The 114,348-nt window shown below is 33.3% G+C and overlaps 4 protein-coding genes and 1 long non-coding RNA gene across 6 annotated transcripts; 1 reads left to right on the top strand and 4 right to left on the bottom strand.

The window, feature by feature from the left end:
• Window positions 1-16,077: 16,077 nt before the first annotated feature.
• On the bottom strand, window positions 16,078-88,023 carry LOC139506233 (protein EFR3 homolog B-like). 2 transcript variants are annotated; one of them, XM_071295416.1, is made up of 22 exons: window positions 87,865-88,023; window positions 80,951-81,024; window positions 78,406-78,533; window positions 75,042-75,192; window positions 70,791-70,912; window positions 69,910-69,936; window positions 64,964-65,101; window positions 63,413-63,544; window positions 59,239-59,317; window positions 50,229-50,475; window positions 49,058-49,151; window positions 47,795-47,846; window positions 45,588-45,760; window positions 41,814-41,889; window positions 37,387-37,548; window positions 35,873-36,001; window positions 34,455-34,531; window positions 31,295-31,428; window positions 26,172-26,257; window positions 21,509-21,557; window positions 20,542-20,651; window positions 16,078-18,421 (listed from the first exon to the last, which is right to left on the bottom strand). In XM_071295416.1, exons 1-22 carry the CDS (start codon window positions 87,869-87,871, stop codon window positions 18,278-18,280), a joined length of 2,391 nt encoding a protein of 796 aa, XP_071151517.1. In that variant the 5' UTR covers window positions 87,872-88,023; the 3' UTR covers window positions 16,078-18,277. The 2 variants fall into 2 exon arrangements, with proteins under 2 accessions (XP_071151517.1, XP_071151518.1); XM_071295417.1 differs by lacking the exon at window positions 69,910-69,936 and having other exon boundaries at window positions 87,865-88,022.
• A 4,746-nt stretch (window positions 88,024-92,769) lies between these two features.
• LOC139509902 (uncharacterized) lies at window positions 92,770-94,366 on the bottom strand. Its single transcript, XM_071296262.1, has 3 exons — window positions 94,149-94,366; window positions 93,358-93,572; window positions 92,770-92,927 (listed from the first exon to the last, which is right to left on the bottom strand). The coding sequence occupies exons 1-3, from the start codon at window positions 94,364-94,366 to the stop codon at window positions 92,770-92,772; spliced, it is 591 nt and encodes a 196-aa protein (XP_071152363.1).
• A 566-nt stretch (window positions 94,367-94,932) lies between these two features.
• LOC139520541 (uncharacterized) lies at window positions 94,933-99,190 on the top strand. Its single transcript, XR_011663915.1, has 2 exons — window positions 94,933-95,031; window positions 95,487-99,190. It is a non-coding gene; the product is annotated as an uncharacterized lncRNA (long non-coding RNA).
• Window positions 99,191-102,538: 3,348 nt separating this feature from the next.
• On the bottom strand, window positions 102,539-103,468 carry LOC139509886 (nuclear factor interleukin-3-regulated protein-like). Its single transcript, XM_071296261.1, has one exon. The coding sequence runs from the start codon at window positions 103,466-103,468 to the stop codon at window positions 102,539-102,541; it is 930 nt and encodes a 309-aa protein (XP_071152362.1).
• Window positions 103,469-109,435: 5,967 nt separating this feature from the next.
• LOC139520537 (nuclear factor interleukin-3-regulated protein-like) lies at window positions 109,436-110,918 on the bottom strand. The gene has a single exon (XM_071313262.1). The coding sequence runs from the start codon at window positions 110,916-110,918 to the stop codon at window positions 110,118-110,120; it is 801 nt and encodes a 266-aa protein (XP_071169363.1). The 3' UTR covers window positions 109,436-110,117.
• Between the last annotated feature and the right edge of the window lie 3,430 nt (window positions 110,919-114,348).

The following is a 114,348-nucleotide window of genomic DNA, read 5'->3' as shown; positions in this document are numbered from 1 at the left end:
TGTTTATTTTAGTCCCCAACTAATCTTTACGAGGAGGATATTGTTCGCCGGAAAACGTTTTAAAAAAAAAATACAATTGTCTACTCCACTGAGACCAAATATAGTTTATACGTAGTGAGAATACTTTACCATTGTTTGAAACTGACCATAATAAAATTGCTTCTTCGTTTTGCCAATTAAAATATGTTTGTGAGTGTGTCAACTGATAGTTGCTATCCAAAGGCACGTAGTGAAATCTACTTCTGAAGGACTTCTTTTCCGAAAGTTTTCATTATTTATAGGATTACGACCTTACTACCAGTAACGCTCGTTTTGCGACAGTAAACTATTGTTAAACGTATTTGACAACTAAACAGTGTGATTTATATGAATGCTCTCAGCTTCAAATGAGAACACCGAACTTTTCAATCTTCTGATACTCCTCAGATTAAATAAACTCATCATAGATACCAGGACTAAATTTAGTATACGCCAGACGCGCGTTTCGTCTACAAAAGACTCATCAGTGACGCTCGAATCCAAAAAAGTTTAAAAAGCCAAATAAAGTACGAAGTTGAAGAGCATTGAGGACCAAAATACAATTAAATAAAAAGAACTTTTTTAGGCAAAAACTAGAATGCGAGACATATGGATTGTAATCTGGCTGCGACGGAACCTATATCAGAAGGTAGAACACATGGATCCTGGATGATTCATACTATTTACATAGTGTTACAAAGTTTCCGTCTGTCTTATGATCTATATCCATTGTCTTTGAACTAATTTTCATTTTTCATTAACTGCTTGAATGAAATATATTTTGTTATGTTTCCTCGATCACTTATTATGAGTAATAATGTACCTATGTTTGCATGGTATATGGGTTCTCTTCAACGTATAAATGTCCTTCACTTTACTTCGACATTATTTCATGGAACATGATGAAGGTTAAAGTTAAGTTGCGTGGTCAAGTCCGTTTCCCAAATACTATAAGCAATATGTCAACATATTTGGCGTTTGGAATGATTGTAAGGTGTACATGTTCGTCTGCCATGTTTTATCTGACCTTAACCCTTATTTCATGGTTCATTGAACAATTTTTAGTTTTTGTGTTTTATCAATTTCTCAGGTACTATAAGGTATAGGGTTATTTTATATAAAATTGGTATATGGCATTGTTTTTAAGGTTAAACTGTCTGTCTTGAGGGCTTTAGTTGACCTTGACGCATTGGTTAAGGTGAAGTGTTCATGGTTATGTCAGTTCATCAAATACTATAAGTAGTAGGAATACAGGCAAAACAAACGCAAGAACACTTTATAATCCAGGGGAAACGTATAAATAAAGGATATACAAGTCGTTACAACATTTAAACCATAGAATAACAACGAATATATTCCATTAACAACAGCAAAAATACAAAATTCAATCCTGGTATTCATAATATTGTGCATAACATTTACGGAGTGTCAATTTTAATCTTTCCTCCTCATAACTTTGTTGGCGCAGTTTTTGCGTAAAAAAACACACTCCTGCGACTGTTATAAAAATGAGAAGTTTATCGCTATAAAACCAGGTTCAATCAACAATTTTCTACATTTGAAAAAGCATTTTCCTCGGAGTTCCCTGCAAGAAAGCCCGTATAGTGTGGCATGCACGAGCATAATGTATCAGTTGGGATATGTAAACAGATACAATAGAGCAGAATGTATGTTACTGTTGAGAAATGGGAAACTGATAATTGAGAAGTTAAAATCATCCCGTTGGTCATAGATTTTATTGTGAAGTCGTCCATCTGTGTCATTATTAAGGAAACAATCAAAAGTAAAACTCCGAGGAAAATTCAAAACGGAAAGTCCCTAATCAAATGACAAAATCAAATGATAAAACACATCAAACGAATGGACAACAACTGCCTTGGTACAGACATTTTCAAATGTAGAAAATGGTGGATTGAACCTGGTTTTATAGCGCTAAACCTCTCACTTGTATGATAGTGTTCTTGTATCAGTAGTATCCTTAATTTCAAGTTCACTGGGATATATGAGATGTAAGTACTGACTTAAATATGGGTTCAAAATTCCGCGGGTCTATATAAAATAAAATCAATCCAAAATGGACCACTTTCTAGAATGTTGTCAAGTCATTTAAAGAGAGGCGGAAGAAAACAAAGATGTGGATACAAAATATTTCGAAAGATATGTTTGATTACATCTAATCTAAGTCTGTTTCCTCTCACAAGAGTATTAGCGGTAACACATTTGAGTATTTCCTATTTTAAAATAAAGCATTGATTTCAAGAATTGGTCATTCTTTGTTGGATAAAAATAAATGCCAATGTAGATACAAATATCTTGATTTAGAGAGGGAAAATCGTACTGTCTTAAATATCACTCTGATTTAAACAAAAATATCTTAATCCCTTGATTGATAACATGTTTAATTCAATTGGAGGACGTGTTTTGCAACTATCGTCATTCCCATGAGAACTTACTTAATTTCTCTTCTGATTAATGTGTTCCTTTATTCGTGTGAATCTGAATACACACAAAAGCTTTTTTTGCGAGAAAAAAGAAGCGAGCATTATCCTTCAACTTAAGCGATAGAAATAATGTTCTCTCAATAAATAATTCAAAACGTTGAAATGACGGATACAACAGATACAGTTAATTCTACCTCATATCTTGAAACACATTTAGAATTGACAATAAGGATAGTTTGAGATATAACTTTACGATAAAAGACATGATTTTTGCTGCACTATTGTGGAATTTCCATTTCTATGTAGCAACATACCAACATTGCATGCATATATAAGGCATATGCCTAGTTTACTCTCCAGCTATTAAAGCAGGAGTGTCAATGAGTAAAGTTGAAGTCATCGTTTCGAACAAAAAATCAATTCTTCATGTTTATGTCTTGAATAGTTAGTAGATATATGAAGATGTGGTATGAGTGCCAATGAGACAACTCTCCATCCATTTAGGAAATTTTAATTATACATCTTCTATTAAAAAAATCAACTAATCATAAAGACCAGGACTAAATTTTGTACATACGCCAGACGCGTGTTTCGTCTACAAAAGACTCATCAGTGACGCTCGAATCCAAAAAGTTAAAAGGGCCAAATAAACGCTTGTTTGTGTCTGCTTGTAAAACAATGCGCTAGTTTCGAGTGCAAATAGTTACATCCATGCTGCATCGCGGTTATGTAATTAGTTTTCAAGGGCGGGTAAGCATCCAGTCTATATGACAATTGAGTATCAGTATCATGTTTACAAATTGTCCACAAGGAAGACAACAGTCATTATCTAGATGTTGAAACATAAATTTTCGTTTATATTCGGTATCATCTAGTATATATTACATAAATAGAAATGTTAATCAATAAATCACTGGTTCTTAGTTAAGTTTAAAATACCAGAAGTATCAACAAAATGGGAATTATTCATGCACGTTAATGTTATCTTAAAATATAGATTAGGTATATAGATAAAGTTGAAGTATGATTTTGTTATAGATTATACAGGTAGTGATTTTTTTAGAAACCTAGAACAATTGTTTATTCAATATAGCAATGTTTCTTGTCTCAGTGTGTCTCCGACTTATGAGTTTGAATATCCATGTGTTATCTCCTGTCTCTCTTGTACCATAATAACAAACAAAACTACAGAAATCTGTGTAAGAATGAGATTTGGAAATTCTTCAGCAGATTGTCCTGAGCTTTGATGTAGATTAACAACGTGTTTCAACCTAGGTCATGTTGTAGTCGAAAGATACTATACATTTAATTACACTTAAATTTTCTTAATTCAGATTGTCAGTTACCCTACACCTAAATTTAAATGTTGACAATTACTCAAAGATATTTTGTCAGATTTATACTAATAATAAATAAATAAAGTCCGTCTGACTCTCCAATTATTAATGTTGGTTTATGGTCTGTAGAAGGATCTATAAAATAAAATGAAACTAATTAATGTTTTGTTGGAAATAATTTGCCTGAATATTCTTTCTCTAGACGAACGACTGTGGAGCAAAATTGTGAAACCGACAGTTATATTCAGGGGTTGCCGTTTGTGAAACAGACAGTTATATTCAGAGGGTTGCCGTTTGTGAAACAGACAGTTATATTCAGGGGTTGCCGTTTGTGAAACCGACAGTTATATTCAGGGGTTGCCGTTTGTGAAACAGACAGTTATATTCAGGGGTTGCCGTTTGTGAAACAGACAGTTATATTCAGGGGTTGTCGTTTGTGAAACCGACAGTTATATTCAGGGGTTGCCGTTTGTGAAACCGACAGTTATATTCAGGGGTTGCCGTTTGTGAAACCGACAGTTATATTCAGGGGTTGCCGTTTGTGAAACCGACAGTTATATTCAGGGGTTGCCGTTTGTGAAACAGACAGTTATATTCAGGGGTTGCCGTTTGTGAAACAGACAGTTATATTCAGGGGTTGCCGTTTGTGAAACAGACAGTTATATTCAGGGGTTGCCGTTTGTGAAACAGACAGTTATATTCAGGGGTTGTCGTTTGTGAAACCGACAGTTATATTCAGGGGTTGCCGTTTGTGAAACCGACAGTTATATTCAGGGGTTGCCGTTTGTGAAACCGACAGTTATATTCAGGGGTTGCCGTTTGTGAAACCGACAGTTATATTCAGGGGTTGCCGTTTGTGAAACCGACAGTTATATTCAGGGGTTGCCGTTTGTGAAACAGACAGTTATATTCAGGGGTTGCCGTTTGTGAAACCGACAGTTATATTCAGGGGTTGCCAGTTATATTCAGGGGTTGCCGTTTGTGAAACAGACAGTTATATTCAGGGGTTGTCGTTTGTGAAACAGACAGTTATATTCAGGGGTTATCGTTTGTGAAACAGACAGTTATATTCAGGGGTTGCCGTTTGTGAAACAGACAGTTATATTCAGGGGTTGTCGTTTGTGAAACAGACAGTTATATTCAGGGGTTGCCGTTTGTGAAACAGACAGTTATTCAGGGGTTGCCGTTTGTGAAACAGACAGTTATATTCAGGGGTTGCCGTTTGTGAAACAGACAGTTATATTCAGGGGTTGCCGTTTGTGAAACAGACAGTTATATTCAGGGGTTGCCGTTTGTGAAACAGACAGTTATATTCAGGGGTTGCCGTTTGTGAAACCGACAGTTATATTCAGGGGTTGCCGTTTGTGAAACCGACAGTTATATATAGGGGTTGCCGTTTGTGAAACCGACAGTTATATTCAGGGGTTGCCGTTTGTGAAACAGACAGTTATATTCAGGGGTTGCCGTTTGTGAAACCGACAGTTATATTCAGGGGTTGCCGTTTGTGAAACCGACAGTTATATTCAGGGGTTGCCGTTTGTGAAACAGACAGTTATATTCAGGGGTTGCCGTTTGTGAAACAGACAGTTATTCAGGGGTTGCCGTTTGTTGATGAAGTTCATAAGTGTTTCTCGTTTCTCGTTTTTTTAACATATATATTAGACTTTTGGTTTTACTGTTTGAACTGCTTTACAGTGGTAATTCCGGGGCTGTTCGTACATTGGCATGACTTGCTGTTCGGTGTGCACCAATGCTCCGTGTTGAATGGGTATTAAATTATAATCCTGGTACCTTTGATAACTATTTACACCACTAGGTCGATGCCACTGTTGGTGGACGTTTCGTCCCCGAGGGTATCACCAGCCGAGTAGTCAGCACTTCGGTGTTGACATGAATATCAATTATATGGTCATTTGAATAAATGTCCTGTTGACAAAACTTTAAAACTTTTCGAAAAACTAAGGATTTTCTCATCCCAGGAATAGATTACATTAGCCGTATTTGGCGCAAATTTATCAAATTTTTGGTCCTCAATGCTCTTCAGACATTTAACAAACGCCATCACAAGTTAGTTAAACTTTATGGAATGTTAGTTTTTAAAATGACGACAATGAGGTTCCAATTGTCATAATCACAGTACCATATTCTTATCCTCGGATGTGACCTATCGTATTATATACAAGAAGGATATGCAAACTCATAAGTCGAAAAAGAGCTGACAATATCATTGCAAAGAAAGAAAAACATTCAAAAGATAAAACAAAAACAGTTTAAAAACACAAGACTTAGCCACACAAAACCGGTGTTGATCGCATGTGCTCCTGCAAGTTAATCAGATCCTACTTACAATGAGGTACCCGTCGTGTTGTGCATGTACATTAACTCATCATAAAGACGGGAAAAAAATGTGCGCGAGAGCTTTGAGAATAAAAAAATCCGAAAGAATTTGCCAAATAAAACTAGTGTCATCTATTCCCGGGATAGAAAATCCTGATTATTTCGAAAAAAAGTTTTGTAAACAGTTAATTTATAATAATGAACTAATCAACGTTAATTCATGTTAACATTGACGCTCTGACTAGTACACACCGATAAGTGTTCTCCTTTATGTTTCTGTCCTAAAACGGCCCCTGAAAATTTCAGCTCATATTGATAATCAATCCTCAATTAAAACTGAAATCCTTTCTATATCTGCATGGAAACAAATGTAACAATTTTTGGTACAAATAGTAACACCCAAGCAGCATCATTCTATTCTATTCAATCCTATCCAGTATAGTTGCTAAAACCTATTATGAGTGATACACATTTTCAATGACTGTGTTGATTCAGTCGCAAAAGAATGAATAATTCTATACTGTCAACTGTTAAAATGGTTCATGTTTACAGATCGTATAACAACAGCCATTATCTAGAAGTTATTATTTATATTTTTTGATTAGGGACTTTCCGTTTATAATTTTCCTCGGAGTTCAGTATTTTTCTGATTTTGCTTTTTCATATCAGGTAACATAACTTGAATTTATCGGGTATTTATTACATGTAATAAATGTAAATGTTTATAAATGAATAACGTGTTCTTAGTACAATTTGAAATGCCAATATCTTCTAGAGTAGATAAATGTGCCAGGTTTTAGGTGGGGTTCGTGCTCCTCATCTTAAGTTTTGCATGTTATGTTTAGTGTACCGTTTCTTTTCTTTTCCATTATTTTGCCATGGTGTTGTCAGTTTATTTTTGAGTTATTAGTTTGAATGTCCATTTGTTTTTCCATTGATTTAAATTGTATCACAATTTTAACTGCTGTACCCCGATTTTTGACAATTTTTCTTGTTATGTCTGGGTTTTTTTCACACATCAATGTCAATATAATGGAATGTAATGCGCCTGCAGTAGTAAGGACTTCTGCTTTAACACGAATTATCATTGATATGGTCATTACTATAAATAAGCTGTTAACAAAACAAAACGATTTTTTCGAAAGTTAAAAGATTTTTTACGTCAGATTATGGTCATTTGGACAAATGTTTGGAAATTTGGGGTTCCCAATACTCTTCACCTGCGTACTTTATTTTGCCTCTGGAACTATTTAATTCTAGCGTCTCTGATAAATCTGTTGTAGTCGAAACAAGCATCTGGGATTTAAAATTTCAGATTGCTCTTCCACTTTGTACTTGTTTGGCTTTATAAATATTTTGATATGAGCGTCACTGATGAGTCTTATGTAGACGAAACGCGCTTATGGCGTACTAAATTATAATTCTGGTACCTTTAACTATTTACACCACTGGGTCTGATGCCACTGCTGGTGTACGTTTCGTTCCCGAGGGTATCACCAGGCCAGTAGTTAACATTTCGGTGTTGACATGGATTTAAATAATGAGGTCATTTTTCATAAATTTCCTGTTTACAAAACTGTAATTTTTTTCGAACAACTAAGGATTTTCTTATCCCAGGCATAGATTACCTTAGCTTAACGTTTTGGAATTTTAGATCCTCAATGCTATTCAGCTTTGTACTTGTTAGTCTTTATAAATATTTTGATATTAGCTTCACTGATGTGTCTTATGTAAACGAATGTGCGTCTGGCGTACTAAATTATAATCCTGGTACCTTTGATAACTAACTACAATCAATCCAACCATCTTTGAGTTTATTCACAAGGTATCATTGTTCATGAATGTAATTATTCTGGAAACCAAAATTAACAAATTTTCCATCCACTTCATTTGAACTTTGGTGGATAGTAGCCTTTTTGGCACTCATACCACATCGACCACACCTCCTTGTTTCTACGTTGACAGACTGAATGATGGATGGACAGACCGATGAACATACTCTAATAGCAGACTTGTTTTGAACTATTATTAGTGATGGTTTATGACCAAACCCAGTAAAGACCCGTCTAAATTGCATTTAATTTATACATTCAACAACCCTTACCGTTATCTTGATGATAATTTTTCGTTAAATAATCATGAAATTTTCAACTATACTGCCGCAATTTACCCAAAGGAACTTACTTTAATAAATCAAATTTAAACGATAATAGCTGTCCTTTCTTCGGTTTTACACGGGAACCTATACACTAAGTGTACGAAAAAATGGACGTATTTTGGTTCCCTATTGTTAATTTTCCAGTTTTGGATGCTGATGTTACTTTGGCACCATCTTAAGGTGTTTATATTTCACAACTCGATCGCTATGCCCGTGTCGGTTGTGAAGTTTTGATTTTAACGAACGTACTCTATGTATAGCTGGTAAATTATTAAGCCAGGGATTTCGTTACTACAAATTACTTAAAACCTTTATCAAATTATTCCAAATATACAAATATTTGGTTTCAAAGTTTGTATCTTGTATCTGTAGAAAAGTTATTTCAAACGGGATAGCACATCCTCGTTTTTGCGGAAATGTTGTTTATCGTGCCTGGAAATTTAGAAACGATCCTGGTAAACGTATGGATCCTTCAAATAAACTTATTCTAAAATAATTCCAATTCAACACTGTTTTTATATCATTGATCATTGGGTTTTTTTTTTGGTATTAATATTGAAATTGACTGTTTATGATGTCTTTACACTAAAGTAATTGAATAATGGATATGCAATGTAATGATTACTTAATTTAGTCTTAGATGCATGATTTTTTTATTAGTTGATAGTGGCTTTGAACTAGCTGTCAGTAACTGCAAGCACCCCTCTCAGATCTGTACTTATAGTCTTTTCGTTTTTTGGATATACAAGTACCCGGCCACATCCACTTATGTTGTACTGTTACATTCGGTTAGGGGAGCGTTGGAATCGCGCTAACATGGTTAACAGCGCCACACACTGATTGTATATGCCTGATGATGTGTTACATATTTGTTTTTCGTTTTTTGTTTCAATTTTATAGCCGACTATGATGTATTGTTGAAGGTCGCACAGTGTACGTTCATTGACAATCATACCACATCTTCTTTTTTATATTTGTTATAACAATTAATTTTAAATAAATACTTCCTTAACTATATTGAGCAAAACCTTCTGTAATTGAGGGTCCCTAAATAATTTTTTAACTTTGTACTTTATTTTGCATATTAGCGTTTCAAGTGACTGGTGAGTCTTTTGTAGAGAATTTCTGAATTTAGGATGACATATGTGAATTTAACATACAGCATGTTGAAAGTGGATAATAGCAAATCTAAAGGATTTTTTAACTTAATTTTGAACTGTCAGATCAAATTTTGAGACAAAAGTTCTGCATGACAACAAAAAAAGTGGTGTTTAAAGTGATCTAAGTACAAACTTTCACTTCACCAGTAAACAAAGTTCTGTATGACAACAATAAAGCTAATGATTCATTGTGACTTTGAAACATACTGTCCTGTAATTCAGTGGTTGTCTCTTGTTGATGTGTTACATATTTGTTTTTCGTTCATAAATTAGGCCGTTAGTTTTCTCTTTTGAATTGTATTACATTTGTCATTTCAGAGCCTTTTATAGCTGAATATGCGGTATAGGCTTTGCTTATTGTTGAAGGCCGTACAGTGACTTATAGTTGTTAATTTCTGTGTCATTTGGAATTTTGCGGAGAGTTGTCTCATTGGCAATTATACCACATCTTCTTTTTTATATTGTTAGTATAGATTATGAAACAAAGTTCTTGATGTCAAGAATAAAAAATTGCTTCAATTTGATGTTGGTACATTTCGTCTAAATAAAGGCAACAGTAGTATACTGTCTTTATATGTTCAAAAAACAAAATCGGGGTAACAAACTAAAACTGAGGGAAACGCATTAAATATAAGAAGAGAACAACGACACAACATTAAAATGTAACACACACAGAAACGGACTAAGCATTAGACAAAATCGTATGAGAATAACAAATATAACATAAAAACCAAATACATGAATTTGGGATAGATAAGTACCGTGACATGTCTAAAAGTTAAATACAGGTGATCAAAAAATCCTTACATCAAGGAAAATTCAACATGGAAAGATCCTTATCAATAGTTATCAAAGGTACCAGGATTCTTATTTAGTACGCCAGACAAATGGCGATGTCAAAAGCTGAAACACATCAAACGAATGGAAAACAATTGTCATTTCCTGACGTTTACATGCATTTCCTAGTGTAGAAAACAGGTGATAAAACCTGTCTTTTTAGCTAGCTTAACCTCATCAAACCTGTCTTTGTAGCTAGTTAAACCTCATCAAAACCTGACTTTATAGCTAGCTAAACCTCATCAATCCTGTCTTTATAGCTAGCTAAATCTCATCAAATTTGTCTTTGTAGCTAGCTTAACCTCATCAAACCTGTCTTTATAGCTAGCTAAACCTCATCAAACCTGTCTTTATAGCTAGCTAAACCTCATCAAACCTGTCTTTATAGCTAGCTAAACCTCATCAAACCTGTCTTTATAGCTAGCTTAACCTCACCAAACCTGTCTTTATAGCTAGCTTAACCTCATCAAACCTGTCTTTATAGCTAGCTTAACCTCATCAAACCTGTCTTTATAGCTAGCTTACCCTCATCAAACCTGTCTTTATAGCTAGCTAAACCTCACCAAACCTGTATTTATAGCTAGCTTAACCTCATCAAACCTCTCTTTATAGCTAACTTAACCTCATCAAATCTGTCTATATAGCAAGCTAAACATCATTAACCCTGTCTTTATAGCTAGCGTAACCTCATCAAACCTGTCTTTATAGCTAGCTAAACCTCATCAAACCTGTCTTTGTAGCTAGCTTAACCTCATCAAACCTGTATTTATAGCTAGCTAAACCTCATCAAACCTGTCTTTATAGATAGCTTAACCTCATCAAACCTGTCTTTATAGCTAGCTCTAAAGACAGGTTTGATGATGTTTAGCTAAACATCATCAAACCTGTCTTTAGAGCTAGCTTAACCCTCATCAAACCTGTCTTTATAGCTAGCGTAACCTCATCAAACCTGTCTTTATATCAAGCTAAACATCATCAAACATGTCTTTATAGCTAGCTTAACCTCATCAAACCTGTCTTTAAAGCTAGCTTAACCTCATCAAACCTGTCTTTATAGCTAGCTAACCTCATCAAACCTGTCTTTATAGCTAGCTAAACCTCATCAAACCTAACTTTATAGTTAGCTAAACATCATCAAATCTGTCTTTAGAGCTAGCTTAACCCTCATCAAACCTGTCTTTATAGCTAGCGTAACCTCATCAAACCTGTCTTTATAGCTAGCTAAACCTCATCAAACCTGTCTTTGTAGCTAGCTTAACCTCATCAAACCTGTATTTAGAGCTAGCTAAACCCTCATCATACCTGTCTATATAGCTAGCTTAACCTCATCAAATCTGTCTATATAGCAAGCTAAACATCATCAAACCTGCCTTAACAGCTAGCTTAACCTGATCAGAACTGTCTTTATAGCTAGCTTAACCTCACCAAACCTGTCTTTATACTATAAATAAAGTTTATAGCTACCTTAACCTCATCAAACCTGTCTTTATATCAAGCTAAACATCATCAAACCTGTCTTTATAGCTAGCTTAACCTCATCAAACCTGTCTTTAAAGCTAGCTTAACCTCATCAAACCTGTCTTTATAGCTAGCTTAACCTCATCAAACCTGTCTTTAAAGCTAGCTTAACCTCATCAAACCTGTCTTTATAGCTAGCTAAACCTCATCAAACCTGACTTTATAGTTAGCTAAACATCATCAAACCTGTCTTTAGAGCTAGCTTAACCCTCATCAAACCTGTCTTTATAGCTAGCGTAACCTCATCAAACCTGTCTTTATATCAAGCTAAACATCATCAAACCTGTCTTTATAGCTAGCTTAACATCATCAAACCTGTCTTTAAAGCTAGCTTAACCTAATCAAACCTGTCTTTATAGCTAGCTTAACACCATCAAACCTGTCTTTATAGCTAGCTTAACCTCATCAAACCTGTCTTTATAGCTAGCTAAACCTCATCAAACCTGATTTTATAGTTAGCTAAACATCATCAAACCTGTCTTTAGAGCTAGCTTAACCCTCATCAAACCTGTCTTTATAGCTAGCGTAACCTCATCAAACCTGTCTTTATAGCTAGCTAAACCTCATCAAACCTGTCTTTGTAGCTAGCTTAACCTCATCAAACCTGTATTTAGAGCTAGCTAAACCCTCATCATACCTGTCTATATAGCTAGCTTAACCTCATCAAACCTGTCTTTGTAGCTAGCTTAACCTCATCAAACCTCTCTTGATAGCTAGCTAAACCTCATCAAACCTGTCTTTATAGCTAGCTAAACCTCATCAAACCTGTCTTTGTAGCTAGCTTAACCTCATCAAACCTGTCTTTGTAGCTAGCTTAACCTCATCAAACCTGTCTTTATAGCTAGCTAAACCTCATCAAATCTGTCTTTATAGCTAGCTAAACCTCATCAAACCTGTCTTTATAGCTAGCTCAACCTCATTAACCCTGTCTTTATAGCTAGCGTAACCTCATCAAACCTGTCTTTATAGCTAGCTAAACCTCATCAAACCTGTCTTTGTAGCTAGCTTAACCTCATCAAACCTGTATTTAGAGCTAGCTAAACCCTCATCATACCTGTCTATATAGCTAGCTTAACCTCATCAAATCTGTCTATATAGCAAGCGTCTTTATAGCTAGCTTAACCTCACCAAACCTGTCTTTATACTATAAATAAAGTTTATAGCTACCTTAACCTCATCAAACCTGTCTTTATATCAAGCTAAACATCATCAAACCTGTCTTTATAGCTAGCTTAACCTCATCAAACCTGTCTTTAAAGCTAGCTTAACCTCATCAAACCTGTCTTTATAGCTAGCTTAACCTCATCAAACCTGTCTTTAAAGCTAGCTTAACCTCATCAAACCTGTCTTTATAGCTAGCTAAACCTCATCAAACCTGACTTTATAGTTAGCTAAACATCATCAAACCTGTCTTTAGAGCTAGCTTAACCCTCATCAAACCTGTCTTTATAGCTAGCGTAACCTCATCAAACCTGTCTTTATATCAAGCTAAACATCATCAAACCTGTCTTTATAGCTAGCTTAACATCATCAAACCTGTCTTTAAAGCTAGCTTAACCTAATCAAACCTGTCTTTATAGCTAGCTTAACACCATCAAACCTGTCTTTATAGCTAGCTTAACCTCATCAAACCTGTCTTTATAGCTAGCTAAACCTCATCAAACCTGATTTTATAATTAGCTAAACATCATCAAACCTGTCTTTAGAGCTAGCTTAACCCTCATCAAACCTGTCTTTATAGCTAGCGTAACCTCATCAAACCTGTCTTTATAGCTAGCTAAACCTCATCAAACCTGTCTTTGTAGCTAGCTTAACCTCATCAAACCTGTATTTAGAGCTAGCTAAACCCTCATCATACCTGTCTATATAGCTAGCTTAACCTCATCAAACCTGTCTTTGTAGCTAGCTTAACCTCATCAAACCTCTCTTGATAGCTAGCTAAACCTCGTCAAACCTGTCTTTATAGCTAGCTAAACCTCATCAAACCTGTCTTTGTAGCTAGCTTAACCTCATCAAACCTGTCTTTGTAGCTAGCTTAACCTCATCAAACCTGTCTTTATAGCTAGCTAAACCTCATCAAATCTGTCTTTATAGCTAGCTAAACCTCATCAAACCTGTCTTTATAGCTAGCTCAACCTCATTAACCCTGTCTTTATAGCTAGCGTAACCTCATCAAACCTGTCTTTATAGCTAGCTAAACCTCATCAAACCTGTCTTTAGAGCTAGCTTAACCCTCATCAAACCTGTATTTAGAGCTAGCTAAACCCTCATCATACCTGTCTATATAGCTAGCTTAACCTCATCAAACCTGTCTTTGTAGCTAGCTTAACCTCATCAAACCTCTTTTTATAGCTAGCTAAACCTCGTCAAACCTGTCTTTATAGCTAGCTAAACCTCATCAAACCTGTCTTTGTAGCTAGCTTAACCTCATCAAACCTGTCTTTGTAGCTAGCTTAACCTCATCAAACCTGTCTTTATAGCTAGCTAAACCGCATCAAATCTGTCTTTATAGCTAGCTAAACCTCATCAAACCTGTCTTTATAGCTAGCTCAACCTCATTAACCCTGTCTTTATAGCTAGCTAAACTTCATCAAACCTGTCTTTATAGCTAGCTAAACCTCATTAAACCTGTCTTTATAGCTAGCTAAACCTCATCAAACCTGTCTTTATAGCTAGCTAAACCTCATCAATGTCTTTATAGCTAGCTAAACCTCATCAAACCTGTCTTCATAGCTAGCTAAACCTCATCAAACCTGTCTTTAGAGCTAGCTAAACCTCATCCTCTTCAAACCTGACTTTATAGTTAGCTAAACATCATCAAACCTGTCTTTAGAGCTAGCTAAACCCTCATCAAACCTGTCTTTATAGCTAGCGTAACCTCATCAAACCTGTCTTTATAGCTAGCTAACCCTCATCAAACCTGTCTTTGTAGCTAGCTTAACCTCATCAAACCTGTCTTTATAGCTAGCTAAACCTCATCAAACCTGTCTTTGTAGCTAGCTTAACCTCATCAAACCTGTCTTTGTAGCTAGCTTAACCTCATCAAACCTTTCTTTATAGCTAGCTAAACCTCATCAAATCTGTCTTTATAGCTAGCTAAACCTCATCAAACCCGTCTTTATAGCTAGCTCAACCTCATTAACTCTGTCTTTATAGCTAGCGTAACCTCATCAAACCTGTCTTTATAGCTAGCTAAACCTCATCAAACCTGTCTTTGTAGCTAGCTTAACCTCATCAAACCTGTATTTAGAGCTAGCTAAACCCTCATCATACCTGTCTATATAGCTAGCTTAACCTCATCAAACCTGTCTTTGTAGCTTGCTTAACCTCATCAAACCTCTCTTTATAGCTAGCTAAACCTCGTCAAACCTGTCTTTATAGCTAGCTAAACCTCATCAAACCTGTCTTTGTAGCTAGCTTAACCTCATCAAACCTGTCTTTGTAGCTAGCTTAATCTCATCAAACCTGTCTTTATAGCTAGCTAAACCTCATCAAATCTGTCTTTATAGCTAGCTAAACCTCATCAAACCTGTCTTTATAGCTAGCTCAACCTCATTAACCGGGTCTTTATAGCTAGCTAAACTTCATCAAACCTGTCTTTATAGCTAGCTAAACCTCATTAAACCTGTCTTTATAGCTAGCTAAACCTCATCAAACCTGTCTTTATAGCTAGCTTAACCTCATCAATGTCTTTATAGCTAGCTTAACCTCATCAATGTCTTTATAGCTAGCTAAACCTCATCAAACCTGTCTTCATAGCTAGCTTAACCTCATCAATGTCTTTATAGCTAGCTAAACTTCATCAAACCTGTCTTTATAGCTAGCTAAACCTCATTAAACCTGTCTTTATAGCTAGCTAAACCTCATCAAACCTGTCTTTATAGCTAGCTTAACCTCATCAATGTCTTTATAGCTAGCTAAACCTCATCAAACCTGTCTTCATAGCTAGCTTAACCTCATCAAACCTGTCTTTATAGCTAGCTAAACCGCATCAAACCTGTCTTTTTAGCTAGCTAAACCTCATCAAACCTGTCTTTATAGCTTGCTTAACCTCATAAAACCTGTCTTCATAGCTTGCTTAACCTCTGTCTAGTATGGATGATGTACCCTGATGCGTAGTAACAACAAAGTTTCATGAGACGATAGTTAGATAATTTTGAAACAGAACTTTGAGGTTTTGCAGTTTGTAGAAATGTTGATACACATACATCTAATAAAGACATAAAGGGTATCACAATAATCAATCAAATTAATAAAAAAGTAAAATGAACTTTAATATTTTAAACTTTTATTGACCTTTGATTTAAGTTCAATATTACAACATCATGATTGCAATACAGTAAAGTAGGTACCACTAAACACAGATATTTTTAAAACATTAAACACATATATGATAAATATATTAAACACATATATGAGAAATATATTAAACACATAATATATGATAAATACATTAAACACAGATATAATTTATACATTAAACACTAGCTGCGAAAACGTAGCTCTATTGTCCTTTGATATTTTTTTTGCATATGGTCTGCAAATATCAAAAATCATCAAAAGGACCTTAAGAGCTACGTTTTCGCAGCTACATTAAACACATATATGATAAATACATTAAACACATAAATAATAAATACATTAAACACTGAAACCATTACATTCATCCTCATGATTATATTTTGTTCTATTTAAGTAATTTTTTTATACTGGAATAATAATAAGATGTTAACTTTTACTTGTACCAAAAAATCAAGTTCGGTGACAACTTTTTCATTTTGTCTTTAAACATTTAAAAGCAGTAAGGATTGTGCAGAGTTCAAGATGCTAACACATTCAAGGAGTAATCTTACAGATTGTGATATAGATACTAGTTTATTGTCGATGACTTGTGATGACCTTTAGAGGAATAGGAATAAATACTAGTTTGGTGTTGCCCTGTAGAAGTGTTTTTTTATGTTGGTTTTATGCTGCTGTCTTATTCGAATTCATAATCTTCATTTGCTTCATATTTTTCTGGCCGGCTAAGATTGAAAGTTAAAAAATATAAACATTACATAAAGGGCCTAAATAAAACATCCAAAACAAAGGACGATAAATCATAATTTAAAATCTACACACACTAAATATCATGTGCACACACTGAGTATTATTCATTTCAATCTACACATACTAAATATCATGTACAAAAACTAAGGATCATTCATTTCAATCAACACACACTGCAGATAGTTCATTAAAATCTACATTCTAAGGATTATTTATAAAAAAATATCTACACTAAATATCATTCATTTAAATCTACACACACTAAGTATCATTCATCAAATTTTACACACCAAGGATCGTTCACTAAAATACACACACACTGAGGATCATTCATTAAAATCTACACACACTTAAGGTAGAGGTGTAACACCACAATTTGGGCACGGCCAGAAAGCACACCCATCTTCTCAAAATTTACTTCAAAATTCTATCTCATAGATTTTTTTAATGCACAAAAAATGTATTTTTTCATGATCATTCTAAGCAAATTAAGGCAATTTTCAACGACTCATAGCTTGAAAAATAGATCAGTGACCCATCTTTTTTATTATATTTTTGAAAACAGCATAATAAAATCTTCATTTTGTTAAAGTATAAGAAAATTCTATCTTGGGAAACATATACTTATGATCTACCTTAACATCATTCATTGAAATGGACATAAACAACAATATGTCAATAAAATCAACACACACATTAAATATTAACGAACAAATTTAAATAATTAATGGGTACATAAAGTAATTTAAGTGGAACATTTTAAACAAACAGTCAATTGACAGTTTAGGTAACATAGGAAAAGCCTTGATGATCATGTTGGCTTTAAAAGTATATCTGTCTATACTACATTTCAACTGAAATGTAAAACAACTCGCATTTACCAATAATCGTTATTAAAGATCCATTACTCCTATAAGATGTCAATTTATGGTTTCAGTATTATTGCCACTATCATCAAAGATATTGCTTTACTGGTCAGTTTGTTAACAGTTCAGGAAAAATATTTCAATTGGTCAAATATTGTCATAAAAGGGTAAATACTTATATAAGAAGTCATCTGATAATTAAGATAGAAATTCAAAACATGTTAACTCTGAGGACTTTTTGTTATACCAAAATATTTTTCATCTTTAGAATGTTCTGTTCAAATAATAAGTGGTGTTAACATAAACTTTGTACATGGGAATAAAATAGATAATTATTTAATCCCCTCTGTCTTACAATAAATATGTATTTAATCCACTCTGTCTTTGTTAATCAATACATTTTACCTTCACCATGAATCTGATAAACTAACTTATATAATGCATATTAATAATTATTCTTGACAACATGTTATCTTACAAAATCATTTTATAATCTCACTTTAAACAGTCAACATAGACATTTGACATCTGTAATCGGATAGTAAACAGAGTTCCATCAATAAACAAATAATTCAGGAAACTGCATATCATACACAGGTACAACATTGTCACTAAATGCTTTCCTATTCCTCTCTGGACTCTCTGGAGGTTTGGATACCATGTCTAAAATCTCACTTAGTTTGTTATGAAAGTGATTGGACTGAAACAGTAACGTTATTAATGTTAGAAGTAAACAAATGTTCAATTCAGATTCTTAACTATAGAAAATTGTCTATCTATCAATCATTGTTATAGTATAATCTAAACAGAATCCTTACAATAAAAAAGTCCTTTTACCAGTAATATAAGTAAACCTTTTAGGAAATTTGTTTTTCTTCAGATACAATTTCTTGATCATGAAAATATGTCTTTCTAAGTTTAGTAACATCCAAAGAAAAATTTCTAAAAAAGTTAACTGCAGTATGTAAACCATCTTTCAATAAAACACAGAAGTTCAATTAAATATTATTTACATATGAAAAAGCTCCTGTCTTAAAACTTCATGAAGTTAAAACTAATTGATGTCTCAAGAAAAACCATACTAAACTTAAAGTTGGTGTTACCGAGAAGAGAACGTAGGATTCCAATATCTGGTTTCTGAAACTTTTGCCTCAGACTCAACAAAAAGCATAAAAGAAATTTACATTTGTGTCTTACAATATATTCCATATTTACATATTGTCACTAAATCTGTGAAAAAGACTTTGTACTGTCAAGTAATGCTCATGAATTAGATCTCTTATATACAGAAGACTTATACCGTATAAATAAACTGTGATGACAATTTCATATACTTAATTCAAAGGTTACTTCAAAAAGGTAGAAATTATTACTAGTAGTGACTGAAAAATAGAAGGAAATAATTGCAAGTAATGGCTGAAAAAGGGGGAAATAATTACTAGTAATGGCTGAAAAAGGGGGCAATAATTACAAGCAATAGCTGAAAAATGGACAAAATAATTTCTAGAGGTGGCTAAAAAGGAAAAAATAATTACTAGTAATGGCTGAAAAAAGGGGGAAATAATTACTAGTGATGGCTGAAAAAAGGGGGAAATAATTACTAGAAATGCCTGAAAAAAGGGGCAATATAATTAATAAAAGTGGCTAAAAAAGGGGATAATGATTACAAGTAATGGCTGAAAAAGGGGGAAATAATTACTAGTAATGGCTGAAAAAGGGGGAAATAATTACAAGTAATGGCTGAAAAAGGGGGAAATGATTACTAGAAATGGCTGAAAAAGGGGGAAATAATTACTAGAAATGGCTGAAAAAGGGGGTATTAATTACTAGAAATGGCTGAAAAAGGGGGAAATAATTACTAGTAATGGCTGAAAAAGGGGGAAATAATTACAAGTAATGGCTGAAAAAGGGGGAAATAATTACTAGAAATGGCTGAAAAAGGGGGAAATAATTACTAGTAATGGCTGAAAAAGGGGGAAATAATTACTAGTAATGGCTGAAAAAGGGGGAAATAATTAGAAGTAATGGCTGAAAAAGGGGGAAATGATTACTAGAAATGGCTGAAAAAGGGGGAAATAATTACTAGAAATGGCTGAAAAAGGGGGAAATAATTACAAGTAATGGCTGAAAAAAGGGGAAATGATTACTAGAAATGGCTGAAAAAGGGGGAAATAATTACTAGAAATGGCTGAAAAAGGGGGAAATAATTACTAGAAATGGCTGAAAAAGGGGGAAATAATTACTAGTAATGGCTGAAAAAGGGGGAAATAATTACAAGTAATGGCTGAAAAAGGGGGAAATGATTACTAGAAATGGCTGAAAAAGGGGGAAATAATTACTAGTAATGGCTGAAAAAGGGGGAAATAATTACAAGTAATGGCTGAAAAAGGGGGAAATAATTACTAGAAATGGCTGAAAAAGGGGGAAATAATTACTAGAAATGGCTGAAAAAGGGGGAAATAATTACTAGAAATGGCTGAAAAAGGGGGAAATAATTACTAGTAATGGCTGAAAAAGGGGGAAATAATTACAAGTAATGGCTGAAAAAGGGGGAAATAATTACTAGAAATGGCTGAAAAAGGGGGAAATAATTACTAGTAATGGCTGAAAAAGGGGGAAATAATTACTAGTAATGGCTGAAAAAGGGGGAAATAATTACAAGTAATGGCTGAAAAAGGGGGAAATAATTACTAGAAATGGCTGAAAAAGGGGGAAATAATTACTAGAAATGGCTGAAAAAGGGGGAAATAATTACTAGAAATGGCTGAAAAAGGGGCAAAATAATTACAAGAAGTGGCTACTATTGTAAAGGTTGTTTACCTTGGCTTCAGAACGAGCTACTATTTCTTCAAATGGTGCTGTCCTAAAGGTGTGTACAATCTCAAGTCTTCTCTTCTCTTCTTCTTCCTTCTTCTCTCTACTGTCTTCAGCTTTACATATAAAAAAACAACTTTATACAGGGCTTAGACAGATATATCTCATGGTTTGTCAAAACAATAAACATGATAATATCACCAAACAAAAATAAGTCACTAAAAAATTAAATCAATAAATTTATAGCATTTACAATATTGATATAGATTATTTTCAAGAGCACAGTCCAAGTTAATGTTCACAAAATTTGTTATTTCTAGTTTACACTAACATTTTAAACATTGCAAAAGCTCCAATGCTTTCATGACTCAAATGTATGCATTCGTGCCCTTGTCTGAAAATGCATTGTTATCTTTCAGTTGAAGAGTAATTAAATATTCTTTTAAGTAATGGAAAACATTTAATTAAGACTATTTTTTTTAAATGTCCTGTCCTTGTGAAAATCTAGCACTCTTTATAAAGACAATATTTCAGTCAGAAAAATCAATGTTGGGAATAAATTCTTATAAAAATAATTAACACTGTGGCCAGATTAGCATTCTGATGGAATGCTCCAATAAAAAATGCATCAACTCAGTTGTTTTTAATAAACTCATCATAGATACTAGTCTTCACATTTTGTATAACAGACCAGCCTTTTTTCTATTATCTTCTCTTAATATGCTGTAGGTTTAAGCCTCCTATGTAATCAAAACTTCTAGTCATTGCAACTACACTTAAAAATATTTACGCCAGATGTCCATTTGGTCTACAAAAGACTCATCAGTACAGGTTAAATAAAAATACTCAATAGTCCAAAAAAGTCTATACAAAATTAATGAGCATTCACACCATAAAATTGAATTCCAAAAGGTTTGGTAAAAATAGCTAAAACAGTGAGAGACAGTTACAAACTACCTACAAGTTAACTTACCCAACATTTTCTTTAATGACTCTACAGTGATTTCCTCTTTCACAGATTTCTGTAAAACAAAACAATAAAGTACATAGTTTTTTCACAGCCAACAGGAATCCTTCTTTTAATTTAAACAAGCATTCTGAGAGTATTGCATGGCAATACATAGTCCCCTTCCAGATAAAAATTACATTATACTGGAACAAGATTCTAACTTGTACTATAATTTGTCATGGTGTAAACAAAAAGAAAATATCAAGTCATTATATATGTAAGCATGATTTAAAATTATTCGTGCATTTTTTAAGTCCAAGGACCATAACATGCACAAAATTATCAGACCAAAACAAAAATTGAACTTTATCTGTAACTTGTCAAGATAAAACTATATAGATCCTTTTGTTACACATACCCTAGACATCATTGGTGAAGTTTCAGCACTCTCTACCTCAAGCTGTATAGATGCTATGTTACACTTACCCTAGACACCATTGGTGACGTTCCAGCACTCTCTAACTCAAACTATATAGATCCTATGTTACACTTACCATAGACATCATTGGAGAAGTTTCAGCCCTCTCTACCTCAATCTGTATATATCCTATGTTACACTTACCCTAGACATCATTGGTGAAGTTTCAGCACTTTCTACCTCAAGCTGTATAGATCCTATGTTACACTTACCCTAGACATCATTGGTGAGGTGTCAGCTCTCTCTACCTCAATCTGTATATATCCTATGTTACACTTACCATAGACATCATTGGTGAAGTTTCAGCTCTCTCTACCTCAATCTGTATATATCCTATGTTACACTTACCCTAGACATCATTGGTGAAGTTTCAGCTCTCTCTACCTCAAGCTGTATAGATCCTATGTTACACTTACCCTAGACATCATTGGTGACGTTTCAGTACTTTCTACCTCAAGCTGTATAGATCCTATGTTACACTTACCCTCTACATCATTGGTGAATTTTCAGCTGTCTCTACCTCAAGCTGTATAGATCCTATGTTACACTTACCCTAGACATCATTGGTGAAGTTTCAGCACTTTCTACCTCAAGCTGTATAGATCCTATGTAACACTTACCCTAGACATCATTGGTGACGTTTCAGCTCTCTCTACCTCAAGCTGTATAGATCCTATGTTACACTTACCATAGACATCATTGGTGAGGTGGCAGCTCTCTCTACCTCAATCTGTATAGATCCTATGTTACACTTACCCTAGACATCATTGGTGACGTTTCAGCTCTCTCTACCTCAAGCTGTATAGATCCTATGTTACACTTACCCTAGACATCATTGGTGAAGTTTCAGCTCTCTCTACCTCAAGCTGTATATATCCTATGTTACACTTACCCTAGACATCATTGGTGAAGTTTCAGCTCTCTCTACCTCAAGCTGTATAGATCCTATGTTACACTTACCCTAGACATCATTGGTGAGGTTTCAGCACTTTCTACCTCAAGCTGTATAGATCCTATGTAACACTTACCCTAGACATCATTGGTGACGTTTCAGCTCTCTCTACCTCAAGCTGTATAGATCCTATGTTACACTTACCATAGACATCATTGGTGAGGTGTCAGCTCTCTCTACCTCAATCTGTATATATCCTATGTTAACTTACCCTAGACATCATTGGTGACGTTTCAGCTCTCTCTACCTCAAGCTGTATAGATCCTATGTTACACTTACCCTAGACATCATTAGTGAAGTTTCAGCTCTCTCTACCTCAAGCTGTATATATCCTATGTTACACTTACCCTAGACATCATTGGTGAAGTTTCAGCTCTCTCTACCTCAAGCTGTATAGATCCCATGTTACACTTACCCTAGACATCATTGGTGAAGTTTCAGCTCTCTCTACCTCAAGCTGTAAAGATCCTATGTTACACTTACCATAGACATCATTGGTGAGGTGTCAGCTCTCTCTACCTCAATCTGTATATATCCTATGTTACACTTACCCTAGACATCATTGGTGAAGTGTCAGCACTCTCTACCTCAAGCTGTATAGATCCTATGTTACACTTACCCTAGACATCATTGGTGACGTTTCAGTACTTTCTACCTCAAGCTGTATAGATCCTATGTTACACTTACCCTCTACATCATTGGTGAATTTTCAGCTGTCTCTACCTCAAGCTGTATAGATCCTATGTTACACTTACCCTAGACATCATTGGTGAAGTTTCAGCACTTTCTACCTCAAGCTGTATAGATCCTATGTTATACTTACCCTAGACATCATTGGTGAAGTTTCAGCACTCTCTACCACAAGCAGTATAGATCCTATGTTACACTTACCATAAACATCATTGGTGAAGTCTCAGCTCTCTCTACCTCAAGCTGTATAGATCCTATGTTAACTTACCCTAGACATCATTGGTGAAGTTTCAGCTCTCTCTACCTCAAGCTGTATAGATCCTATGTTAACTTACCCTAGACATCATTGGTGAAGTTTCAGCTCTCTCTACCTCAAGCTGTATAGATCCTATGTTAACTTACCCTAGACATAATTAGTGAAGTTTCAGCACTCTCTACCTCAAGCTGTATAGATCCTATGTTAACTTACCCTAGACATCATTAGTGAAGTTTCAGCTCTCTCTACCTCAAGCTGTATAGATCCTATGTTAACTTACCCTAGACATCATTGGTGAAGTTTCAGCTCTCTCTACCTCAAGCTGTATAGATCCTATGTTAACTTACCCTAGACATCATTGGTGAAGTTTCAGCTCTCTCTACCTCAAGCTGTATAGATCCTATGTTAACTTACCCTAGACATAATTAGTGAAGTTTCAGCACTCTCTACCTCAAGCTGTATAGATCCTATGTTAACTTACCCTAGACATCATTGGTGAAGTTTCAGCTCTCTCTACCTCAAGCTGTATAGATCCTATGTTAACTTACCCTAGACATCATTGGTGAAGTTTCAGCTCTCTCTACCTCAAGCTGTATATATCCTATGTTACACTTACCATAAACATCATTGGTGAAGTCTCAGCTCTCTCTATCTCAAGCTGTATAGATCCTATGTAACACTTACCCTAGACATCATTGGTGACGTTTCAGCTCTCTCTACCGCAAGCTGTATAGATCCTATGTTACACTTACCCTAGACATCATTGGTGAAGTTTCAGCACTCTCTACCTCAAGCTGTATAGATCCTATGTTATACTTACCCTAGACATCATTGGTGAAGTTTCAGCACTCTCTACCACAAGCAGTATAGATCCTATGTTACACTTACCATAAACATCATTGGTGAAGTCTCAGCTCTCTCTACCTCAAGCTGTATAGATCCTATGTTAACTTACCCTAGACATCATTGGTGAAGTTTCAGCTCTCTCTACCTCAAGCTGTATATATCCTATGTTAACTTACCCTAGACATCATTGGTGAAGTTTCAGCTCTCTCTACCTCAAGCTGTATAGATCCTATGTTAACTTACCCTAGACATCATTGGTGAAGTTTCAGCACTCTCTACCTCAAGCTGTATAGATCCTATGTTAACTTACCCTAGACATCATTGGTGAAGTTTCAGCTCTCTCTACCTCAAGCTGTATAGATCCTATGTTAACTTACCCTAGACATCATTGGTGAAGTTTCAGCTCTCTCTACCTCAAGCTGTATATATCCTATGTTACACTTACTATAAACATCATTGGTGAAGTCTCAGCTCTCTCTATCTCAAGCTGTATAGATCCTATGTAACACTTACCCTAGACATCATTGGTGACGTTTCAGCTCTCTCTACCTCAAGCTGTATAGATCCTATGTTACACTTACCCTAGACATCATTGGTGAAGTTTCAGCTCTCTCTACCTCAAGCTGTATAGATCCTATGTTACACTTACCCTAGACATCATTGGTGAGGTTTCAGCACTTTCTACCTCAAGCTGTATAGATCCTATGTTACACTTACCATAGACATCATTGGAGAAGTTTCAGCCCTCTCTACCTCAAGCTGTATAGATCCTATGTTACACTTACCCTAGACATCATTGGTGACGTTCCAGCACTATCTATCTCAAGCTGTATAGATCCTATGTTACACTTACCCTAGACATCATTGGTGACGTTTAAGCACTCTCTACCTCAAGCTGTATAGATTCTATGTTACACTTACCCTAGACATCATTGGTGAAGTTTCAGCTCTCTCTACTTCAAGCTGTATAGATCCTATGTTACACTTACCCTAGACATCATTGGTGGAGTTTCAGCACTATCTACCTCAAGCTGTATAGATCCCATGTTACACTTACCCTAGACATCATTGGTGAAGTTTCAACACTCTCTACCTCAAGCTGTATATATCCCATGTTACACTTACCCTAGACATCATTGGTGAAGTTTCAGGTCCCTCTACTTCAAGCTGTATAGATCCTATGTTACACTTACCATAGACATCATTGGTGAAGTTTCAGCACTATCTACCTCAAGCTGTATAGATCCTATGTTACACTTACCCTAGACATCATTGGTGAAGTGTCAGCTCTCTCTACCTCAAGCTGTATAGATCCTATGTAACACTTACCCTAGACATCATTGTTGAAGTTTCAGCTCTCTCTACCTCAAGCTGTATAGATCCTATGTTACACTTACCCTAGACATCATTGGTGAAGTTTCAGGTCCCTCTACCTCAAGCTGTATAGATCCCATGTTACACTTACCCTAGACATCATTGGTGAAGTTTCAACACTCTCTACCTCAAGCTGTATAGAACCTATGTCACTGGCACTGCCACTAGTTCCCACATCTATAATAAAGCAAAAAAGAAACTAGCATACACCAACATATTATTTTAAAACAGGTAAAACTCCTTTTTAGAGTTCTCAAAACTCATATAAAAAGTGAGAGTTTTAATCTCAAAAGGACTGGAATAATTTCCCTGTATGTCATCACTCACCAATAAGCAGAAGCCCTGCAATGATATTTTAAGATTTTTTGATCTAGCAAGAACTGTAAAATAGTCAGCATTTCAGACAAGATAACAAAAACAATGAGAAAGCTATAAAAATTCCTCTGTCCACTCAATAATTTCTGAAATAATAAACTTTGACAGTTTACATGATTAAATATTGAGAAGTTTTAAATTATTTGATCTAGAATGCTTACAAAATGTACTTCAATAGCTAATTAAATGTGTATAACTATTATAACTTCCACCTGGTTAAAAAAGAAAATACCAATAACCAGCTATATACAGCAATGAGATAATTATACATGCTATATGTATGTGTCATTCAATTGTACCAGGGTATATATGCATGCTGATTTAGCAGTGTTTGTTAGTTAGAGGATTATTAGGTAAATGTTTTGAAAGGACAGAGTTATCTTTTATCTTAAATGTTCTGCATTCATTTGGATAATAATATGGAGTTTTCAGTAAAAACAAGAATGTGGTAATAGTACATGAATGCACCACTCACACTATCCTTTTCCATGTTCAGTGCATGGTGGACCCAATAAAAACTCTAATTTGGCATTAAAATTAGAAAGAAAATATCATAAGCAATAAGTGAAATAAGTTTCAAGTTGATTAGACTTCAACTTCATCAAAAATAACCTTGACCAAAAAACTTTAATCTGAGGCTGGACAAACAGATGAAAGAACACCTGAAAGAAAGGACAAACAGACAACTGAATGGAGACACACACCTAAAAACATAATGTCCTTAAGTGATAGCTATATCAAAAAGTCAATGTAGAGCTAACCATATTCTGTGTCAATATGCACACTAATTCTGTAATGGCCTTAAAAAATATTTGTTAAAAAAAAAAGTGACAAAAATATCTAATAAACTTTAAATCAGATAATCAAAGAGCTGATAGCTCTGAGGTGGAAGAAGGTGAATAAAAAGTAACTTGAATTCCATAAAAGCAGCCCCACTAACCCAGCCTGCATTGTTCCATTATCGCTATGACATGTTTTTTTTCTTCAAACAAGAATGTGTCATAAGTACATGGATTTCCAATCCATACAATCATTTTCTATGTTCAGTTGACTGTGAAAATTAGGTAAAATCTTTAATTTGGCAGTAAAATTAGACAGATCATATCATAAGGAACACATGTGTACTAAATTTCAAGTTGATTGGATTTCAACTTCATCAAAAACTACCTCAGCAATAAACTTTAACCTGAAGCAGGACGGACAGACCGACAGACTAGAAAACATAATGCCCATAAATGGGGCATAAAAATAGTAAGACTTGTTACATACCCGCCAACTTTTGAAAGTTCCCATGGCGGTTTTTAGTGCGCAACAACAAATTTAAAGGTTACAATTTTTAGCGAAGTATTTTGCAGGATCTGGATTGTCTAGAAAAAGTGTCATATTTGTATGATGAACTTACATGCCTTTTTCTTAAGTCTGTTTACATGATTCTAGTTATTAAATCGGTAGAAAAGATGAACATGTAGCTAGCAGACCAGGGTGTATTTTCTTGTGTAAGAATATTAGATGCTTGTTGAAATTTCCCAACCTGTTTATTGGTCTTTGTGAAAAAAGAATAGTACATTGTCCTTTAAATGATTTAATTGAATACAAAAATAAAATATTATGTCAAAAAATTATTGTAAAAATTACTATTTATTATCTTTATGGTAGCACTGCATCATTGAATTTTGTCAATCAGCCATGCTTTTATCCTTAAGCTGTATAAGAACCTGCTTGCAGATGAAAATTCACATGCCATGTTCATGATTTTACAACTAGATGAAACAACACAAGTTCAAAATCTAGCATGTTAGAATAATCATCAGAGAAAACGTTTTTGATTGGCTTATTAATTGACCATGAGAAGCACAGAATTTGATTGGCTGAACACAATTGTCTTACCTTGGGAACAAAATAAGGAATAGATGATTTTCACTAAATTGTGTTTTAGAGATTCTTAACGGTACCTTTAATATTGATATTTTTTAATAAATGCAAGGAAGTATTATAAAACGTCCTTGATAAGAGTAAAGAGAATGAACACAGGGCGAACTTACTATATGGGCGAAAGAACTCAGGACGAACAGACCAAGGGCAAACATGTAAACAGGGCGAGTTGTACCGATACCAAATTCATGCATGCGAACTACAAATATGTACAGTAAAAACATCCGGTTACAAGTAAATAAATAACGTTCATGTAGATGAGATGAAATCTAATAATTTACATAAATAAAAGGGTACATATTTACGGTAGTGATTGTTTTTCAATCCTAGTTTACAAATTAAATGATTCAAATGCTTAATCATGTGTAAAAATCAGTGTCAGGAATCGGAAGTTATGAAATTGTAATACACAGAAATGAATGCAGCATACAGAGGTTCAATGATTTTAAAGTCGGCACCATAGGCCTTCAGAAGACTTGAAATCTTCTTCCACCAAAAATTCCTTTACAATTCACTTGTATAATTTCTTTAAATTAAGATTTAAGACAAGACAAGAAGAAACAAAGACATTTCTTAGATCCTCAAATTACTCAGTTTATCCTAAATGATAAAGTTCTAAGACAACACGATCAGACACACTGAAATGTCTCTTCTGAAACTTCACATAAAGATCTTAATCCATCATCTAAAAGTTCAAACATGAATCTTTATCATTCATCTAAAAGTTCACACATGGATCTTTATCATTCATCTTTAAGTTCACACTTGGATATTTATCTATCATCTAAAAGTTCACATATGGATCTTTATCATTCATCTAAAAGTTCAAACATGGATCTTTATCTATCATCTAAAAGTTCACACATGGATCTTTATCATTCATCTAAAAGTTCACACTTGGATATTTATCTATCATCTAAAACTTTACATATGGATCTTATCAATCATCTAAAAGTTCACACATGGATCTTTATCATTCATCTAAAAGTTCACACTTGGATATTTATCTATCATCTAAAAGTTCACATATGGATCTTTATCTACCATCTGAAAGTTCACATATGGATCTTAATCAATCATCTAAAAGTTCACACATGGATCTTTATCTACCATCTAAAAGTTCACATATGGATCTTTATCAATCATCTAAAAGTTCACACATGGATCTTTATCTACCATCTAAAAGTTTACATATGGATCTTTATCATTCATCTAAAACTTCACACATGGATCTTTATCTATCATCTTAAAGTTCACACAGGGATCTTTATCTATCATCTAAAAGTTCACACATGAATCTTTATCCACTATCTAAAAGTTCACACATGGATCTTTATCTACCATCTAAAAGTTTACATATGGATCTTTATCATTCATCTAAAAGTTCACACATGGATCTTTATCAATCATCTAAAAGTTCACATATGGATCTTTATCTACCATCTAAAAGTTTACATATGGATCTTTATCCACTATCTAAAAGTTCACACATGAATCTTTATCCACTATCTAAAAGTTCACACATGAATCTTTATCCACTATCTAAAAGTTCACACATGGATCTTTATCTACCATCTAAAAGTTTACATATGGATCTTTATCATTCATCTAAAAGTTCACACATGGATCTTTATCAATCATCTAAAAGTTCACATATGGATCTTTATCTACCATCTAAAAGTTTACATATGGATCTTTATCTACCATCTAAAAGTTTACATATGGATCTTTATCATTCATCCAAGAGTTCACACATGGATCTTTATCTATCATCTAAAAGTTCACACATGGATCTTTATCTACCATCTGAAAGTTCACATATGGATCTTTATCAATCATCTAAAAGTTCACACATGGATCTTTATCTACCATCTAAAAGTTTACATATGGATCTTTATCTATCATCTAAAAGCTCACACTTGGATATTTATCCATCCTCTAAAAGTTCACACATGGATTTTTATTCATCCATCCTCTAAAAGTTCACACATGGATTTTTATTCATCACCTAAAAGTTCACACATGGATTTTTATTCATCACCTAAAAGTTCACACAAGGATATTTATTCATCATTGTAAAGTTCACATATAGACCTTTATCTATTATATAATAATTATAGTGCTCTGTTCATTGTTTTTTTGCTAGTGGATTTGTTTGTGGATAAGGGAATTCAAACCATTGTTTTTTTTGCTAGTGGATTTGTTTGTGGATAAGGGAATTCAAACCATTTCTAACTACAACAAATCAGTCATGAAAGTGAAGTTTGTTAAGTTTGTTAAGAGAGAAAAGCAAAACAAATATAATGATTTACCTTCCTCGCCTAAAACAAATATAATGATTTACCTTCCTCGCCTAAAACAAAGTATCAATCTACTTTATTAACACTACACGGTTGTCATAGCAGTTAAATGTAGTTTAACAACAACTTCTAATAAAACACAACAATCATGCTGTTATAAAACAGATTACAGTAAAATCAGTGAGACCTCCACCTCAAATGGACATGCACCTTTACGTACAATGTTATTTATAATTTACTTGCTATTTACTATGGATATTGTATATAAATTTGTTTCTATATACAATTGTATATTTAAATAAAGAACTGTATAAATACAAGATTTTTCCTAGAATTTATCATTCCTAGTATGTTCTGCTCATTTCTAGTTCCAGCAATATGACAGTGTTGAAGAAGATAAATGAGCGTCCCTTAACCATCTCTTGAAATTGCTAAATTTGTAGCTCTACCTGAATTTAAAACCAAATTCACTAGTTAAACAATTATTTTTATTAGTATATTAAGGCATCTCATCTTCAGTCACTGAAATTTCTAAGCATCTAACAGAAGTACCAAATTTAAAGTATTACTATCCATGATCAGAAAGAAAAAACATCAAAATACCTACCCATTGCACTGTATGGTTTCTGTGCCAAGGAGACATTAAGACGTGAAGCATCTTGTCCACATTCAACCAATAACTCCTGTAACATGACCTGATCAAACAACCATTCATCCCTCATTGTGTCACTGGATGGGTAGCTGTAACAAATACAAAGAATTGTGTCACTGGATGGGTAGCTTAAACAAAAACATGTAATTGTGTCACTGGGTTGGTAGCTTTAACAAATACAAAGAATTATGTCACTGGATGGGTAGCTTAAACAAAAACATGTCATTGTGTAACTGGATGGGTGGCTTTAACAAATACATGTAATAGTGTCACTGGATGGGTAGCTTAAACAAATACATGTCATTGTGTCACTGGATGGGTGGCTTTAACAAATACATGTCATTGTGTCACTGGATGGGTAGCTTAAACAAAAACATGTCATTGTGTCACTGGAAGGGTGGCTTTAACAAATACAAAGAATTGTGTCACTGGATGGGTAGCTTAAACAAAAACATGTCATTGTGTAACTGGATGGGTAGCTTAAACAAATACAAAAAATTGTGTCACTGGATGGGTAGCTTAAACAAATACAAAGCATTGTGTCACTGGATGGGTAGCTTTAACAAATACATGCCATTGTGTAACTGGAAGGGTAGCTTAAGCAAAAACATGTCATTGTGTAACTGGATGGGTGGCTTAAACAAATACAAAGCATTGTGTCACTGGATGGGTAGCTTAAACAAATACATGTCATTGTGTCACTGGATGGGTGGCTTTAACAAATACATGTCATTGTGTCACTGGATGGGTAGCTTAAACAAAAACATGTCATTGGGTAGCTTAAACAAAAACATGTCATTGTGTCACTGGATAGGTAGCTTAAACAACACATGTCATTGTGTCACTTGATGGATGGATTTAACAAATACAAAGCATTATGTTACTGGTTGGATGTAGACATCAAAACATGAAAATCTTAGAAAGTTACATTTAGCAAGAATATACTAAAAGCTAATCCATCCATTAATTTTATTCCAATACATTTCTCTGAAGATTGATCATTTAACTAAATATAAAGCACATGTGAATAATCTTACAAATGCTCATGTGCATATTCAAAAATCAAACTTGTGTGTTCTCTATTATAAACCTATGATAAAAGTTTCATAATAATCTGACACTAATTGTACACATGAGAGTGCAAACAAGACTGGACCGACTGATGCACAGAGGATAAACATATTCCAAGTATTTTTATGTCCCCTGCAATGTGTTACTCAGGGGAACAATAAGAGTGTTATAAAAGTACAATTGTATATGTGTTAACTAAGCTGAGAAAATCAGTTAAGGAAAACTGACATTTGCAACATAGGATACTTTAGACAATAAGGCATCTATATATTAATTAGTATAACAAATAATATCTCATTATATAAATATTATGTATGTTTACATTTAAGTATATACACATACTGAGAATCGTCAACAGAATATACATATATATAAGTGTAATATATAAGTGTACACCGAGATGTCAAGATAATATCTGTGATAAATATCAATTAGAGGCAATGTATCAAATCTATACTTACATCTCAGAACTGAATTTTAGCAACAAATTAGATAAAACAACACACTTAATAATTATCAGTAGAGAAGGAACCAAAACAACAATAAAAACCCTGACATTCTTTATGTACCTGTCCCAAGTCAGGAGACACATTCTTTATGTACCTGTCCCAAGTCAGGAGACACATTCTTTATGTACCTGTCCCAAGTCAGGAGACACATTCTTTATGTACCTGTCCCAAGTCAGGAGACACATTCTTTATGTACCTGTCCCAAGTCAGGAGACACATTCTTTATGTACCTGTCCCAAGTCAGGAGACACATTCTTTATGTACCTGTCCCAAGTCAGGAGACACATTCTTTATGTACCTGTCCCAAGTCAGGAGACACATTCTTCATGTACCTGTCCCAAGTCAGGAGACACATTCTTCATGTACCTGTCCCAAGTCAGGAGACACATTCTTTATGTACCTGTCCCAAGTCAGGAGACACATTCTTTATGTACCTGTCACAAGTCAGGAGACACATTCTTTATGTACCTGTCCCAAGTCAGGAGACATATTCTTCATGTACCTGTCCCAAGTCAGGAGACACATTCTTCATGTACCTGTCCCAAGTCAGGAGACATATTCTTCATGTACCTGTCCCAAGTCAGGAGACACATTCTTCATGTACCTGTCCCAAGTCAGGAGACATATTCTTCATGTACCTGTCCCAAGTCAGGAGACACATTCTTTATGTACCTGTCCCAAGTCAGGAGACACATTCTTCATGTACCTGTCCCAAGTCAGGAGACACATTCTTTATGTACCTGTCCCAAGTCAGGAGACATATTCTTCATGTACCTGTCCCAAGTCAGGAGACATATTCTTCATGTACCTGTCCCAAGTCAGGAGACACATTCTTCATGTACCTGTCCCAAGTCAGGAGACACATTCTTCATGTACCTGTCCCAAGTCAGGAGACACATTCTTCATGTACCTGTCCCAAGTCAGGAGACATATTCTTTATGTACATGTCCCAAGTCAGGAGACACATTCTTTATGTACCTGTCCCAAGTCAGGAGACATATTCTTTATGTACCTGTCCCAAGTCAGGAGACACATTCTTTATGTACCTGTCCCAAGTCAGGAGACATATTCTTTATGTACCTGTCCCAAGTCAGGAGACACATTCTTTATGTACCTGTCCCAAGTCAGGAGACACATTCTTTATGTACCTGTCCCAAGTCAGGAGACATATTCTTCATGTACCTGTCCCAAGTCAGGAGACACATTCTTTATGTACCAGTCCCAAGTCAGGAGACACATTCTTTATGTACCTGTCCAAAGTTAGGGGCCAGTAGTACAGTGGTTTATGTTGGTTCAAGTCTGTCATATTTGTATTTTGTAAATTGTTGTGCTATAAATCATCACATTAGGTTTTTTGTTTAAATTATTTTTAATTTTTCATGTTGGATTTTTTAATAGCTGACTATACAATAAGTGTTTTTTTTCATTCTTAAAGGCTGTCAATAACTGCTAACTAAATATAGCTGGCACTTCATCTTAATTGATTCTAAGATTTGTCTAAGGAGATTGGTATGATAATTTTCTGGACTGCTTACCTGTTTGGTCTGTTGGCTCTATTGAAGGCAAACTCTGGAAGGTAGTGTGGGGCTTCTTTTCTTCTCATCTCTATAATCTAAAAATACATAAGGGATAACAGGGAGTACCTTGACCAAAGTGTTGGGGTGCAAAAATAATTTGATAATGTAAACAGTGAAAATTTCACAGCAGTTTTATTTTTCACTCTTTTTGAAGAGTTAAAATGAGGAAATAAAATTATCATGAATAAAAGATGAAGACCATTTATAACCTTCCATCAATAGCATATGCAAGTGTAAATGAAAATGTAATTGTAGATGAAAGTCATTGTTACTTGAACTCATGATAGTCACATGTAAGAAATCTCAAGCAAGTGGATATTAAGGATATTGATAGAAGAAAACAACTATTGTAACTGTTTTGTAAATGAAACCGTTAATCAGTAAAACTGTTATAAGCTAACTGATTTTGTATTGGCCCTCAATTCATCAAGTCTCAGATTCAAAACAGCTTACCCTAATCTATAACAGAAACAGCCAGATAATAACACTGTATTTACTATCCTTTTCTTCTGAGACATACTGACAGACTGGTTGTTCACATAACAACTGACTGGCTAGGTTAAGGTAAGCTGTTAACAATACTTACTTCTGAGACATATTGACAGACTTGTTGTTCACATAACAACTGACTGGCTAGGTTAAGGTAAGCTGTTATCAATACTTACTTCTGAGACATACTGACAGACTGGTTGTTCACATAACAACTGACTGGCTAGGTTAAGGTAAGCTGTTAACAATACTTACTTCTGAGACATACTGACAGACTTGTTGTTCACATAACAACTGACTGGCTAGGCTAGGGTTAGCTGTTCACAATACTTACTTCTGAGACATACTGACAGACTGGTTGTTCACATAACAACTGACTGGCTAGGTTAAGGTAAGCTGTTAACAATACTTACTTCTGAGACATATTGACAGACTTGTTGTTCACATAACAACTGACTGGCTAGGTTAAGGTAAGCTGTTAACAATACTTACTTCTGAGACATACTGACAGACTGGTTGTTCACATAACAACTGACTGGCTAGGTTAAGGTAAGCTGTTAACAATACTTACTTCTGAGACATACTGACAGACTTGTTGTTCACATAACAACTGACTGGCTAGGCTAGGGTTAGCTGTTCACAATACTTACTTCTGAGACATACTGACAGACTGGTTGTTCACATAACAACTGACTGGCTAGGTTAAGGTAAGCTGTTAAAAATACTTACTTCTGAGACATATTGACAGACTTGTTGTTCACAAAACAACTGACTTGCTAAGTTAAGGTTAGCTGTTAACAATACTTACTTCTGAGACATACTGACAGACTGGTTGTTCACATAACAACTGACTGGCTAGGTTAAGGTAAGCTGTTAACAATACTTACTTCTGAGACATACTGACAGACTGGTTGTTCACATAACAACTGACTGGCTAAGTTGAGGTAAGCAGCTACCATACCATGGACAGCACATTTATGTGTTAGGGGTAAAGATGAATTAGACATAGCTAATTGCTGGAAAATAAAGATCAATATAACTCTATAAATATAAAACAAGGTTTCTCTATTTTTCGTTCTATTTTCACATTTCCTGACCGATGTGAGAAAAATATTTCTCCTCACTAGTGAAAAATCTGTTCTAAGCAAATGATTGGTTGAAATTTAATTGTGACGTTAAATTTTCTTATTTTCTTCTGAATTTTCTTATTGTGACTGCATGAAAAAAGGCGACCATGTCTGATGACGTCACATCAAAAGTACACAACTTTCCTCAGATCTTTGAAAAGGAAGGATAAAAATCATTAGAGAAACAGATTCCACCACTGTAACAATGTGTAACATGTGTTTTATGGTATTTCTCCAATCTCAACAGTTAAATTGAAATCATTTAAAAAGATCTGCAAGCCTCGTGCTTTAAATATTAAAATTTTACTGCCTCGAGTGGAGAAATATTGTAATACACTTGTTGCAGTTCTGGAATCTATATGTATCAAATATGATGTTAAACTCTATTCATGAGTCATGTGTGGTGTTTTAATGTTGGCACCATATGAAACATATTTCTCATGCAGCCATTTGAATTTGCAATCAAATTACAACAACCAACAATGGTACATATCTGAACCCTGAACAGTTGAGCAAGTGTGGGCACCACATATAATATCAAAACAGATCTGAAGTTGGATTGTGATTGAATACCCTGGTATTTGATACAGAATGGGTTTGTGACACAAAATAAATGTGGTCAAAAAATTTGACAATTACCTATTATGATTCAATATCCAAAATCTAAGTTCATTGTTACAATCAGCATATTAAAGAACACCAAGTATTATTTTTTTATGAAATCAAACAAAACTTTATTTAAGGACACTTTGGACCTCAATGTGGACCAATTTGAGAAAGGAGCTCAAAATCCAAACCTGTGTTGTACAAGTAACAAATAACCTTCTGTTTAATTGTTCTTGCTTGTATGACATAATGTTATTCTATGATGTTTAACTATAATCATTAATGAAGTTTCATTAAATTTAATAGACCTCTTTCGAGTTAATCCTTCACTGTCAATTATGCACGCCTTTATGACATCATTTACCAGATTGAGGGGATCTCCTGTATCCCTGCACTATTAACGTTCCTCAAGGGCCTTAGTGATTGTCAATGTGCAGGATAAACTAGAAACAATATTTGTTCTGTAGGTACTAAATCACAATTCCCTAAATTATGCGAATTTAATATGCCCAATAAATGGTGTAATATAGCATCATAGTTTTCCAACCACTAGCTGAACACGTGACAACGCCTCTAAATGTACGAATGATGTTCACTAAAACCAAAGTTTTTGATGGAAATGCATCAAACCATAAGTTGTCTATTTTAATTTTGTAGGAGGTACCAACCTGTAAATCTAAACCTAGTCTAAGTAATTCTATAACCATTTCATCACATCCTATTTCGACACATAATAAACACATTGTACAATAGAGGGATTCAAAGTTGTTCACTTTGTTGGAAGTCATCTGAACATTTTCCAATATATGCCAATAAAACTGCAGGCCATTCTGAAAAATAAATACAGAACCAAGATTAAACCATGTAAAATTAATCTTCTGGTTATTATACAACCCAATATAACCAATTAAATTGCTTAGCTGAGCGCAGTTGGATACCAACGCAGATGTCCAACCCTAAAAAGTTGGTGCCAAAATGGACACAATATTCTTGCTTGATACAGGTTTGAATTTTGGATTGTAATTAAATATTTGACGCATAATACTGTAAAAGCACAAATGTTTGTGGGGGATTTAATTTCGTTTATTTCGTGGATAAGAATTATCCACGAAATTAGAACCCCAACGAAAATTTAACTGTAGATTTACATTATTTTATGATCTGACTAAATCTTATTGACATTATATAATTGATGAACATAAATGCAGACAATGAAATAAATAGGTTAATTGATTAGACATCGATATTCAAAGGTTTTCTTTAAGTCAGATGATAATCCTAATCCTTTGTTTGTACAGTAATTAATAATCACCAAGAACTGTCAATCAATGTCATTTAACAGTCTAATGCGTCTGTAATGCCCTCAAGTTGTAATGCATTTATTACACAATCATTGTCCTTGGATAAAACATCAAAGGTGTGTAACAGCCAATTACCGTGTGCAGGTTACAACACTTGATTAGTGCTCACTGTTACAATGAAATGCAATTATTGATTTTTCCCAACGGCAAACGTTCACATCAGTTTTATTGAGTATTGTCAATTATAAAGTGACATTTGTATAATTTTTTTCTAAACTTAAAAACCACGAAAATTAATCCCCACGAACTCACTTTTGGATACAAAACCACGAAATTTTAACCCCACGAAAATTAATGTTTATACAGTAGGTTTCTGGCACAAAATAACTGTACTAAAAGAAATTAAAATTGGTTATAAGTTGACAGCTTATCACCTCAAGGCAATACAACATTTCTTAATACATAATTTACAAGCAGTGTAAGGGAGGTAATCAATCATACACAACATGTTTTCTTAAAATGGATTTGGTTTACCTCCCTTACACTACTTTTAATTTGTATTAATTGTCCTTTAACCAGAAAAACCCTTGTTTATCCCCCTTTTTGCCCCTAATTCCTAAATACTTTGAGCCATAACCCCCCAAAGTCAATCTCAACCTTCCTTTCATGGTAATTATATAATAAACCTTGTGATAAAATCTCATAGATTTCTATTTCTTATTTCTAAGTTATTATCCGGATACGAATGTGTCTGATGCACCCACTTGCATATAAATTTATAAAGGGACATAACTCAAGAACAGTAAATATGAAACTACCCAAAGGAGTAGATTCAGTAAGACCCCTTTTAAGCCCCAAACATAACAGTTTTACTAATTGAAAAAATATAAACTATTAGGGATTTTAAGGAAAGTAGAATATTTCTATTATATACATATATGGGCTGTTTATGACCATACAAGGCATATGTATCGGGTACTAGCATCATTAAGTCATGCATGCTAAACTAATGAAATCTTTTTTGTCTTAATTGGATGTGGCCCCATTTGTGTTTATTCTTAATACTTAAATGTAAGTTGTATTTTATGATAATACATAACATAATTATGTAGGCTGAGGATGCACATGGATGCTTCACTTTCATTTTTGACAAAAAAAACACATGAAAAGTAACATACTATGGCATATTTGATAGATTTATAACATTTTAAAAGCTTGACTATGAGCGTCATTAATGACTAAACCAGTTCAAATCTGTAACATAAATTAATTGAATCTACTAAAGTAGACACTTAAGTGTCTGAAAAGTGTTCAAAATCTTTTAATCAGATAAACCTGAAATTTGGGGCCAAAATCAGCCCTTATCGGACTTATTCCTTTGTACTTGATCTGAGTTTTATGGTTATAAGCATTGTGCATAAGTTTCATAACATTTGGTTGAGACAACCTAAAGTTCAAAAAGTTCAGTAATTTTTCCATTTGTAAAGGGGCATAACTCTAGAAAGGCAAAAGTGACACTACCAAAATTCTAATTTGATGTATGTTTTTGTGGTTATAAGCATTGTGTATAAGATTCATAACATTTGGTTGAGGCAAACAAAATAAAACCAGATGCTCCGCAGGGCGTAGCTTTATACGACCGCAGAGGTTGAACCCTGAACGGTTGGGGCAAGTATGGACACAACATTCAAGCTGGATTCAGCTCTAAATTTGGATTGTGATTAAATAGTTGACACAGCATAGGTTTCTGACACAGAATGAATGTGTTCTAATGAACTTAAAATTTTTGTTTTCTCTTAGAGCAATTCACTATGCTGTTGAATATTAATCCTCTCAAAAAAATGTTTGAAGAAATTTTCTTTTTTATTTATGAAATTTCAAATGAGAAAAATTGAACCCAATTTTTTTAATCACATCCCCCTTTCCCTTATTCCAAAACTAATCTCAATTAAAATTTCTAATGGAGTTTGCAACAATAACTACTCATTTAAATACATCATAAAATATTAAGATGTAAAAAAAACTGCTTGTTATCACTGAATGTTATTTATTATAATTTATCAGTTGGTAGTAAAAAGTGATTTAGTTGATTCTGGACAAAGAAAGATAACTCCAATTAAAAAAAAATCTTGCTATTGCACAATATTTTGCAATTAGATATTTCTTGCTTACTATTCTGGACAAAGAAAGATAACTCCAATTAAAAAAAAATCTTGCTATTGCACAATATTTTGCAATTAGATATTTCTTGCTTACTATTCTGGACAAAGAAAGATAACTCTTATTAAAAAAAAATTTGCTATTTCACAATATTGTGCAATTAGATATTTCTTGCCATTGCGCAATACTGTGCAATTGAAAAGACTTGCTATTGCACAATACTTAATATAATAATTTTAGATCCTGATTTGGACCAACTTGAAAACTGGGCCCATAATAAAAAATCTAAGTACATTTTTGGATTCAGCATATCAAAGAACCCCAAGATTTCAATTTTTGTTGAAATCAGACTAAGTTTAATTTTGGACCCTTTGGACTTTAGTGTAGACCAATTTGAAAACAGGACCAAAAATGAAGAATCTACATACACAGTTAGATTTGGTATATCAAAGAACCCCATTTATTCAATTTTTGATGAAATCAAACAAAGTTTAATTTTGGACCCCGATTTGGACCAACTTGAAAACTGGGCCAATAATCAAGAATCTAAGTACATTTTTAGATTCAGCATATCAAAGAACCTAAATGATTCATTTTTTGTCAAAATCAAACTAAGTTTAATTTTGGACCCTTTGGACCTTAATGTAGACCAATTTGAAAACGGGACCAAAAGTTAAGAATCTACTTACACAGTCATGACAGTTAGATTCGGCATATCAAAGAACCCCAATTATTCAATTTTGATGAAATCAAACAAAGTTTAATTTTGGACCCTTTGGGCCCCTTATTCTGTTAGGACCAAAACTCCCAAAATCAATACCAACCTTCCTTTTATGGTCATAAACCTTGTGTTTAAATTTCATAGATTTCTATTTACTTATACTAACGTTATGGTGCGAAAACCAAGAAAAATGCTTATTTGGGTCCCTTTTTGGCCCCTAATTCCTAAACTGTTGGGACCTAAACTCCCAAAATCAATACCAACCTTCCTTTTGTAGTCATTAACATTGTGTTTCAATTTCATTGATTTCTATTTACTTAAACTAAAGTTATTGTGCGAAAACCAAGAATAATGCTTATTTGGGCCCTTTTTTGGCCCCTAATTCCTAAACTGTTGAAACCTTAACTCCCAAAATCAATCCCAACCGTTCTTTTGTGGTCATAAACCTTGTGTCAAAATTTCATAGATTTCTATTAACTTAAACTAAAGTTATAGTGCGAAAACCAAGAAAATGCTTTTTTGGGCCCTTTTTGGCCCCTAATTCCTAAAATGTTGGGACCAAAACTCCCAAAATCAATACCAACCTTCCTTTTGTGGTCATAAACCTTGTGTTAAAATTTCATAGATTTCCATTCACTTTTACTAAAGTTAGAGTGCGAAAACTAAAAGTATTCGGACGCCGGACGACGATGACGACGACGCCGACGCCGACGCCAACGTGATAGCAATATACGACGAAAAATTTTTCAAATTTTGCGGTCGTATAAAAATGAAAACCAATTTTGGAACGTTCAGACAAACTAGCGTAAAACTTAATGCATAAAACATAAAAATTCAGTAAAATTCCAAACTAGTCTTTGGAGCAATAACATTTAAATGCAATCTCTATCTAATAATTGTTATTTTATCAAACCTTCTTCATAAACAGGCTGTCATGTCGAGAATTCTTTTCTACAACTAGATCTAAATCACCAACATCTTTAGGTATTCTGAAATTAAACTTTTAATTAACATGCTGAATATATATCAATGTATTTGATTGTTTTGATATAGTTTTTTAATATATATACAATATTAGGTCAATGTCAGAAAAATATAAACTTTTTTGTATGAGGCTGAGAAACTGGGGAAAGGATCACTCCCCCTTCCCCAGTTTTGTGCAGAGTACAAAAAAAGTTTATATTTTTCTGACATTGACCTAATATTGTTTTTATACTGCAACTTAAATTAATACATTGATAGCTTTTTAAATTTTAACACAAATGTAAAATTCAATTCCATTAATGAACTCCTGACTGTGGAGAAAGTGCTCCATGATAAAATTGACATTAACCAAAATATAGCTGTGTTACTATATTTAGAAAAACAAGAGTGCACACACTGAAATGCCTCGCATTCTTTACTAATCATTGATATTATGTTGATAGTCCTAAATATAAGCTTTATTACAACTGTCACATAAACTTAACATTAACCAAGAAAACTAAACATTGACTAATGAACCATGAAAATGGGGTCAAGGTCAGATGAACCATGCCAGACAGGCATATACAGCTAACAATTCTTCCATAAAACAAATACAGTTGACCTATTGCTTATAGTGTAAGAAAAACAGACCAAAACACAACCAGATGCTCCGCAGGGCACAGCTTTATACGACCGCAGAGGTTAAACCCTGAACGGTTGGGGCAAGTATGGACACAACATTCAAGCTGGATTCAGCTCTAAATTTGGATTGTGATTAAATAGTTGACACAGCATAGGTTTCAGACACAGAATGAATGTGGTCTAATGAACTTAAAATATTTTGTTTGCCTTTGAGCAATTCACTATGCTGTTGAATATTTCAAAAAAATGTTTGAAGAAATTTTCTTTTTATTTATGAAATCTGAAATGAGAAAAATTTACCCCCCCCCCCCTTTTTTCACATCCCCCTTTCCCTTTTTCCAAAACTGATCTCAATTCAAATTTCTAATGGAGTTTGAAACAATAACTACTCATTTAAATACATCATAAAATATTAAAATGTAACAAAAGGTGCTTGTTTTCACTGAATGGTAAAGATTGTTTTAATTTATCAGTTGGTAGTAAAAGTGAATATACATTGTTTATTGTAAAAAACAATGATTTAAGTTGATTCAACTACTATTCTGGACAAAGAAAGATAACTCCAATCAATTGAAAATTTCTTGCTATTGCACAATACTTAATATAATAATTTTGGATCCTGTTTTGAACCAACTTAAAAACTGGGCCCATAATCAAAAATCTAAGTACATGTTTAGATTCAGCATATCAAAAAAGCCCAAGAATTCAATTTTTGTTAAAATCAAACTTAGTTTAATTTTGGACCCTTTGGACTTAATGTAGACCAATTTGAAAACAGGACTAAAAAAAAAAAAAAAGAAACTACATACACAGTAAGATTTGGCATATCAAAGAACCCCAATTATTCAATTTTTTATGAAATCAAACAAAGTTTAATTTTGGACCCCAATTTGGACCAACTTGAAAACTGGGCTAATAATCAAAAATCTAAGTACATTTTTAGATTCAGCATATCAAAGAACCCCAAGGATTCAATTTTTGTTAAAATCCAACTAAGTTTAATTTTGGACCCTTTGGACCTTAATATAGACCAATTTGAAAACGAGACCAAAAATTAAGAATCTACATACACAGTTAGATTCGGCATATCAAAGAACCCCAATTATTCAATTTTTGATGAAATCAAACAAAATTCAATTTTGGACCCTTTGGGCCCCTTATTCCTAAACTGTTGGGACCAAAACTCCCAAAATCAAACCCAACCTTCCTTTAGTGATCATAAACCTTGTGTTTAAATTTCATAGATTTCTATTTACTTATACTAAAGTTATGGTGCGAAAACCAAGAATATGCTTACTGGGGCCCCTTTTTGGCCCTTAATTCCTAAACTGTTCAGCCCTTAACTCCCAAAATCAATCCCAACCTTCCTTTTGTGGTCATAAACCTTGTGTTTAAATTTCATTGATTTCTATTTACTTAAACTAAAGTTATTGTGCGAAAACCAAGAATAATGCTTATTTGGGCCCTTTTTTGGCCCCTAATACCTAAACTGTTTAAACTAAAACTCCCAAAATCAATCCCAACCTTCTTTTGTGGTCATAAACCTTGTGTCAAAATTTCATAGAATTTTATTTACTTAAACTAAAGTTATAGTGCGAAAAACAAGAAAATGCTTATTTGGGCCCTTTTTGGCCCCCAATTCCTAAAATGTTGGGACCAAAACTCCCAAAATCGATCCCAACCTTCCTTTTGTGGTCATAAACCTTGTGTTAAAATTTCATAGATTTCTATTCACTTTTACTAAAGTTAGAGTGCAAAAACTAAAAGTATTCGGACGACGACGATGATGACGACGACGCCGACGCCAACGTGATACAAATATATGACAAAATTTTTTTTAATTTTTCGGTCGTATTAAAACTTAACACTTAGCAATGAACTGTGAAAGTGAGGTCAAGGTCAAATTAAACCTGCACAACTGACATATTGATCATATAAAAACATTTCAATACACCAAATATAGTTGACCTATTGCACATAGTATTAGAAAAAATTACCAAAACTCAAAAACTTAACTTTGACCACTGAACGATGAAAATGAGGTCAAGGTCAGATGAAACCTGCCAGATAGACATGAACACCTTACAATTATTCCATACACCAAATATAGTAGACCTATTGCATACAGTATAAGAAAAATAGACCAAAACACAAAAATGTAACTATAACCACTGAACCATGAAAATGAGGTCAAGGTCAGATGAAACCTGCCACCTTACAGTCCTTCCATACACCGAATATACTAGACCTATTGCTTATAGTATCTGAGATATGGACTTGACCACCAAAACTTAACCTTGTTCACTGATCCATGAAATGAGGTCAAGGTCAAGTGAAAAATGTCTGACAGGCATCAGGACTTGCAAGGTACACACATACCAAATATAGTTATCCTATTACTTATAATTAGAGATAATTTAATAACATAACAAAAAATCTTAAAACTTTTTTTTTACAAGTAGTCACTGAACCATGAAAATGAGGTCAAGGACATTGAACATGTGACTGACGGAAACTTCATAACATGAGGCATCTATATACAAAGTATGAAGCATCCAGGTCTTCTACCTTCTAAAATATATAGCTTTTAAGAAGTTTGCTAACACCGCCACTGCCATTACCGCCACCGGATCACTATCCTTAAGTCAAGCTTTCTGCAAATAAAGTTGCAGGCTCGACAAAAAAAAAAACTAGTTGCAGTATAAATCATCTTAATTATGTTGTATTAACTGAACTGAGACAATTGTCTTAAGTTATATGTTTAAGTTTTTCTGTATTGTCATGAGGATCTATAAGCTTGTGTAGTATATCCTGAACTATGACGATTGACTTACGTTATATGTTTAAGCTTTATGTATTGTCATGACGATCTATAAGCTTGTGTAGTATATCCTGACCTATGAAAATTGACTCACGTTATATGTTTAAGTTTATCCATATTGTCATGACGATCTATAAGCTTGTGTAGTATATCCTGAACTATGACAATTGACTCACGTTATATGTTTAAATTTTTCCGTATTGTCATGACGATCTAAAAGCTTGTGTAGTATATCCTGAACTATGACAATTGACTCACGTTATATGTTTTAGTTTTTCCGTATTGTCATGACGATCTATAAGCTTGTGTAGTATATCCTGCACAGTAGCCCTCATTGTAGCATCTGGCAATAGAGATATTCTGAGCAATGGTATTAGGAATTCTACAGGAAAAGTTTTCTGCATTTCAACTGTTTTATATTTAGTGGCAACCTGTAATGTCAAGATATATGTTGTGAAATTAACATTTAGTATCTGCAGTATTTCCTGTGAGAATTTATGGCAACACCTGATTTAGTATGTGGAGAACATTTTTTGTACATAAGTAATCAATAATAATCTGGAGTATATTTCAGTGAGATTAATGTGAACCTGGATGTGTAATAATATATCCCAACAAGAATGTTTTCATAGTACACTGATGCCCCACTCGCACTATCATTTTCTATGTTCAATGGACTGTAAAATTTGGATAAAAACTCTTTATTTGACATGAAACATTGTGAAAATTAGACAGATCATACCATAGGAAACATGTGTACAAAATTTCAAGTTGTTTGGACTTCAACTTCATCAAAAACTAACTTGACCAAAAACTTTAATCTCAAGAGGGACAGACAGAGGAACGAACAAACGGACAAAAAAACAGACAAATGGATGCAAAGACCAGAAAACATTATGCCCCTCTACTAATGTATAGTCGCCGTCACGTAAAATTGGCACCATGTTTTTTGTCATAAAATATTTAAATATCAGCAGCGTTTACTCAAGATGATGTTTTTCATTGAATTCAGCGGAAATAAAAATCCTGTCCAAATATCCACTACTGTCCTACCTTTTATTGTGTTTGCACTGTATAATCCTGACCTTCACATTTTTCAAGATTATTTACATAGTATAACCGCCATCTTGGTTTCGATGAGGGTCCCTTATTCCATAACATTCGTTACTTTCCGGTAATATCATTGTCATTGATGATACAATTTCCCGCTCGCTTTTTACGTAAAGATGACATAAAGCTCCGAGAGACACAAGAAAATGGAGAGCATGTGGAACTCCACGGCAACACTTCCGGTAATAACAATGCCGGATTCCACCATACAAAATAATCTTGGATTATGTGAAGGTCAGGATTATACAGTGCAAACACAATAAAAGGTAGGACAGTAGTTGATTTTTGGAATGATATTTTCTTCCGCTGAATGAAAAACATGATCTTTAGTAAACGCGGTTGATATTTAAGAAAATTTTGACAAAAAACATGGTGCCAATTTTACGTGACGGCGACTATAGGCGAGGCATAAATATACAAAATTGATATTTTTGTAAATACAAACAATATTTAAAATCTATTCATGCTATTACAACATTGATAAGATAACCTTTACTAATAAGCTTGTTTAAAGGTTCAATAAGTTTACATGGATCGCATAGTGACTTCAGCACTTTGTGTACAATATTACCATAAAATTTAGGATATGAAATACCATTTTTAATAAGTTTTCTACAGGTACAGCCAACTTAACTAATCAAATCTTTATATCTATGAAAGAATTTGGTAAAAGTTTTAAGTAATTTATGGTAACTAAATCCCTGACTTAATAATTTACCAGTGATGCATTGTTAAAATTTATGACATCCCTACACACAGGCATAACGAAAAAAGTTCAGATATATAAACACCTTATGCTTGACCCAAAGGAACATCACCGTCTTAAAACGGAAAATTTACAATAACTTAAGGAATGAAAAATCGTCTCTTTTGACTTAAATTTTAGCATTGAGTTTCCAGTTTTAAACTAATATGTCTAAATCTAGAAAAGAACAACTATGTTAGATTTATTTAAAGTAAGTTCCTTTGGAGGATTTTGGTAGTATGTTTAGAGAACTCTGGATTATTTAAAGCAAAACATTGTCAAGACAATGGTTGTTATTGTTGAATGTGTCAACCAAATGTAACAATGATGTGTCTTAACTGAAACTGGTCATAAACTGAGATTCATAGCAATACAGGAATAAATCTACGATCAAAGGAACACAGTTAGTGCCCATAGGAATACCTACTACATGTACCTGCTGATACATGCATATATGTTGTCAAGGAGAAAATTTAATCTTCAATCATATGCTCACATTTCTAGTAAGTGTATCTAGCCTTTTTGTTGTTTTGCTAGTATGATGCAAATATTAAATCTAAAAAGCAATATTTAAACAATTAAACTATGCAAAACATTCATAAAAACTTACTTTAAGTAATGTTTTCAGGAGCATGGTTTGCATTCTAGTATCTACTGCTTCTCTGGAAGTAAACATTAATATTCAATATACATCCTACAGTCCTAGTAAAAATATCTTAAAAATAAACTCAAAATAATTTTCAACTTATAAATTGATATATCAATAATGTTTAATTCTAATTGGTCTTTTTATGTACCAACCAAAATAGTTCAATTCCACATGGTTTGCTGGAATACTTTGTTTACAGGAAACTTATTGATTATAAACACTAGTTATGTAGGTATGTATAAAAAAATGAAGATATGGTATGATTGCTAATGCGACAACTGTCCACAAGAGACCAAAATGACACAGACATTAACAACTATAGGTCACGGTACTGCCTTCAACAATGAGCCAAGCCCATACCGCATAGTCAGCTATAAACGCCCCGATATGACAATGTAAAACAATTCAAACGAGAAAACTAACGGCCTTATTTATATAAAGAAAATGAACGTAAAACAAATATGTAACACATAAACAAACGACAACCACTGAATTACAGACTCCTGACTTGGGACAGGTACATAAATGAATAATGTGGCGGGTTAAACATGTTAGAGGGATCCCAACCCTCCCCTAACCTGGGACAGTGGTATAACAGTACAACATAAGAACAAACTATAAAAATCAGTTCAAAAAGGCTTAACTTATCAGATGGACAAAAAATACAAGTGGACGTGGCCGGCTACTTGTACATCCCGACAACAAAAAGACACTAGGAACAGATCTTAGAGTACTCGCAGTTATCTGACCACTAGTTCAAAGCCACTAACAACTAATAAAAAAATCATGCATCTAAGACTAAACTATCAATCTGTACACATCCAACATCCAACATATTTAGTGTAAAGACGTCATAAACAGTCAGAGAAAACCACGACATTGTGCAGTACCAAGATACAGGTATCGACAGATTGTAGATCCATGAATGAATCTGTATATGCATATAACATACTAGTAATATTTTGTTTGCTTTTAATTTACTGATAACAAAATCAATATTTATACCAATAAAAACAATATTCAATGATCTTATTACAGTGTTGAATTGGTAACCTTTTAGAATAAGATTATTTAAAGGAGTGATAAGTTTACAAGGATCATTTCTAAATTTACGGGCACTGTTAACAACATTTCCTTAAAAATGAACTTTACCCTAATTCTTCTGAGGAGAACTATAGAAAACTTAGTGATTATAAACACCAGTTATGTAGGTATGAACTTTACCCTAATTCTTCGGAGGAGAACTGTGGAAACTTTCCCATTATAAACATCATAATTTCTATCTTCTGGTAGTCAGGAAGATTCTTAGCAAATTCACCTGTAAAATAAGACAATATGTTATATACATGAAATATAATAGAAGTGGCAGTCTTATCTTTTTATATCTTTTTTTTTTTAAATCAAATCATTAGTCATTAACTTATTTCTGATAAATGTGCAGTTTAATATCAAAAACTGTAAAAAAAACAAGAGGCATACCTTTGGCTGTATCACTTACCTTGTGAAAAAAATCACTGATTTACTTATTAAGACTTTTATATGCATATAATGCAGTTACAGTACTCTTGTTTGGCTAATTATATTTGCAAATCACAAGTTCTATCAAGTTCTAATAGTTTTTAGATAACAGTAAACAACGCAAAAAGCGGCAAAAATCAATATACCAGGAGCAGATGAGATAGACCTTGTCAAGATGATCATTGTTACAAAGAACAATTTTTACTTTAGTCCAAAAGTTTTCACACTAGCGGCAAAAAAAGGAATAAAATGGATATTTCAGGGGCGACAACTTCATATATAGTCGCTTTTCTATCAGCACTCAGTATCAAGGGTCTGGACATGGTCATATTTTGTCAAATAAAAAAAAATAGTAGCAATGTCTGAGAATTAACCATTTTAAGTCATTCAAATTATTTCAATTTTAAACTGTTGCTTTCTCTAAACTGTTCTTGAAGGTTTTAGAAAAATGATAAGAAATTTACTTAGTAAATGCAATGAAACAGCAATTCAAGTTCGTTGATGCTATGAATTTAAAATTGAGAATGGAAATGGGGAATGTGTTAACGAGACAACAAGTTTGACATCCACAATTTGAAACAAATTTTCAATCATCTCAAAATGATCAAAATTGTGTGAAAAAAATTCCAGATCTTTGCTTAGTATATATTGTCATATTACCTATAGCAGTCTTCACGCTGACTGCAGCCAAGGCGGCCCAGGCTTGTAAAATTGCTCTCGGGCCTGTAAGAATCATATCTACAGGCCAACAGAATCTAACTAAAAATTTTCAAATATTCAGCTTTGGGCCTGTATATTTAACAGTTTATCCTGAAGACTGCTATAGTATGTAAAGCGTTGCTTTTCTATCAACACTAAGTATACATTGTAACATTACCTATAGTATTAATGATATTATCCTCAAACTGTTCTTTTGTTTCATCATTAGTTTCTATAGAAAGTCTGAGATGTCTTAGTAAAGTGTTGATAACATCTAACACAGAAGGTCCTATAGATCCACCGGCAGCTATCAATACTGACTCATATAATACATCTATAATGCTGTTCTTTATCTGGGGCTCACTTCGGGTATGTTTATCTAAATGTTCCATTAAAGTCTGTATAACAATATAACCATATTGTTGCTGAAATAGAATTATAATTCATCTGGCAGGGTGAAACTAGTTTATTGAGACAACAGACAACAACAGAAATGACTTAAGAATGCCTGTAAACACTGAAATCATGATGAAAATACTAAAGGGTTTATCTATATGATACAGTAACAATTGAAGGTGTAGGAAATAACTCCACAGAGTTAAACCTGCCTTTCACTGGAGGTTGCTCACTATATGCATCTAGATTTCCCAAAAGACAAACTGACCTCATCAAATCAGTTCATGGAATTTGTACCCAGTGTCAACAGAAAACAGTGATGCAGCTTATGGTAACTTGTAAAATCAACTATTGTTACGTTAATTTTCTGTCACCAAGTATATTCAATAAAATGTTTGGTTTGGTTGTTGTATATTGATAGAATTATCAAATACCAATTAATTATTTACTATATACTACAAAGATGTCTTTGCAGGAAAGTTAAGGATGTACTTAGGTGCGGTAAAGTGAAAATTGATGAATTAAGAAGTTAAAATTGATACTATAAGCTGGTAGAGCATCAATTAAGGATAAACATAAGCTAAAAATATTGATAGGTAATGGACCTTCTTTTCGAGATATTTGAGAATTAAAATATGGCGGGAAAAGGCTGACTCAGACTTTTACCTTATATTTGCATTCGGCCTAGCCAAGATCACATGTGCATTTCATATTTGGTCTATGTTATAGGCTTGTAAAGACAAAAAGATAAACTTTACATAAGTAATACATCTTTGAACTGAAGAAGAGAAAGTAGGGCTTCACAATGAATATCAAATATCATGTATAGGTGTTACCGTTTTGAAAAAAACCCACTAAAATATACGCTGAAAATGGGCAAAATTTCACGTTATGTTGTTTCATTTAAAATTTCGCTGTTTTTATCAATTGATAGTTAATAAGTGAACTTAATTTGAACTACATTATTGCTTCATTGCTATAGACAATTTATTCATCTTTCTTTTACTGTTTGTTGCAACAAAAAATCTTCAGTGGTTACAAAGTTATGATAAAAAGTTGAATACTATGCGATTGTTATGAAATTTTGTACTTTTGTTTTTAGCTTGCTCAGTGTAGTGATAAAAGAGAAAAATAAATCAAATTTATACTATTATGTGTTTTGTTTTCTCTTCTAGTACATGTATATACATTATCAAAAACTACCTCATTTATCAAAATTGAAGTACCCTAGCTGGAGATATATGCCATCAAAGTTGGATATACAAATAAAGTGAAAAAATGTCTTGTCCGTAGACATGCATTCCCTAGTAAACTGGAAGCATAATTACATTAATGTTGCATTGCTAAGTTCCTGTTCTTTTGAAGATGGGCAGGAATTCACTAATGCTACTTTAGTGTGACATTGTAAGAAAAAAATAAAAATCATTATAAGCTTCTAAATTTTTTACAAATTATTGCTACAAATGGTGTCCTTCTATTTGTAACCAAAAAAATCATTTTTAAACTTGCGTCAGTTTGGAATCAAAGCAAATAATGAATTTGGAGCATGTAACATGGACACTTTTTCCAAATTGAGATTAATGATTCCTTAACTTATTCAACATTCAATATCATATATATTGATCACAAAACCTTGTCTATCATCAAAACTCTAAAATGTATATTTTCATTTCTTTCAGAAATTTTGTGAAAACAAGTTTCCTCTACTTTTCTGTCAATGTTACATGCAATGTTTAAGAGATAAATACAGTAAGAATCATTTTCTTTCTGAACATGTAAAGGCTCTTTTTCATTGTGTTACCCTCACATTAAAAAATTGTATTAATATTTTTGCAATTATCTCATTTCTGTCATAAAATAGTGACTTAAATGTTGCATGTAACGTGGACACAAAAAATATGAATAATGAACCATGCCAGAATTGACCTTAAAAGATATAAAAAGCCTCCAAACAACCATCTGAATGTAAATTATACAATTATACTGCCACATTTCTCATATATGATATTATTTAAATAGTGGTTAATACCAAAACCATTCACCTAAATTTCAGACAGCAGACATATTTTTTTTAACTATACCAGTAGTTATGCTTGTTCATGGTGGTACACTATGGAAGGCTAAATTAAAAGATATTCAAATGTCAAAATAACCAGAAAAATAAAATTAAGACCAAAGATAGATCAATTGATGAAGGAGTCATCCAAAATTTCCACAACATGAAACATTTTTATATCAGTAAGTAAGCAACCTGTTTTTTTATGCACAGGGATGAGATTGATAAGAAGACAACCACACAACCATCAGCATCCACAAGTTTCTCACTCAATAACTAATACTGACAAAGTAAGGGTACAAAATGATTACATGTATCCCTCATTCATGTGACACAGTTACACTTAAAACTAGTAGCATGAAAAACCAAGACAAAATATGGACAAATCTACGAGAGGTTGATACAGCTGCATTTATTGAGAATCTTATTTTCAATCGATTACATAACTTCTATAAAGAACAATTTGGGTTTCATTTTTGAGGTTGTTGTCTGATAGACATATTACCCAATATCTCGTTTTATTTCTGCTGGTTAATCTTACATTTATGATAACTTTTTAAGGTTTAAACAATAAATTTTATTTCAAACATTCAAAACAAGTTTCTTGTTTCTTGTTTCCTGTCTCCAACATCTTCAACTATCTATCTGAAAAAAGAAAAAAACAAAACAACAATTAATCTACCCTCAATCAGAATCAAAATCCATGCATAGATTATAAAATTTACAATAATATAGAAACTCTCAAATATCTTGCTTCGATTTTTCAATGCCATTTCATCTTGAAAACTTGTTACCTAAACTACAGGAAGCCACAATTTAAAGGGCCCCATAATGACCAGTGTAAAACAATTCAGAAGAGAAAACCAACACCCAGTAGACCATAGTCCTGTTTTCATCTTTATTTGGCCTTCTTTTACTTTTTTGTTTCATTAGCGTCACTGAAGAGTCTTTTGTAAACGAAAAGCGTTTCTGGCCTACAAAATTTCAATTCTGGTATCCATGATGAGTTTATTATTATTATTTTGAAATCAGAAGGAGCCTGAACCTCTTATAATGCAAAGATATTCTGGAATGTCAATTATTGGCATAACAATTAAAAAAAAATGTTACAAATTGAATTCCTCATGATTTCTATAATGAGCATCAGTAAATACACATGATACATGTGTTGACTGGTGATTGAAAATGGATAGATAAACAAGATTTTGAAATAACTATCTTCTACACTGCTGTAGAATGGTCAAATTGGAGATCACTAGTATGTCTGCATACACAGTCACCATCATCTGGTTTTCTGACACAGACAAACACTACTATCTGACTGGCTGAAAGGACCGTCACCACCTGACTCACTAATAGGGACCTAATCAGACTGGCTAACACAGACATCATAATCTGCCAGGCTGATAGGGTTATCACCATCTGACAGGCTGAAAGGGATATCACCATCTGACTGGCTGACAGGGACATCACCATCTGACTGGCTGACAGGGACATCACCATCTGACTGGCTGACAGGGACATCACCATCTGACTGGCTGACAGGAACATCACCATATGACTGACTGACAGGAACATCACCAACTGACTGACTAATATGAACATCACCATCTGCCAGGCTGACTAGGACATCACCATCTGTTGGCTGACAGGGACATTACCCTCTGACTGGCTTACAAGAACATCACAGACTGACTGACTGACAGGAACATCACCAACTTACTGATTGACTGATATGTACATCACCATCCTCCAGGCTGACAGGGACATCACCATCTGTCTGGCTGCCAGGGACATCACCATCTGACTGGTTGACAGGGACAGTATCTTTTTGCAGCATCTTCCTGAGAGTTTTCTTCATCACATTTATTGCTGATCATCTTTTTCTTTCTTAGATTTATATTGCCTGTAGATTTTTTTTATTAAAAATTGCATGTAAATTTTCAAGACTGACACCAATTTTGTTGTCAATGAAGAAAATACACTTCTAAAAAGAATATCTATATTTAGAAATAAAGATGAAGTTTGATGGTGGTAAAACAAGTTAAATTATCAATAATCTCTTTATAGAGCAAAGGAGTTAGTAAATGTTATCAGTTCTGTTCATGCGTGTAACATTGACAGAAAAGTAAAAGGTTGTATGTCAATGTTACATACATGAAGACCATAAGATGAAAGTGGTGTGCTTAATAGTCAACTTTGGAGAAATAATATAATTGCTGCCCAGTAATATCTAATTAATCATTTAGGTTATAAAATGTTATATAAATGTCTGACTTTAAGGAAGTAATACCTTTGCATGTAACATAAAAAAATCTTGACACAAAATATTGTTGTCAATGTTACTAACTAGTGTTAAAAGACAAATTAAACAGGAAAACATGAAAACGCTTTAATTTTGTAAAATAAAAATAAGATAATAGCTCCATATGGCAGTAAGTTTTGCTTACGCATGTAACACTGGCCTGAACATGTAAAAGTCTAAATAATAGACTCTGTAAATGTTACATACACAATTTCTTAATGAAAAAAAAGTTTAATTTGGGTTTACTTTATACATTATTTTTAAAAATAAGTATCATAATAATAACTTCTTTGAATATTAAAAATTAGATTAACTGTTGATTTCAACACAGTAAAATCTTCTCATGTAACACAAAAAAGACCTGATACAAAAATCGTAGTCCATGTTACTCATAAAGTTATCATAGGAGCATCAAAGAAATTGTGTGATGACAATATTCCAGATGTTAGTCATTTATAAACTCAGATAAACTCATTTTAAAGCTCATAACAGAGGTTTGGAAATCAATGCTTTTAAAACATTATAATTCTGGGTTATGTATGTAACATTGACAGGAACACCAACAAATGATGAGGAAAAATTGCTAGTCAATCAGGAAAAAAATAAACACAAATAATTAAAACTCATTTATTTCTTTAATATCATTTTAATGAAGCAAATTTAAATTTCAACAAGATTTTATTGATTGAATAATTGTATGCACATTTATTAGGTTGTAGCATGTAACCTGGACGCAGAAGATGTGTCAATGTTACATGCCTTTAAACGATAAGAATTACAAGAAAATATTGTAAAGTCTAGAAATCAAGAAAGATCAACAACTTCTCAGTGTTAAGCATTCAGCATAAATTTACATTTGATTTAATATTATGCACTGGCCAATTATGCTTTAAGTGTAATAAAGTAATATTGTTTTTATTCTGGTGTCAATGTTACATTTTATGTTTTCAAATTAAGTGGCCAGTTATCTTTATAATGCTGAGAATGAATACAAGTACTAGTTAATCAAATTGGCAATTAATCTGTGGTATTTCATGTAAAAAATTAGATTGATAAGGCAAACCGTACAAAAAAAAGCTTTTGCATGTATCATGGACACCTTTCCTTGGTAAATATTTTCGTGTCAATGTTATGTACAGAAATCTCTCCAGCAATAAAATGAATATCGTAAGGGTCAAACCTGTTTAAATACAAGATAAACTTATATTTTTTGACAAAATTGCAAAGCAAGTCACACATCATTATTAAAGAACCTAATTTACACAAAAAGTGCATGTAACACTTCATTGTGAGGTCAAATTAACCTGGTCCCACTCTCTTATCATCTGCTTGATCACTGGTAGATGCCAAGTGTGAAAGATGACAAAGCCACATTTTAATGTAATTGTCATTGGGTTGAAATGTGAAAAAAATAATTAGGTTAATGCTTACTATAAAAAGTATACAACTGTTATAAAAAGATGAGTATTATTGGGCAGTATTGACACGAAAATGAAATAAATTTTCTTACCTTCTATATTTTTCAAACTTCAGTTGATTGATAAAAATCATGAAATCCAAATTGTAACCATTGTTGACACCTTTCAAAATTTGCCATGGTGGACCAATAACTTGTTTCCAAAGCTAATCAGCTAATGAAAAGGTGCATGTAACATTTGTTGACGGGAAAAGTTACATGCACTTGTCCATTTTCAAACGTATTTTATTTGCAGCAATAATCGGATTCTGTACAAAATGGGGTTTCTAAATGATAGACCGATCATTTTGCAGTTGATTTTCAACTATTATAGTAGAACAATTCTTCAGGCATATTCTAAATATGACTAGGGGTTTTGCCACTGCAGAAATGTCACACTTTTTGTCTACAGTTTTCAACTGCCAGCACATAACAAGTGCTGATTTTTTGTTGATTTTTTTAATTGGATCCATTTTTTTTGCATGTGGCAATAAAGACTAACCCACTTTGATATTTAAACAATGTTTATTCTCCATATTTGCATGATTTCTTTATTTTTTAATTGGATAAACACTATTGACCCTAAAATTTCACTAGCGAATTCCTGCCCATATATGAAAACACTACTAACATTTTTTTCTACCATCTATTAATAGAGAAAAAAATTCAAAAATATGTCAGAATGTCTTGTCTGTAGACAGATGTCTTGTCCGTAGACATGTCTTTTTATCAATATTGCTTGGCTTTATGGGTCTTAATTAGTCCTATGTGTTGTTTAAACTTAGAAATATCTTATTTTTAATAAATAAATGGTAATTTAAGTGTTCTCAATTTTTGTAAAATTACTTTACAGGAGTGGATTTTAAAAAGTGTCAGATTATCAGTCATAAAAAGCATACCTTATTTTACTTCAATATTGTTTATTCCAGTTACTGCATACCTTAAAAGATTAACTAAATCAAATGAAGAAAAAGTATTTCTCTCTCTCCAACTATATCTTTTGCATTTCTGTATTAACAGCAGATGAGGAAGTGTCTATGGACAAGACACTTGTACATAACAAGTATTAAATTCAATTATTTGTCTGCTATGGAACTTAAATCTTATTTATAGGTGATGAAAGTTATCTATTCAAATTAAAACTCAGTATTTTCAACATAAATATAGTCACAATTAATTCTAACAGATTTTTTTTTTAATTGAAATTGTCTTGTCCGTAGACATTACCACAATATATTTGTATCCAATTTCCTTGAGTTCAGCCCAATTTGATAGGTAAAATGTATGTTATTTTTTCAAGAGAACACATTCAACTATGTCAAAATTGAGTTTTGATAATAGTTTGATTGTTTTAAACAGTCAGATATATGGATTTCAGTTAAAAGAATGTGTCTTCATTTTGGCTTAATCAATAAATTATTGAGATATGTAAAGAATTATGGGTACAATTTTATATTTTCCAAAATTAAAAAACACCTCTTAAAACTTAATTAGGAACTTTTAATCTTAACTTTAACAATCATCTTTGAAAGCATTTAATTGAATATCAATAAAATGTTTTGTCCGTAGACATTATTAAAATGTATTTGTTTCCATTTTCCTCGAAGTTAAGCATCATTTGATAGATAAACCTGATAAAATGTATGTTTTTTTTTCAAGATAACACTTTCAGATATATCAAAATTAGGTTTTAATAATGCATTTCATTAAATGTGAATACAATGTCTTGTCCGTAGACAAAACATATAAATTGTATTGCTAAGTTTGATTGTTTATTGTAAGAATATGCATCAAGTTATTTTAATGTTCTATACACCAAAAGAAAGGGTTCTTTTGGAAGTTTTGTTATTTTATAGATAATATTAGATACAGTTTTATCAGATAAGATTAATGATCAAAGAAAGCTACTGTTGTTTGAAATAACTGTGAGTCAAACATGTTCTTGTTATTTTTTTTTCAATTAAAATGTTTGATATTCAATAGTTCTAAACATATTTTGTTGTCTTTGTCATTGACCAAAAATCTGTCACTGGTGACCATGTCTTGAAGGCAACCATTAAAGAAAATTATACAGTTTTTAAACACCATTTATTTAATAAAAATATTAAATATTTCTTTCAAAAACTGCATGTAATTATATAAATGCTTCCAGTCTTAGCCTAACGATGGCAATTTTTCATAATTTAAACCATTTTTGAACCAAAATAACAAAAGAGTTTTTCCCTGAGGTGATACTCATTTTTGACTTCATGTGAAACACAAAATGCACATCTGAATGTGGCTAGGCCGATTGGTATTATTGGGTCTCAAAACAAAAGAAAGAAAATTGAGAATTTTCTAAAATTTTGGTAAATGACCTTTCATGAGCTATTTAGTCTTATATGAAAAAATAAATGGGTGTTATGGGGCGAAATATTTTACATTGTATTGTATGGAAAAACACCAAGGAGTCCGAACATTTGACACAAATTCCAAAACCTCACCTAAGTACATCCTTTATAGCACAATTTTTACAACAAATAATCTTATTCAACTTGAAAACTACTTTAAAAGACTATAGGTTAAAGGAAAACTTTACAAAACCATGAGTAATAAAATATTTTTGTTTCACAGTTTTGGTATTTTTTGGGCCAAGTTTGTATTTTAATCTCAGACATGCCAAAATTGAATCCTTATAAAGTATGTGTTGAAGGTATATATTTTTTGAATATTTCAAAAGTGCATGTGAAAATTCCCTTCATTTCAAATACAGATCTTCTCTATATGATATATATGCATTTGAGGAATCATATAGAATCCTAACAAGGGTAAAATTTAGCAGATGAGGCCAAACTTGGTCCTGTGGGTCAGGTGAGCTAATTATATAAGAAGGTTTCCCATTTTTCGTATCTATCTGTCAACCCTACAAACATTGGTTTGCAATATACATGATATGTGAATCAAGAATAAGTTTCAACAACAGAAATACAACTTACCTGTACGGAATACATGATAATCTTAAAACATTTCACAACAAAATCACTTGGAACCCATAACTTGTGGTTGTCATAATGTCTGCAAAATATCAATTTTCATGATCATTATAATTTCAAACAAATTACAAATTATTGCAAGCATGTATTATTGTGAATTTGTTATTTTAAATTTTAAGATTTTGAGAAAAATCTTGTTGAATTCATATAAAATATTTCAAAATGCGAGTTTAAATCGTTGCGTTTTCAGTAAGTTCTGGTCAATGGTATTGGAAACATGCCGCTGATAGCGTCATTTTCCAATCAAAGTGATGGAAATCACTCATGGAAAGATTAGTTTGAATTATTTCATATTAAGGTATGGTGGGGAAATATGAACATTAATAAAGCACTATTGCTGAAAATTGCATTTACAGCAGGTCTTTAGAAGGAAACTTGCTTTTCCAGTATGAGGATAAAATGAGCTCAAATTAAATAATATGGGTCTCTTAATTTGCACATGCAGTTTATATCTTATCGAAATTATGTTGCCGGTTCTGAACATGTTTAAAAAAAAAAATGCAAAAATTCTTCTAGTAAATGTTACCAACTATCCTTGTAAGACATAAATCTGGACCAACAGCTTAAAACTTTAAAGTGTCAAAAAAAAAAAAGAAGAAAAATGTTGTTTTGGGGCATTTATAAGTTGAAACAGAGGTTATATGGCATTGAAGATTAAAAGTTTTAGAGTGCCTTTTGATCAATTTTTTAAATATTTTTCAACACAGGGATTTGAAAATGTACTTTTTCGATGTAAACTAATTAAAAAACTTATCTCATGAAGAAATGTGGATTCTTTCTTGATTGCAACATTATATATTTACTTCTAACATGTCTAATTAAAATTCAAATGACTAAAATAGACATAATGATTGATGGGAAATAAACTAATAAACAATGGTTTGTTATAATTAAAAGTTTTGAAATTTTTAAACTGTTTCAAGCCAATTCCTGATAAAAAAAGTGTACTAATTTAATTGTTGATTAATTACAGATGATTATTGGAAATTTATCAAGTAAATTATAGGCCTTACTTGAATACCTTTTATTTATTCATATCTATATTCATATTTCATTTTTTAAAGATCTTGTTAATCCATTAATCATTTATCTTTCAGAAATAATTTACAGAATCACTTAATGTAATGTAGATCAAAAGTAATTGGCAATAAATGAATCTATCATCCTTATAAATATCAAACATCTAATATACACATTTGTGTATTCAATTATGAGGTCAAATACTTGTGTATTCAGAATTATTTGTATATTGAGTGGTCTGTATAATTATGTAAGACTGAGGTTGATAGGTAATGTGGTCAATTTGACTGGCAGTTTAGGAGGTGGAGCATTGTAATTAAAAGTCCACCTTGTCTCTGATTGTTTAGTGATAATGACAGTTGTCAATCATACTAGTTGAATCAATACCCAGTTACCTAATCAAAATGTTTTTGAAAAAGCCTGCACATCAACACATCTTAATGACATACATTCTTGAATGAACTGCTCCAATAATATACCCAGTTTTTTTCAGTTTATATGTGTATTATGTGCACATACATAATAACCATAGGGAACTATATTTCTTCAGTGTGAATACATATAGTAACAGTAGCTAACCTGTCCTGTTGTTAGGGAGGCCGGTGCCTAAGTAAAGATTTAGAACAAGTTCTAATCTTTCCAAAAACTGCTTTCTATTCATGTACTTACATCAGTACTGGTTTTTGTCTATGGACTAACAAAAGAACTTGTTTTTATTCATGTACTTACATCAGTACTTGTTTTTATTCATGTACTTACATCAGTACTGGTTTTTATCTATGTACTACTTACAACTTGCATAAGTGCTGGTTTTATTTATGTATTTTCAGTGTGTTTATAATGCTGGTTTCTATTAATGTACTCAATTTAGAGCTTTTTTTTTTATCTATGTACTCATATTTGAACTGAATGTTATTTATGTACTTACATTAATGCTGGTTTCAACACACTTTTGATATTTCCATAAGAAGCTCTGCACACCAGATCTCTGAAGACAACTTCTGATAAGTAAACTGGATGTTATTTATGTACTTACATTAATGCTGGTTTCAACACACTTTTGATATTTCCATAAGAAGCTCTGCACACCAGATCTCTGAAGACAACTTCTGATAAGTATACTGAATGTTATTTATGTACTTACATTAATGCTGGTTTCAACACACTTTTGATATTTCCATAAGAAGCTCTGCACACCAGATCTCTGAAGACAACTTCTGATAAGTAAACTGGATGTTATTTATGTACTTACATTAATGCTGGTTTCAACACACTTTTGATATTTCCATAAGAAGCTCTGCACACTAGATCTCTGAAGACAACTTCTGATAAGTAAACTGGATGTTATTTATGTACTTACATTAATGCTGGTTTCAACACACTTTTGATATTTCCATAAGAAGAAATGAGAAGCTCTGCACACCAGATCTCTGAAGACAACTTCTGATAAGTATACTGAATGTTATTTATGTACTTACATTAATGCTGGTTTCAACACACTTTTGATATTTCCATAAGAAGCTCTGCACACCAGATCTCTGAAGACAACTTCTGATAAGTAAACCGGATGTTATTTATGTACTTACATTAATGCTGGTTTCAACACACTTTTGATATTTCCATAAGAAGCTCTGCACACCAGATCTCTGAAGACAACTTCTGATAAGTAAACTGGATGTTATTTATGTACTTACATTAATGCTGGTTTCAACACACTTTTGATATTTCCATAAGAAGCTCTGCACACCAGATCTCTGAAGACAACTTCTGATAAGTATACTGAATGTTATTTATGTACTTACATTAATGCTGGTTTCAACACACTTTTGATATTTCCGTAAGAAGCTCTGCACACCAGATCTCTGAAGACAACTTTTGATAAGTATACTGAATGTTATTTATGTACTTACATTAATGCTGGTTTCAACACACTTTTGATATTTCCATAAGAAGCTCTGCACACCAGATCTCTGAAGACAACTTCTGATAAGTAAACTGAATGCTATTTATGCACTTACAGTAATGCTGGTTTCAACACACTTTGATATTTCCATAAGAAGCTCTGCACACCAGATCTCTGAAGACAACTTCTGATAAGTATACTGAATGTTATTTATGTACTTACATTAGTGCTGGTTTCAACACACTTTTGATATTTCCATAAGAAGCTCTGCACACCAGATCTCTGAAGACAACTTCTGATAAGTAATCTGAATGTTATTTATGTACTTACATTAATGCTGGTTTCAACACACTTTTGATATTTCCATAAGAAGCTCTGCACACCAGATCTCTGAAGACAACTTCTGATAAGTATACTGAATGTTATTTATGTACTTACATTAATGCTGGTTTCAACACACTTTTGATATTTCCATAAGAAGCTCTGCACACCAGATCTCTAAAGACAACTTCTGATAAGTAAACTGAATGTTATTTATGTACTTACATTAATGCTGGTTTCAACACACTTTTGATATTTCCATAAGAAGCTCTGCACACCAGATCTCTGAAGACAACTTCTGATAAGTATACTGAATGTTATTTATGTACTTACATTAATGCTGGTTTCAACACACTTTTGATATTTCCATAAGAAGCTCTGCACACCAGATCTCTGAAGACAACTTCTGATAAGTATACTGAATGTTATTTATGTACTTACATTAATGCTGGTTTCAACACACTTTTGATATTTCCATAAGAAGCTCTGCACACCAGATCTCTGAAGACAACTTCTGATAAGTAAACTGAATGTTATTTATGTACTTACATTAATGCTGGTTTCAACACACTTTTGATATTTCCATAAGAAGCTCTGCACACCAGATCTCTGAAGACAACTTCTGATAAGTAAACTGAATGTTATTTATGTACTTACATTAATGCTGGTTTCAACACACTTTTGATATTTCCATAAGAAGCTCTGCACACCAGATCTCTGAAGACAACTTCTGACAAGTAAACTGGATGTTATTTATGTACTTACATTAATGCTGGTTACAACACACTTTTGATATTTCCATAAGAAGCTCTGCACACCAGATCTCTGAAGACAACTTCTGATAAGTAAACTGGATATTATTTATGTACTTACATTAATGCTGGTTTCAACACACTTTTGATATTTCCATAAGAAGCTCTGCACACCAGATCTCTGAAGACAACTTCTGATAAGTAAACTGGATGTTCCTCATCTTTAGGGCTTTCTAAATCCACAGACATAAAACTGAAACAGCATTATTATGATTATACACAAGGAAGAGTTTTAGAATGAACATAACGTAAGGGTACCCAAATTGCACCGAGTACCCAAATTGCACCTATTTAGAAAAAATAGCAACGGAAATCTTACAACATTTCCTAGAGACTAAACAATTTGTATTTTTTTGATTTGATACTATGCACGTCTTTCAACATAGGTAAACATATTTAGATATACACAAAACGTTCACAGTATTTATCAACAGATGGACTGTTTACTGAAAAAGCAAAATGTTCGAAAACGTCACCGTATGATGTCATCAAAACGTCATCTTTTTAAAATTAGCAAAAACAATATATTATAAGCATCAATTTTGTAAAATATGAAGAGTAAGCATGGACTAATATCCAATTGTTCAAAATATTTGAAGAAATTAAACAAAAGCTCGGTTATTAGACTTTTGACGATGTGAATTTAAGAATGGGTGCAATTTGGGTACTCCTCATTACAGAATCCTGGATAGTTTGGAGGTTGATTCAAACCCATTTTTTTATGGACTCAATATGGATTAAAAATCAAATTAGTGTACCTATACAATGAAGAAGGATAGGGCTACAAAATAAACATAGTATGGACAGATTTTACTTGATCATAAAAACACGTAGGTGAAAAAAATGTCAAAATAGGTGCAATTTGGGTACCGTCACGTTAGCTGTCACATGTGATAAAATAAAAATTATAATAAAATACTTAAATGTGTATGGTGTCATGGTTTGAATTAATATTGGTAAAACACTTAAAAGGTGACCTTATATAAAAATTTATGATTGACAATTAGACAACTGTCTGCAAGAGACCAAAAGACATTGTCAACTATTACAATATATTATAAGTCCCCATATGGCTTACACTGGTCACTTTTCTGATGGTTATATTAAATCAGATAAAACAATTGTAGAATATATAAGCTTCTGCTATACTTGAAGGAGTTCAGATTTAACAAAATGTGTAAGAATGTGTGTTGCTGGCATGGTTATATTAAACATGTTGTCATGGTTGTATTAGTTAACAAGAGGCTTTCAAGAGCCTGAATCGCTCACCTGCTAAATTTTTTGCTTAAATCTTTCATCAAAGATTATTTTTGCTTTTTACCCATATGTTCCATTTTAGCCAAAGTGTCTATGTTTCTTGACTAACAAGGAAATACAAAATTTATACTGGATTCATTTGAAAAGATTTAAAAGTTAAAACATAAAACAACTTGTGTAAAATTGTCCATAAAGGGCAATAACTCCTTAAGCGGTCAATTGACAATTTTGGTCAATATAAAGGTTTTGTAGATTTTACTTTGCTGAAGAATTTTTGCAGTTTACAGTTTATCTTTATTTTCAATAATATTCAAGATAATATCCAATAAAATCTTTCAAGAAATTTTTTACTTACTTAGGGTTATGCATGTTAAACAACAACGATGGAACCATTTTATCCATGTGTATAGATTCCCAAATATTCACTTGTAAATCATCTGATACAGTCTTTCTAACTACACCCTGTAGACCTCTTAACCCAGCATTACGTATTCTGCAAGAAAAAGAGAACTAATTATTATTGCCCTCATTACACCTGTACCAGTATTAAGGAATCTATATAAATATATGCAGAAGAACCTGCAGTTCTCTTAAAGCAAATAAGTATGACAGATTTTAGAAAAAAAAACTTCATAAGGTATTCTAATGTTAAGACTAATTGAGAATCAAAGTGCCTGTCAGCACTGAAGGGTAAACATAGCTTTGTTTGTAAGTGGGAAGTAAATTTAAATATAACATTATGTAAACCATTGGTTGCAGTTGATTTTAAAAGTACAATTCTGGACAAAGGAAGATAAATCCAATTTTTAAAGTGCTTAAACATCGACATCATTTATATTTTTGGAACATATAAAAAAGTAGATGTGGTATGATTGCCAATGAGACAACTATCCACAGAAGACCAAAATGACACAGACATTAACAACTATAGGTCACCGTACGGCCTTCAACAATGAGCAAAGCCCATACCGCATAGTCAGCTATAAAAGGCCCCGATAAGACAATGTAAAACAATTCAAATGAGAAAACTAACAGCCTTATTTATGTAAAAAAATGAACGAAAAACAAATATGTAACACATAAACAAACAACAACCACTGAATTACAGGCTCCTGACTTGGGACAGGCACATACATAAATAATGTGGCGGGGTTAAACATGTTAGCGGGATCCCAACCCTCCCCCTAACCTGGGACAGTGGTATAACAATACAACATAAGAATGAACTATAAAAATAGTTGAAAAAGGATATATATAATTATATTAGATTCCTGCACCTTGCAAAAGTTCGTAATTTTCTTTACAAATATAACATCCATTTGTTGAAAATTGAATATCACAGTACATGTACTGTGGATTCATTTATTTTCGCGGGTACCAATTTTCGTGGTTTGAGGAAAAACTTGCATATTCGTGGATATTTAATTTCATGGTTTCGACAAAGTATGCATATATTCCTTTAGAAAATTTGCAATTCGTTGAATATTTAAATTCGTGGTTTCCCGGTACCCACGAAATCAACGAAAATTGGTATCCAACGAATAAAAATGAATCCACAGTATATAGTTTCTGGAAATAATCATGGTTATGATGTCATGATGTATAGAATGTTATATGATAAATGCCCTATATTTTGGTGTATCTCAAAAGTATTGATAAACCTTGGAAGATTCAAACCTTGGCCATGGGCTTTGGTTGCATGAAATGCAAACTTTATCCAAAAAATCAGTTTTAGCAAATATAGACAAATTCAAGAATCTTTTATCTAAATTTACATAGAGCACCACAATCTGCTTATTTTCATTTATTTGCTAGTAGCTTTATCTTAGACCTAGTGACCTCAACTTCTCTTTTTATTTAGTTCTAATACTATTGATAACAGTACCTGAAAAATAGATCACATCACAAAAAAGTTTCTGTTGAACAATTAATTATGAAACTGAGGTCAATGTCAGAGGAACTCTGCCAAATGTATAAAAAGCTTTTATATGGTTTAAGCAGTTGCTAAACCGTAAAAGTCAGGTCAAGAACAATATTTAATGTACATATAACAGACAAAAATCTGTTACATGGTTACATAAGGCTTCTGAGCAGGTTAGAGGAGGCTTATATAATTATTGTTGTTGTGCTGTTACACCACCACCCCAGGTTAGAGCAGGGTTATATAATTGTTGTTGTTGGTTCTTATGTTGTGCTGTTTTACACCACCGCCCTAGGTTAGAGCAGGGTTATATAATTGTTGTTGTTGTGCTGTAACACCACCGCCCCAGCTTAGAGCAGGGTTATATAATTGTTGTTGTTGTACTTTTACACCACTGCCCCAGGTTAGAGCAGGGTTATATAATTGTTGTTGTTGTGCTGTTACACCACCACCCCAGGTTAGAGCAGGGTTATATAATTGTTGTTGTTGTGCTGTAACACCACCGCCCCAGCTTAGAGCAGGGTTATATAATTGTTGTTGTGCTGTAACACCACCGCCCCAGCTTAGAGCAGGGTTATATAATTGTTGTTGTTGTGCTGTTACACCACCGCCCAAATTTAGAGCAGGGTTATATAATTGTTGTTGTGCTGTTACACCACCGCCCAAGGTTAGAGCAGGGTTATATAATTGTTGTTGTTGTGCTGTTACACCACCGCTCCAGGTAAGAGCAGGGTTATATAATTGTTGTTGTTGTGCTGTTACACCACCGCCCTAGGTTAGAGCAGGGTTATATAATTGTTGTTGTTGTGCTGTTACACCACCATCCCAGGTTAGAGCAGGGTTATATAATTGTTGTTGTGCTGTTACACCACCACCCCAGGTAAGAGCAGAATTATATATAATTGTTGTTGTTGTGCTGTTACACCACCACCCCAGGTTAGAGCAGGGTTATATAATTGTTGTTGTTGTGCTGTTACACCACCGCTCCAGGTTAGAGCAGGGTTATATAATTGTTGTTGTTGTGCTGTAACACCACCGCCCTAGGTTAGAGCAGGGTTATATAATTGTTGTTGTGCTGAAACACCACCGCCCTAGGTTAGAGCAGGGTTATATAATTGTTGTTGTTGTGCTGTTACACCACCGCCCCAGGTTAGAGCAGGGTTATATAATTGTTGTTGTTGTGCTGTTACACCACCGCCCCAGGTTAGAGCAGGGTTATATAATTGTTGTTGTTGTGCTGTTACACCACCGCCCCAGGTTAGAGCAGGGTTATATAATTATTGTTGTTGTGCTGTAACACCACCGCTCCAGCTTAGAGCAGGGTTATATAATTGTTGTTGTTGTGCTGTTACACCACCACCCCAGGTTAGAGCAGGGTTATATAATTGTTATTGTTGTGCTGTAACACCACCGCCCCAGCTTAGAGCAGGGTTATATAATTGTTGTTGTGCTGTTACACCACCGCTCCAGGTAAGAGCAGGGTTATATAATTGTTGTTGTTGTGCTGTTACACCACCGCCCCAGCTTAGAGCAGGGTTATATAATTGTTGTTGTTGTGCTGTTACACCACCACCCCAGGTTAGAGCAGGGTTATATAATTGTTGTTGTGCTGTAACACCACCGCCCCAGCTTAGAGCAGGGTTATATAATTGTTGTTGTTGTGCTGTTACACCACCACCCCAGGTTAGAGCAGGGTTATATAATTGTTGTTGTTGTGCTGTTACACCACCGCCCCAGGTTAGAGCAGGGTTATATAATTCTTGTTGTGCTGTTACACCACCGCTCCAGGTAAGAGCAGGGTTATATAATTGTTGTTGTTGTGCTGTTACACCACCGCCCCAGCTTAGAGCAGGGTTATATAATTGTTGTTGTTGTGCTGTTACACCACCACCCTAGGTTAGAGGAGACTTATATAATTATTGTTGTTGTGCTGTTACACCACCGCCCCAGGTTAGAGCAGGGTTATATAATTGTTGTTGTTGTGCTGTTACACCACCGCTCCAGGTTAGAGCAGGGTTATATAATTGTTGTTGTTGTGCTGTTACACCACCGCCCTAGGTTAGAGCAGGGTTATATAATTGTTGTTGTTGTGCTGTTACACCACCGCCCCAGGTTAGAGCAGGGTTATATAATTTGTTTTGTTGGTTTATCATGTATCTGATTTTTGTTGATTGTTTTGTCAGGAATAAATCAGGGTTAGAATAAGAGTGATGATTAACAAAAATATAAAGCGATGTTTCTCTTTTCTTATGAGTTTGAGTGCAAAGAGTTCAAAGGTAGACAGAAGGATATTGTTTACACTGACCTTTTCTTAAAAGTTTAGTTTTAGAGTAAAGAGGTTATAAGTTATGGTATTATATAAACTCACCTTTTCTTAAAAGTTTAGTTTTAGAGTAAAGAGGTTATAAGTTATGGCATTATATAAACTCACCATTTCTTATAAGTGTTAGTCATGAGGTTGAGTAAGAGTATTATTTACACTCATTAATTCTTAAAAATTTAAGAGTAAAGAGGTTAGAGTTTAGGGTCTAAACTCACCAATTCTTATTAGTTTCAGAGTTAAGGCTACAGGTTATATTATTTTACAGTCATTCTTGTAAGTTTTAGAATAAAGAGGCCTTGTTGTTAGGGTACCATTGATTTTTCAGATTTTTTAAATAGTACACCAGGTACAATATCTAAATGAAACTGAAATTTAGAAACAGTGACCCAAAATATAAAGTGCCACTTTAAACCAAATTACAAAGTTCAAGAAACATGCACCCTTGGTATTTCCTGCATCTTAAAATCTTTTCTGTCAACTTTTCCTTAATTTTCCTCTGGGAACCAATAATGAGACAACAGATACATGCTACCAATATCATGTCTTTTTACATTTCATCACAAGTATACTGAGACAATAGAAATATGCTATTTATTTTTAATAATCCTACCTGTCTACACAGATTTAATAGAGATGAAATAAACTTACTATCCTTTCTTTTCCCCACACCACCTTCATGGAGACAATAAAGACATGCTACCAACTTCCAAAACTGAATTCCTCCCACCCCAATCTCACTGAGACAATAGGAACATGTTATCAACTTTTTATAATACTTAGTTCCCCCACCCCACCCTCAATCATGACATTGTGACAATAGAGACATGCTAACAACTTCCTATACTAGTACTTAGTTGCCCCCCAACCCACCCCACCTTACCCTCACTGAGAAATAGAGACATGATAAAAACCTCCTATCCTTAATTACCCCTACCCCACCCTCACTAAGACAATAGAAACGTGCTAACAACTTTCTATCCTTAGTTACCCCTACCCCACCCACCTTATCCTCACTGAAACAATATAGACATGCTAACAACATCAGTTTTAATGTTACCTTAGACTCATTGTCAAATGTCCAGATCTAAAATGACACACAGGACAATTCAATCAAGGGATCAAAATAATATTCAAAATAAACTTCTAAATTTCAAATACTATTTATACATCTAATACATAGGTAAACACATGAATTATTTAACATATATAACATACACAAATGCACCAATGAGATTGAAAAGAATGATAACTACTTTAATATTTTCCTTATCTTGATCTTAAACCCACCAAACTTTGCATGCTTTCACATGTATAATTATGCTAAAATAACTAATTGGTTTGGGTAAATAAATGACAATACATACCTTTCTCTCTGAACTCTTTGGGAATATGGAAAACAATTCCTGTCTTTTGTTTTTGGTAAATATGATGTTTAAATGACTTAACAAAAACTGATACTCACTTTGGCTGTTGGCCTCAGGGAATATAAAAGTCAATAAAGCACAATACTTACCTCATCAAAAGACCGTGACTATATATTATTCTAAATTGTTCTTATCTTAATAATTTTCTTTTTATGAATGGAATTTGGAATATAAAAGCATACCCACCTGGAGATAAGTTATATATATATATACCATCCTAAATGTCACATGCTTTTACATGTAACATTATAATGGTAAAATGTTTGATACACATTTGGTCAAAATATTTGAGATCAAATACATTGTTTTCTCTCAGGCCTCAGTGAGTATCAGTAATAAAACCCCATATTTACCTCATCAAAAGACAATTATGGTATATTATTCCATATTGGTAATTTTTTTAGTAAGATTTTCAATATAAACTATATATATAGATTGGACTAACTAATTACTTTGTATTGAATGCAGTATTTTCTACACTCAGTATTATTTATAGATTCTAATAAGTACTTACTTTGTTTTAATGTTTTCATTATCTTTGCCACAATGGCACATTGCACTAAATTTTGATACAAAAAAATCATATCGTCTGTGGTATGAAGGATTATCCTCCTCTATATTGGCAAACTTTACAAACTGAAAATATACATGTATAATGAGTTATATTGGTGGGGGGCAAACTTAACAAACTGAACATATACATGTATAATTAGTTATATTGGTGGGGGCAAACTTTACAAACTGAAAAAATACATGTATAATTAGTTATATTGGTGGGGGCAAACTTAACAAACTGAACATATACATGTATAATTAGTTATATTGGTGGGGGCAAACTTTACAAACTGAAAATATATATGTATGATTAGTTATATTGGTGGGGGGTAAACTTTACAAATTGAAAATATACATATATAGCTAGTTGTATTGGTGGGGTGGGGGTGGGGCAAACTTTACAAACTGAAAATATACATTTATAATTAGTTATATTGGTGGGGGGCAAACTTTACAAACTGAAAATATACATGTATAATTAGTTATATTTGTGGGGGGGGGGGGAAACTTTACAAACTGAAAATATACATGTATAATTAGTTATATTGGTGGGGGGGGGGGAACTTTACAAACTGAAAATATACATGTATAATTAGTTATATTGGTGGGGGGGGGCAAACTTTACAAACTGAAAATATACATATATAGCTAGTTGTATTGGTGGGGGGCAAACTTTACAAACTGAAAATATACATTTATAATTAGTTATATTGGTGGGGGGCAAACTTTACAAACTGAAAATATACATGTATAATTAGTTATATTTGTGGGGGGGCAAACTTTACAAACTGAAAATATACATATATAACTAGTTGTATTGGGGGGGGGGGGCAAACTTTACAAACTGAAAATATACATGTATAATTAGTTATATTGGTGGGGGCAAACTTAACAAACTGAACATATACATGTATAATTAGTTATATTGGTGGGGGCAAACTTAACAAACTGAAAATATACATGTATAATTAGTTATATTGGTGGGGGCAAACTTTACAAACTGAAAAAATACATGTATAATTAGTTATATTGGTGGGGGCAAACTTAACAAACTGAACATATACATGTATAATTAGTTATATTGGTGGGGGCAAACTTTACAAACTGAAAATATACATGTATGATTAGTTATATTGGTGGGGGGTAAACTTTACAAATTGAAAATATACATATATAGCTAGTTGTATTGGTGGGGTGGGGGGGCAAACTTTACAAACTGAAAATATACATGTATAATTAGTTATATTGGTGGGGGGGGCAAACTTTACAAACTGAAAATATACATATATAGCTAGTTGTATTGGTGGGGGGCAAACTTTACAAACTGAAAATATACATTTATAATTAGTTATATTGGTGGGGGGCAAACTTTACAAACTGAAAATATACATGTATAATTAGTTATATTGGTGGGGGTAAACTTAACAAACTGAACATATACATGTATAATTAGTTATATTGGTGGGGGCAAACTTAACAAACTGAAAATATACATGTATGATTAGTTATATTGGTGGGGGGTAAACTTTACAAACTGAAAATATACATATATAGCTATTTGTATTGGTGGGGTGGGGGGGGGGGGGGGGGCAAACTTTACAAACTGAAAATATACATGTATAATTAGTTATATTGGTGGGGGGGGGGGGCAAACTTTACAAACTGAAAATATACATATATAGCTAGTTGTATTGGTGGGGGGCAAACTTTACAAACTGAAAATATACATTTATAATTAGTTATATTGGTGGGGGGCAAACTTTACAAACTGAAAATATACATGTATAATTAGTTATATTTGTGGGGGGGGGAAACTTTACAAACTGAAAATATACATGTATAATTAGTTATATTGGTGGGGGGGGGGGGGAAACTTTACAAACTGAAAATATACATGTATAATTAGTTATATTGGTGGGGGCAAACTTTACAAACTGAAAATATACATATATAGCTAGTTGTATTGGTGGGGGGCAAACTTTACAAACTGAAAATATACATTTATAATTAGTTATATTGGTGGGGGGCAAACTTTACAAACTGAAAATATACATGTATAATTAGTTATATTTGTGGGGGGGGGAAACTTTACAAACTGAAAATATACATGTATAATTAGTTATATTGGTGGGGGGGGGGAAACTTTACAAACTGAAAATATACATGTATAATTAGTTATATTGGTGGGGGGGGGGCAAACTTTACAAACTGAAAATATACATATATAGCTAGTTGTATTGGTGGGGGGCAAACTTTACAAACTGAAAATATACATTTATAATTAGTTATATTGGTGGGGGGCAAACTTTACAAACTGAAAATATACATGTATAATTAGTTATATTTGTGGGGGGGCAAACTTTACAAACTGAAAATATACATATATAACTAGTTGTATTGGGGGGGGGGCAAACTTTACAAACTGAAAATATACATGTATAATTAGTTATATTGGTGGGGGCAAACTTAACAAACTGAACATATACATGTATAATTAGTTATATTGGTGGGGGCAAACTTAACAAACTGAAAATATACATGTATAATTAGTTATATTGGTGGGGGCAAACTTTACAAACTGAAAAAATACATGTATAATTAGTTATATTGGTGGGGGCAAACTTAACAAACTGAACATATACATGTATAATTAGTTATATTGGTGGGGGCAAACTTTACAAACTGAAAATATACATGTATGATTAGTTATATTGGTGGAGGGTAAACTTTACAAATTGAAAATATACATATATAGCTAGTTGTATTGGTGGGGTGGGGGGGGCAAACTTTACAAACTGAAAATATACATGTATAATTAGTTATATTGGTGGGGGGGGGGCAAACTTTACAAACTGAAAATATACATATATAGCTAGTTGTATTGGTGGGGGGCAAACTTTACAAACTGAAAATATACATTTATAATTAGTTATATTGGTGGGGGGCAAACTTTACAAACTGAAAATATACATGTATAATTAGTTATATTGGTGGGGGTAAACTTAACAAACTGAACATATACATGTATAATTAGTTATATTGGTGGGGGCAAACTTAACAAACTGAAAATATACATGTATGATTAGTTATATTGGTGGGGGGTAAACTTTACAAACTGAAAATATACATATATAGCTATTTGTATTGGTGGGGTGGGGTGGGGGGGGGGGGGGGGGGGGCAAACTTTACAAACTGAAAATATACATGTATAATTAGTTATATTGGTGGGGGGGGGCAAACTTTACAAACTGAAAATATACATATATAGCTAGTTGTATTGGTGGGGGGCAAACTTTACAAACTGAAAATATACATTTATAATTAGTTATATTGGTGGGGGGCAAACTTTACAAACTGAAAATATACATGTATAATTAGTTATATTTGTGGGGGGGGGGGGGGGGAAACTTTACAAACTGAAAATATACATGTATAATTAGTTATATTGGTGGGGGGGGGGAAACTTTACAAACTGAAAATATACATGTATAATTAGTTATATTGGTGGGGGCAAACTTAACAAACTGAAAATATACATATATAGCTAGTTGTATTGGTGGGGGGCAAACTTTACAAACTGAAAATATACATTTATAATTAGTTATATTGGTGGGGGGCAAACTTTACAAACTGAAAATATACATGTATAATTAGTTATATTTGTGGGGGGGGCAAACTTTACAAACTGAAAATATACATGTATAATTAGTTATATTGGTGGGGGGGCAAACTTTACAAACTGAAAATATACATATATAACTAGTTGTATTGGTGGGGGGCAAACTTTACAAACTGAAAATATACATGTATAATTAGTTGTATTGGTGGGGCCAAACTTAACAAATTGAAAATATACATGTATAATTAGTTATATTGGTGGGGCCAAACTTTACAAACTGAAAATATACATATATAATTAGTTCTACAAAAAAATCATACTGTTTGGGGTTAACTTTACAAACTAGCTAGTTATACAATGAAGCATATTAGTGGGGTGGGTGGCATGGTGGAGGAAAACTTATATATTTAACAAGTGCAGTGACCCCCTATTATTTATTCTAATTAAACAGAAGTTTCAATTGCTATACATATTTCAACGTAACTTTGACAGATTTCATTTTGAGAAATAATAATTAAAAGTCTAATACATGCATTAACCGCTTATCTAAAAATTACATCAGGAAAAAACCTAGCCTCTATCATTACTTACTGATTGTGTAGCTAATACTTGTAGGTCAGGGTCATCAGATTCCAGCAGTTTCTGTACCATCTTCAGGAAACTTTCCACAAACAAGTTAAGTGAATGAGAGTGACAGGCTACTAATAGCTGGTCTAATGCGTCCATACTTATAAATACATTTCTGAAACAAAATAAACTATTAATACAATACTGCTTCATAAAATATCCCTTACCTGTGGGTCTCATTGGGGTCTAAGCGTGACGCGGAATTGCCAATTTTTTTGTAAGCTTGACACGTGGAAGTCAAATTATTGTGCCTTGAAAACAGGAAATAAAGTCTAGCAGGACACAGGAAATTATCAAAAAATAAGAATTGCTTACATACAGAGTGTAAGCAGGATACATGAATCTGACAAAACAGTAAGCGGGATCCGGGATCAGAACCCCCCAATGAGACCCCTTAAAGGGAAACTTCGCAAAAAAATCAAAAATTGATATTATCTCCATTCTGTATAGAAACGCTCAAATTCATAGATATTAAAGTTTTATTCTGCTAGATGAGAGATCACCATCAATTTTAAATTTAGAGTATCAATTCTTTGCGTTCAGCCATTTTGTCATCTTGTCCGATTTGAAACCATGATATGTCTAAGGACCAAAACTACAGTAACCTGATGTAGTCGTCATTGCGTGTCGATATCTTGTCAATTGTACGGTTGTTTTTATCCGACTAGTTAACTAACTTGATACGGAAAATTTTCTTATTTTTTAAAAATAACCATGGTTTGTTATTTTTAAACTGTTAATATTGGAAATAGTTAAAAAGTCAAAGTTCAAATCATAAATAAGTGTTCCGTGAAAATCTAATTTGTCCATAATTCTTTTATGTAATAAACTTTATTCAAATAAATTTGGATCTTCTCTCAACTGATCACCCGCATGGCTAAACTTATTACTCCCAAAGGTATTGTGAGGGGTGTGAGGTGACACGTCCAGGTATTCAAGCGATTTCCTGTCAGGCTTGTAAGTTCATGCATCTTTTCACTTCTAAGGGTATTGATCAGTGTACACGGCCGATAACTATAACTTTCTATTTTGAACTATTAGGTGTATAATATACATCTCTGTCTTGCGTGTCTGAAAGTGATATAATATACTAGTCATTACTAAACGCATACCTTGTTTATAAATAACATTTCTGGTGTAAAGAATATTATTTATAAAAATATAAATAATACAAAAAAAAACCAAGATTTGATGAAATAAAAATCTATATACATATTTTTTCGAAGGGTAAATATGGTAAAATGTAATATATACTCGTTGACAATAGTGAAGGACAAATTGGAACATACCAGAAATATTGATTTAAAAAAATTTACGCACTTGTCGACCATTCGTTTATACGCCTGGATAATAAGTTATGGAACTATAGCACAAATTGAAATATATACATGTATACATTGAACATAAGAAAAAAACATATAATTTGTGTAAATTGGGGTAAAAATTTTGTAAATAGACTAGTCCAAGTATGCCAACAGTATGTAACAGACTATTGTATACCAAAAGAAAAAGAAGAGAGCCAATTTGATTTAAATACAGGTCGATATATAACTTGCTTTGGCTCATCGAAGTTATGGACATAGTAAAATCACAGATTTATATATCAATTAGATTGTTCTCCAATAAAGGAAGAAATTCTTCATCATCACAATTGTTCTGACATGCATGTAATACATACGCAACTGGGCGTACACAATGATCCCCAAGGGATGTGAATATTTTCCAGGGAAAACTATAGAGTATCAAAGTTTCAAGTCAATTTCAGGTTTTATTTTCTTTCTTTGTATTCAATGACAGCAATTTAAAGAATAAACTGCTTGTCCGTTTTAGCGGCCCCCGCTTTAGGGGTATTCTTGCCAGTTAAAACAGACTTAAAATTCGTTCTGTTTTTTTTTTAAACATCGTTGGTCAAATAGCTAAAGTATTATACGTTGTGAGACGAAGACTTTTTAATAAGGACATTCCCGATTATGCATAAATTTTGTTGATGTTTTTCACACTTGAAAAGAAAATCTTTTCGATACCATTCCAAGAAGATCCTTTAATTTCCTAATTTTTTTAAAACATCTTTTTTTTTCATATAGCTGAAGTATTCATGTGTTGTGAGATTTAAAATATTTTTATGAGAACATTTATTCCTAAATAGGTAAATAAAGATCGCTTTGGATGGACTAAATTATATAATTGCAATTGTAAATGATCTGTTTGAAATATTTAAGGTTGCCGATTCTAATTTAAAATAGTACAATTTTTAGTTCATACACTTGTGTTTAGAAGGCTATTTTTATTTATAATAAATTTATTCAATTAAAATAATTCAGTATTTTATCGTTACAAAAGTAATCAGAAGTCATAATTAATTTAAAAGTGATCTTATGCAAAATATAAAAATATACAACAGCTATCCAGTTATTGTGCAACGTTATTATTCCCGTTAATTAATTTCAATTCTTTTTTTTTTACATTTCTGTGTCTAAAACTTAACTGATTCCCGTTTACCATTCCGATACGAAATGTTGTTCACACCTGAAATGCCAGTGAACCGTGACGCCTAGATTTCACTGAACGAAGATCAAAAGATTGGAATTACATAATGCTAATCTTTTAATTACCTTGAGTTTAACTACGCATTCAACATTCACTAAGTGTCACAAAACAATACACATTTTATTTCCACCGTACAAGCAAGTGAAATTTTTTGTTGGAATGAAGCAAAAAGGTCAGAATACAAACATGTAGTTTTAATACACTATGGCATGATCATGTCAGTTTCATATGTTTGTTTATAGTATTTGTAGAAAAAAAAATCATAAAAATGTTTTGTATGATTTATTTTTATTATTAAAATTTGTTTAAAAAAATCCACATGATCTTATTTTAAAAGTTGCATGGCTTTCACTTATTTTTCGTTGGTTAATAGCTACACCAAAAGTCATCGATGCGCTTTAAATAACGTTATCAGATGGTTAACGAACAAAACTTAAATGAGATTAATTTCACTCCCAGCATGCAAAAAGACTTAAACTACGTCACATAAGTCAGGAACTTTCAAGAAAAAAAATTAATAATTTCCAATTTTCTTCTTTATTAGTTTTCATATCAAAATAAAACTTGGTGAATATGTTTTTTATGGTATTATGAACATAATAAGATGAAAAGTGAAAAATCGCAAATTATCCCTTTAACTGTGTTAACGACTAAAACAAGGAATTTTAGGTATAACCTTACCCAATCCTCATGTGCTGTAATTCTCTTCCTAGTTTACCCCCACCCCAACCCCCCTAGCTGAGTTAATGACTAAAATGAAGAATTATAGGGATAACCTTACCCTATCCTCCTGCGCTGTAAATCTCTTCCTAGTTTTTGTTCCAGATAAGCTCCAATTCTGTCAAGTTTTTCTGAGTTAGACATGGCATAATATGTAAGTTTGTCCATGTTGTTTTTAACAAGTCCATCCTGAAGTAGTAATTAAGTAATTAGTGCTTTAGGAAAATCAAGCAATACATCTTTTTTCAGACTTTTGATTCTTCAGTAGAGAATATTACAAATTCCCTGATACATTTGTATGACTTTGCTTAACTCTCCCTGGATATTCTGTAGTATTTAAACATATTTCTTACAAATAAGAATTAGTTTTTTGTTTGTTTTTTTTAACACACTATGTTTACTGCTTCATGTTTATTAAGTGAATGTTCATTTCTATGATCAAGGGTAGAAAATATATGTGGTCATCATTTCATGCATTGTTATTCATGTTATTTGGATGGAGAGTTGTCTCATTGGCACTCATAGCACATCTTCCTATATCTATATATGTATGCAGTAGGGTTGTATCATTGGCACTCATAGCGCATCTTCCTATATCTATATATGTATGCAGTAGGGTTGTATCATTGGCACTCATAGCACATCTTCCTATATCTATATATGTATGCAGTAGGGTTGTATCATTGGCACTCATAGCACATCTTCCTATATCTATATATGTATGCAGTAGGGTTGTATCATTGGCACTCATAGCACATCTTCCTATATCTATATATGTATGCAGTAGGGTTGTATCATTGGCACTCATAGCACATCTTCCTATATCTATATATGTATGCAGTAGGGTTGTATCATTGGCACTCATAGCACATCTTCCTATATCTATATATGTATGCAGTAGGGTTGTATCATTCACCAGGCACTCATAGCACATCTTCCTACATGTATATCTATATATATATGCAGTAGGGTTGTATCATTGGCACTCATAGCACATCTTCCTATATCTATATATGTATGCAGTAGGGTTGTATCATTCACCAGGCACTCATAGCACATCTTCCTACATGTATATCTATATATATATGCAGTAGGGTTGTATCATTGGCACTCATAGCACATCTTCCTATATCTATATATGTATGCAGTAGGGTTGTATCATTGGCACTCATAGCACATCTTCCTATATCTATATATGTATGCAGTAGGGTTGTATCGTTGGCACTCATAGCACATCTTCCTATATCTATATATGTATGCAGTAGGGTTGCATCATACTTGATCTCCTGATTATACAGGTATAATAATTTTGCATCGTGAACAGGAATAAACTTTTTTAATACAATACTGATTCAGTGCAGCTGCAGTTAAATGTAAAAAGAGACCACAATGTTGATTTCAGTTAATGCAAACAAAACTGACTGAACACATGTGCAGTTGTGTATAAACAAGGTCACAGCTAGTACATGTACAATGATGTATGTACTGTATCTAATATCACATAATATCCCTAAAAGGAATCCAAAATATTCTCTTTCTTTTTTCTTCTAACTTTATGAATAAGTGCTTTAAACTGTAATATAAGTACCATAACAGCAATTTATATTAATTTTATTCAAACTTTTTGTTTGTTTGTGCTGTTGGTCTACAATTAAAAAGGATCTTGTTCATCATGTTCATGTTGTTGTTATTTCTTCAATCAGTCAAATCATTTCTTCTTTACTTGACATTACCTATATATATCTGATTTATCTGATACCTATATCAAAAGTAAACCTCTCTGATTTATCTTATACCTATATCTAAAGTAAACCTCTCTGATTTATCTTATACCTATATCTAAAGTAAACCTCTCTGATTTATCTGATACCTATATCTAAAGTAAACCTCTCTGATTTATCTTATACCTATATCTAAAGTAAACCTCTCTGATTTATCTTATACCTATATCTAAAGTAAACCTCTCTGATTTATCTGATACCTATATCTTAAGTAAACCTCTCTGATTTATCTGATACCTATATCTAAAGTAAACCTCTCTGATTTATCTGATACCTATATCTTAAGTAAACCTCTCTGATTTATCTGATACCTATATCTAAAGTAAACCTCTCTGATTTATCTGATACCTATATCTAAAGTAAACCTCTCTGATTTATCTGATACCTATATCTAAAGTAAACCTCTCTGATTTATCTGATACCTATATCTAAAGTAAACCTCTCTGATTTATCTGATACCTATATCTAAAGTAAACCTCTCTGATTTATCTGATACCTATATCTAAAGTAAACCTCTCTGATTTATCTTATACCTATATCTAAAGTAAACCTCTCTGATTTATCTTATACCTATATCTAAAGTAAACCTCTCTGATTTATCTTATACCTATATCTAAAGTAAACCTCTCTGATTTATCTTATACCTATATCTAAAGTAAACCTCTCTGATTTACCTTATACCTATATCTAAAGTAGACCTCTCTGATTTATCTGATACCTATATCTAAAGTAAACCTCTCTGATTTATCTGATACCTATATCTAAAGTAAACCTCTCTGATTTACCTTATACCTATATCTAAAGTAAACCTGTGATCTACCTTACCTCTGGGTTCAGTGGGAATATATTATCAACAAGTCTTTTGTAGCGTGGCTTTAAACATGCACATCCAAAACATACTGAAATGATATACAAGAAATTCATCAACATTTTTCTTAAACAGATGCATGCAAACAAACTTGAAATTACAATTTATTACAAATCTGTCAACAACAGCAACAGAAACCTCACTGCCAGAGGTGAAAAACATAATTTCCTATATCAAACTTTACCTGTCTTTACTTTCAATTTCGATTTCGACAGCTAAAAGGTTTAAAAGTCAACTTAAATCTAAATTCCTAATCATCCCACTTCCTCCTTCCTCTGTTTTTGTTACATTCTTAGCCTGAGTACCAACCATACCATATTATTTTTGATTATTTATATAATATTCTTTTGTACAGGACTCATTCTGTTCAATTAATGCATCTTTTACTCACATTTGTGTAATTTATTTGACTTTGACAAGAATTCTTAACAAATCCGATAATTTTGGACTGTTCGAACATCTTTATCACTGTGTCTGGCATGTTTTACATCTTATAAAGTTTGCGCCTAGTATGTATCCAAAATACTTTGTGCATTGCTTTTACACTAAAGCTATATTCTATTTTGGTCCCTTAATGTCTGTACTACCTCTTTTCCACTTGAATCTGAAATTTCCAGGTTTTTTTTAATTTTTTACTTTAACTGCACCTGCAACCAGAAATAGTTGTTGGCAATGCGTATTTCAATAATAAACATGATCAGTAGTTATATGCCCTCAGGATAACACAATAAAGACGGGAACAAATTATCCCCTGTCATAACAAAAAACACCTCCACAGAAATCTTCAAGGGTGCACTCACTCATGATGAGTTTTAGACCTTTAATTTTTGACTGAGAAACATAACAATAAAATTATATAACTACAATGTAAGATAAAGATTGAAGAAACATGAATACACTTCGGAACAAATGGTCTGACATTGACCTCAATATGCATGGAGTGCCATTGGAGCCAAATAACAGTGTTTTAGGTACAGTCACAATGTCACCGCCCCAGCATGTTTTAGGTACAGTCACAATGTCACCGCCCCAGCATGTTTTAGGTACAGTCACAATGTCACCGCCCCAGCATGTTTTAGGTACAGTCACAATGTCACCGCCCCAGCATGTTAAAGGTTCAGTCACAATGTCACCGCCCCAGCATGTTAAAGGTTCAGTCACAATGTCACCGCCCCAGCATGTTAAAGGTTCAGTCACAATGTCACCGCCCCAGCATGTTAAAGGTACAGTCACAATGTCACCGCCCCAGCATGTTAAAGGTTCAGTCACAATGTCACCGCCCCAGCATGTTAAAGGTTCAGTCACAATGTCACCGCCCCAGCATGTTAAAGGTACAGTCACAATGTCACCGCCCCAGCATGTTAAAGGTACAGTCACAATGTCACCGCCCCAGCATGTTAAAGGTACAGTCACAATGTCACCGCCCCAGCATGTTAAAGGTACAGTCACAATGTCACTGCCCCAGCATGTTAAAGGTTCAGTCACAATGTCACCGCCCCAGCATGTTAAAGGTTCAGTCACAATGTCACCGCCCCAGCATGTTAAAGGTTCAGTCACAATGTCACCGCCCCAGCATGTTAAAGGTTCAGTCACAATGTCACCGCCCCAGTATGTTAAAGGTTCAGTCACAATGTCACCGCCCCAGCATGTTAAAGGTTCAGTCACAATGTCACCGCCCCAGCATGTTAAAGGTACAGTCACAATGTCACCGCCCCAGCATGTTAAAGGTTCAGTCACAATGTCACCGCCCCAGCATGTTAAAGGTACAGTCACAATGTCACCGCCCCAGCATGTTAAAGGTACAGTCACAATGTCACCGCCCCAGTATGTTAAAGGTTAAGATTTTTACAATCTTACAATGACTTATTATAATATTCAATTTCAGACAAAATAGTTATAATTGGTGTAGACCTGGAGAAATAAAGGTAGTCTAACAAGTTAAGATAGGGAAGATCTTCTTTGGTTCAATTGGATAGAGCACTTCCTTTAGATTCTAAATTTAAGGGTTTTGAATCCCGCTGGTACCATCAATGACATATGGTTTTTCACAACATCGGTGTACATCTCAAAGTGCAGTCACAAAAAATAAAAGAAAGAGCATACCAAACCATCATAAGACCCACACTAGAATACTGCCTACTGTATGGGACCTCTATACAAGCGAAAACATATGATCACTAGAAAAAGTACAGAGACAAGCTGCAAGGTACATTGTATGCATATAAAAGACATCACAATACCAGCAGTGTGTCTGAAATACTAGACACCATGAAATGGCAAACATTACAAGAACGCCAGCTAAGAACAAGGCCAATAATGTTTCACAAAATTACAAACGAAAATATTGCCAATCCATCGCAAAATTTATTACAAAAGAGTCAGACCATTACAAGATCAACCAATAAAGATGCTTACAGACAAATCCAATGTAACAAGGACAGCTACAAATTGTCTTTCTTTTGTCAAACAATTTAAAAAGACGGGGACAAATTATCCCCTGTCATAACAAAAAACACCTCCACAGAAATTTTCAAGGGTGCACTCACTCATGATGTGCTCCTTGATACCTATCCACACCTGAAGTAATCAGGCAATCATGTTTTTATCTTAAATTAAAAATTAAAATAAACTAGATGTGTCAAAGCGACACAAATAGCTCTGTCTCAAAAAGTAGAAAAATCTGCAATTTGAATTACACATGAGGACACAAAAATGATGGTAGTCTCACATATAAAAAATTAGCTCAAAATCTGGAGGCGTATAGAAAAAGTCTGTATAACTGTGATTTTCAACAATTTTTTAAAGTCCAAAATTTCGTAATTTCGGCAAAAATTAGCAGAGCGGAATGAAACTTAAACTTGATCTGTAATTCATCATGGTTAACTCACACACCAAAAATCAGCCTAATAAAGGCAAGCATTTAGAAAAAAAGTCTGTATAACTGTGATTTTCAACAATTTATCAAAGTACAAAGCCAGTAATTTCAGCAAAAATTAGCACATGGAACGAAACTTAAACTTGATCAGTAACCATCATGGTTAACTCACACACCAAAAGTCAGCCAGTCAGGCGTTTAGAAAAAACTCTGTATGATGGTTTTTGGGGAAGGACGAAATGACGGACTTACGGAATTTTAGAATTTCGGAAAGGGTAAAACTATATGGCACCGACAACTTTGTTGCGGGGTGCGGGACCATAAAAATGAAATATTAAAAAAATCTACATAAAAACAAAGAAAAATTGTAAAAACTAGATAATATAACAAAATATATACTGATATATACAATGTATACAAAAATATGGAATACAAAAAATTTGACAATCTCTGTTTTACTGTATTTACAAAAACATAAATCTATGTTTGTATGTACTGGTAAATTCATTTACCTTCGTTATCCGAAGTGGCATCCATCATGTCCATGTACAATGTACACTCCCTATAGGGATTAATGTCACTAACATATATATATTTATACGAAAATTATTTTTACAAGGACAATCATTCCCCATCCAACACAAAGGGAGTGCTAGGACACCTGGAAGTCTGTTATTATGGTGGAGGAAGCTGAAATACTCGATGGAACAGACAAACCAGAGAGATATCAGATGATTGATCTCCAGGTCAAAGTAGGGGACAACTTTGACCAACCGAGGACCCCAAAGAACCAATTCTGATTTAAACTCCGGTCTGGGTACCAGAGATGTGTGTGAGAGGATGAAAATTACCCTTCTGATGTACTGATTTTTTAGCACCCCAGGTGAGAATATAACTCAGGACCTTCAACACTATAGCCATTTGTCTTAATCACTAGATCAGAAACTCACTAATTTTGAAAATTTTAACCAGACATGTGCCAGAAAGTAAACATTCAGTTTGTTGATGGTTTTCTGAAACTGAAAAAGAAGAAAATCTCATCATGCTCATACTGGTACATAAGAGCGTGGCAGCTTGATATGGTCATGAGGGTTGACCAGGTCATATGATGATCAGTACATGTTTAATTGACATGCAGGGAACTGGCTCTAGGATTTCTGAGTGAAAGTCTCCAGGTTGTACAGTAGTTGACCTGTGAGTGTGATTTGTTGATGGATGAGGATGGTACCTTCATGACGAATAATGGTAAAAGTTCTATCCAAATGACGTTAATGTTAATTTTTGGTGCATGACGATAAAATTTGCACTTTCTTTTCAATAGACGATAAAAAAATTGAATGATTTTGAGAAATCACGTTAATTTTTTTCGAAAAATAAAGGAAACGATAATTATTTGAGACCGTTGACATGTTTGACGAATTCCGATGACGATATTTTGACGAATCATGGTAACATTTTAATCAATTTTACGCTAACGGTAGCTAAAAATGACCGTTTGACGACTGATGGTAAAGGGCATTACTACCCTCATGGATGGTACGCAGCATGAAAAAAAGAAAAGGGAGAATTGTCTACACAAGACTCATCAGTGACGCTCATATCAAAATATTTGTAAAGCCAAACAAGTACAAAGTTGAAGAGCATTTATCCAATATGCCTGGGATAAGAAAATCCTTAGTTTTTCGAAAAATTCAAAGTTTAGTAAACAGAAAATTTATAAAAATGACCACGTTATTGATATTCCAACACCAAAGTATTGACTACTGGGCTGGTGATACCCTCAGGGACGAAACGTCAACCAGCAGTGGCATCGACCCAGTGGTGTAAATAGTTATCAAAGGTACCAGGATTATAATTTAGTACGCCAGACGCGCGTTTCGTCTACACAAGACTCATCAGTGACGCTCATATCAAAATACTTATAAAGCCAAACAAGTACAAAGTTGAAGAGCATTTATCCAAAATTCCAAAAAAGTTATGCCAAATACGGCTAAGGTAATCTATGCCTGGAATAAGAGAATCCTTAGTTTTTCGAAAAAATCAAAGTTTAGTAAACAGAAAATTTATAAAAATGACACCGAAGTATTGACTACTGGTCATGCTGGTTAAGAAAAGTGTTGTAGACCTGGAGATATAAAGGTAGTCTAACTAGTTGAGTCAGGGAAGATCTTTTCTGGTTCAATTGGTTAGAGCACTGCTTTTAGATCCTGAGGTCGACCTATTTGGAAAATAAACTACCCCCAACTTCTACCAATATGCGGCCATCATCAATAAGTTGATTATTTTGCCACTTTTGGATGCGCATTTAACATGTTTAAAATTTTGATAAGAAATAAGTATTATTTGATAAGAATTTGTGCTATACATCATATATACAGTGAATTTAAAAACATCTTGGAGTTGATCTAGTTCATCCCGTGTAGATAAATCTTGAAGCATTCAAGACTACATTGTACATGTTGTATCTGTATGTGGTAGGGCATTCCAGTCTCGTATCGTCCTTGGGTAAAAAGATTCCTTCCCCACTTCGGTCCTACAAGATGGTACTTGGTATCCATTAATATTGCACTTTTATTGAGTAAACACCACTAATATCTTAAAATCATAATAATCATGTGAGTTCATGGTCTAGTGGTTAAGACCAATGGCTACGGTGCTGAAGGTCCTGAGTTTGATTCTCACTCAGAGTGCTAAAAATATCAGTACATCAGAAGAGTAATTTTCACCCTCTCACACACATCTCTGGTACCCAGACCGGAGTTTAAACTAGAATGGGTACTTTGGGGGCCTTGGTTGGCAGTCAAGGGTCTAACTTAAATAAGTTATCAGAGAAAAATAACATGCATGTGTTATTACAGACACTTTCATGAGTTGTCTACTCTTTTTTCCTTAATCTGTAATAACATATGTAGTTATCAGTTATTTATTATAGATATCTTACCTTGAATACTAATTTTCTAATTCTATTAATACAATTTTGATCAACCATGAGAGTAAATGAGACACTTGGAATCTTGCGCAGTGCCTCATTACAAGCTCTGATCATCATTTCTTACATGAATTGAAAGAAATTGTTATGCATGTCAGGGCAAAGCATTTAAAGAGATATAGAGAATCTGTAAAAACACCCTTTTGTTATTGCTGGAATATATTTTCTGTAATAACATAGGTGAACTATGCATGATTGGTAAACTACGCTGTTATATCTTTGCAAAGATTAGTATACATAAAGAAAATTATAATATCAATAGAATTTGAGAAAAATTTTACAAAATAAAGGTTGTATATTTTCCCTTTGAAACACGTAACATACATATGTTATCACAGTTTTTTGATATTTTATCCCACAATAACAACATGTTTGTTATTTTTCTCTAATAACTTTAATATTTAAGTTAGACCCTTGACTGGTTGGTCAAAGTTGTCCCCTACTTCGAACCTGGAGATCAATCTTCTGATATCTCTCTGGTTTGTCTGTTTCCACCGAGTGGCCTGGTGGTTCTCTCTGAGTACTTCGGCTTCCTCCACCATAATAACAGACTTCCTGGTGTCCTACACGCTCCCTTGGGCGGTGTTAGGTAAGGACTGTTCTGGTGGTGGGATAATATTGTAAAGGGCACATCTCCATTTATCTTTAGGGAGTGTACAGGGATCCGCTGTACCCTTGCAGTCAATCAATATCTTAATTGGTGGAATCTCCAATGACAATGTACATACATACATGGCTGGGCCATACACAATCAGTATCAATACTGTTCTTTACTTGGAAGAAGAAAATATACTGTAATATTAAGTAGTATAACAACATATTGTTGGGACAAATCGATGTGTACATGTATCTTGCCATCTTGGTTTTTAATAGTTCTTGTAATACTCTGGAATTACAGTTCGTAATCTTCAAGCAATGAAGCTGTAACTGTATATCAGAAGAAGAAGAATTCGTGGTACCGGACACATAGGGGCTTTTTGGTACTATACATTCTAATTATTTTATACCTGACATATTGGCGGTTCTTCAAAGCGTAAACTATAAAGCTAGCTTCCCCAAAAATGCATGTATATAAAGAGCAATTTCGATTTCACTGAGGAAATATTGCGATAGTCTGTCACTTTTATTTTTCCCCGAGTTTTCTCCCTTTCCAAACGCAAAGTAATATTCGATTCGTGACGGAAACAACTACGATGAAATACGTATTTATGATTTAGATATGTTCCGGACCATCGTGTACGAGTATTCGGACCATACGCGTAAGGTCAAGACCATCTTTCTCTAGGTAAATTCCTCTGCAACGGAGCACCCGTGTCACACGGTAAAAAAGCCCTTTTTTTATTTGATATTATTTAAAAACATGGAGCAGACTAGATTAGAATAAATAAAAGCCTTACAGGAATATTGTTGTCCTAAAACCATGTAGTAATGTAAAATCTATTATAAAAATATTTCAACACCTACTATTTTAATTACATTTTAAGCATAAAATAATGTTAGTCCAGATGACTTAAAACACACACTTTGAAAGGGAGTGGAGCAGATTTACTAGTAAAAGGTAAAAGGACACAGTTTATTTATTTCTTGACAGAAAAAATAAAAGGATTAATAAAGATATAGATTGCTATTTAATGGTCTGGGATTTATCGTTACTATGTACACCACTAAAATTAAAATTAACTGTTATTTTACTGTACAGAACATGCAGAATTTATATCATTATATTTATATATTACCAATTGTTCTTCAGTTTAAATAGAAGTTGGTTAAAAGGAATCAAACTGAGAACTTTTATAAAATCTAAAATATTTAATCTTAAACATTACTAGTTTAGGCTTTTTAAAATCTAAGATATTGAATTTTCCTTTTTTGTGTTACTTTGTCCATTTAAGTTTACTCTTAAGTTTCCTTTTAAGATATATGTCTGATAATTAACTAACTTATTTTTTTATTTTTTTTGGTTAAAATTAATAGTTATTTAGACATTGCACCTGGGGTCTTTTGCCTCAAACTGCCTTGATACTGCTATCCTTTTGTGTAATAATGTTCTTCTACAATGGAGGTCATAGCACAGTTTTCGTTATAAGTATGTTTAAAAAGTTTATATGTTCTCAATTTACAACATGTAAATACACGTATGGTCCGACCACATTGCGTATGGTCCATGTAATTGCCATGTTAACGTTGAAAAGGTGTCACATAAATTTTGAGTGTCCATTTAAAAATGAAAATCTTTAATGAGAAGATTGGCTATTGAATTAAATTATTATTAATTAAGGATATCCTTTTTATCTTCATGATTCAATCCAGTTAAAGGATTTTCTTATATTACTCTACTATCTACTATAGGGACATATATTACAGCAAACCAACAACCGGCGTGAGAACAATCCATACCTGGGACTACAGATATCGGACGATCTGAAATGGACAATGACCCACATTTCAAATGTAAATAAGAAAGCAAATTCTACACTAGGCTTTCTTAGACGATTCTGCCCAAAAGACTGTAAGAAAACAGCATACATTTCATAAGCGAGATCTGCGATGGAATTTGGGGCAATTGTATGGTACTTATACATCAAACAACATCAACCAATTAAAAAGAATCCAAAGAAGAGCAGCTCGATTCATCACAGGGGACTATAAATCAAGAGAAGAAGGATCGGTCACCCAAATGCTAACAGTACTGGAACTTAAAAACCTACAGTCCAGAAGAGCTAGCCAAAGACTGGTATTTCTGTACAAAGTGGTTGAGGGCTTGGTCCCAGCTATCAAACCTGACGAATTTTTGGTATAAAGCAAAACCAAAAGGACAATCAAACCGACACGCTTTGTAGACTTTGAGAGACAATCAAACCGACACGCTTTGTAGACTTTGAGAACACATCAAACCGACACGCTTTGTAGACTTTGAGAGCACATCAAACCGACACGCTTTGTAGACTTTGAGAGCACATCAAACCGACACGCTTTGTAGACTTTGAGAGCACATCAAACCGACACGCTTTGTAGACTTTGAGAGCACATCAAACCAACACGCTTTGTAGACTTTGAGAGCACAAACATAGTTAACAACTCAGTAAAAAACAACTCAAAGGCAATTGAAACTACAAACTGTAAAACTGATCAATTTAAGAACTCATTCTATGTCAAGACTGTGATTCACTGAAACCAACTGAAAGAAGCAATAGTGTGCGCCAAGTCAGTTGAGAGCTTCAAAACAGCTTTCTAAAGCCATCATTAGGTGCTCTCTCTCCCGTAGAGTAAAAGCCAGTATCGATACCTTCGACGTAACGATACAGATACAGATACCGAGAACAACTGCACATTGGCCTACAATCTTTATGCGGGTCTAAACTTTAGATAATGAGCTACCATAGGAGTCATATGAGCTGTGTAAGAAATCATCTTTAAATCAATTCTAGAACTTAATGAATCTTTGTTTTCAGCATGGAATTATTGTTTTGTTTACTTATAGTGCTTTTGCCATTTGTGCTTGTTTTACTGTGTGTGTGTGTTTGTGTGTGTATGTATGTATGTGTCAGTCTGTGTGTCTTTGTGCTGCCTAGTAAAACTTGTGTGTTGTATGTAAATCTATGCAAACTTTGAACCAAATACGACGAAGGTTCCAACCATGTACTGGCTTCCGAAGCTGCACAAAACACCTTACAAAATAGATTTATTCTGTCTTCAAGCCATTTTCCACTACTTAACTGTCTATTATATATCTACTTACTTGTACACTTGGTACAATACAACACCTGATAATAATGGTTCAAATAAGGACTTTGAAAATAGTGCAAAATTTATTCCTTTTGGAGTGTCAAAAAATGTTTGTATGTCAAATGGACATGTTTTTTGTACTAAAACTGTACTTGAATTTCTACTAGATAACATTTGTGTTCGCTTTGGCGATTCCGGATATCGCCAAGTTATCGGAATACAAATGGGGCCTAACTGTGCACCACTTATTGCGGACCTGTTTTTTGTATTGTTATATCTTATAACAAGGGTACCGTACGCGTTTGTTATGTTATCGGAATACAAACGGGGCCTAACTGTGCACCACTTATTGCGGACCTGTTTTTTGTATTGTTATATCTTATATCAAGGGTACCGTACGCGTTTGTTATGGGTTTTTTTAAAAGATGTGATGTTCTTCAGTGGTTGTCGTCTGTTTATGTGGTCCATAAGTGTTTCTGGTTTTTCGTTTTTATATTGATTAGACTGTTGGTTCAACCGTTTAAATGGTTTTACACTAGTAATTTTTGGGGCCCTTTATAGCTTGCTGTGAACCAAAGCTCCATGTTGAAGGTCCTACCTTGACCTTTAAGGGTTTACTTTTATGAATTGTTACTTTGATGGAGAGTTGTCTCATTGGCACTCATACCCCATCTGCCGGGTCTTTGTCTAAATCTAGCCGGATATCCACTATTTTAATGCTTAGGTTAAAAGTATATTGATTTTCAATATAATTATTTTTCCCAATGAACGTTAATTGTCTTATTAGTTTTATAAGTAGTTTATTGATTTTGTTATGTATACTTACATTGTGAAGTATCATTCAATAAGCGCCTTGATTGGTAAATAAAAATTCAGTGTAGTGTTCAGAATCATTACATTATAAACTGTCCTTCGTTGGGCGCCTGGATTGGTAAATGCAGATTCAGTGTAGTGTTCAGAATCATTACACTATAAACTGTCCTTCGTTGGGCGCCTGGATTGTTAGATGAAGATTTGGTGCCAGTGTAGTGTTCAGAATCATTACATTATAAACTGTCCTTCGATGGGCGCCTGGATTGGTAAATGAAGATTTGGTGTAGTGTTCAGAATCATTACAATATAAACTGTCCTTCGTTGGGCGCCTGGATTGTTAAATGAAGATTTGGTGCCAGTGTAGTGTTCAGAATCATTACATTATAAACTGTCCTTCGTTGGGCGCCTGGATTGGTAAATGCAGATTCAGTGTAGTGTTCAGAATCATTACACTATAAACTGTCCTTCGTTGGGCGCCTGGATTGTTAAATGAAGATTTGGTGCCAGTGTAGTGTTCAGAATCATTACATTATAAACTGTCCTTCGATGGGCGCCTGGATTGGTAAATGAAGATTTGGTGTAGTGTTCAGAATCATTACAATATAAACTGTCCTTCGTTGGGCGCCTGGATTGTTAAATGAAGATTTGGTGCCAGTGTAGTGTTCAGAATCATTAAATTATAAACTGTCCTTCGATGGGCGCCTGGATTGGTAAATGAAGATTTGGTGCCAGTGTAGTGTTCAGAATCATTACATTATAAAAATGTCCTTCGTTTGGGCGCCTGGATTGTTAAATGAAGATTTGGTGCCAGTGTAGTGTTCAGAATCATTACATTATAAACTGTCCTTCGATGGGCGCCTGGATTGGTAAATGAAGATTTGGTGCCAGTGTAGTGTTCAGAATCATTACATTATAAACTGTCCTTCGTTGGGCGCCTGGATTGGTAAATGAAGATTTGGTGCCAGTGTAGTGTTACATTATAAACTGTCCTTCGTTGGGCGCCTGGATTGGTAAATGAAGATCCAGTGTAGTGTTCAAAATCATTACATTATAAACTGTCCTTCGTTGGGCGCCTGGATTGGTAAATGAAGATTCAGTGTAGTGTTCAGAATCATTACATTATAAAATGTCCTTCGTTGGGCGCCTGGATTGTTAAATGAAGATTTGGTGTAGTGTTCAGAATCATTGCATAATAAACTACCCTTTACTGGTTTAATAACAATATCACGGATTACTGGTTTAGTGACAATATCAGGGATTGCTGGTTTACCGACAATATCTCGGATTGCTGGTTTAACGACAATTTCAGGGATTGCTGGTTTAATGACAATATAAGGGATTGCTGGTTTAACGACAATTTCAGATATTGCTGGTTAACGGACAATTTCAGGGATTGTTGGTTTACCGACAATATCAGGGATTGTTGGTTCACCGACAATACCAGGGATTGTTGGTTCACCGACAATACCAGGGATTTCTAGTTTAACGACAATTTCAGGGATTGCTGGTTTACTGACAATATTAGGGATGGCTGATTTAACGACAATTTCAGGGATTACTGGTTTACTGGTTTATCGATAATGTCAGGAATTGCTGGTTTACAGACAATATCTGGAATTGCTTGTTTACCAATAATATCAGGGATTGCTGGTTTACCGACAATATCAAGGATTGCTGGTTTAACGACAATTTCAGGGATTGCTGGTTTAATGACAATATAAGGGATCGCTGGTTTAACGACAATTTCAGAGATTGCTGGTTAACGGACAATTTCAGGGATTGCTGGTTTACCGACAATATCAGGTATTGCTGGTTTACCGACAATATCAGGGATTGTTGGTTTACCGACAATACCAGGGATTGCTAGTTTAACGACAATTTCAGGGATTGCTGGTTTACTGACAATATTAGGGATGGCTGATTTAACGACAATTTCAGGGATTACTGGTTTACTGGTTTACCGATAGTGTCAGGAATTGCTGGTTTACAGACAATATCTGGAATTGCTTGTTTACCAATAATATCAGGGATTGCTGGTTTACCGACAATATCAGGGATTGCTGGTTTATCGACAGTTTCAGAGATTGCTGGTTTAATGACAATATCTGGGAGTGATTGTTTATCGACAATATCTGGGATTGCTGGTTTACCGACAATATCAGGGCTTGCTGGTTTACTAAAAATTTCAGGTATTGCTGATTAAATGGCAATTTCAGGGATTGCTGGTTTACTGAAAATTTCAGGGATTGCTGGTTTAACGACAATTTCAGGGATTGCTGGTTTACCAACAATAACAGGGATTGCTCGTTTACTGACAATGCCATGGATTACTGGTTTATCGACTGTTTCAGAGATTGTTGGTTTAATTACCGACAATATCTGAGATTGATTGTTTACCGACAATATCTGGGATTGCTGGTTTGCAGACAATATATGGGATTGCTGGTTTACCGACAATATCAGGTATTGCTGGTTTACTGAAAATTTCAGGGATTGCTGATTTAATGGCAATTTCAGGGATTGCTGGTTTACCGACAACATCTAAAATTGCTGATTTACCGACAATATATGGAATTCATGGTTTACCGATAGTTTCAGGGATTGCTGGTTTTCAGACAATTTCAGGGATTGCTGATTTACAGACAATATATGGGATTGCTGGTTTACCGACAATATCTGGAATTGCTTTTTTACCGACAATATCTGAGATTGATGGTTTACCGATAGTTTCAGGGATTGCTGGTTTACCGACATATCAGGGATTGCTGGTTTACCGACAATATCAGGGATTGCTGGTTTACCGACAATATCAGGGATTGCTGGTTTACGGACAATATATGGGATTGCTGGTTTACGGACAATATATGGGACTGCTGGTTTATCGACAATATCAGGGGTTGCTTGTTTACTGACAAATTCTGGGATTACTGGTTTACCGACAATATCATCGATTACTGATCCTGCTAACATGTTTAACCCCGCAAAATTATTTATTTATGTGCAATTCAGTGGATGTCGTTTGTTTATGTGTTACATATTTGTTTTTCGTTCATTTTTTCGTTCATTTTTTTTTTTTATATAAGTACAAATGTAATATGTCGTTTGATTTGTTTTACATTGTCTTATCGGGGCCTTTTTATAGCTGACTATACGGTATGGGCTTTGGTCAATGTTGAAGGCCGTACGGTGACATATAGCTGTTAATGTCTGTGTCATTTTGGTCTATTGTGGACAGTTGTCTCATTGGCAATCATACCACATCTTTAATTTTTTATATTACCGACAAACTAGTTTATTGGAGAAATATCTTCCAATTGTACAATTCTGGACTTGCACACTAGTTCGTAAGATTCGTTATCAATTTTTATAACTATTTGTGTGCGTTTCGTTTTGTTTTTTTTTACTAAATTAACACATTATCCTAGTGAATTAATTACCAATAAAATCCATAAACTCCTGTACAACATAACTTGTATTTTGACATATGTTGTTTTATACAACACATGTCATTACAGGTTTTACGGTGAAAGATATATCTTGTCTATAATGTCATTACTGATTTCACCGTGAAGAATATATCGTGTCTCATATGTCATCAAAGGTTTTTGCAGGAAAGGATATATATTGTATCTCAGGTACTGTTTATTACCCTTTGTTTATTATGTTGTAAAGTATATAGATATATATGTATTAGATAAACGAAGATGTGGTATGAGTGCCAATGAGACAACTCTCAATCCAAGTGACACTTTGTTAATGGCGATGTGTAATTTTTGTTGGATGTGGATTACACTGCGTGTATCTGTACATTGAAGATTGGTTATACCAACAGACTACAGACATTGTGTTTGTTTTTTTTAGATAGGCCCCTCTGACTTTAGTAGATGTTGGGAGTATGTTAATAAAACAACAACCCTGCACTAATGCCATTTTATAATATATATGCGATGATAGATAAGTGGAAAAAACATCCGAATTTTGAATAGTTAGGACTACATTTTAAAGAAATAATAAAAAAAAGTTTGTCATCAGTACCACCAACTCCGTTTATATTATGCTCTGGTCTTTTAAATCTTTATATTATTTTTAGATTTCTACTTTTACGGACGATGTGAGATACTATGACTATATTTAGATTTGACGGTCGTCGAAGATTCAGGACATTATTCCAGGCTGTAACATTAACAATTGTTTTTGTTATTATTCTCAAATGTCTGACTCAAGATAACGACAGTAGTAAAAATATGCAAATTAAGGAGACAATTAAACCATCCGGTGACATTTATAGTCAGCTTTTATCTGCTAATGATTTGGAGCGTTTAAAAAGAGTAGAACGTGGCCCTCCCATTGTCGTGCCAAGGTATAAACTTATATTTTTCTGGAATCAAAAGTCAGCTTGCTCCTACTGGAAGCGAGTTTTCCAGTACATACAAGGAATTCCCCGGAAACAATTCCAGTTCATACATACACCAGAAAGGAGCGGGTTAAAGTATTTAGATAATTATAGTAACAAAAGTATATCACAGATGATGAATGATCCGACCTGGATTAAAGCCACCTTCGTCAGAGAGCCAAGAGAACGGTTATTGTCAGCATATTTAGATAAAGCAATCGACAACTCATTTGTATTGGAAAAATGTAACAGAAGTGTTAAGTCTTTTGCAGAATTTATAGAGTTAACAAGGACATGTAAAGATCCACACTGGGAGTCACAAGTTCGACTACCACAACATTATTACAAACATATGATAGTTGGTGTCATGGAAAACTTACCTGATTTTACCGAAAAATTGTTACGAAAAGTAGGGGCATGGAACGAAACGGTCAGACATTGGCTTCAAAATCGGAAACGTAATGACTTAGTCGTTACAAGAATGCATGCTACTAACGCAAAGAACAAAATCTTAAAATATTATACATACAGTTTAGAAAAAAAGATAGTAACTAGGTATCAAAAGGACTACGATGTGTTTGGATTTGATCGATCATTGTTCACATTAAAATAGAAAATGTCCGCCCTAAATGTCCATGAATAAAACCACAATGGTCAAGAAGATATTGCATATCGACTCTCCATCGGTCACACTACAATGGACATTTAATGTATTGACTCTGCATTGGTCAAACTGCAATAGACATTTAATGTATTGACTCTGCATTGGTCTCACTACAATGGACATTTAATGTATTGACTCTCCATCGGCCACACTACAATGGACATTTAATGTATTGACTCTGCATTGGTCACACTACAATAGACATTTAATGTATTGACTCTGCCTTGGTCACACTACAAAGGACATTTAATGTATTGACTCTGCATTGGTCACACTACAATGGACATTTAATGTATTGACTCTGCATTGGAAAAACTACAATAGTAAGAACATTTAACATTTGGACTCTGTATTGGCAACACTAAAATAACTAGAACGTTTAACTTATTGACTGACACTTTATAAGTAACATCTGAATAGTCAAAACCATTTAATATATTTACTGACACTTAATAAGTAACATCTGAATAGTCAAAACCATTTAATATATTGACTGACTCTTTATATGTAACATCTAAATAGTCAAAACCATTTAATATATTGACTGACTCTTTATATGTAACATTTGAATAGTCAAACCCATTTAAATATTGACTGACTCTATATGTAACATCTAAATTGTCAAAAACATAAGCATTTTAAAAGCATATTGTCTGAATCTTCATTGGAACATCATAAAAGCAAGATCATTTAACATACTGACTGTTCATTGGTTACTTGAAAATCGATAAGAACATTTGTATTAATTCTACAATAGCTAGAACATTTTAAAACATATCACCTTTTGATTTCTTATTAAATAAGGTCAACAGTGATATACAGCTGTTCAAAAGTCATCATGCGAATGAAGGAAAACACAAATCCGAGTTACAAACGACACTGCAACAAACGTAGAAACGAACTATTAAAAAACATGTGCCATATTCCTGACTTGGTACAGGACATTTCAAGAACAAATGGTGTTATGAACCTGGTGTTGTGGCTAGCCAAACCTCGACCTTAATATTAAATATATAAGGCCGACCACAAGAGCTCAAAGGATGAAGCAATACAAGAGCCAATAATTTTATCGGACTTTGACGTAATCTTTGGTATTATACACTCAATTTAGAAACAAAAATAATTACATATATACTAGAACACACCCGTATATCGCGGGTCCGTGACTGAATTAAAGTATATAACTATGCGCAAGCCTTATTTTAGTATTAGTATTGTCATCTGATAAAATCATGCTGATTATAAGATACACAGTTTTCTCTGCTTTCAAAACTTTCTGTTTGAACCCGTCGAACTGGAACTTATAAATTATTGATAATATTAATTATTTGGAAAACAAAAGGTCATGGAATGGAATATTTTTTAATCAACAGCATTGTCCTATATAAGTTATAAATATTGAATTCTTTGATTCGCTGTTGTACGTCATGCCCGCTAACAAATTGAAAACTGTACCTATACGCCTTATTTTAGTCCAGATTTTTAGTATTCGTATTGTTATCTTAGAAAGTCTAACTGGTTAAAATACTACAATAGGTAACAATTTGACAATTAAGTAGTGTCAACCCTGTGATTATGACCCGTGTAATACTATATATAGCATATTAATCCTGAATACACCGTTTGGTGGTGCGCCTGTTAGATGTGGAACGTACAGATAAGGTAATCGGTAACAGATGAATATACTATTAGTATCGGTATCGGACTCGACCCGGAACTTCTTAATTATTGGCAATATTAATTACGTGGAAAACAAAAGGGCCTGGAGTGGTGTAATTTTTAATCAACACCTTTGTACTATATTAGTTATATATAAATTGGAATTTTTTGATTCGTCGTTTTTACGTGATGACGGCTGACAAATTGGACCTCGTAATTTTAGTATTATAGATATATGTATACATTTAGGACATGGCTGTGTACCTTCACATCCCGTCACTGTGTTATTGTACTATGCTAATGCTAAATTGCGTGTAATCTTGTCTATATCTTTAATATTTGCTAATACTAGTATGGTTGGTCTATATGCAATTATGTATTTCTTTATTACATAATTGTTTTGTTTTCTATAGTGATTAAGATTAAAACATAAAGTTGACTGTTGTACCCCTTTTTGACATTTTTACCTATTAGGTCTGTTTGTTTTGTACACACATCGTTGTCAATATAATGACATTTGATGCAAAACTCTAACAAGTGAGAGGTTTAGCTAGCTTTAGAACCAGGTTTTATCTACAATTTTCTACACCAAAAAATGGCTCTACCAAGATAGGAATATGATAGTTGTTATCCATTCGTTTGGTGTATTTTTTTATTTTGCCATTTGATTGGAGACTTTCCTTTTTTAATTTTCCCCGAAGTTCAGTATTGTTGTGATATATATTATTTTTTTGGTATACAGTGTAGTTACTGTAGTTACAGAGCAATATAATTAAATTACCCTTTGTTTTGCTGTGAAGGCTAACTATTCAAGTCATCCAAGTTGATACTTTGTGTGACGCCTGACAAATACGGGAACGATATACCCAGTGGCACTTCAAAATATCCAACATAATGAGTTTGTATCGCTAAATCAAAATCACGTCGTGTTTAATATTTTGATTTCTTTGGCTCAAACTACAGAAATAACGTATATGATATTTCTTTAATAATATAAAGTAAACACCTTTGTATTAGTTAAAAATAATGTATATATGTGTGAAGATTGTATTAGATATTACACAGATATATGATAAAAGAGATGATTTTTCATTTCCTATCGTTAATTATCCATTTTTAGATGGTGACGTTCCATTGTCACCATCTTACGGTGTTTATATATCTCAACTTGTACGATTCGCTCGTGACTGTATGTAACAATGTTTTAGATTTTAACGAGAGGAATTTATGTATTACCAGGGTTTTCGATATCGCAAACTAGTCAAAACATTTACTAAATTTTATCATCGGTATAAGGACATCATTCGTAAATATAGCTCAACATGCAGACTTCTTATACGTTCATGTATTTCACATCCAATTTTTTATGGAAATATTCTTTATAAAGCACAAAAATGTCAGTATTCACCTCAGAAACTAACAAAACCTTTAAATAGACTTATCAAGAAGGGAAATAGTTACGATACTGTTGTCAGGTCACTAAAGATTGCTTATTTTGGCGTTAATATTGATTCACTTATAGGGTCTTTGCATCGGAACTAAACACATTTATTAAAAAACCAGTTGTTGGCATGACACGGGTTATGTTCTTCTCATATATGTTATGATGGTATGATACTAAACCCCTAACGGAAAGGATTGTGCCTGATATTCATATGATGAAATCATAATCTTTCAATCAGTTTAATTGAAGTCTGGAGCTGGCATGTCAGTTAACTGCTAGTAGTCTGTTGTTATTTATGTATTATTGTCATTTTGTTTATTTTCTTTGGTTACATCTTCTGACATCAGACTCAAACTTCTCTTGAATTGAATTTTAAATGTGCGTATTGTTATGCATTTACTTTTCTACATTGGCTAGAGGTATAGTGGGAGGGTTGAGATCTCATAAACATGTTTAATCCCGCCGCATTTTTGCGCCTGTCCCAAGTCAGGAGCCTCTGGCCTTTGTTAGTCTTGTATTTTTTTAATTTTAGTTTCTTGTGTACAATTCGGAAATTAGTATGGCGTTCATTATCACTGAACTAGTATATATTTGTTTAGGGGCCAGATGAAGGACGCCTCCGGGTGCGGGAATGTCTCGCTACATTGAAGACCTGTTGGTGACCTTCTGCTGTTGTTTTTTCTATGGTCGGGTTGTTGTCTCTTTGACACATTCCCCATTTCCATTCTCAATTTTATATATCATGTTAAGGAGGGGTATTTGCGAAAAAATACCATTCGAGAAAATGTTAAATATCGCGAGCCGTAAAGCGAGTGAAATTCATTCTCAAGACTGGTATTTTTCGCAAATACCCCTCAAGAACATGCTATATCTGTTTAATTACACCGAATGTTTTAATGTTCAAAAACGCATTGATGATTGTGACAAATACCACGGCAGAGTGGGTAAAAAAGGCAAATACCCCGGCGGGAAACAAATGAACGATATTCATTTGATAACTATAAATTGGTGAAAAATACACTGGCTATCAACCAATCAAAACCCAGGTTTTTACATGATGTGTAATTATACGAAAAGTTTAATATCCGTCTCTCTAGATCCTGAAACATCCTAAAACATGTTAAATGAAATACTTTCAAAATAAAAAGTCTATAATGCATGCTTGTATAATATACATGTATCTTTTCCCTCACCTTTTACTATTTATAAAACAACAATGTGTTGAAGAAACTGTTGGGAATCACAAAATATTGATACAAGAAAACAATATCAATTAGCACCGATACAAATAACAACAATATAAATATAAAATTTATCAATAGTATAACATTCACAGCACTTTCACGTGCTAATTGGTCATTAGGTTGATGTAGAGAGGAGTTGTTGAATATGTTTATAGATCAAAAGATAGCCTTTGACAAATCTAAACTGTTTTACCCGATAGTTTGTATTAAACGTCAGAGGATAACTGGCTCTCGAATCTGACGAGATTGTTTTCGACATTTTTAATGACTAATTATTAGTAAATGCAATGACGAATATTACACAGGATACTACCTAGAAAACTAAACTAGAAATTTAAATGACAATGTTGAACCATTATCAAAGTGTCTAAAAGGAATCCCACTCAAACATGTCAAAGCTATACTGACTCATTTTTGTCCATATCAAATGTTAAATGTGGCACAAGAGGACCCCACTCAAAGCTATACTGACTCATTTATGTCCATATCAAATGTTAAATGTGGCACAAGATGATCCCACTCAAAGCTTTACTGACTCATTTATGTCCATATCAATAAAGGCAACAGTAGTATACCGCTGTTCAAAACTCATAAATCTATGGACAAAAAAACAAAATCGGGGTAACAAACTAGAACTGAGGGAACCGCACTAAATATAAGAGGAGAACAACGACACAACATTAAAATGTAACACACACAGCAACATTAGACAACATCCGATGAGAATAACCAATATAACATCAAAACCAAATACATGAATTTGGGATAGAAAAGTACCGTGACACGTCTTATAGTAATGTGAATTCACACTCAAAAATAGGAGAAAACAAACGACACAACGGAAACACAACGTAAAAATGTTACACATACAGAAATGAACTATGATATAACAATGGCCATTTTCCTGACTTGGTACAATACATTTTTAAAGAAAAAAATGGTGGGTTGAACCTGGTTTTGTGGCATGCCAAACTTCGCACTTTGATGGCATTGTTAAATATAACATTAAAATGACAACATAATAATACAGAACTACAGTACAAATAAATAGCAGATCGTATTAGGCATAGAAACACATGAATAATACTAGTAGATAACAAAAGGCATCAGGTTAAAAATTCATTACGTCAAAAACGCGCCTCGTCCAAACAAGACTCACCAGTGACGCCCAGATATAAAAGTTCGAAAGTCAAAAAAAGGGGGACAAAGTTGTACAGCTCTGAGGATCAAAAGTTGAAAAAGGTTGTGCCAAATACGGCTAGGGTTTTTTGCTTGTGATAAGAACATCCTTATTATATAGAGCAATTTATGCTATTGCAAACAGTAAATTTTATCACATGTAAAATGTGGCACAAGAGGATCCCAGTCATAGCTACACATGTATCAAATCAATACCATTAGTAAAAATACTGACTTACATCGGAAGTGTTTTAAAACTATGTATCTGTTTTCATAATAAACTCATCATAGATACCATAACTAAATTTAATATATTATACGCCAGACGCGCGTTTCGTCTACAAAAGACTCATCAGTGACGCTCGAATCCAAAAAAGGTTAAAAAGACCAAATAAAGTACGAAATTGAAGAGCATTGAGAACCAAAATTCCTTAAAGTTTTGCCAAATACAGCTATATTTAATCTTAAATAAAACGTAATATGGAGAGAAAAAAACTTTATTTGTACTAAGTCATTCTGTTTGAAATTGTTTTGTTTTGTACATATGAGTGTCTTCAATTTACTTTTGGATTTTGAAAGCTGAATGGAGCCTTTCCTTTATCCTTATTTTGTGCGGCACACGTTGTACCTTATCATAGACATTTTTGTCAGAATGTTCACTCGATGTATTTTCTGAAGCATCATCAATGTTCGGAACAATCATAAAAGGCGAATAGGCCGCCTCTGACTTCAACATCATCATGGCCGGAGTTCGAAGATACAAAGACTGATTCCTGGCCGACGGACGAAAACTTTCTGAAATTGTTTGTGAGTTGTATATTGGTGGAAATATTCCGTGAAAACTTGGGAATGTCGGACTAAAATTATCATCTGAGGAAACAGTGTAATTTCTTCCATCATCCATTTCAGACTTTCCAGAGAAATTGCTGCTTTCTTCCTCGCGATAAATATCTTTCTGTTCATATTGGCCCTCATTGTCTGATTTGTTGTCGACTTCCACCTGTTGACCATTGTCCGTGTTCAATCGGCAATTATCGGCAGATTCCGCTACCCCATATTTTATATTCTGGACTCTCGTCGTCTCAACTCTACCTTCATTATCTGATTTGTTGCCATCTTCATGTTTGTAATCGTTTTTGATGACATCCTGTCGGTTTGTTTGTAGTCTTTCGCTGTTTATACTATGACGGTACATGATATTAATTGCCGCCAATTCATTTCGAAGCTGAATATTTTCTTTCTGTAGCGCTAATAGCTGTTTTTCTATGACCTGGTCCATGGTTTTCCTTTTTATTCTGGACTTTCTTGCCGATGCATTATTCCTTACCCTCTTGAACCAGTATTTGTCATCTTTTTTCTCCACTGGTACAAATTCTCGGCATGCTCTGTGCTGTAAATTGACATCGCTTTCTATCATATTGGGCTCATATGAGGGATCAAACTTCAAGTAAGAATGACCTTGTTCATATGAAGGGACAATTAAATCCATTTTGTATATATATATATATATATATAAGTCGCACCTAAAATTATAATGCAAGATTAGTATACGAATTTTGTAAAATTTAAATCACAAAAGAAACGTTCTTGGCACCATGATCAATTGATTTTTTTTTATGATAAGTCTGTGCCAATGAGTCGTGATTTGAGACAAAGAAAAACATTCAAAGTAACATTAGTCAGTGTTTGAGGAACATTTTAAATGAAATGAGTTATGTCATTTATAAATATATCCTTTCTTTTCATTTTGATAAAACAAAAATATACCTAGGTGACTTTTTCGGTTTAAAAGGTTTATTATTATTATTATTATTATTATTATTATTATTATTATTATTATTATTATTATTATTATTATTATTATTATTATTATTATTATTATTATTATTATTATTATTATTATTATTATTATTATTATTATTATTATTTAAATTATTATTATTATAAAAAAAAAGTTTTGCATGATTATTTTGTGGTTAAAATGTAAACTATATAATATAGCACTGTACCTTAAATTGACGTCTATTACGGTTGATGTTCGCTGAAAGTATAGGAAAATGATTGTCTGCAAGGCAATTATCACTTTACCAGAATTATCACATTTCAACTTATATCTACACGTGAAAATGAAAAACGTTGCCATATTTTCTTTCCTAACATTTATAATCTATCAACTGCCTTACATATTCAATTAGATAAAAGGACATATGTAAATGTTATAACACAATTTAAACATTTAATCATATTATTTTATTTCTCACTTAACACCCTTATTAGAATACCATCAACAGAAGAATGCATGACCTAATTATAATTTTAACATCAGAACAAAGTACGACCTTAATATAATATGAACTGGAGTTTTTCGCATATTCAAGCCTTTTTCTTGATAGCAAACGAATTTGTCTGTTGTCAACACTGCCGGTTTATATTCCTCAAATTCCCCTCTGCTCCGGTTTTTGCTATTTTGGATATTCCTTTTTTAACCTCGCAAGCCTTTTCTCGCAAAATTATTCAGATATGACATTGCATAAAGACAATGCTAACGTGTATAAGTACACGTATACCCACCTCGGTTCTATAATAGTTTCTACTAATCCCCAAAATCATGCATATATAAAGGCAACAGTAGTGTGTCGTTGTTCAAAAGTCATCAATTGATTAAGAAAAAACAAATCCGGGTGACAAGTTAAAACTGAGGGAAACACATCAACTTATAGGTCAAACGGTACTATTTATTCTGCCATAGGCGACAATATTAACATTTTCTGAATTTACCACTTTTTATGATAAAAACCTGGATAAACAGTTATATGTGATGTTAGTACTTTTTTAGTCTGTTTTTAAAATTAAGGCAAAAAAGTATCATGACCAACTTCCAACGGAGCTTTTTTATGTTATTCATGCCCACCGTCATTTTGCATCAAATTTGGGAAGTCTTTTCGAATAATTCTCTATAAAATATTTCAATAGGTTTCAAAATTTATATTGTAAATATACATACTGCAGTTATTCAAAGATAACTAAAAAATCTATTGTACCCTTACATCCAATCACAGCGCTACTAATTTGACTTCCTTCACCTGCCTTTTTGTTGGTACACCAACGGCCAACCTAATGCTGGGAAAATGTAATAGTAAGTGGAAAGCGAACAAGCGCAAATCAAAACGACAATGCAACATACTTATTATACATAGAAACGAACAATTTGATAACAACTTATGTATTCATGACTTGGTACAGGACATTTTAAGAACAAATGATAGATCGAACATGGTTTAATGGTTAGCCACACCTCGCAATTATTATGTTATGCTAACCACAGAATAAAATCAAACACGTAAAAACATAAAACAGCACACAAAACAGTATCAAGAAATAGCAATCCCTTAAAAAGAGGATCTAACATCAATACATTTGCACAAACTTTGGGGTTTCAGGGACAGAATTTTTTTTTTGATCTAGATTTAAAAAAATAAAATACAAATTCACCGAACTTCGATGATTCACCAAGTCCCTAATCAAATGAATTAATCTGTGACTTAATAATTGATGTGAATTTGTTCACGATTTGTTTGTGCTTCGCTTGAGGTTGAAATATGATTTACTTCTGATTTGCTGAAGATTTCATATCAGTTTGTTTAGAATTTCTTTACAATTTGTTATTAAAATTGTTTTATTTCAATTATTTCTGAAAAATGTTAAAGATGTTTATTGTTTTTTTGTCTTCTTTTCTGAGACAAAATGTGATTTGTATATTGAGAAGAATGTTATAGTTAATATGTAATTAAAATCAAAGTATACTGAATATTCAGCTTTGTACCCTGTTACTGAATTGTCAAGGCTTATAATGTATTTTCCAATACCAACTGATTTCATTAATTTCCTTACTATTTTTAAAAAGTAATTATTGTATGAGCAATTCATAAAACATTTTCATAGCAATGTTTTTTACAATGCTTACATTAGTTTCAGTTTTTTAAAAGTTCATTTCTTGGCAGTATGTAGTGAAAAAGTTTCCGTCTAAATATTTTCAATCTATTATCAGTGCGATATTGAAAAATTAAAAACAGAAGCATTTTTCCATTTAGAATTTAAATATTTTTCAAATATTTTTTCCCACATAAGAAAACCATTTGGTTTATCAAAACTATCTATCAGTGTGAATATTTTATAGAGCTCTTTTGTGCTCATTAAGGGAGTAATTGTCCTGTGCATAATTTTCAAGTCATGTATAACTTTAACTTTATTTTTGAATGAATCTTCAGTGCAACGAATTGTTTTCCAATCAATTGGTATTGCTTTTTTGAACATATATATTTGTCTTATCCAATTTTGTTTATATATAAAAAAATTGTTTGTGATTTACCTGAAGTACACTAGAATTACATCTGATTGTAAATGACTTGATGTCGTATTGTTTGTTACCTTTCAATACCATCATTGTTATATTCCCAAATATGACAGTTATACTAAATGGGAATTTTAGTTGCTGTGCGGCGTGTTTCGGTGTTTTATACATCCAACATTCAGGGATTATTTTTTTTTTTCTGATATGGTTTTAGTTGGATACTCTTAGATGTTCCTATGTTTCCTTTGTTTTTCACTTATAGTTGATGTATTTCCCTCGGTTTAAGTTCGAAACCCGCATTTGTTTTCTCTCAATCGATTTATGACTTTTGAACATCGGTTGACAACTATTGACTTAATTCTTAACGATTTCTAGACAATTTGTTTGTGATTTGCTTATGAATTTGAAGCAATTTGTTACTGATTTTTTATTTGTTGATTTGCTAATGAATTAGAAACAATTTGTTTCTGATTTTTGATATTTTACTGCGAGCTCATTTGCATGAAAATTTTTTTAACTTTCAAAGCATAACAGAGAGACGAAAGCTACCGTAGGAACATTTTAACTCATTTGTCGGAAATAAACAGAAAACAATCGTATACAATTAGACAACACAATAAAGAAATCATACGATTTGGTTACCATTGTTACTTAATGGATATGAAACCAACGATTATTGGACCAAAATTAACCAGAGGGATACCAAAAAGTAGTCTGAAGAATGTCATCAAACTATATATCTTTATGTTTGAATACTTAATTGTAATGCATATACAAAAGGTTATGTACATTTGTGAGGGATATTTTCTTGATCTGAGCGTCACTGATGAGTCTTATGTAGACGAAACGCGCGTCTGGCGTATAAAATTATAATCCTGGTACTTTTGATAACTATTCTTATCAAATAACTAAATTATGGAAATTATTTAAAAGTAAAATCACGAAAGTACTGAACTCCGAGGAAAATTAGTAAATAAACTCATCATAGATACCAGGACCAAATTTTGTATATACGCCAGACGCCCGTTTCGTCTACAAAAGACTCATCAGTGACGCTCGAATCCTAAAACAGTAATATCTTCGAATCAAATGGCAATATTAAAAGCTCAAACACATCAAACGAATGGATAACAACTGTCATATTCCTGACTTTGTACAGGCATTTTTTTAAAGTCGAAAATGGCGGATTAAAGCAATGTCTAAATATCTGATAAAAAAAGTTTGAATTTGCGTTGTAGTGTAAAGTACATAAAAAAAAGATGTTGTATGAGTGTCAATGACTCAAATTTTCACCAATGACCAGTGACCAATTGACACAGAAATTAACAACTATATTCTCATTGGCAATGATGTACTTAGCTTTATTTTAACTCAAAAGATGGATACAAACAAGGTAAAAACACGTCTTACAAAAACCCAGATCAGACGTGGCAGGTATTGTTACATCAGTAACAACAAAAAGACACAAACTACTTACCTTAGAATACTCATAGATCCGTACAGAAAGGTCAAAGCTAATAACTATTTATGAAAAAAATACATACATTAGGTTTCTAGTATCAATCAGAATCCCTAAAGAATTTAGTGTTAAGAGATCTTAAAAACTGAGTAAAACATACACATGTACGAGGACCCCAAATTCCAAAATGTTGTGCCAAATTCGGCTATGTTTATCTATACCTGGGATAAGACATTCCTTATTATATCGAATATTTTATATTTTTATAACAGTAAGTTTATAAAACTGACCATATAACTGATGTTCATGTCCACACTGAAGTGTTGACTACTGGGATGGTGATACCCTCGAGGACGAACCGTCCATCAGAAGTGACATCGACCCAGTGGTGTTAATAGTTATCAAAGGTAGCAGGCTTCTGATTTGATACGCCAAACGAGAAGAAATCGAAAGACGCGCGTTGCATAAGTCTGGAGTTCGTCGAAATGCAGAATTATACGCTTTGTGAACGTCATAACTCAATGAAATTTATATGCAGCATAACAATTTATATCTAACTGTAGCGTTTGTCGAGCGTCTACCTGTTCGCTACACGCATACACTGAATACGTTACAAACGCTACAGATACGTTTCAGACACTTTAAGGGTACGTTGTATACGCCTCGTGATCGTTCGACATTTACTTGGACTTTTATTTCGACGTACGTCAGGCGTGTTTGTTACATACGCCTTGCGTAGTTTATACGCGCTTCGTGAAAGTATAAACGAATCCGTGGCGTATCAAAAACGTATTCCGGTGTAATAACTCCATTGATTTCCCTTTGAGTCATTGTTAAATTGCACTTTTAAAAAAAAAATGTGCAGAATTTATCTTTGTTTTAAATACTTGGCAGTAGTAAAGTTTTATCCTGTCCAGTACTATAGAAAAGAACAAAAATTTCAAATCATACAAGAAATTAACCGTCACTTCTTTTTTTTTTATTATATCTGTACAAGCTTTAGTAACCATATAACCTCACGTTTATATTCTAGAGAAACCACAAATAAAAAACAATGCTGCTTTGATATACAAAATATATATATATTTATGAACCACAATTGTGCTTCTGCAATGAAAAGTAGGATAACTTACCTACAACTGTCAAAGTAAAAGGGAATATTTGTTTCGACCTTGTTTCTTTTGCAACCGGATGTGACATACTATGATTGGGTGGTATTACAGCTAAAGACATTTAACGAAAATTGCTCTGACATTTATAGTGGAATATATGCGTGAATTTACAAGATGTATGTACCTAGATGTAGTTCAAACAACCCACAATTACATGTCTTAAATCGTCCTATGTACGACCGGCACGCGTCTCAAAAACGTTCACGAGAAGTTTTTCCTTTGTAGCGTGCATTTCATCTGCGTTATACAATTACCAGACACAATTTGAAGAGCATTGAGGACCCAAAATATAAAAACGTTGTGCAAAATACGGATAAGGTTATCTAAATACTGATAGCGACAACTTGTAGTTCCATGAAAGTGCATTTATGTATAACAATAACATTTAGTATGATTTTAATATACTAATAACAAAATCAATATTCTTAACAATAAGACAATACTGAAAGATCTAATGATAGTTTTGAATTGGTAACCTTTCAGAAAATGTACAGCCAAACTTCCAAAGTGGTCTTCAGCTGAGCTGTGGTAGTGACAATAATGTTTACCATGTTGATATTTCTGTTCAAATAGTGATCAATTCCCTTTTATATGATTCCTTAATTATATCTGCCGTTTGATTTCAAAATGTTAAAAACAGCGATATACTACTGTTGCCTTTAGAAAAAGTTTCAACCGCAAATATCTTGTCCAAACAAAAAGAGAATATAGAACGAAGATTTAAATATAGAATGTAATATAACGTATGATCGGGAATAATAACCTGAAATGGTTACTTTCATAGATAGAATGTGATATCACTGCAAGCATACAATTTAGGATCAGGCATCTTGAAATCAAAATTGTAGATTGTTTTCACAAATAAAAATCCATGTTTCTTGCTTATATATCTTCCAATACTTGACAAGTATTATTAATCGAGTATATTACTTTCAAATAACGAGAATGAAATGATATATGTTGTAAAATTTGATTACTCGGAACAATGGAAAGACGAACGTGGTACAAGAGACGTTACTAATTTGCTGCAAAAATAGTGTATAGTAAAACAGTAAAAAAGATACATGTATAAAGAAATTGATTTTGTTTAAGATTTGATATGTTTGCCAGTTATCTTAAACAGAAGATAGTAGACGATTTACATCTGGGTACACATTTACTTAAGATTTTGATTTTGAAAAGCTGAATGAAGCTTTTCCTTCATTCTTATTTTGAGTGGCACACTGTGTACATGTTCATAGACATTTTTCTCTGAATATTCGGGTTGTGTTTTGTCTGTAGCATTGTTCATTTTCTGCATCATGATTTGAGGGGAGAAGGCTGAATGAAATGTCATCATGGCTTGATAGCTTAGAGGCAAAGACAGGTTCCTGGAGGACGAATGAAAACTTTCGGACAACTCATTAGCAGCGTAAGTAGGTGGAAATATGCCGTGAAAAGTTGGAAAGGACGGACTTAAATTATCATCCGAGGAAACGGTGTCATTTCTTCCGTCATCCATTTCAGATTTTCCAGAGAAATTACTGTTTTCTTCTTCATGATCAATATTTTTCTGTTCATATTTTATCTCATTATCTGAGACGTCATCATTGTAATCCCCATCCGTATTGACAGCTTCTTGATGGGTTTGGTGTCTAATGCTCTGTTTAGCAATTGAACCACAGTACATGATATTGATGGACGCCAATTCATTTCGGAGCTGTACGTTTTCATTCTGAAGTGCTAGTAATTTTTTCTCTATCACATTGTCCATAGCTTTCCTTTTCATTCTCGACTTTCTCGCGGATGCATTATTTCTGACCCTTTTGAACCAGTATTTGTCATCTTTTTTCTCTGCTGGTACAAATTCACGATTAGCTCTGTGTTGCGAATAAACCTCACTTGTTTTCATGCTGGAATTAGCTGACTGATGGAACATTCCGTAGCAACGTTCATACGGTTGGACAACTAAATCCATATTTTTATATGTTGATATGACCTAAAAGTATAACGAGGGATTAGTATCAATGTGTTTAAAGTGTCAAACAGAAAAATAACGAAATTACAAAACTACAAGAAAAATTCTAAACCGAAAGTCCTTGAACAAAAACCAAAATCAAATATCCAAACATATGAAACGTATTGAAAAAACAACTTTCATATTCCTGCTTGGTCTAGGCATGTCCGTATTTGATTGTTGATTAAATCTGGTTCTATAGCTATGCTAATATTCACATTCACATCTCAAAAAAGATAGTAGAGTTCGTTCACACACCGACCATGATAACTTGTGATGATTTACCTTTTCAAATGTTCTTTTCTTATCTTTTTAAATGTGTATCATACTTTATTGATAATTTCAAATTAAAATTAAAAGCTCACAACGTTTTTCTTTCATTTTCTTCTTATTATTTTTGTTCAAATTTTATTTCGGTACAATGTTTTGCAATGACATTATACATTTCTAAATGATTCCGTGCTTTTGTCCCATTTTGCATTAGCAGATAAAATATACATTTAACGGCTAAAACAAAAATAAGTGTTACATGTTCAGCATGATATGTGAACCCTGTAGAGAATCTGATATCACTTCCGATTACAAAAAAGTTTAAATGTTTATAAAAATGTATATGATATTTTGTTAAGAATTTTTATTCAGGGTCATCTGACTATTCAATTTTTTTTATTATCTTTACGCATATTTCGATGCTTTCTGTGTTTTAAATACTTTTTTTCAAAATCATATCGATCAATTGATTGTTTACCCCACATATCTATGTCAATCGTTTACAATAAAAGCAAAATAAAAAGAAATAAAAAGACTAGAGTACTGTACCTTAAATGCACGTCTATACTGGTTGATATCTGGTGAAATTATTACTGTACCTTAAATATACGTCTAAACTGGTTGATATCTGGTGAAATTATAATAATATCATTTGTCCACAACGCAATTATCGCCTTATTTGTATTATCACACCAAACTTACATATACACGTGAAAAAAGAAAACGTTTCATAATTGATTTTAGATTAAAGCAGTTTCTGTTTTATGAATGGTCTATTTCTCTACTACAGTCTTTTCATATTAGATATATCATAGAGATTTATACATAATGAGAACTATTGTCACATTTATTTTATCCTTAATCAATTGCAGTGACGCTACCCCATTCATTTACAATGGTTTCTTTTCCAGAAAAAATGAGGCTTAAAAATGTCGCTTAAATAGATTCACCAAATTATTTTCCATTGTTTCCTCATGTTCTTATTCTTATTTAAAAGTTGTTTTTTGTAATGTGTTTAATTTTGACATAAAGACAGATAACAATCAAGCAGGATTACACACATATACAGTTTCAAGTATGATCCCAATGATATATAGAATAATGGCATTTTTGTTTTATCAAACTTACTTTATCAGCAAGAATGTCAAGTGAGCCCGCTAATGTATAATGTTATTTATAACAGTACAAGATCAAGTCTACTATTAAACTGGAGCAATAAGTGCTCTTTGGAATTCATACAACATGTCGATAAACTTTGTTGCCGAACGTACATTAATATGATCCCAAAGCAAACATTTACAGCTTCAATCATCTCATTGAACTTTACATTTTATGACAACATTCACACAGCGCCATCATATGGAGTATCTATCTGTCAGTTCATATGATATTCTACATAGATATAGGTAGATGTGGTATAAGTGCCAATGAAACGACTCTCCGTCCACGTAACGATTTATAAAAGTAAATCATTAGAGGAAAAAGTTCGGCCTTCAACACGGAGCCTTGGCTCACACAGAACAACAAGCTATAAAGGGCCCAAAAAATTAGAAGTGTAAAACCATTTAAACGGGAAAACCAGCGGTCTTATTTATAAAAACGAAAACGATAAACACTCATGAATCACATAAACAGACGACAGCAACTGAACATCATATGCCTGACTTAAGACTAATTCAAACAATTGCAGCGGGTTTAAACGTTTTAATGGTATCAAGCCTTCATTCTTTTCTGAAACAATAGTATAACATCACAACATAGAAAGACATACTATAAAATAGCAATTTGAATACTGATCAATACTTAACTCAATTACAAAACGTAGTAGTAGAATAAATTTACACACAATGAACAATAAATTTGATCTGTGATACAATGTAAATACATAGTTAATTAAAATAAGGGATGATTGAAATAAAGTATAAACCGCTGTGAAATGTTAAACAATTTTAGAAAAACATCAATTATGAAAAAAATCACGTTAAATTATACACAGGTCAATGAAAATAATTTCGTAGTCAAGTATACTTTTTCTGTCTTTATAATCTTCCGTTTAGAAATACCTAGTAATTTCTTGTATGTCAGAAATCTAATCTAAAACTAAGGACATGTGGGTGAATATCAACAATAAAACTAAGGACATGTGGGTGAATATCAACAATAATACTAAGGACATGTGGGTGAATATCAACAATAAAACTATACAATAAGTGCTCGATAAACTTCGTGTTCTTTATGTCAAGCTTCCGAAACAGTATTTAAGGAGAACGAATATAATTTTGATGTTCATAGTGCGAAGAAGAGACAATTTGTAGTAATTCCAAACAATCAAAGCTTGAATATAGACCAGCTATCTGTTAAGATTAAATAACATCACATCAAACAGAAAGAAAGAAAGTACGACTTAAGAGTACTCGCTAACAGCTAGTTAAAAGCCAAAACAATTAATAATAAAAATCATGCATCAGAGGCTAAAATCAACTAAAACACATCCCAGGGATTAAGCATTTTAACGTCATGGACAGTCAAAGAAGACATGACTTGTGAAATGCTGAAAATATATGTATCGACAAGGAGTATGATAGTTTACTTCTTTATATATAAAAATTAACGTGTGTGTGTCTCTATACATCCCATCAATGAAGAATACAAATTTAGTTATATTTAAATTTGCTAATAACCAAATCGATATAAGTGCCAATGTAAACTATATTCATAGATCTAATTACAGCATTAGTAAGATAACCCTTATTAATAAATTTGTTTAAAGGTTCGTTGAGTTTATACGGATCACATAGTGATTTCCTGGATTTTAGGACAATATTACCGTAAAATTCAGGATGTGAAATACAGTTTTAATAAGTTTTCTACAGGGACAGCCAAATTTAATGATCAAATCTTTCTAACTATGAAAAAATTTAGTAAAAGTTTATAGTAATTGATGCAAACGAAATCCCTGACTAAATAATTTACCAGTGATGCATTGATTACGTTTGTTAAAATCTATGATATCACTACATACAAGGGCATACCGAACAAGTTGGAATATATAAAAAGTAAGATCACAAAAATACTGAACTTAGAGGAAAATCAATTCGGAAAGTCCATATTTACATGGCAA

Source organism: Mytilus edulis, chromosome 1 (genome assembly GCF_963676685.1).
Source record: "Mytilus edulis chromosome 1, xbMytEdul2.2, whole genome shotgun sequence".
Lineage (NCBI taxonomy): Eukaryota > Metazoa > Mollusca > Bivalvia > Mytilida > Mytilidae > Mytilus > Mytilus edulis.
This window is presented reverse-complemented; position numbering and strand designations above follow the sequence as displayed.

Excerpts from the sequence above, each read along its gene's own strand:
- LOC139506233 (XM_071295416.1), bottom strand. Across the intron at positions 45,761-47,794 it reads TCCTGAAAACATTACTTAAA|GTTGCCACTAAATATAAAAC; the intron begins GTAAGTTTTTAT and ends TTGACATTACAG. Across the intron at positions 20,652-21,508 it reads GTCATTAAAGAAAATGTTGG|CTGAAGACAGTAGAGAGAAG; the intron begins GTAAGTTAACTT and ends TTATATGTAAAG.
- LOC139509902 (XM_071296262.1), bottom strand. The coding sequence starts at position 94,366 with ATGTTAGCAGGATCAGTAATCGATGATATTGTCGGTAAACCAGTAATC. Across the intron at positions 93,573-94,148 it reads AAACCAGCAATCCCTGATAT|TAAACCAGCAAGCCCTGATA; the intron begins GTCGGTAAACCA and ends TGAAATTTTTAG. Across the intron at positions 92,928-93,357 it reads AGCAATTCCTGACACTATCG|CCATCCCTAATATTGTCAGT; the intron begins GTAAACCAGTAA and ends TCGTTAAATCAG.
- LOC139520537 (XM_071313262.1), bottom strand. The coding sequence starts at position 110,918 with ATGGATTTAGTTGTCCAACCGTATGAACGTTGCTACGGAATGTTCCAT.
- LOC139509886 (XM_071296261.1), bottom strand. The coding sequence starts at position 103,468 with ATGGATTTAATTGTCCCTTCATATGAACAAGGTCATTCTTACTTGAAG.